Source organism: Lagenorhynchus albirostris, chromosome 2, assembly GCF_949774975.1.
Source record: "Lagenorhynchus albirostris chromosome 2, mLagAlb1.1, whole genome shotgun sequence".
Lineage (NCBI taxonomy): Eukaryota > Metazoa > Chordata > Mammalia > Artiodactyla > Delphinidae > Lagenorhynchus > Lagenorhynchus albirostris.
Genome location: NC_083096.1, coordinates 62,467,073 through 62,611,251, shown reverse-complemented (window position 1 = coordinate 62,611,251; position 144,179 = coordinate 62,467,073). Strand labels below are relative to the sequence as shown.

The 144,179-nt window shown below is 46.2% G+C and overlaps 1 protein-coding gene across 1 annotated transcript; it reads right to left on the bottom strand.

Moving 5' to 3' along the window:
* Positions 1–24,759: 24,759 nt before the first annotated feature.
* On the bottom strand, positions 24,760–116,622 carry FAM78B (family with sequence similarity 78 member B). Its single transcript, XM_060142218.1, has 2 exons — positions 116,360–116,622; positions 24,760–25,488 (listed from the first exon to the last, which is right to left on the bottom strand). Exons 1-2 carry the CDS (start codon positions 116,620–116,622, stop codon positions 24,966–24,968), a joined length of 786 nt encoding a protein of 261 aa, XP_059998201.1. The 3' UTR covers positions 24,760–24,965.
* Between the last annotated feature and the right edge of the window lie 27,557 nt (positions 116,623–144,179).

Here is a 144,179-nt window from a genome sequence, read left to right as displayed (position 1 = left end):
TCATGAGGCTCCATCCTCATGACCTAATCACCTCCCAAAGGCCCTGGCCCTTAATACCGTTGGGATAAACATATGGATTCTGGGAGGACACAAACACTCAGTATACAGCACGGAGGGTACTGGCACTGGGGTTCCCTGAGGCTCCTAAAAGAAGATCATGCTTATGTCCTTACGTCCCCCAGCACGAGAATACAGCCTTGGGTACAAAGATCTTCACTGTTCATCCAGTTCATTCATTCTACTCCTATTCATACTTAGATCAAGAGTTTATTCCAGTCTCTGGAATTAAGCCTAACTTAGTGTAGAGTCAGTATTCTGGTATAAGAATGTTGGTTTGACAGATTTGAAAGCGGATCAGAAGTGCGCGTGTGTGTGTGTGTGTGTGTGTGTGTGTGTGTATGAGACAGAGAGAGAGGGAAGGAGAGAGAGGGGCTGTGGATGGAGGCTTCATTAGGAGAAACTAAGGAGCTCACAGGAGGTGAGAACAGCTAATTGCTGTCTTGTCCACACAGTCTGGGAGACAATGCAGAGTAAGGTATTGCTGAGACTCAGGGGAAGCAAATACCCTAGAAAAGGCAAGTGAGAAAACAGGAAATGTGTCCAGGCCAGAGGAGGGAGGAGATTGCTTCTACTTCCTCGTCTGCCTCTCAGTCTGTATTAAACAGGGCATCCTTTCTCTGGAACATTTTCCCTAATTTCATCCAGATCCCTTTGTTCAGGATTGACACAGGAGACAAGGTGGCCTGACAGGGACTCTGCAGCCAGATGGCTGGGATTTTAGAATAATACTGCCACTTCCCGATCGGGTGGTCTGGGGTGAGTTAGCGCTGGTGAGCCTCAGCTTCCTCACCTAAAAACTTGTAAAGTAGTCATTCCACGCATGACCTTGCAGGGTTGTCTTGAAGGTGAAATGAGGGTGTTTAAGCCTTGGCACTTAGTAAGCTCGGTAAGCGTAGTGTCAATGCTTCTTGAAAAGAAAATACATAGGAATGGTAAGAATATCACTGTAAGATGTGGGACAGGTATACATACTAAATATGATGAATTAACAACTTCATTACACATACATGGAAACAAATCACATATGGCACAAGGGTATTCTGTATGTCTCCTTCTTACCCTATTCTTAGTTTCTGAGCCCCTTCTTCCAAGAGATGAAACTTTTTTCCTCCTGTTTGACGGGCCGTGTTTCAGGCTCTCCTTTATTTCACAGTTGTGCTTTAATCATCTCAACCCCCAAGATTTTTTATGCAGCTCCTCTTGCCTGGGAGGCAGTTTTACAGAAAACATGATTTGAAATGTCTAACAAATAAATAAGCATTCTACACATTTGTTCTACAAAGGATTCATTTTCTCACACCTTGGTGCCCCAGACAAATACATCTGCCTCACCGGCACCTTCAGTGGCAGCTGGTGTGCTTCTGTGTGATGGCTAAGAGGCAGGGGCAGTGCCGTGAGTGCATAAGGTGTGAAAGACAAATGTCATTTGGGAGTGCGCTTTCATGGGCATTTGGGGGAAGGCTGTGGTTGCACCTGGGCCGCTGCCTCTTCTCACTGAAGTGTGACTTCCACCGGCTACTGGCTCCTGCAAAACAGTCTTTTGTGATAGGGGCATTTGAGAGTCAGCCCTGCACTCTTGAAGTAGCAAATACCATGGCTGAAATCTCACTTTGGCAAATGATAAGCGATCAAAGCCAATGAAAGTTTTCTTTTTCCTGCTGGGCCCCTAAAAATGGCACCGATGTAGATTCCTGCTTGGGCTTATCGTATAAGCACTTAGGAGCAGTGATGGGATCCCCCAACCTCATCCTGCCTCCCCACTCACCTCCATCACCTTTCCAAGTCTTCATGGAGACAGGGCTGTGTTCAGTCGATTCCAGCTCTGGGGAGGCCCGGCCCAACACCAAGGGTGTCAAGTCTCAGGCCCATGGGGAACAGGACAGATGGACTGTTTCAAGGACCTAATGCATCTTCCCACAGATGCAGTGGGAAAGGAACTACAAAAAGGAAGTGTTTTGCTCCAATGTAGATGCTCCCTCCACTGGCTGCAATAACCTCAGAGCACTAGGTTCTAAAGAAAGCTCTGTGATCCTAGAATTTCATATCCATTCACTCAACAAACATCTATTCTGAGGTCCTGGGTGTACGGTATTGCTCTTGACCTCGAGAAGCTCACAACAAACAAACTGCAGAACAGCTGATGTGAGTACAGAGGGCAGAGTACAGAGTGTGGGCAGATGGAATGACTGGGCACTGCATCATGAGTTGGGGCAGGGAGCAAAGGGCATTCGTAGAGGGGACAGCTTGTGCAAAGACACCAAGAGAACAACATGACATGTTTGCAAAGTTCTGTCCCTAAGTGTCCTATACTTGCTTCTCCTCATTTTATGTTCTTCCTTCCTTTCTTCATTCAGAGTTCTGAAATCACCTCCATCACCTGTCAAAGACCTAGGAACTACTGCAGAATCTTCATGGGGAGCTTGTCCACCCGGCCAGGACATCCTTACCTCTGATGAAGACCAGTGGGCAGTGTCAGTTCAGACTCAGTAGTGCTCTCGAATGAGCTCCTGGCATGCTGGGTCTTAAAAGACGAGGCTCATCCACTCTCACCCCACTGGGCCTCTGCTCTTCCTCAATTGCATCCACATCCGGCCTGCTCCAGGCACAGGGCCTTTGCACTGCCTGTTTCCTCTTGCTGGTAAGCCTCCTTCCCTAGGTGTCTGCATGACTCACCCACTTTTTTTTTTTTTTAATTTAGCTGCCATTTATTAAGTGCCTACCATGTGACAGGGGCTGATCTAGCATTTTATGCATTATCTCATTTAATCCTCACCATAAGCCCATGAAGTAGGTATCATCATTCACTTTTTAAGGACTGGAGGTCTCAGAGATTGAGTGACTTACCCAGGTCTCCTCTGCTAGGAAGTAAAAGGCTCTGTGTGTGTCCAGGTTTATCAGGTTTCAATGTCTGTGCTCTGTTCCTGTTGCTTTTTTTTTTTTCCCCACCCACTTCTTTTAAGTCTATTTTTAAACGCTCCCTTCTCAGTGAACCTTCCCTGGCCATCGTATGTTCAACCCCTCATCAATCTACATCTTCATTTCCTGCTCTGTTTTCCTCCAGAGCATTTATTAACATAGCTTATATTTTGCTTACAAATTGTCTTTATTATCTATCACTCCCCAGCCTGCAATTAGAATGTAAGCTCCTGAGGACAGAGCTAGAACAGTGCCTAGCACATAGCAGGTGTGCCCTACATGTGTGTTGAATAAATAATAGAGACATGGATATTTCTGAGGACTGAAAAACGGGACTGAAGAGACGTGGCTGGGCCCATCTTGCACCTCTGCTGAGGGGTGGTTGTGCATTGCAAGAGAAATCGCTAGGAAATTCCTCCGCCCGGTTTCCAAACCCCTGCTCCCTTGACTCCGGGCCCCACCGATTTCTTTCAGAGAGGCCTCATGCCCCTCTGCCAGATCCGGTCACAGCATCTTCACGATCTCACTGGGGCATTGGGACTAGGAAGACAGTGGCAGCCCCTCTTCCCATCCTCCACACGGCAGATGCTGCTCGGATGTTTGTTCAACTGATTGGGCCACCCCCTCCTTGCTCTCACCACAGGCAGTATTTCCTTAGCGTAACTTGGCAACAAAGGTGTGAAACAGAGATATAAGAATGCCCTTTCTGAGGGTTGTCTTTTGGTCTTGTTTATGGTTTCCTTTGCTGTGCAAAAGCTTTGAAGTTTCATTAGGTCCCATTTGTTTATTTTTGTTTTTATTTCCATTACTCTAGGGGGTGGGTCAGAAAGAATCTTGCTGTGATTTATGTCATAGAGTGTTCTGCCTATGTTTTCCTCTAAGAGTTTGATAGTTTCTGGCCTTATATTTAGGTCTTTAATCCATTTTGAGCTTATTTTTGTGTATGGTGTTAGGGAGTGTTCTAATTTCATTCTTTTACATGTACCTGTCCAGTTTTCCCAGCACCACTTATTGAAGAGGCTGTCCTTTTTCCACTGTACATTCCTGCCACCTTTATCAAAGATAAGGTGTCCATATGTGCATGGGTTTATCTCTGGGCTTTCTATCCTGTTCCATTGATCTATCTTTCTGTTTTTGTGCCAGTACCATACCGTCTTGATAACTGTAGCTTTGTAGTATAGTCTGAAGTCAGGGAGCCTGATTCCTCCAGTTCCTTTTTTTGTTCTCAAGATTGCTTTGACTCAGCCATAAAAAGAAACGAAATTGAGCTATTTGTAATGAGGTGGATAGACCTAGAGTCTGTCATACACAGTGAAGTAAGTCAGAAAGAAAAAGACAAATACAGTATGCTAACACATATATATGGAATTTAAGAAAAAAAATGTCATGAAGAACCTAGGGGTAAGGCAGGAATAAAGACGCAGACCTCCTAGAGAACGGACTTGAGGTTATGGGGAGGGGGAAGGGTGAGCTGTGATGGGGCGAGAGAGAGTCATGGACATATACACACTAACAAACGTAGTAAGGTAGATAGCTAGTGGGAAACAGCCGCATGGCACAGGGATATTGGCTCGGTGCTTTGTGACAGCCTGGAGGGGTGGGATAGGGAGGGTAGGAGGGAGGGAGACGCAAGAGGGAAGAGATATGGGAACATATGTATATGTATAACTGATTCACTTTGTTATAAAGCAGAAACTAACACACCATTGTAAAGTAATTATACCCCAATAAAGATGTTAAAAAAAAAAAAAAAAGAATGCCCTTGTTCACAGCTTCTGGTTTCTGCCTACCTGAACTCACCAGCAGGAAGAGCTTTTATTTGGGGGTGTGGGGGGAGGAGGGAATACAGAGCCGGGGGCCCCGGTTAGCTTTCTTGCTGTTTCTCCCGCAGCTTTTGCAGTGGCCTTTCTGCCCTTGGGATCCCAGGCTGTCCGGTTACTGAGTAGCTCATCGCCCCAGCCTCGCCATGCGTACACCATCACTACAGTGATGCTGGTCTCCGTTCCGTCCACCCTGAGACCTCCCAGCAACCCCTAAAGACAGGGGTTGTGTCATAGGAAGGTGACACAGGAGCAAATCATGAGGGGAGAGATTGGAGGGAAATCCCATCCTTCCCTCACAGAGGTGGGGCAGACCAGAATTCCCTTAAAATCACCCTTCCTAGAATGGGGCCAGGTGAGGGGGATTTCCTCAGGGCTGGAATAGCCCAGGCTTCGCGGGGCCTTAGCAGGGCTCCCAGACACAGCTGCCTCTGCTACCCCTTCCCACAGCAGAGGGAACCTTGGTCCTCCGGGAGCCTTCAGCTAGAAAGGAGATCGAGTGGGAGTCGGGACCCAGTGCTGGACTGAGCAGGCACGTGAGCGCCAACTCTGGATGAGTTGGTGGACGGGCCATCTCTGGCATGGGCCGGCCCTCTGTGAGCTTCAGTGATGTTTGGGGCTCTCATCCAAAGGCAGGTGGTTTCCCCGGCCCTCCCATTGCTTCTGTAGCTTTAGGCACAGAACTGATGCTATACATGAAGTAGGTGACTTGCTGTTACCGCCAAGAGGGCCCTCAGCCCTCCCCTGCTGCAGGGTTCAAAGGGACAATTCTAGTTCTGGGGCCTGTTCTTGTGATGGAGGCTGATTGTGCCTGGAGGGTCGATCTCTGGTGGAAGAGATACACCAGAAGTTTTCCAGGAGAGCACAAATCCATGGGAAATAAGTTGCGGCTTTCCCTGCCTGTCCCAACCTGACAGGGGAGAGAGAAGCCTGGGCTGAGAGCGACTGCCCGCTGATTCACCTCTCGAAGGCCCTTTCCCTGGATTGGCCACCTCTCCATCCCTGAACCCGGGGCTAGACCCTGACCGGCCGTGTGCTGGGGATCCGGGCACCTCTTCCCTGCGCTTCGGGTAAGTCCTGCAGCTAAGCGAAAAATGCAATGACTTTTTGGACCTCAGTGTTCTCATCTCTAAAATGGCCTGACCGATGATAAGTGGGCTTTTTCTTCATTCTGAACTCCCAAGCTGGAGCCTTGCAACGTGCACTGCATAGACCAGAGACCAGGAAACTCCAATTACAGCTCCAGCTCAATATGTATTAGCTGTCGTTCAGCCTCACTGAATCTTTTTTCTTCCTATGCAAATACGGGCTCATAACACCCCACAAGGTTACTGGTAGGGTAAACTGAGATATTATATGGGACAAGACTTTATAAACTTCTAGATTTTATACAGTGGAAAGTGCTTAGAAATCTCTGAATCTGGGAATGAGAGGAGCCTGCAAGTCAGAGGGCATATGAGACCTTAACTCTCAGGGGGCTGGCTCACTTCTCTCTCAGTCTAAATTATCACTACAAATGGACAGCGGCCCTGAGGTAGCTCTTTATTTGACCTTGAAGAGACATCTGAATATCATTAAACACTCCAGAGAGTCAGACGACCTGAGACCTCTTGACAACCTTAAAATGCAACCTGGCCATGGGCGTCCCAAGTTGCCTTTCTTTCCACTGGGCTGCTTGTCCTGGAGGTGGGTTCTCTTAAAGAGGTGGCATTTGGGGGGTCCTTCTAGCCATCAGTTTACAACTTTGGTATTTGGAAGAAAGAGTCAGAGTCAACTCAGAATTGCCCAGGACAAACTCTCCAGTCTGCTGTGTTTGCTGCTGCCAGATGGACCCGTCTGTTTGGGATGGGAGAGGGGTGTTAGGAAGAGAAGAAAAATTCTCCACCAGATACCGTTTTTTACTCGCTCAGAAATTTAACTAGGGATCCCTACAGCTTCAGTTGGAGCCCATTTCTCCTTGTCTTTCCTCAGTGATAGGAAAATAATTGGTTCCCATCATCTTCAATGTAGATAATCTCACTAGAGTGAACAATTGCTACACCACAGATTGGGCTGTGGGGCTGAGACAAAGGCAAATTCCAGAATTTTGCAGATAGATTTGATTTATTTTGTGTCTCTGTCTCATCTGTGACATGAATTTTCGGTTTGAAAACTATGATCATCACGATTTTAGCTTTCCCCACATCCTTTTTATTTCTTCCTGAAGTGCTTTTATCATCTATCTTGGTTCATTCTCTATTCTTACACATGAAAATGAGATCTGCCCACTTCCTTCGTCTTGAACCTGGGCTCCTCAAGGTTTCTCTGTCTTTTGGGTGGTTTTATCCAACTTCTCTTGGAATCTTGATGGTAGGAGCTGCAGAAGCAGGGTGAGGATACTTTTTATACATCCTCCAAGCTGGGAGGGTGGATGAAGAGGTTACTGTCTTTCCTGGTTGCTCTAAAGCCTCCCACCCTGACACGGAGAGAAGAAAGCAGGCAACATTTGGCAGCTCTATAAAGGTGCACTTTATTTTTGTAGAACTTTCAAATTTTTTCCCGAGGGCAAGTACATTCCCTTTGTAGAAGCACAGGGATTGGGCAGTTATATTTAAGAACCATTTCAGAAAATAGAGTATGCCTCTTGTCTTAGTTTGGGCTGCTGGAACAAGAACTCCATAAACTGGATTGCTTAAATAACCACGAACATTTATTTCTCACAGTTCTGGAGGCTGGAAACCCAAGATCAGGGTACCAGCATGATTGGGTTCTAGTGAGGGCCCTCTTCCTGCTTTCTTCAGGTGGGGGATGGTGGGGGGGAGAGAGAGAACAAGCTGGGATCTTTTCATTAAGGGCACCAAACCCATCATGGAGGTTCCTCCCACGCACACAACCTCATCCAAACCTAATTACCTCCCAGAGACCCCATGACCGAATACCATCACTTTGGGGATTAAGGCTTAAACATACGAATTTGGGGGGGGAGTACACAAATATCCAGTCCATAGCACCTCTTCTCCTGTAGTTTGCATCTTCTAAGCTTTCACAGAAGCCATATTCAGTCTTATTTCCTAGCTTAAACTAATGGGGTCAGTACCAGCTGCCTGTAGGCCAATGTGACAGTTTTTTGTGTTCACTGGTGGGCATTCTCCAACTGCTGAGGTGACGAAGTTAACAAAGAGGATGCAGAGGCCTGGAATAGGACAAGAAATCCAACTGGTTGCTCACAGCCACAACTGAACCCCTGGGATCTGTTACAGGAGTGTCCTTTTCTCCACACTGATGCTCAGAACTTCCTAACAAGGCCCGTGTAACTGTGCTTCTTCAATACATTTAGTGTGATTATGCACCTGCTGTTCCAGAACACCTTTGAAGTGGGCTTGCTTTGAATTTACTTGAATCAGATAATTAGTTTACAGGCAGAAAATATATACTGTTTTAATTTGTCCAACTTTAGTAAGAACTGCTTTGGGAGTTGTGTGCAGCATGCTATAAAAATAACTCCTTTTAATTATATTTATTTACTTAATGAATCACACAGATAGTAGGTAAGTGGAATGTTGAGGCAGCCTGCAGAGTTGCCCCAAAGCATCACATTTGTACCGTGCCTTATGATTTATAATGTAATTTCAAATCCAGTCTTATCTTACATTTGCAGGGAATTTTTCAAGCTTTTGTACACCTAGTAAGATACAATGCTGGATCTCAGTTTTGGATCTTCTGGCTTCATGTCTTGTGCTTTTTACAAATGCATTGAGAAAAATCACACAATGGAGTCAAGAGAGCCTTATTGGAATTCTCACCCTGACACTTAGTAGCCATGTGACCTTGGGAAGGTCACTTAACTTCTCTCAGCTGCAGTACATGAAGTCCTCATGGGTTAAACTAGGAGACAATAAACCCGAGACTGCTTTGGAATGCATAAAGCATAGATCTCAAGCCTTACATGGAAAAGGATGCCTGTTAATGCAGAGATTAAATGGGGTGCCTGGAGAGGCCATAATTATTCACGTTGTTGTTATTAGTAAGTGCAATTGACAACTGCTTCTTTGTATATAGCCCACACAGAAATTCACCTGGAGGCAGATCTTCTAGAACTCTTGATCCCTCTTTTTACCCCCTCCCATAGTACTTCTCACCATCTAACACACTATACAATTTCCTTATTTATTGTGTCTATTGTCTGTCTTTCCTCCCACCAGAATGGAAGCTCCAGGAGGGATGGATTTTTGTCTGTTTGGTTCATTGAGGAATGCCCAGCATCTAGAATGTAGTATCTGGCACATGTTGGTCACTTAATAAGTATTTGTTGAAATAAAAAATCTTTTTGCTCTGTGGATCAATCCAGTAATTTCCTTCACTTATGCAAATGTGGGCTTTCAGGGAGGGGGCATGGAAGAAACGCAGCAACTTGCAAAGGGAACCTGGGTCTTTCTGTAAGACAATGAAAGCCAACTCCTCCTCCCCAGGCTGGAAGTTGGGATCTTCAAGGGGCCCAGAACCAGGCTAAGACGAGGATGAGTTGAGATCGCTGACCCGGGGAGGAAAGGGCTCAGGTCGTCGGCCTGGGTACAATGCAGAGGTGTAGAGATTCATCAGGAAGGTGATTTCAGCACACAGTAGGATTGATTCTGGAAGGGCCTCCAGTCCCAGCCCCATTGGCATCCTTTGAGAATAGTGACTGAGCAAAGCATGGTGCTCAAAGCTGTATCAAGGGGACGGCTTGTGTCCTGGGCATCCTGGATGTCTTGCCTCAGGTAGTGGGCAGGGAAGGCAGGGCAGGAACGGGTTAATGTGACCCTGTTCTTTCTGCTTGGTGTTTTGACTCTTTTTGGTATGAGTTCAGGATCCAGGGTCCCTGAGAAATGGCGGGGGTGGGGTGGGGTGGGGGAGGTGGGGAGCCTCAAAAAGGGACTGCTGAGCTCTCTGCTAACAGGACCTAAGAAAGTTCAAGTAATGAATTTGAAAAAGAAAAGAAAGACGACCATATTTGTATTCCAAGTTGATTCAGTTGTAACGTTCTTTTCACAGAAATAGCAATAAATACATAGTTTTTGTTTGAATATTCTGTCTTTGCTCCCCCAAATCTCTTCTTTAAGTGTATGTGCATATAATTAGTTAGGTTTTAAAAAATCAAACACATCCCTGTTTCCTTTTCCAAACCATTACAGAGTTTAACATAGAACCTGACAGTTTTTTTTTAAGTGAAAACGAAATACCACTTATAATTTCAGTTTGGCTCAGCTATCACTTATGTTCCCCAAACCTCATCTGTACATTTGAACTGTACAGGTATCCCCCACTTTTTGTAAGTTTGTTTTTATGAAACTTCACTTTTATGAAAGACCTACATTAGTACCTGTTTTTGCCGATGGAAAGAAATCTGAAGATTTTTGTTTTACAAGGTGAAAAGCGAAAGTTCAGTGTTTCTTTTGCAGGAGCCCTTATAGCGGCAGCAGGCATCTGTAGCAGTGACAGTGGCCCTGCCAAGCTCCTTCCCCAGGAATTACGCTCAGCATCTTAGCACCGAGCCGCCATGGCTTTGACTTGTGTCTGTAAGCACCTGTGCTTCGTCTCAATTTGTTCTGTGCATCCGTTAGCAAGATGTGTCCTGAGGTAACTGCTTCTTCGCTTTACGCCACTTCGGTTAATGAAAGGTTTTATTGGATAGTGGGGGAGACCTGTATATATACATGCATTCACACTTGGCGTGTTTGGCCACCACCAGTGCATGGTTTATTTCTTAAAATAAGTGAACTGGGAAAAAAGTGCAAATTGCCCTTTCCCAGAGAGTGTACCTCAGATCACACTTTCTAATAGAGAAGATGCAGAAATTCCTTGCCTAAAATGTGTCTACAAAGCTGCTTCCCATAGAATTGAGCATGTGTTGCTTGGTTGAGTTGGTGAAGGTTGGGGATGTCTTAGATTATAAATACATATGCTTAAAAATGTACTCCCCTCACCTCATGACATGTATGATAGAGAAATATTTTTTTCCAAGAGTGGAAACCACTATTTACCACTCTCTATTTCAGTATCTGGGTCTCCTTTCTTGCTTTCCCTCTTTTGAGTGGTGGTGGTAGTGTGTGTGTGTGTGTGTGTGTGTGTGTGTGTGTGTGTGTGTGTGTGTGAGAGTGTGACAGAGAGACAGAGACAGAGAGAAAGAGAATGAAAGAGGAAAGAGAGAGAATATGAACTAGTGACTCTCAGCCCTCTTAAAACTGCTGATCCCACAGAATGGTCACATCTCATTTAAAAGAGCCATGACAGATTTGAATAATAGGTGCAGTAGAGAGAACAGCTGGTACCTAGAGGGCACCAAGCACTTACCAGTCAGGCACTGGCTTCCAAAGCAGAAAAGCAGGTCGGGGTGAGGCGGTGGGGAGAGGCAGGGGGCGGGGTTCTGATGGGTGGGGTCCTGATCGGCTGGGTCCCCAGTTCCTCCTACCTCCATCGGGTTTTCAGAATCCAAGTACAGGTCAAGAGCTCCATCCCCACTATACTTCCCACTCTTGCATAGCTGCGGTCCAATCATTTAAAAATGCAGCTCTGGGCTTCCCTGGTGGCGCAGTGGTTGAGAGTCCACCTGCCAATGCAGGGGACGCGGGTTTGTGCCCGGTCCGGGAAGTTCCCACATGCTGCGGAGCGTTTGGGCCCGTGAGCCATGGCCGCTGAGCCTGCGCGTCCGGAGCCTGTGCTCCGCAACGGGAGAGGCCACAGCAGTGAGAGGCCCGCGTACCGCAAAATAAAAATAAAAATAAAAATGCAGCTCTGTGGGAGAGAAGGCAATATCCCAGAAGTCTTAACTGCCTTCGGGAGCTCAGACTCTTCCAAATATCTTGTTTTAGTCTGACCTTGGGTAGCAAGTGTTAAGCTAAAGGAAAATCATTTAGCAAAAGCAAAGCAGAAACTGATCAAAGGGTGCTCTAGGGAGGAGTGGAGGTGGGGAGGGGATGGAAGGGCAAGATTTGCCCTCTGTGTTTCTAGAATTTCTCCTTCCCCCAATTTCACAGCACTGAGTCACAGACTAAGATAGTGCATTATCAGGGAGAAGGATGAGGACCCCTTTCTGTTCCTTACTCAATGTCATCCAGCTTCTTTCTCATCTGAGACTTGCCTTCTGCACCAACAATGATTGCAGCGCTCTGCCTTAGTCTGCAAGTTTTCCTAGCTGGGCAGGACTCCTGCATCTGCCCTCAGTATGTCCCTGAGACCTTCCCTGGGCTTTTTGGAAAACCAGGCACTGCATCTTTAAGGACCAAATGAAAAAGAAAAGAGACGTTGTTGTTGTTATTGTTGAATACATACTGTATTTAACATTTTTTTTAATCCCAGAGAAGTGAAATGCAACATCTGTTTGAGTTTATGTAACATCCAAAGACTGACGACTCAGAATTTCCTAATTAAAGTCATTTTTAAGGCACTCTGCAGAGCCAGCTTTCATCTCTTCCTTCGTTGGGTTTTTCTCCAAACTGTAGCAGAATACCTGGGTTCTCTTTCTTCAGAGTGATACACACATGCTCATGCTTTTAACCTGCTCTTTGTCCTGACGACACCGAAAAACAGCACAATTTCAATTGGGAAACAGGAAAGGAAGGAAATACACGTGGGGAGATGGGTGAGGAGAGCACGGAGAGAACATCCAAGTCGATGAACTGATGTGGTAGGAGAAGAAAAGAGAAGGAGCAGAAGGGAAATGGAACAGGGTAGGGTGGGCCAGATGGCTGGCGGCCGGTGAAAAATAGGCTACACTTCCCAGTGCGATTTCAATTAATTTAGCTGGTTCCTTTTTTTTTTTTTTTCATTTTTAAACATAGGGCCGGTATAAGAGAGGTGTCTCAAAATTATGGAAAGTGTATATAGGTTAAGTGTGCTTGACTGTGTTCATGCACTGATGAAGGTTTGATTTTAGAGATAGGTGTGATTTGAGGGGTTGTAAAAAGTCCCCCTCTGATAAAAAATAATCTCCCCTACTGGCCCACCACTACGCCTGAAATTCCCACCATGAGGGCCACTCCTTCAGATTAAGGCATTTATCTGTAGCCCCTATTAAGACGTAAATGTCACCTGGGAGGGGTAACAATCAACTCTTTAGCACCCACTGACTGAACTGTCTGTCATCTATCAGAGAGTAGGGCCCTGAGAGATGGGACGGAGGGCAGGGACATTCTGACTAATGGGGAAACAAGGCTTGGTGATATGGGATACAGGAGAGGGACCAGCTGGGCAGCTGAGGGTGTGCTTGACATAGTAGTTGCCCCGGGAGGTTACTTGGGGGCAAGAGAGTAACCTTTGAGGGAGATGGGGTAGCAAAAACAACCCTTCCCACATCACAAGTTCCCCTAGGCTGTGTGTGTGTGTGTGTGTGTGTGTGTGTGTGTGTGTGTGTGTGTGTGAGATGTGTCTAACCGTTTGTAGATATTACAACATTCTGTGTATATATCCAATATAGAATTCACTTGGATCTATTATGAACGTAGTATATCTCTATGATTTGTATATATTGTGTGCACATGTGTACACACACACACACATTTACTCACACTCAGCAGTGGAGATCTTGTAAGTGTGAAATGTGAGGTGTCTCTTATTAGCCATCTGGGGTATGGATTGTCCAATTCTTGGGGAAAGGACTGGCTTGGGGCAATGTGACTCCTTTTTCTGTTATCAGTAGACCTGCATTCAATTCAGGTGGCTCTGCAGAAATGGCCAGGGCTTGGGTTATAAAGACTGGGCACGGGCATTCCCATCTGGATTGGGATTTGGAGAATCAATGTCTCCAGCTTTGGAGTTTGGGAGCCTGGGGGAAGGGCAAGTAGAGAAAGAATCTGGGAAACGGTAGGTTTCTGCTCTGAGAAAAGCTGGAAGTTGTCTGAGAGCAGCCTCCAGGCTGGGTGCAGGCACCAGCCTCTATGTACAACTGGAGGGACCTTCCAGCTCTCCAGGGATCTGCTCAGGTTGGTTGACCTGATGGGGAAAGTTCAGTGGGAAGGGTCAGAGATGGGGAAGGTTCAGGGCTGGAGGAATGGGAAGAGAACTCATCATTCCTCAATGGCCTTTTCCTATTCTTGGTGCTGAAGAAAGCTTGGGAAATAAAGGGTGAAGGATGTGGGTGGTGGGAAGAAGCGAAGGAGAGAAGACACTAGAAGTGCTTCTCAACTCTAGTCTCACGTTAGAATCCTCTGCGTGACCTTTTAAAAATACCAGGGCCAGGCTACCCCCAGAGATTCTGCTGGAATGAGCTGGGGAGGGGACCAGAACTGGGTTTTCTGTAAGCTCCTCAGGTGTCTCTAATGTGCATGTGGCATTAGTTAAGAAGACAGCACCAGAGCAATCGAGAAGTCTGGTTCTGAGATGGTCAGGCTGGAGCTGAGTGGCTAGTCACCATCATGCACATGGAGAAGGAGAAGGGGAGGACTGATCTGAGGGGGCAGGGTTAGGGGCTTCTGAGAGCTTCTATTTGGACAGTCAAGCCTCCACTGATGTGTGTGGCTTTACAGCCTCACTAGCTGGTGGTTTCTAACCCCACTTCTGGTTCAAATCTGCTTGAGGTGGAGGTGTTTGGGCAGAGGGAGAGAATTTCCCCCACTGTTTTCTGTCATTTAAAAGAGAAATAATTCACTGTGCCCCATGGGGCCAAGAAGACAAATTCTGGGGCTGGGTGCTTCAAAGATGGGAGTAGATTTTCTGCTGTATGATAAATACATATTTCATAAATAAATAAATCAATCAGCAAGGCAATAAATAAAATAATGCACACACTTTTTGCCTTCTTAGGGTGGTTCTTCCCTCACCCCACTGATCCTAGTGACATACACTTTGCCCTTGGTCACCCGAAGGTACCCAGCCTGGCCATGAAGGGGAAATAAGACTGCTTTGGCCCTGGCTCTCCAAGGATCAGAGAAATCTAGAGAGAGTATTAACACTGGCCACCCATGTGGAGAAGGGAGAAAGAGGGGAGATACATACTCCCTCTGTTTTTCACCCAAAAGTGTAGGCAGGGCAGGCAGGGTTTGGGAACCAATGCTGGAACATTTTAGGTATCTGAAGTCCAAGCTGACCAGTACTTCATCCCAGCTTCACTTAGAGGGATGGGCATGGACTTGAGATCTGGATGGACCCACTCTTTCCACACAAAAAGATACAGCAGGCATGGGCTTCCCTGGTGGCGCAGTGGTTGAGAGTCCGCCTGCCGACGCAGGGGACGCGGGCTCGTGCCCCGCTCCGGGAAGATCCCACATGCCGCGGAGCGGCTGGGCCCGTGAGCCATGGCCGCTGAGCCTGCGCGTCCGGAGCCTGTGCTCCGCAACGGGAGAGGCCACAGCAGCGAGAGGCCCGCGTACCGCAAAAAAAAAAAAAAAAAAAAAAAAGATACAGCAGGCACAACTCTCACTTTAACACAGCTCCCCGGGAGCCAACCAGCCAGCCAGCTAGCCCATGGAGACTGCTGCATGGCACGTGGTGGGGTGGGAGGGGTACAGGTCATGGGATGAGGGGATGGGAGGATGGCGAGGAGACAGGGAGGATGGCAGCCATTTTAATGGGAAATCAGCTGTCCAGGGCTTCAGCTTCTGGAGCCACCAGCCATCGCTCATTTCGTCCTCTTTAGTCTCTGCCATGTGGTTCTGCTCCTGGGTGTGCCTTGTCCTACTAGGTGACCTGTATGTGGACATGGAGACATGTAAATAAAATGGGCATTAAGACAGTGACCAAAGAATGTCATTCCTTAAAAGCAGATGTTCATAATCTGGGTTCCATAAATAGATTGCAAGGGGACAACGACCCTGAGATTTTTATGCAAAATTATGGGTACTTATTTACATATGCATTGCTCTGTCAAGATGGTCTATAGCATTTATGTGGTTCTTTAAAAAATGATTCAAAACTCAAATAATATTAAGGGATTCTAGATTGTTTATAGGGGTAACCCATCAGCAAGGCACAAAAGGATCTATAGAAATGGGTGGGAATATCAGACCCTCCATGGCCTTGGTTCTCAGCATCTAAAAGCACAAGGTAATTTGCAAGAATCGCTGATTCACCAGAACCCTATGGCTCACCCAGTATACCTGTGCATGGGCACACATTTCAACTGCGCTAAAACTTTTTGAATATGCCTGTATTATTCAACTTGAAGTTGTCAATCAGTTTTTCTTTAAGAAAAGAAAAAAATTTGCCACTATTTTTTGGGGTACTTGTATATATTGCTTCATGTAATAGTGGTGGTCCTAAAGAAGAAGTGGTGAACTGAAGTTTTAAAATAAAAAGGGTATTTTTGAGCGTATGAAAGGAGTTGCTCTGAGGTAAATCCAAGCATCGGACATCTTCCTCTTTCTTCCCTGATCATTTTTGTATGCTTTGTTTCGTTGGAGTATTGACATGCTGGGTTTGCTTACAGGGATGTACTGCTATAATGGCATTACTAGTTCTTATGATTCTAAATGAACACTGTTGCATTTTCAAATTTTATGCATGGTTTCAGTTTCAGAAAGAAGCCAAATTTCAAGTTCTTATAGAGATGGTCAAATAAACTTGTTCCAATTGTTTGAAGTTTATAGACAACCCCGTTATACATGCAAGTGGGGAGTTATAGCCTAGAAGCCATTCTAGAAACTGTCCCGCCCTACACCTTGTGCTCTGGAATAGCTACCATGCTCTAGTGTCAATGAATGCGAGTTCCTCTTCCTGCAGTGAGCGATTGGTCAGAGGCACTGATTGCGCTAGGCTCTGCCAGCCCTTGATGTTGTGCATGGCACAGAGTGACAGACATGGTAGGTGATGGGGGAGAGTAGAGTACCAAGTGGGTACAGGTGTGCAGAGGCTTTGAGACAACCTCGGAGTCTCTCTGTTGCCGATGGACCACACTGCCTGTGTGCAGAATTCGTATCATCATGATGACTGCTTTACATGACTATTATATTCATTATCATGTTATTCATATTATATTAATTACACAGTAAGGATGCCTTTGGGTTAGCATAATTTTTGTACAAAAAATATTTTAGCTGCATGGTTGAGTTCTGTCTATCAGTTTTCCCCAAGGCAAGGCACAAGAAGGTCAGAGCTCTATGTCAGTGTGCTCCCACAAGCCTAAAACCTTTAAAGGGGTGACTGTGGCACTGAGGACAGGTCTTCTTCCCATTTCACAGATGGAAAAGTGCAGTTGACCTGCATAATAAAGTCAATTCAAAAATCAGGCCTCAGGGGTCTCAGATTTCCTGGTCCACTAGACCCTCCTGAGCATTTGAAATAGGCTTGGGAGATGCTTCCTTCTTTACTGAAGAGGAACAGACAAGACTGTTTCGGATGCAGAAAGTTTGGAATCCAAGTGAATTTAGAGTTGCTTATTCTCTCATAAGAAATGCCCCATTTCCTTTCTGATAAACATGCCCAAAGAAGGCATTTCTCTGTTTTGATTTTGTGAGTGGCTCTTAGGAGCAGGTATTTTCTTGCTGTTTCAGAAGACCCATGAAATTCTCCAGGTGAGATAGTAGATGAGTCTTTAGTCCCTGATGTGTGTGTGTGTGTGTGTAAACGCATGCATGCATGTGCACTGTGCATGAAGAGGTAAGTGGGGTAGTGCCTCAGTCCCTGTTCACCTGATACGCATACGCAGAGTCCTTCTTTCTTTCCTAATTAATTAGAAGTAATAGCTTTCTATAGTTTCTGGTACGTGAGGGAATGAAGTGGGAAATAATCTAATTGGCTGTCTTGCTTTCAAAGCCCAGTTTATTGAAATAGTTCTTAGCCTGAAGTGCATGTATTATCCTTCCTGTTATTTTTCCAATTAACGTTTCATTGGATCACATCTGTGTGGAATATTCTAATTGGTTTGAAGGGTGGGGGTGATGGGATGAGAGCAGATGGAAAGAGAACCAGCTGTTCCCTTCATCACCAGAGCCGTGCATGTACTGATGTGGCTGTAGGTTTTCCCCAGCGCATTTCTTTAGAAGAGCTCAAAGAGCTTGACAGAGTGCTGCCTTGTCACCTTAGCCATCCTCACTGAGCTCTTGGGCCAAACAGGCAGACCAAGGGAGCACTTGCCAAGATTCTGGGGTTCCTTTTGTGATGTGTGACTCCAAAGGGGAAAATGAGTGGCTTCCATAGTTTCCTGTGAGCACTGTCTACCTGCTGACTCTGTTTAGCCTGGAACATAGTAGACACCCCCTACAAATACTTGTAAGAGTGAGTATCCAGAGGGGTCTCACAACACCCTCCCGTATCTGCTCTTCTTGTGAAGAGAACAGTGCACAGAAGATGGCACGAAGCAGGGCTGGGGCTGGGGTGATGCAAGCCAGGTGCTGAGGGCAGACACTGAAGGGGGCTCCCTCTCAGCAGATACAGAATCAGAGCTTGCAAACAGGAGTGAGCACCTTCTTAGATTTTCCAGCCCAGGCACCTTGGTTGGTTTACGCTAGTCCCGGGCCTGGCCTGAAGCAAAGCATTCCGTCCTCCCTCCTGTCTCCTCCCTGCTGCTAGTGATGCTGGGTCTCAGCCAGCCTGAGATCAGCCCCAAACTCAGCCATCTCTCCATTCAAATGCTTCACGTGCACCCCTCTCAGAGCCCCTCACAGTCTCCAGGGAGGTTTGCGTGCAGTTGGGCTGCGGCCGCTCTGTGTCTTGGCCTTCTCCCCTCACTGCTGTCATTCGAATGTCTATATTCCCTTCTCCCGGGCATTTCTGACCCAGCATTCAGCTGTTTTAAGGGTCAGGCCACGTTTTCTGGGTTAGTGAAGGACAAATAGGAGCCCTGAGGCAGAGAAGAGCCTCCTTTGCAAGGCCACGTGGCCTGCTACCCAAAGGCCTGTTTTCACATTTGCCTTGGTGAGAAGAGATAGTAGGCTCTCGTCGGGACCACTCTCCAGCTGGGCAAAATTACCTTTCTCCCCAGAAAGTCTGTGGTGGGGCCCACCTGGCAGTGAGGCACAGGTTGGGGCTTGGGGCAGGGAGCCTTGGGAAGTAGCCCTGAAGCAGGCTATGTGGCTGGTCCAGATGGGGCCATGTGGAATAGGGCTATAGGAGGCAAGGCCGGCAGAGAGAGGGGCCACAGCCAAATATGCCTCCACGGTGGTGAGACGGCTTAGGGGTGGAGGCAGCGTTGGAAAAAGTATTTCCTTCTTTTATGTGCACCCACGTGACCAAATCTGTAATGTTACCTACAAACTGTGGCGTCCCAGCCAAGATGTGGGGCATCAAAAACCGTCCAGGGACAGACAGGCCAGTGGAGAACCACATAAAATTATATATACATATAATGCTAATAATTTTTCCCTCTGCATCTCTTGCCTGAGCCAGTGACAGGAAAAACATAGCTGTCCCCGGCTGGCTTCTCCAGGAGACTTAAACTAGGCAAATTGTGCTGGGATTTCAAGTCCGGCCCAGATCCGATCAACCTCTTTTCCTTTCCAAAAGGAAAGGAACTCTTGGAATTCCAGCTATAAATTCTGCCCAGAGCTGCTTTCTACAGGGCTATGCAGTGGTCTCCTTTCTTTTCTTGACTGCCAGGGTCCAGTTCTCTCCATCAAGGTGTCTGGGGGCAGGGGGAGCTCAGAAACCCCACCTTCCCCCGAGGCCATGTCTCCCTTGGCAGGGACAGTGGGTTTCCCTGAGATGGTCTTGGGCGTCCAATTCAATGGCACTTGAGGACCTGCAACTGACCCTGGGCCCCATGATTCTACTGAAGTGACAAAACCTTACATCAGGCAGCACTTTAGACATTTTGGAGTGTTTCCAGACATCATCCTGCTGTGTCTTCCTGACTATGATGTTGGCTGGGCGGTATTAGTGGCTCAGTTAACAAAGGAGAAAACTGAGGCTGAGATGAATTACATGATTTGCTGAAGGTCTAGTTCATTAGCTGCGTTTAGAAAATTCAAGTCATGCTGAGGTCTTGGGCTCTGGCCTCCTGACTCAGAGTACTCTTCCAAGGTGGAAGAGGAGAGAAATCACCTGAGGGCACAGACCCTGAGACAGCTGAACCCAGACTCTTCAGGACAGCTTATTCTGTCTGGACAAAGTGCATCCAGAGATCCATTAGGGTGACCCTGCAAAGACTCCCTCTGCTAGTCAGTCAGCCCTGCCTGAGGAATAGCAGTGGCTGGACAGGCAGAGAAGGATGCCTGCATTTAACTAGGGAGAAAATGCTCTGTGAGAATGGAGTAAAAGTGTGGTGCCAGAAGACTGAGATTCAAATCTTAAGAGCACCACTGATATTAGTGTGACCTTGGACAGGTCACTTGACTTTCAAATCCCTCGTCAGTAAAGTGGGGATATAAAGCAGACCGTATAAGATTGTTGAGAATCAAATGACAAAATTTTTGTGTCTGTGCTATGCAAACTGCAGCATACCAATCAAATGGGAGTTATTGTTATTAATAACAATAAGAAGAGAAAGATTAGACCAATACTAAGATTTTTTATCTTGATTAGAGATGTTTTTTACTCCACACAAAGGAAGGTAAAAACCCTTTGTAAACTGTAAAGCACTGCAGACCTCAAAAGAATTATTAGGAGGACTGAGGTTAGTTAGTGATGGGATCCATCATGGGAGGGAGCATGGCTGACCAAGGAGAGCAACTGAAGTCCGTCTCCCTAGAGGCATTCCTATAAGAGTGTTTAATGATGGCCAACCAACCTTGGCTGTCCTCTGGCCACTGAGCTGGCAACTCTTCTGAAGGCCTTCCATAGGCAGATGTCCTACCAGGGAAACTGGAACCAGATGTACTCAAGATCTCAGAAGAAATTAATGGCAATAAGACTCTGGGGTAAAAATATCTCTGGGCACTGAGCTGGCTTACTCCACTCCCTTTCTATCTAAGGATCTTTTAGGCTTAATTATAGAGTTCGGGCATTCATTGGGGTTTTAATTAATTTTCTTTTCAGCTTGAAGCATGTGTGAGTGTAGCGGGTCTGTGTGTGTGTGTGTGTGTGTTTACATCTTTCTTTGCAACTCAGTCGGGAGCTGGCTCTGGCAATGTTTAATTGTGCCCTCAGTTCTAGCAAGAACGTTCAAGGTGCCAACCGGAGCTTGGAAAGCCATTGTTTCCAATACCTCTGCCCCACATGCTGCTCCTGACGCACTGAGGGATGGCGGGTGGCAGGGCCTTGCTCAGCTGGGACCTCAGCTGTGGGATGCGTGCTTTCCTCCTCCTTTTGTGCTCTTGGTGTTTCAGGGATTCTCAGACCAGGAGAGCAGATTTCCTACTCCACTAATTACCAGTACTGTGTTAAGAGATGCCGAGTGACAGCCAGCTCCCACACTGTAGCCCCCAACAGGCTTTCTTCTGGGCAAATCTCCCTGGGATTACACAGTTTTCTGCATAAGAAAACAGTGTTACTTCTCTTATTTTAATATGTCCACTTAGTAGACTGGTAGGGACTACATGACTGTGTGGGTGAAAGTGACTTGCTTTCTCCTTTCCTTCGTTCTCTTGTGCTCTCTAAGCAGGGAACAACGCGGGAGGCACCACAGCATAGTGTAACAGCATGGGATTTGGAGTCAAGTGGCTCAGTTTGAATCCTAACTCATGACATTTTCTATTTGTGTGCCTATGGATAAGTCTCTTAACTCCTTTGGATCTCAATTTATTGTCTGTAAAAAGGGGATAATAATAGCAATATCAACAACAATATTACACTCATAAGACTGTCTGGGGATGAGAAAATGCATGTGGAAGCCTTTTGTAAAATACTCCATAAATTGTAGTTCTTTTATTTTACTGCTCAGAACTACTGCAGAGAACATGATTTTGACCTGTGAGATATTCCTAGCACCAGGAAAGAGGGAGTTGCAAAAAGGCCCATGGAAGGGGAGGCAGAGAATGAACTCGCCTCCAACCTTGCTGGGTGCTGTGGACCAAAGCAATGAACTGGGAATGTAGGATGCTGCAAAGGGCCCAGATTAAGAGTTCAATCTCAGAACAGCTTGCATAGATAAAGGGAAACCAGGAACATTCATTTTTTGAACATACTTGTGACAAGGATTTCCCCCTATTCTTTAAAGGATGGATTCAATTGTCTCTAGTGCTAAAAGGGTGAATGGCTCAAGGTTGATGACAATGCTTTGGCTGGAGACAAGGGGAAAGCTGTGGGTCTTAGGTAAGTGTGACCATGCTGTGATATGAGATATGGGAGACCTAGGGTCTTCTCTTGGCTCTGCTGCTAATTATGACCCCTTGAATGATGTGACCCTGAATAGATGAGCTAATATAGCTCGACCTCAATTTCCTTGAGATCATGGAATAAATAAATCTCAGAGGTGACTAAAGAATCTATGACCTAATGAAATGCTCTTTTCCACACAGGAATTAAAAACTCTTGTGCCAACTGTTGTGTGTATATGTGTTTAGAATCCAAATATAGTACTAAGACCACCCAACTAAAACCTAATCAAGGCACCACAGGAGCCCCTTTAAGCTGATGGTGTCTGGCATCAGACCCAGGGACTGTCAGGGGAAGAAAGGCCTCATGGGAGGATGGGGGTGACCCCAACAGAGATTTCAAGGTGAATTCTCTCTTGTTGGAGAGTTTCATTCGGCAATATCCTGATTAGCTGAAAGGTAATGATCTAAGGATGACAGAAAGAAAAGGGATCATTTCCTTGTAAAGCAACTATAACTTTAGAATAATAGGCTGCAGGGCAATCGAGCATTCTGCCAGGCTGATTTCAGAATTGAGAGACCCAACTATGGAGTTCACAACAGTAGCACTGACAATAATCATAATGTATATTTGCACAGTGCCTTTAACTTTCATAAGCACTTTCCCATCTACTTTTCTCATTTTTGTTGTTACATAATTTTCCAGAAAACTTGTGGGAGGTCATTTCTTTTAAAACTCTGAAAAGTGTGAGTTTTCAGTAGGAACAAGTCTAGCTAAGTATGTAGCACCTTGCTTTAGAAATACGATAAAAGTTATGCTATAAACATAATTGTGTAAGTAATGTCTTAGTTTAATGGGCAGAAATCTTGTGTAGTATTTTGCAATGTAAAAAATACTTCCTCATTAACCTTCTGTTTGTTACAATTTTAGATTTTTAAATATCAGGTTTTCTTAAAGTAGGGCCAACAGGGATTGGATTCCAGGATAAGTATCCACACTCCAGAATTCCATAAGGGTAGCATCTAATTCATTCACAGGGAGAGAGTCCTGTTTCTGACATCAGCGTGGAAATCAAGCAGTTTTATATTTAAACCATGGAGCTCTCTGGGACTACCTCTCCCATAAAACAAGGAGGCATAACATGGGAAGCGACAGAGGAATCCAAATGTAATAGCTGAATTATTTCTAAATGAAATGTCTCCAGGTCTTCTGTGAGTCACCGATGTGTCATTAACGTGGTGTTATAAATAGCTCAGCTTGCCATCAATAACTGATCTATAAGAGAGTAGCTGGTGGTTGGGGTGTGAGATACACTCCAAAACACTACATAATTTGGAGCGGCTCTGTTAACCCTCTCATGTAAATAAGCACCATCTCCTGGGACCTGAAATAAATTAGACTAAATTGCATTTTTAATAAATGTAATAAACAAGTCATCCTGTTTTTTCTTCTCCCTTTTCAAACTCTGATAAAAGACAGGTCACTGGAGCCAACCATGGGATTGTAATAATTGTGTTGGATTGTAATAATTGTGTTGAATCGTAACTCTCTCGTCTCTGAAATTAGGCTGGCAGTATCCACCCATAAAATCCACGATGATATTATGAGAGTTTTATAATTATTTTGCATGGGGGGGTTTGAACAAGGATCTATCTATCTATCATCTATCTATCTATCTATCTATCATCTATCTATCTATCAATCAAAATTAGCACTATGGAGGATAAAAGGAAAAGCTCTTTTTGTAGTGATTTAAAAGCTCTTTCTGTGGTGATCCTTATGGTAAAGACTGGATACTTTTAAAAGTTTATATTGGCCTGACTGAAGATCTCAGCAATACAGGTTTGCTTACTGTGAGTAACTCAGATTTTCATTAAGAGTCTGAAATTAAGACTTATGGAGCACTTTCTCACAAATGCTCAAGCAGTTAGAGTTGAGCTTCTGGGAAGTTGAGCTAAAATAAACATATATAGGTACACAGTATATGTACTGGGTATGCATAAAACCTATAAGCACACATGCAGGTACAGCTGGCAAATCTGCTAGTAATTATGCTATATATATCCTGGCATGTGTGCTTGCATGTGTGAACGTGTAACAGTAAAAATACTATTCTTACTTGTAGAAATGTTCTTGAAACTCTACATGGGTTCATGGCTTATAAACAATTATCTTTTTGTAAATTTAGGGCTGGTAATGGGAACAGAATAAGCAGCTGTAAACAAAATCACAATTCGGGTTTCACTAAAAACATGGTGAAGGCCCCATGTCTTTAGCTGAATATCACAGCTGAATATCATAGCTGAATATCACAGCTATTGCAGAATACAGAACTATCTATCCAAATACTGTGATTGAGGATACTTTAAATAAGCAGTTTTTGGAAAGAGGTGGGTAGATGGAACCATTGAGAGTCACCATCAGTTAGAACTACGGTCAGCAACTTGGACAGTTCCTAGGAGGCTGTCCCTCAGAATGGAACCAATATCATGTCTCCAGTTTTCTTAGCGTTTCTTTCATTCCAGTGAGTGTGTTGATGATTAACTAAGACATGCACAGGTATTATTTTGCAATAACAAATTATTCCCTCCTCCTTCCATTGCCCATTCTCTTCACCACCTGACTTTCCTTCCAACCCTTTCCCCAGCACCCTCCAGTTGGGCAGTGGAACTGTATGTCTTACAAACACCTGGTGTGGATGTTTTCACTCCCACTTCTAATTGGTTGGGAAGCAGCATTTGCCACAGGCACTGTTTACTTTTGTTTCCATCCCCTGCATCTCACAGGAAAGAAATGGTCAATAGTTCAAAGAATCATCCTGGTCAGCTCCAAAATATGGCTACTTGCATGGTAATCACAGCAAGTCTGTCAAATCAGTGATTTCTTTATTCCTAAAAGGAAGGGATTTTTCCTAAGGATTATGGTTGTACCACCCAAGGAGCAGCTCTACTCTTCACAAGTGGCTGCAAAGGCTGGCAAACCACGAGGTCTGCTTTGGCTCAGAAACTCAGTTTGGCTCCTGCCACCCCTGGCAACCTCACTGTGTGTCTCAGTGGCGTGTGCTCCACACACAGTCAGGCCAGTCTGCTTCTACTTAGGAGGGATCACAACCAGAGGTGGCCCCCGCTTGGGCCTCCACATGAGGACCTGGGCATCGTTGGCATTGGGTTTCACTAGTGCGTTGGGGGGGATAGGTTCCATCCGGCTCAGGATCCGGGGCTGCTCCTGCTGAGTCCTGCCCACCAGCCGGGCCCGTTGCCCCAAGAGCTGAAGAGGGTCCACCTCAATGTCCACCCTCATCCTCCACTTGATCGTCTGCAGAATGATCTTCTCTTTCGTGGTGGTGTTCATGGCCACCAGCCAGGTAGTGAAACTTTGGTCCCTCTTGATCCTTGTGAGCAGTGGCACATTGCTGTCACTCACTGGCACTGCCCATGTCACACTGGGGTAGAAATTGTCATTCATGCTGACGGAGAACCTGGAGATCTTGTTGGTGGGGCCAACCAGGGTCACAGTTTCTGTGGTGTTCCCGTACCAAGGGTAGCTCACCCCATCTGAGTCACTGATGGCTTTTACTCTCCCTTCCCTCAAGTCAGGCAGTTCCCAGCTTGACCTGGCAAAGCAGAAGAGATGCACAAGAAAAGAAGAGGCTGAATGAATTTTTCAAAAGCTGGAGAGATGCCCACCACTTACTATCACAGTCAACTTGGGCAAAATGGGAGGTTCAGAGGGGAATTCAGGTCAAAAAGTTCTATGCTGTGCTGTTTCGGGATTAAATGAGAACAAATCAAAAATAAAAAAGCAATACCAGAACAAGTTAAATTAAGCCATAGCTGGTCCAACTGGAAGCAAAGAGCTCAAAGAAGCATTTATGAGACCCACAAAGAGGCATCAATTAGCTGGAATGGTGCAATGAGGCAACAATTAGCTGGAATGGTGCAATTGTAATGAACTACCTAGAGGCATTCGATTGCAAAAACCACTTTTTCAGGAAGTATCCGTCTCTAAGGTTTGTTAAGAAAAGGTGGTGGTTGAAATCTGACATACTTGGAAGGAAGTATCAGGTGGAAAGGAGGGCAAAGGGAGGTAAGGTTAAAGGTTATACTGATTTCCTAGGAAATCAAAGTAGTAGAATTTCTACTGAAAAAAGAAAGTTGTTTAAATTCTAGTCATTGGCCAATCCAGCATTTAGAAAACAGACATAGAAACTGATAACACAGGAGATAATGGTCACCTTTGGGAAAACACTTCAATTTGCAAGTTGTGCCATAGGCTGGCATACATAGTCTCTACTATGTTGTTCTCCCATCAACTTTAAGTCCAGCCTGGAAGTCTAATTGCTTAGTTTAGCAAACTTGCCATTCTGGGTGCTTTGTTACTCCTGGCTGCTCCCAACCTTGAACAGAGGGAAGGAGGAGGATATGTGCCCTACTCTTAGCCCATGTGTCTCCCCCAGTGCTATGGACTACTCATCATCATCATCATAGCTGATACTTACTGAATGCTTGCACTATTCCGACCACCGTGCTGAGTACTTTAATTATGTCATCTCAGTTAATGCTCAAAATATCCCACAAAATAAATACATTTTTATTTCCATTTACACATGAGAGGGTGGAGGCTTAAAGATGTTAAGGTACATGCCAAGCGTTCTACAGATTGTAAGACGTGGAGCTTGGAGTTGTCTGACTCCAAAGTCTATGTTTTTGACCACTGTGCTACACTGCCTTCTGAAGTGTCCTCACATGATGCTGGAGGAAGCCAGAGTGGAGGGCATTCAGGCTATCCAGTGGGCTAGCAGCTCCCAGAGCTGCCATGGGAAGATGGACTGGGTCCTCCTAGGGGCAGACGTTTAGTCAGCAGAACCTGGCTATGCTTCCTCCATAAATCCTTTCCTGGGACCAAGAATGACTCTCAGCAGTGTTGCATGAGAATTTAATAATTAAGGAAAGAAATGAGACTGTCCACTCATCAGCTAAGAGGGGGAAGTCTTGTTCGAAATGAAGTTCTTCTCTTAGGAAGTGATAGAATATCCTACGACTTTACTTTTTCTTTTTAAATATTTTTATTGAAATATAGTTGAACAAAATATGTTACATGTGTGTAATATAATGATTCACAATTTTTAAAGCTTATACTCCATTTAGTTATTATAAAAATATTGGCCATATTCCCTGTGTTGTACAATATATCCTTGTAGCTTATTTTATTATTTATTTATTCAGTTATTTTTTAGCATCTTTATTGGAGTATAATTGCTTTACAATGACGTGTTAGTTTCTGCTTTATAACAAAGTGAATCAGCTATACATATACATATATCCCCATATCTCCTCCATCTTGCATCTCCCTCCCACTCTCCTTATCCCACCCCTCTAGGTGGTCACAAAGCACTGAGCTGACCTCCCTGTGCTATGCGGTTGCTTCCCAGTAGCTATCTATTTTACATTTGGTAGTGTATATATGTCCATGCCACTCTCTCACTTCGTCCCAGCTTACCCTTCCCCCTCTCCGTGTCCTCAAGTCCATTCTTTATGTCTGCATCTTTATTCCTGTCCTGCCGCTAGGTTCATCGGGACCGTAGTTTTTAGATTCCACATATATGTGTTAGCATATGGTATTTGTTTTTCTCTTTCTGACTTACTTCACTCTGTGTGACAGACTCTAGGTCCATCCACCTCACTACAAATGACTACATTTCATTTCTTTTTATGGCTCAGTAATATTCCATTGTATATATGTGCCACATCTTCTTTATTCATTCATCTGTTGATGGGCATTTAGGTTGCTTCCATGTCCTAGCTATTGTAAATAGAGTTGCAATGAACATAGTGGTACATGACTCTTTTTAAATTATGGTTTTCTCAGGGTATATGCCCAGTAGTGGGATTGCTAGGTCGTACGGTAGTTCTATTTGTAGCTTTTTAAGGAACCTCCATACTGTTCTCCATAGTGGCTGCATCAATTTACATTCCCACCAACAGTGCAAGAGGGTTCCCTTTTCTCCATGCCCTCTCCAGCACGTATTGTCTGTAGATTTTTTTAAAAAATAAATCTATTTATTTCTTTATTTATTTTTGGCTGTGCTGGGTCTTTGTTGCTGCGCTAGGGCTTTCTCTAGTTGCAGTGAGCGGGGGCTACTCTGTTGCGCTGCGCGGGATTCTCATTGCGGTGTCTTCTCTTGTTGCGGAGCATGGGCTCTAGGCATGCAGGCTTCAGTAGCTGTGGCTCATGGGCTCTAGAGTGCAGGCTCAGTAGTTGTGGAACATGGGCTTAGTTGCTCTGTGGCATGTGGGATCTTCCATGTCCAGGGCTCGAACCCGTGTCCCCTGCATTGGCAGGTGGGTTCCCAACCACTGCACCACCAGGGAAACCCCTGTAGATTTTTTGATAATGGCCATTCTGACTGGTGTGAGGTGATACCTCGTAGTTTTGATTTGCATTTCTCTAACAATTAGTGATGTTGAGCATCCTTTCATGTGTTTGTTGGCAATCTGTATATCTTCTCTGGAGAAATGTCTATTTAGGTCTTCTGCCCATGTTTGCATTGGGTTGTTTTTTTGATATGGAGCTGCATGAGCTGCTTGTAAATTTTGGAGATTAATCCCTTGTCAGTTGCTTCATTTGCAAATATTTTCTCTCTTTCTGAGGATTGTCTTTTCATCTTGTTTATGGTTTCCTTTGCTGTGCAAAAGCTTTTAAGTTTCATTAGGTCCCATTTGTTTAATTTTGTTTTTATTTCCATTCCTCTAGGAGGTGGGTCAAAAAGGACCTTGCAGTGATTTATATCATAGAGTGTTCTGCCTATGTTTTCCTCTAAGAGTTTTATAATGTCTGGCCTTACCTTTAAATCTTTAATCCATTTTGAGTTTAGTTTTGTGTATGGTGTTAGGAAGTGTTCTAATTTACTTCTTTTACATGTAGCTGTCCAGTTTTCCCAACACAACTTATTCAAGAGGCTGTCTTTCCTCCACTGAATATTCTTGCCTCCATTATGAAAATAAGGTGACCATATGTGCTTGGGTTTATCTCTGGTTTTCCTATCCTGTTCAATTAATCTATATTTCTGTTTCTGGGCCAGTACCATACTGTCTTGGTTACTGTAGCTTTGAAGTATAGTCTGAAGTCAGGGAGCCTGATTCCTCCAGCTCCATTTTTCTTTCTCAAGATTGCTTTGGCTATTTGGGGTCTTTTGTGTTTCCATACAAATTGTAAAATTTTTTGTTCTAGGTCTGTGAAAAATGCCATTGGTAGTTTGATAGGGATTGCATTGAATCTGTAGATTGCTTTGGGTTGTATAGTCATTTTCACAATGTTGATTCTTCCTGTCCAAGAACATAGTATATCTCTCCATCTGTTTGTATCATCTTTACTTTCTCTCATCAGTGTCTTATAGTTTTCTGCATACAGGTCTTTTGTCTCCTTAGGTAGGTTTATTCCTAGGTATTTTATTCTTTTTGTTGCAATGGTAAATGGGAGTGTTTCCTTAATTTCTCTTTCAGATTTTTCATCATTAGTGTATAGGAATGCAAGAGATTTCTGTGCATTAATTTTGTATCCTGCTACACTACCAAATTCACTGATTAGCTCTAGTAGCTCTCTGGTAGCATCTTTAGGATTCTCTATGTATAGTATCATGTCATCTGCAAACAGTGAAAGCTTTACTTCTTCTTTTCTGATTTGGATTCCTTTTATTTCTTTTTCTTTTCTGATTTCTGTGGCTAAAACTTCTAAAACGTTGTTGAATAATAGTGGTGAGAGTGGGCACTCTTGTCTTTTCCCTGATCTTAGAGGAAATGGTTTCAGTTTTTCACCATTGAGAACGATGTTGGCTGTGGGTTTGTCATATATGGCCTTTATTTTGTTGAGGTAGGTTCCCCCTATGCCCACATTCTGGAGAGTTTTTCTCATAAATGGGTGTTGAATTTTGTTGAAAGCTTTTCTGCATCTGTTGAGATTATCATATAGTTTTTATCCTTCTATTTGTTAATATGGTATATTACATTGATTGATTGCATATATTGAAGAATCCTTGCATTACTGGGATATACCCCACTTGATCATGGTGTATGATCCTTTTAATGTGCTGTTGGATTCTGTTTGCTATGGTTTTGTTGAGGATTTTTGCATCTATGTTCTTCAGTGATATATGCCTGTAGTTTTCTTTTTTTGTGACATCTTTGTCTGGTTTTGGTATCAGGGTGATGGTGGTCTTGTAGAATGAATTTGGGAGTGTTCCTCCCTCTGCTATATTTTGGAAGAGTTTGAGAAGGATGGGTGTTAGCTCTTCTCTAAATGTTTGATAGAATTCACCTGTGAAGCCATCTGGTCCTGGGCTTTTGTTGGGAGATTTTTAATCACAGTTTCAATTTCAGTGCTTGTGATTGGTCTGTTCATATTTTCTGTTTCTTCCTGGTTCAGTCTTGGAAGGTTGTACTTTTCTAAGAATTTCTCCATTTCTTCCAGGTGGTCCATTTTATTGGCATATAGTTGTTTGTAGTAATCTCTCATGATCCTTTGTATTTCTGCAGTGTCAGTTGTTACTTCTTTTTCATTTCTAATTCTATTGATTTGAGTCTTCTCCCTTCTTTTCTTTTCTTTTCTTTTTTTTTTTTTTTTTTGTGGTACGCGGGCCTCTCACTGTTGTGGCCTCTCCCGTTGCGGAGCACAGGCTCCGGACGCGCAGGCTCAGTGGCCATGGCTCACGGGCCTAGCCGCCCGCGACATATGGGATCTTCCCGGGCCGGGGCATGAACCTGTGTCCCCTGTTTCGGCAGGAGGACTCTCAACCACTGTGCCACCAGGGAAGCCCCTCCCTTCTTTTCTTGATGAGTCTGGCTAATTGTTTATCAATTTTGTTTATCTTCTCAAAGAACCAGCGTTTAGTTTTATTGATCTTTGCTACTGTTTCCTTCATTTCCTTTTCATTTATTTCTGACCTGAGCTTTATGATTTCTTTCCTTCTGCTAACTTTGGGGTGTTTTAATTCTTCTTTCTCTAATTTCTTTAGGTGTAAGGTTAGGTTGTTTATTTGAGATGTTTCTTGTTTCTTAAGGTAGGATTTTTTTTTATAACGTTCCCTCTTTGAATGGCTTTTACTGCATCCCATAGGTTTTGGGTTGTCATGTTTTGTCATTTGTTTATAGGTACTTTTTGATTTCCTCTTTGACTTCTTCAGTGATCTCTTATTATTTCTTTCATAGACTTGATTGACTATTTCTTTTCCCATGTTAGGGAAGTTTTCAACTATAATCTCTTCAAATATTTTCTCAGATCCTTTCTTTTTCTCTTCTTCTCCTGGGATTCCTATAATTCAAATGTTGGTGCATTTAATGTTGTCCCAGAGGTCTCTGAGACTGTCCTCAGTTCTTTTTGTTCTTTTTTCCTCTATTCTGCTCTGTGGTAGTTATTTCCACTATTTTGTCTTCCAGGTCACTTATCCTTTCTTCTGCCTCAGTTATTCTCCTATTGATTCCTTCTAGAGAATTTGTAACTTCATTTATTGTGTTGTTCATCATTGTTTGTTTGCTCTTTAGTTCTTCTAGGTCCTTGTTAAACGTTTCTTGTATTTTCTCCATTCTATTTCCAAGATTTTGGAGCATCTTTACTATCATTACTCTGAATTCTTTTTCAGGTAGACTGCCTACTTCCTCTTCATTTGTTTGGTCTGATGGGTTTTTACCTTGCTCCTTCATCTGCTACATATTTCTGTTTTCCCATTGTGCTCAACTCACTGTGTTTGGGATCTCCTTTTCACAGGCTACAGGTTCGTAGTTCCTGTTGTTTTTGGTGTCTGTCCCCAGTGGCTAAGGTTGGTTCAGTGGGTTGTGTAGGCTTTCTGGTGAAGGGGACTGCTGCCTGTGTTCTGGTGGATGAGGCTGGATTTTGTCTTTCTGGTGGGCAGGATTGCGTCCAGTGGTGTGTTTTGGGGTGTCTGTTACCTTATTATGATTTCAGGCAGCCTCTCTGCTAATGGGTGGGGTTATGTTCCTGTCTTGCTAGTTGTTTGGCATAGGGTGTCCAGCACTGTATTTTGCTGGCTGTCAAGTGGAGCTGAGTCTTAGCATTGAGCATGAGATCTCTGGGAGAGCTTTTGCCATTTGATATTATGTGGAGCTGGGAGGTCTCTGGTGGACCAATGTCCTGAACTCGGCTCTCCTCCTTCAGAGGCCTGACACCCGGCCACAGCACCAAAACCCTGTCAGCCACACTGCAGTTGTATGATCTTGGGTAGGTTATTTAACCCCTCACCAGTTTTTTTTTTTTTTTTTTTTTTTTTTTTGGCTGTACGCGGACCTCTCACTGCTGTGGCCTCTCCCATTGCAGAGCACAGGCTCCGGATGCGCAGGCTCAGTGGCCATGGCTTATGGGCCCAGCCGCTCCATGGCACGTGGGATCTTCCCAGACCAGGGCACGAACCCGTGTCCCCTGCATCGGCAGGCGGACTCTCAACTGCTGCACCACCAGGGAAGCCCCCCTCACCAGTTTTGCTTCCTTGCATGTTGGTCTTGGAGAGTCTCCTAAAGAGGCGGAGGGCAGCTTCGGCTCATGCTGGGGCACAAATATTTAGAAGCTTGTTCCAATGCGATAAGCCAGTGCCAGCGGGTGCCACTGTCCCTGCAGGACTTTATACCAATGGCCTAAAAGGGAGTTGTATTGCCAGGTTAATACTGAACTGTCTCAGAATCCTTCACACAGGGACATGGAGAAACTGACTGCTGCCTCCTGCTGCCCCCCCACAGTACTCCCGATGCTAGGCAGCCCCAGCCTGAAGGGAGGGGCAGGCTGGATTGCCTGGAGAGGAGGTGAACCCACAGCTGCTAGAACCTTTTCTCTTGCCTCCATGCCCTTGATAACCGCTGGGAAAAACTGCAGTGTATAATGCTTGGCAGAAACTAAGTAAGAGGAATTGACTTGATGCATAAAGTTGGAGACTTAAGTTACCATTTCGTTACCCATGCTAGTTGTAGCTGGGCCAAGGAGTAGCTCCCAGATAATTCTATAGCCACTTCTTACTGTACAAAAGGGAATAAGTGTTGTTTGAGTGGGGTGAAATCATACAAGGTCAGGTCAAGTGAGAAGCAATCTGCCTGCTGGGTTGATGAAATGGTCACACTGGAGGCAATTTTGTGCCCCGAGTCAAAGGGTCGTGACAATTATTCAGTCACCAGGCATTCATTTTCTGTGTTGCCTCAACCCTGTTCTTCATTATACTTACAGTGATCAGGCTCTGCTGCCCTTTGGTTTCCTCTGTGGGACTGGAGGACAAGTATTCCCAATGAGTGTAAAATTGTACTTGCCCTCCAGTCCTAAACACCGGGCCATCTGTGGCATGTTGCCTGGGGAGTTTGGCTTGTTATAACACTGTCCTTTTCAGGACTGGCTAGCTTGGCATTCTATTCAATTACTTTGTCTATAGAGTCTTTACATTCATGTTTTTTCTCCATTTTCCTGTCCAGAGCTATGTGAGCAGTGACTCGGGCCCAGGATCTAGAGGTCAGTTTTGTGGGAAAATCACAAAGCTTAGTTTGGTCCCAGATTTTCTGAAAACAGAGATAATATAATAAAGTTGCACTCTTGTGCCTGTCTTGAAAGGGAAAGAAGGAAGCTACCCTTGTCTTGGAGGATTCTCTGGAAGAGAGAAATAAAATAGACTTCTTAATCATCACATCAAAACAAAGGCACCAGAAATACAAAGGATAATGAGAGACTACTACAAGCAACTACATGTCAATAAAATGGACCACCTGGAAGAAATGGAGAAATTCTTAGAAAAGTACAACCTTCCAAGGCTGAACCAGGAAGAAACAGAAAATATGAACAGACCAATCACAAGCACTGATATTGAAACTGTGATTAGAAATCTTCCAACAAACAAAAGCCCAGGACCAGATGGCTTCACAGGTGAATTCTATCAAACATTTAGAGAAGAGCTAACACCCATCCTTCTCAAACTCTTCCAAAATATAGCAGAGGGAGGAACACTCCCAAATTCATTCTACAAGACCACCATCACCCTGATACCAAAACCAGACAAAGATGTCACAAAAAAAGAAAACTACAGGCATATATCACTGAAGAACATAGATGCAAAAATCCTCAACAAAACCATAGCAAACAGAATCCAACAGCACATTAAAAGGATCATACACCATGATCAAGTGGGGTTTATTCCAGGAATGCAAGGATTCTTCAATATATGCAAATCAATCAATGTGATACACCACATTAACAAATAGAAAGATAAAAACCATATGATAATCTCAACAGATGCAGAAAAGCTTTCAACAAAATTCAACACCCATTTATGAGAAAAACTCTCCAGAAAGTGGGCATAGAGGGAACCTACCTCAACAAAATAAAGGCCATATATGACAAACCCACAGCCAACAGCATTCTCAATGGTGAAAACCAGAAAGCATTTCCTCTAAGATCAGGAACAAGACAAGGGTGTCCACTCTCACCACTATTATTCAACAACGTTTTGGAAGTTTTAGCCACAGCAGTCAGAGAAGAAAAAGAAACCAAAGAAATCCAAATCAGAAAAGAAGTAAAGCTCTCACTGTTTGCAGATGACATGATACTATACATAGAGAGTCCTAAAGATGCTACCAGAAAGCTACTAGAGCCAATCAATGAATTTGGTAGAGTAGCAGGATACAAAATTAATGCACAGAAATCTCTTGCATTCCTATACACTAATGATGAAAAATCTGAAAGAGAAATTAAGGAAACACTCCCATTTACCATTGCAACAAAAAGAATAAAATACCTAGGAATAAACCTACCTAAGGAGACAAAAGACCTGTATGCAGAAAACTATAAGACACTGATGAGAGAAAGTAAAAATGATACAAACAGATGGAGAGATATACTATGTTCTTGGACAGGAAGAATCAACATTGTGAAAATGACTATACAACCCAAAGCAATCTACAGATTCAATGCAATCCCTATGAAACTACCAAGGGCATTTTTCACAGACCTAGAACAAATATTTTACAATTTGTCTAGAAACACAAAAGACCCCGAACAGCGAAAGCAATCTTGAGAAAGAAAAACGGAGCTGGAGGAATCAGACTCCCTGACTTCAGACTATACTACAAAGCTACAGTAATCAAGACAGGATGGTACTGGCAGAAAAACAGAAATATAGATTGATGGAGGAGGATAGAAAGCCCAGAGATAAACCCACGCACATATGGTCACCTTATCTTTGACAAAGGAGGCAAGAGTATGTGGCAAGAATGGAGAAAAGACAGCCTCTTTAATAAGTTGTGCTGGGAAAACTGGACAGCTACATGTAAAAAAATGAAATTAGAACACTTCCTAACACCATACACAAAAATAAACTCGGGCTTCCCTGGTGGCGCAGTGGTTGAGAGTCTGCCTGCCAATGCAGGGGACATGGGTTCGTGCCCCGGTCCGGGAAGATCCCACATGCCATGGAGCGGCTGGGCCCGTAAGCCATGGCCGCTGAGCCTGCACGTCTGGAGCCTGTGCTCTGCAACGGGAGAGGCCACAACAGTAAGAGGCCCACGGACCGAGAAAAAAAAACAAAAAACAAAAACAACTACAAACAATAAATGCTGGAGAAGGTGTGGAGATAAGGAAATCCTCTTGCACTGTTGATGGGAATGTAAATTTATACAGCCACTATGGGAAAAAGTATGGAGGTTCCTTAAAAACTAAAAACAGAACTACCATATGACCCAGCAATCCCACTACTTTCTCAGGGCATATACCCTGAGAAAACCATAATTCAAAAAGAGACATGTACCACAATGTTCATTGCAGTGCTAGTTACAATAGCCAGGACATGGAAGCAACCTAAGTGTCCATTGACAGATGAATGAATAAAGAAGATGTGGCACACATATACAATGGAATATTACTCAGCCATAAAAAGAAATGAAATAGTTATTTGTAGTGAGGTGGATGGACCTAGAGTCTGCCATACAGAGTGAAGTAGGTCAGAAAGAGAAAAACAAATACCATATGCTAACACATATATATGGAATCTAAAAAAAATTTTTTTGATGAACCTAGGGGCAGGACAGGAATAAAGACGCAGATGTAGAGAATGGACTTGAGGACATGGTTGGGGGGAAGGGGAAGCTGGGATGAATTGAGAGAGTGGCATGGACATATGTACACTACCAAATGTAAAATAGATAGCTAGTGGGAAGCAGCCACATAGCACAGGGAGATCAGCTCGGTGCTTTGTGACCACCTAGAGGTGTGAGATTGGGAGGGTGGGAGGGAGGCTCAAGAGGGAGGGGATATGTGGAGATATATATATATATATATATATATATACACATACACACACACATATATACATATAGCTGACTCACTTTGTTATACAACAGAAACTACACAGCATTGTAAAGCAATTATACTCCAATAAAGATGTAAAACAAAAACAAAAACAAAGGCACTTGGTGAGTGTAGCTAATGGGCATGGTGACCTTGGGAGGCTACACACTCGTTCCATCCAATGCTGTGACTTTGGCCACTGCTCTATTGGAAATCCCTCAGGTCTGAGGCATGTTCTTTTCCATAGGCCCAGGGGCCCCAGGACTACATGATTAATGAAGGGTTTGATTTTGGAAGCAGCCAAAATTCATTATGACTTAAGTGTAACGAATAGGGACTTAAGCCTAGTGAAAAGGGAGTAGGTTTCTTTTTGAAACCTACTGTTTCTGTTTGAAACCTACTGTTTTCTGTTTCTTTTATGCAAAATAGCTATTAATATGCATTCCAAGGTCGTGGCTTTTTTATTTTTGCAAAAAGAGTTTTGCCTGTAAAATGCATGACTGGTTTATGTAGCTGATAAATTGGCTTTCATAATAGTTTTCAAATAGTTCCTGATAAGTTCCAAGAATAACAGCACCATTAGAATCACTCTATGACCATTATGACTACTTTGAATGGGATGCAAAAATCACGTCAAATTCCACATAGCCCAAACCAAACTCACCACATCCACCGTAAACTTGGCCCTTTCCCCGTCTCTGCTGCAGGCATTGGCCCACTGCTCACCCTGTCTTCCAGGACAGAGTGAGGGTCATCTTTCGCTCTTCCTCTGCCTTCTCCTAGACTGCCAAAGCTGTTGTTACTGCATCTTGTGAATTTGCCCCGTAAGCGATGCTTGAATTTATCTCCCTTTCTCCATTCAACTCTCACTGCCCTTGTTTAATCCAAGTCTTTGGCATCTCTTACCTGGTCTGCTGTAATGGCCCATAACTTGTCTCTCTGCATCCAATCCTGGTCCCTCTCAAATTCATCTTTTAGGCTGTACTCACGTACAAATATGCAGATCTGATTATGTCTTTTCTCTACCTAAAACCCTTCAAAGTCTCCTTTACCTGGACATCACTGGCATCACCTACAGGCTAACATTCAAGTTCCTTAATAGGACATATGTGGCCCTCTGCAGTCTGGCCTCCCTGTCTCCACATACCATGCTGTTTCTCACCTCTGCCCTTTTGCTCACGCTGTGCCGTCTGCCTGCACTGCCCTTTCCTCTCCTAAAGTCTCACTGTGTTTAACTGCTTGACATTTGAGAATCATTGCATGCATCACCTCCTCCAGGAAGCCTTCCCTTCTGTGCTCCCATGGATATATCCAGATCTTTACAGGTCCCAGATTATATTATAATTATCTGAAAGGCTTGCTCCCTTGCCTCCATCATTCCTGGCTCAAATATCATGTTCTCAGTGCAATATTTCCTGACAGTCATATTCAAAATGGCAACTTCCTGCCCCAGCCCTCCCCATCCCTGATTCATTTTTCTTTATAGCACTGTCTAATATACTATATAATTTACTTAGCTAATGGTCTATCTCTCCTTATCTCACTCCCTAAATATAACCCCAAAGAAGGCAGGGATTTCCTATGTTTTATTCACTGCCATATCTCCAGTACTGACAATTTATTCACTGCTATATCTACAGTACCAACAACAGTGCCTGACACACAGGAGTTCAACATTATTTGTTAAATAAATAAGCATTGAATTGATCTGAAGTGAAAGATGGGAGGAGACCATTTTCAGTTGGGATGCTGCTGCTTTTATGAAGTTGCAAAGTTGGGTCTAGAGCTTAGGAGCAAATCAGGGCTAGAGATGTAAATTTGGCAACTATCTGCATGGAGAGAATTGGTTGATGTGATGGGGATGGGTGAGATCTCTGGGGATGCAACAGAGATCTTAGGGGGCTTGTTAGATGGCCAGAAGACAAAGAGGAATCTGAAAAGCAGAATAGCCAGTGAAGGGGGTGGGTAGAACTTGTTTCCAAAGTCAAGAGAATTTCAGGGAGTCATCACTGTCAAAAGCCACACAAATGGAAGAGAGTGAGGTTAAGAAATAGCCATTAGATTTACTATCAAGACAGCAGTAAAGATATGCTGGTGGAGGCCATTCTGTAAGGGGTTATGGAGGGAATGAATAAACACAAGAAAAAATGGAGAGTTCAGGGAGTTCCTTCAAGAAGTTGGGCAATGGGGCTTCCCTGGTGGCGCAGTGGTTGAGAGTCCGCCTGCCGATGCAGGGGACATGGGTTCGTGCCCCGGTGCGGGAAGCTCCCCCATGCCGCGGAGCAGCTAGGCCCGTGAGCCATGGCCGCTGGGGCCGCTGCGCGTCTGGAGCCTGTGCTCCGCAACGGGAGAGGCCACAACAGTGAGAGGCCCGCGTACCGCCAAAAAAAAAAAAAAAAAAAAAAGAAGTTGGGCAATGAAGGGGACAAGAAAGATAAAGTAGAGAGCTGCTCAAGCAAAGAAGCTGAAGGGAGGATTTCTGGAGCCAGAATGTCTAGGCTTGTAAACCTAGTGCTATCACTTAGTAGTTACCATTTACTAGACAAGTTACTTGCCATTTCTATACCAGTTTCCCCATTTATCAAATAGACGTAAGAACAGGACTTACTTGATGTACTTGGTGTGAGAATTAAATGACATAATGAAGGGAAGTACTTAACACAGCGTGGCACAAAGTACATTACATTGAAGATTAGGTATCAGTAAGGAACAGAGATGGGGCAGCGTTAGAGAAAAAGGAAATGAATAGCCACTGAACCCTTCCATGTGCAAGCACTTAATAGTAACTGTATGAGGCAGGGATTATTATACGCTGTTCATCCATGAAAAGTGGACTAGGCAAAGTCATATAGATGGTAAGGGGCGGTGCCAGGGTGTAAAGGCAAGCCTGCCTGGCCCCAAACTCTGCCTTTTCTACTGCATCACACTGTGGGAAGAGCTCCTTTGAGTTCTAAATTTCATGTCTCTTGAAGTCTTTGGTGTGGTGAATGGAGGAAGCAACAAAGACTGCCCTCAGGAGTCTTGGATGTCAATCCCAAGGTGACAGCTGGCTGACCTCAGCAAATCAGCCTCAGGCTGCTCATGTGTGAAATGGGAAGAAAAAGAACCCCGCCTCCTTAATCTCAGGGCTATTACCAGGATCAAATGAGGTGATGATCTGTGAGCAACTGCTTTGTAAACTGTAACACACTTGGTCAATATTAGTTCTTATCATCTCATTCCCCTCCTTCTCCAATCACCCTTCTCCTCACTGTGATAAACACAGTGTTTTCCTTTCAGACAATCAGCCATTGACCCAAAGCTCACAGCTACTGGACTCGCCAGTGGAGCTAATAATGAAAACATCGATTATTGCAACCTACGTGCTTTGTGCATTCCATTTTTAGAAGAAAGAGACAAATCTCAATCAAACAAGCTCATGTGAAGCATTTCATTCAAATAAGTGGTCCCTGGGTTGAGGTCCAGGTCTCCACCCAGACCCAGCCAAGTTCTCCCAGTGTCCATGAGGGCCAGAGCAACCTCTCTGAAGGAGCCTTGCTTTGCTCTTGCCAAAGCCCTGTGGTCATCAAGGGGATGGGGGGCCAGCAGGGAGTGGGCAGGTGTGCAGGGGCACTGCTGAGACTACTGTCCCCTGACGGAGGCTAGAATGGGAGTCAGGGGAACCACACATGGAGAGGACTGATGGTTTCAAGCCTGTAGAGCTCCCAGGGGAGGCCATCCAGGATGGTACTGCCCCTAGGCCTAGGTAAGAGAAGTCCCTGCCTGGCCCAACACTTTAAAGGTACCCACTCTAGTATCTTCTGGCTATGCCCTTACACATTGGGCCAGGAGTTTGTGGGGCTAAGAGGGCATGCCCACCTAGAACCTGTGCCCCTCCTTCTAGACCACCCTCCGGGTATCTGGGATCCAGCTCAGATGGCCCCAAACTTGCCTTCAGGGTCTACACAGGCTTTTTTCCTGGTCTGTTTTCCTAAGGGGTCCACTCCACCTGTGTGTACACCCCTGGCCCCAAGGCTGTTTGTTGGGGGTATGCATGGAGTTTGGACATACCCACGTTAAACGTTCACATGCATATGTGCGATGGTCCATATCTCGATACGGTACAGAGCAAGGGGAAGGAAGAGAAACGGAACCAGGGGCTGAAGGTGGGCTATTCCTATGCTGCTACATCTGGCATGGAACTTTTGGAATCCAGGAATTCTAAACCTGAACCTGGCCTTCAGGTTGTTATAAAGATACATCTGTCAAGGTCAGAGGACAGAACTTAGCATTCTGTTAGTCTGAATTATACATTTAGCCTTTTGTTAGTTCGGCTTAAAATTAATATTAATATTTTAAAATATGGTACGTGGGCCTTCATTCTTCCCCTGGACCTTACAAATATTAGGGATGGGTAACAGGTGGGAGATCTGTATCCACAGCTCTGGAACCATGGCCAGTTCCAACCCTGAATTTTCTTTGGGTATGTGAGTTTTATTCACATCTGTTTAGTAGTAACATTTACTCTTGGAAACAGCATTGCACCTACTTCTCACATGGATCGCACGACATGGGCATCGTTCCATTTCCATTACACAATAAGGAACCTGCTCAAGGTCACACAGCTTCTCACGCAAAAGTGAGTTGCGAACACAAGATCTTATCCTAAATCATACGTGTTCCCTAAAGTGACTCCCTGGTACTAAATTAGTGCTCCAAAGGCTCTGAAAAATAATAAGTCATGGATGATATTAGCTGGCACACACTGCTCTCACCATATCTGTCGTTAAAATATTAAAACAGTTTTGGAACAATGGCTAAAGAGACTCCCCTCTCCCCAAGAGCATCCTCCCTGGCTACCCAGGTTCCTTCTCGGGCCCTGGTTCTGTCCCAAATCCAGCAACTATAGGGTTAGTGTAGGCAGAGCAGAGGCAGTTCTGTAGCTGGGTATCAGTCCTGGTCACATGCCAGGTGCTGTTCTGAGAGCCTGTGGTCTAACCGCCTCAGTGCGTCTGCTCTTAAAGAAGACTGACCGCTGTGTAAACTTTGCTGCACTGAGAGGGTGGAAAAGAGGCCCCTACCTTGTTTCTTTATGTCATGGCTCAGACCAATAGAGTTACCAGTCAGGCACGTGGAAAGTTTAGTTAAAGAGAACACTACGCTTTCTGAGAATTCAGCTTGTCTTCTCCATCCAGTGCTGAGAAGAGCCAGGTGCCTATGTCCTGGGAAGCCTCCTCCTCAGCAACACTTCTGACTCGGCAGATGCAGTGCCCAGCATCTTTCCTCCCCTCCAAACCCCTGCACAGGAGGCTCTGGAGACAGCAGTCTGTGGTGGGCAGGGAGGTCGAGAGGGAGAGGGTGGAGAGAAGACTCTTTGGAAGGAGCAGAGCTCAGGGCTGGGAGAGGGCGGAGGTGGGGCTGGGGGGAAGCCAATACCCTGTATCACCCAGGGAGTCACGAAGCCCATGGCCCCTGGGTAGCCTCCCAGCCCACTCAGGCACCAATCCCAGCCCCGGCACTGGCACACATCCCGATTCTCAGACGGTCTGCACCATGATTACAGAGTAAGCTTTGAAATTAGGCTTTTCCTCATTCTGCTGTTTATGTCAGACTCCGAGAAGCCTGTAAATACCACCCTCCCACCTCTGCCTCCGCCCCCTTCCTTCCTGACCACATCCTTTTCTTTCTGGCACACAGGGAGGCATTTTTTTTCCCCCACAGCAGAAAAGACAATTTCCAGTGTTTTTAAAGAGTCGTCAGTGTTGGGCGAGGCTCCATGTCTAACTGAAAGGCTTCTTTTGTCACCCACCCTCATGTTCTGTTTAGACTGCGTTTCTCTACCACTGGAGACACCTTCTCAATATGTATTTACTCTTGGGCTTCCCTGGTGGCGCAGTGGTTAAGAATCCACCTGTCAGTGCAGGGGATATGGGTTCGAGCCCTGATCTGGGAAGATCCCACATGCCGCAGAGCAACTAAGCCCATGCGCCACAACTACTGAGCCTGCGCTCTAGAGCCCGTGAGCCACAACTACTGAACCCCGTGCGGCTAGAGCCCGTGCTCCGCAACAAGAGAAGCCACCGCAATGAGAGACCACACACCACATCGAAGAGTAGCCCCCACTCGCCGCAACTAGAGAAAGCCCGCGTGCAGCAACGGAGACCCAATGCAGCCAAAAATAAATAAATTAATTAATGAAAAAATATGCATTTATTCTTCACCACTTAGAGGTCAGTTACTGTCTCGAAGCCCTTGTCCTGGCTGGGTTCTCAGAGACCTCTGCTGCTTTGTCCTAGTTGACAGCCCTGAGGTCTTGGATCGGCGGCCAGTTTTCTGGGTCATGTCTGAGTATGGTTTGCCTCTGACTCCAATTCTGAGCTTCTTGGAGCAAAGCGCCTTTCCCCACAGGGAGAGCTGTGGGCCCCGGTAGCATTATCCACGGAGCATCCTCATGCTTGCCTGCAGGGTGGGAATGCGGACCCAGGCTGTGTCCCTTACAGAGCCAGCCAGCATGGGCACTCTGCTGGGCATGTGAGGGTCCGTGCTTGGCCTCAAGGAGCTCACAGCCAGCCTGAGGTGACCGGCCAGACCTCCTGGTGGGTCAGACGCCAGAATTTGTCTTTTCGCTCTATGTGCATGGCCACCACCCTGCTCCTCAACATTTTTCCTCTCTCCAGGCCACTGCAATGACCTCCTTGCTGGGCCCCCATGTCTAAGCTTGCCCTGCCCCCCACAAGCCACGAATGTGGTTTTTAAGAAATGTACGTCAGATCATGCCTCACCTCTCTGAAAACTCCGACGACGGCTTCTCTTGCACTGAACATCCACGCTGCGTTATTTGGCCCCTGCCAGTTCTCCAGTCTCATCTCCACCACCTCCCCCTGGCTCCTTACACACCCCCCCACACTGACCTTTTTCATCCTGGGACAAGACAAACTCCTTCCCACCTCTGAGCCTTTGGACTTGCTGTTCCCTTTGCCCAGAACCCTCTTCCCCCAGCTCTCTCAATGCTTGCCTCCTTTTCATACTCAATTTGCAGCTCCAAGTCGCCTCCTGAGAGGGGCTGCCCGACGGTGCCAGTCTCCCCACCAGACTGCAGGCATCTCGAGGACAGGCCTCACTGTGCCTCCAGCGAGCCCAGAGCAGGAGCTTCCTTCAAGCTTCTACAATGAGCGGGCCGAGTGTTTCCGGCAGAGCAGGCAGGGCCGGCTACTGAGGTGAGTTCCAGAGGGCAGCAGAGGGGATGCTACGGGGAAGGGTCTTCAAGAGACCAGGGGAACAGGCCTGATGTGACGACCAAGGGAATGCGAAGGGATTGTCTGAAGACACATTGGGAGGAGCGTCTTGAGGTTCCCGGCTTGGAGCTCGAGTTGAATGTCCTTCTGACGTTCAGCATTGCCCATGAGCCCGGCGCCCCGAGGTGCTGGGGGAGGCCGGAGGCACCAGGTGGTGGCGGTCATGATCTGGCCATGGCAGTCAGCTGTATCCTCTACTTCCAGCCCTCAAAGCAGACAAATAGCGGACAAGAGAAGAGGGAAAGTGGACATGTGTGTTGTTTCTCTTCTTATTTTGGAATTCTGCTACTACAGGTAGAACCTCAGTTAAAATGAAAACAAAGACACTATTGGATGGAGACATCAAAATGTTCAAAGTATGATGATAAGATTATGGATATTTTCCTTTTATTTTTATTTTGTATATATCCGCATATAAAAAATAATTAATTTGTATTTATTCTGTAATCAAAAGAGATGAATTGCTTCACAGAATTGTGTATCATGAGGGTGAAGCATTTTTGGGGAAAAAAAGAGGAAGACGAGTGGCAACATAATGTAGGTTGAATTGAGCTGGGCAGGCCGAGGGGCAGCTGGAGGTGACATGGAGAGGCAGCGAGGAGGACTCACACTGACCTGTGTGCAGCTCTGGACAGCACTGCCTACAGGGCCATGCAGACCTGGGCAAACAGCTAGGCCTCTTGGGTCTTCAGTTTCCAAGTATTATGGTAATAATAATCAAACCCACCTTATAGGTTGATTTTAGAAATAAATGAGAAAACTATGCAAAGTAATCTCTGCAGTGCCTGGCAGAGAGTAGGTGCTTCACAAATGGGAACTGTTATTACAGATACTGCTCATTTAAGGAGAATGTTGACTCAACATTACCCTCAAAGGGTAAGAGGTATTTCCTCCTTTAATGCAGGTGATGTGGGCACCTGAGTATTTCCCTTCCATACTGACAAGGTTACAGGAGGGTAGATGGCCACCCTTCATTTACATGATGGGGAAACTGAAGGAGAGAGAGAGATGATCCATTTATGACACTCACCAAGAACGACACACATCCACGTGTTCATTTCACAAAGATTTTTTGAGATTTTCTTCTCAACATTGAGTCAGACTTTGTAGTTAACGGAGAGGACCTAGGACGCCAACCCTCTCAAATTTTGCATGCGATTTCATGGGAGAAGGGTCCTGCTTTGGAAGCTGCTAGGTTGGCCAGAGACCACTCTCTCATGCTCTTCTGGGATGACTTTTGGGCTACCTTCTCCAACGCGAGCCCTTTCACCTTCAATTTTTTTCATCTATAAAACCGAGAGGGTGGAATACACAATAATCTCATGAATAAGGCCATGTCTAGTCCTCTGTTCTTTGACCAAAGACCTCAGTCCTTGTACTGATGGCCAGTGGGATTTTCAGGGCTATAGAGGAAGAAGTTCTGCTTTCAGAGGAGAATTGTAGTGGGTACTCCCCAGGGATGGGCTGCTCTCCCCAGAACACAGGATCCTACACAACTGGTTCTCCTTGAGATCCAAGGCCACTGGGGACTCAGGGTAGCTTCCCTGGGTCTTCACTGGGCCAGGGTCCCCATTCACATTCCACTCCAGGGTCTGGCACCGTCCTGATTGAGTCTCCTGCACTACCTGCAGCTGCGGAGTCACTGCAGCTCTTGAGCCCTGATGGGTGTCTCTGACTTGCCGGTTGTCAGGCTTTCAGTCTGTGCCTTGGGTGGTGGAAGGAGACACCGCTCCTGCCTTCACACCACCTGGATCCCAGCCCCAAGCCAGGCCTCTCCTACAGCTCCCACTGGAGCCTAGAATCTGGGAGCTCCTGTGATGATGAAAGATCTTTGACACTATCAACACCCAACCTCTTTCTTTCTTTGCATTTTTCCTCTTGTTCCATGTCCCTGACTGGGAGGAGGTGTGGTTTGCTTATTTCTTTTTTTGTTATTCAAGTGGGATTCCTAGTAGGAATCTTCTGGTGATCCCTGGAGGAGGACGTGTTGCGGTCCTCCCACTCACCCCGTCTTGGTGGGCTGACACAGTCTGGCACTGCGTGCCCTGTAGTCTCATTGACTCTTTTAGTCCAGAACATCTGCAGCTTTAACTGTTATTTACAAAGCTACAGCTAGTTTTCTGTGGGCTGAATCCAACGGTGGCACATGTATCTGATGAAGACGATGTGAGGAAAGTTGGCCGGGGGCCCCCCTGAGGAGGAGAGAGCCACTCTGCCAACCCCACTCTGCCATCTGGACCTAACGTGGATGGGGGCTGGGGCCAACTCAGAAGTCTTCCTATTTGTCGGCCTGGACAGCAGTTGTTGTGATTTCTTCCCATCCAATTTGGGAACGATTAAGGGCAAAGATTCTTCAAGGGCAAGGAGATATTGGTAATGACACGACTGCCGAATCTTCCCCAAGATTAACAGGAAGTCACTAGATATATATCATCTGAATGAATGAATGAATGAATGAACCACAGCAGGACTCCTGGGCACAGTGTCTGAGCAGGAGTGAAGGGGCACCGCCCACCCTCTGGTATCAGAGAGCATTCTTACCCTTCCCCTGCCTCTGGTTACAGAGGTCTCAGGACCCAGGGAGAAGTGACTAGGATTTGGACATGTCTGCTGTCATCTTGTTTAAACCTAGCTCCTCTGACCAGAGCTGCCCGAGGCTCACTGATCCCAGCCTGGGGAAGAGAGAAGGTTGGCTCCTTCCACTCGTGCCCACCCCATCGGCTGGCCGTGAGGAACGTCCCACAGGGCTGAGGCTCAAGGATCTGAGTACTGTGGGGGAGGGGGGAAGGTCGATGCAGGGTCTGGGGAGGGGGTTCCTTGGCCTCAGCGTCTAGAGGAGCCTAAAGTCTGGAAACCGGGAAATAAAGTTAAAGATCTGTTCATTGGAGCCAGAACAAGACCAGGGGAATCAGACTGAGCAAAACAGCCACGGTGACAGGGTTGAGAAGATGAAGGCAGACAGAGGGGAGATCTCAGAAGTCAGGCATTATTAACACTGCTGCTACTCATAAGAACCGCTAATATATACGGGGGGCTTGCCCTGTGCCAAGGATTCAACTAAATGCTTGATACATCAACCTCAGAGGAGGCACTGTTGCTCCCTCGACTTTTTTCTTCCCCCGAATAAGGGACCTGAGGCTCAGGTGAAGTCACCTGGCAAAGTCACAAAGCACGTAGGTGGCTGAGCTGGTATGAACCTAACTCTCTAGCACCTGTGCCCACCTGCTGCCCAGAACCAAAGGTACTGGTTCTCTGTGTCCCCTAACCTGATTCCCCAAACACTGGTTCTCTGTACAGGTGAAACTACAGCTAAGATGAGTCCCCAGAGGAAGCATGGTGGCAGAGGGACAAGACTGCCAGGTGCTGCTGGGACCAGTCCTCTCTCACCAGCACTGGGCCAGGTGTGGCCGGGAAGACGGAAGCTGCACTCGCAGAATGTGGATATGCCAGTTCCCCTTCCCCCAGCTGCCAAGTCCTTCCGCTGCTTCTTTAGGGAGCTCCCATTTCCCACTAAATAATGGCCAAGGAGAGAAGGGGAAGGGTGGGGAAGGGTCAGGTTCATTAGTCTAAGCGGAGGAGGGAGGCAGACACAGGCTCACAGGAGGGACCAGGCTGAGGATGGAGGTGGAGTTATGCAGCGGTGCAGACTTTTAAAATCAGTTTACTGTTTTCATTAACTTTCCACTGTGTGTTCGTCACAGGCCACGTTTCACTGCCAGATGTGGGGAGTTATCGGCAGCAGCGAAGCTGGGAGCAGACAACGTGAGGATGCCACCGGCTCCGTGTGTGTCCTGGCGACAGGGCTGTGAAAATGATTTATTAGACAGGTCCCTGTTTAGCACACAGAAGGGGCGCCTGGGTGCAGGGAGTTGCGCACATATGTGAGCACAGAGGACTTCACGGGGGTGTTATTACAGTAGAGGGCAGAGAGATTCCAAAGCACGCAGGGGCTTCTAAGTTTTCCCCCAGTACAGCATGTCCAGGCGGGATGCCCCTCTGGGCGACGGTCGAGGTAAATGCTTCGCACACTTGCTCTCTCGAATCTGTGCCAAGACTACCAGGTGGCTTCTTTTACCACCATCCCATTTTGCAAAGGAGAAAACTGAGACTCAGAAAGATTGAGAGGTACCTGGGATCACGTGGCTGGTAAGCCGTGGAGCCAGGATTCACACCCAGGCAGTTGCGTCCATGGCCCATATTTAAGCACTCGGCTCTCCAGAGACAGAAGGAAAGTACCTTTTCTTGAGCTCCTACTTTGCTTCAGGCACCACGTTAGGTCCTTTATCAACTCATTTGGTTTTCGTAACTGTCTTTGTGAAGGAGGCAAAACCCTGACTTAGAAATGCAGCAACTTAGATTGAGAGAAGTTAGGTAACCTGTGTACATTCTCCCAGCTTGTAAGTGCAGAGCTGAGGTTTAGCCCAAGAGAGACGCCGCACCCTCTCTCCTAAACTGGGTGCCTCCTACGTGACGGTATTGTGTTTTCAATTTTAAAAAGTTACACTACAGCTGACCCTCGGTATCCAAGGGTTCTGCATCCGCAGATTCAACCAATGACGGATTGAAAATATTGGGAAAAAGAACTCCGGAAAGTTCCAAAAAGCAAAACTTGAATTTGCCATATGTCCTGGCAACTATTTACATAGCATTTACGTTGTATTTACAACCATGTACACAACATTTATATTGTCTTATGTATTATAAGTAACCTGGGGATGATTTAAAGTATATGGGAGGATGTGTGTAGGTTATATGCAAATACTATGCCATTTTATATAATGGACTTGGGCATTCCCGGATTTTGGTATACTCTGGGGGTCCTGGAACCAATCCCCCATGAATACTGAGGGACAAATTTTTTTTTTTTTTTTTTTTTTTTGCGGTACGCGGGCCTCTCACTGTTGTGGCCTCTCCCATTGCGGAGCACAGGCTCCGGACGCGCAGGCTCAGTGGCCATGGCTCACGGGCCCAGCCACTCCGCGGCATGTGGGATCTTCCCGGACCGGGGCACGAACCCGTGTCCCCTGCATCGGCAGGCGGACTCTCAACCACTGCGCCACCAGGGGAGCCCACAACTGTATTTTTGACACCGCCTGCCCCAATCTGTTTTGTTTGTTGGTTGTTTAATTAATTCCTTTAGCACGTAATTCTTGAAGTCCTTTTGTATCCAAGGCAATATGAGGGAGGGGACACAAAGCTGGCTGTGACCTGGCTCCTGGTGGGTTTGATGACCTTGATGCAAGGAGCAAGGTGAGGAGTGCCGCTCAACCAGAGAACATTCTGGGGGTACTGGGATGGCAGAGGGCACTTGTTCTTAGTATTTTGAATGGGATTGTTTTACTGATTTCCTTTTCAGATAGTCATTATCAGTGTACTGAAATGCAACTGATTTCAGGAAGCGCTGTGTCTGCGGCTGTTTCCTTCCGCACCCCAGGGGCGGTGGCTCAGGAGTCAGCCTTCCCCAACATGAAGTCCAGGCTTGGATGCTTTGAGCCAATTCTGCTCAAGCTGTTGGTCACCTCCATCAAACACTCAGGGGACTGCCTTTTGCCCCTGGATGGATCATCTCTGCTCTGATGATTCTGGCATCAGCCTGAGAGCCAGCAGGGGAGCTGGCTTTCAACAGAGGCCTCTGGAACCTCATGCTTTTTAGATGTTCAGTTGAAATCAGGAGCTTTATGACTCTTCCTTTATTCAGAAGCCCATCAAAGCCAATGTGGGAGCTGCTGTGGATTCAGCATCACACCAGCATGGCCCTTCAGCCCCACCACGTTCCACTCTGTCCTCACTCTATTTCCAAGGGAATTTTCTTGCTTCTGCAGACCCTGCCTGGGTGGGGCAGAAAAAGCCCTGGGAGGCAGAAGATCCAGGACCACTTTCCTGACTGTCACTCAGCCACATGCCTCGCATGAGTTACTCTAGGACTCTCTTAGGCCTCAGTTGTCTGAGCTGTAAAATGGAGATCATAATGCCCCCGTACGGATTCACCATGTGGGTTACATGAGAAGTAAGTGCAATGTTAGGTTTTATGCCCATTACAACTTCCAGGCTCCACTGAGTAACTTCCAGTTACGGCCAAGCCATTTCTGCCCTGTGATCCTATGTGAAGGGCTTCTTGATCAGTCTAGCCCACCTGGCTTTCGGAGGACTGTGTGACTTCTTCCCAGGAGTAGGGGCAGAGGAAGCAGATGCTGGATTAATCTGGGGTTTGGGTTTTGCTGGGTTGGTGGCCTCTCCACTCTACGCCTCTTCGAAGGCTTCCTATCACAGGTAGAATAAAACCTGGAGCCCTAACTTGCTCCGCACGGCCCCGCTTAATCTGGCCTCTGACTCGTTCTCCAGCTTCATCTCACACTACACTCCCTGTGCTCTCAGGGCTCTATCCCCACCAGCTTCCCTTATAGTCCTGAAACGTGCCTGCCTCAGGGGCTTGGCAGACAGGTGCTGTTGGGAAAGCACTTTTCCCACTGTTTGCACGGGTAACTGAATAATCCTTAGCTCTCAGTGCGAGTATTACTTCCTCTGGGACCTTCTCTACTCTGCACACACCCTCCCCTAACGCTGAACTAAACTTGGTCTCTCTTATTGAACCCTGTTCTTTTTCTGATTCATAGAACATATCACTGTTTGCAGTTACATAAGTGAGTGTGTTTATGGTTTAACATCTGTCTCTTCATGCGGACTGGGACAGCTCAACTCTGATCACTGTTACAGACCCGGCACCTGCCACAGTCTGCCACACGGTGGTATTTCATGAACGTGTGGAAGGGTGAATGTCTGCAGAAGAGGCAAGAGGATGGAGAGTGTCGGAAAAAGAGTGATGGTGATGACGTGCCTGAGAGGTAAGGAGGCAGGGAGAAGGCAGAGGGCTCTGTGAGACGGAAGATGAATCCAGTGGAAGGCCTGAGGGTGACTGTTTCAATTTAAGATCTCACAGGAGTAGCCTTGAAGGATGGTCTGTTTTGAGGCTCCCAGAAAGGGTACATGCTGCCTCCTGATGGGGTTTTGTGCAGTCGGGGCATCCAGGGGGCCCCGGGAGCTGGGAAATGGACCGGTAAGTAGGAGAGGGCTCCGTGGACGGGCCCATGTTGCCGTGACCCTGTGGTATGGGGAAGCCCTGCCCTGCAGGTGTCTGAGGGAGTTGGGACTTCACGTGTATCCCTTGGACTCAGCAGGAGGGAACTCTCTTTGGGAGGCAGGGGCTCTGTGAACACAACTGCAGTGGGGGTTAATAGCAGCTTTCCCTCGTGGTCTGGAGCCCTGTGGCCAAAAACGCTGTATGGACTCTGTGAGACTCAGCTTACACCTTCCCTGGGCCACACTGGGTCTCTTAGTCCTCTGGAAGCAATGAAAAAGCTGAACAGCAGAGGCAGGGATGGAAAGCTAAACAGGAAACTGGTAATAGCCTCTTGCAGATGTAGCTCTTTTATAATAGAAAGGTTCATACCAAGGTCAGATACACAATACTCCTCCTGTCCCGCCCAGGCCTACAATTCTTCTTCCCAGTGTTCACTTCCTGACTCTTTGCTCTCATGTGGGTTGAAAGATGTCAACATGAAAACTGGGAAACAGGAAGCCGTGTCTCGTATGTGTCACTTTTCGGGGCTCTTGAGCACACAGCCATGGGGGTAACTCTTTGTTTTCCACCTGCTCATTCCCCAGCCCAGCCCCTGGATGGACAGGCAGACCAATGCCCCAGCCACTGAAACTGACCCTTGTGCAACAGGAAGACTGGGCTGGAAAAGCAAAAGTCATCAGGAGAAGTAGGCGCCATGAGCTGAAGGAGGAGGCCACTTGGATGACAACAACAGGGTACGAGCCATCCAAGATCAGAGGTTAAGTCCGTCCTTCTATGGCTAAGACTAGACCCACCGAAGGGAATGCTGTCCCAGTCAAAATCGATAATAAAGAAAAACCACCCCATGGTGACAGATGGTAACTAGACTTATCATGGTGGTCATTTTGTAATGCATAGAAATATTGAATCACTATGTTGTACACCTGGAACTAACATAGTGTTGTAGGTCAATTATACTTCGATTAAAAAACAATCATGATGGGCTTCCCTGGTGGCGCAGTGGTTGAGAGTCCGCCTGCCGATGCAGGGGACACGGGTTCGTGCCCCGGTCCAGGAAGATCCCACATGCCGCGGAGCGGCTGGGCCCGTGAGCCATGGCCGCTGAGCCTGCGCGTCCGGAGCCTGTGCTCCGCAACGGAAGAGGCCACAACAGTGAGAGGCCCGCGTACCACAAAAAAAAACAAACAAACAAAAAAAACAATCATGATGAAATGGATGTGGAGGCAGGGAAGTGTGCCAAGTTCCCCTTAGCAGCATCCTGCTCTCAAACATAATCAGATAAATTGTGGGAAGAAGTTACGTTGAAGTCTCACCCAACTACAGTGTCTGTATTCCAGACCCCAGGTCTAGCTCAAATGCCATTAGACAGGACAGAAATCATCTAAAGCGTATACTGAAATATGATGTTATCTCTGAGAGTGGCATTGTGGGTGATTTTATTTTCTGCCTTATACTCTTATGTATGAATTACTTATGTAATAGAAAATGGTAGTAAAAAAAGAAAAAAGAGAAACCATCCCAGAGATATGGCTCATTTTAAATCAGTTCCCTGATTTCTTGAACCCTTACCATGTGCCTGGCTCTGTCCTGGGTGCAGAGGACATCAAGACTCATAAAACAGTGTCCCTGCTCTCAGGGAATGTTGACATTATTTGGGGAGGACTTAGAGGCAGATTACTTCAGTACAATGTGGGATATTTGGGTACAGAGACGTGTCATCATGAGGTCAGCAGTGCTTTTGCTGGAAGAGGATGGTGGTGGTAATAACGACTGCCAGCGCTGATGGAGTTGACTGCTCTGTGCGGGCATCGTTCACGGCCCTTCACATGCATTAGCTGATTGACCCTCACAGCCACTGGGTGAGGCTGGAACTAGCCTTGTCCCCATTTTACAGGGGAGGAACTGAGGTTTGGGGAGGTAAAGAAACTAGACTAGGGTAACACAGGATTTTTTTTTTTTTTTTTTTGGCGGTACCCGGGCCTCTCACTGTCGTGGCCTCTCCCGTTGCGGAGCACAGGCTCCAGACGCGCAGGCTCAGCGGCCATGGCTCACGGGCCCAGCCGCTCCGCGGCATGTGGGATCCTCCCGGACCGGGGCACGAACCTGTGTCCCCTGCATCGGCAGGCGGACTCTCAACCACTGCGCCACCAGGGAAGCCCTGGTAACGTAGGATTTGAATGCAGGCCAGCTGGCTCCTGAGCAGAATCTGGATAAAGAATGAATAGCAGAAGAGGAAGCAGCACGAGCAAAGGCCTTAACGAGTGGTGTGGGCAGAAGGGGTAGAAGAAGCAATTTCTGAATCACCTGAACATAATGTTGGGCTAAGAGCGAGGGAGGACGAGGCTGAAGGGGAGGTGGTGGCCTTGACAACTGCCCCAGGGCTGTCTGGTCAGGTTGGTGCAAGGAGGTAGGGTCTCAAGAGTGATTCCTTGTGGGTCCTGCCACCTCCTGCTGCTATGGAGATGCTCCACAATATTCGGTGACTGAATGAATGGGAAAACGACCACAGCCAAATACCGGCTTAATATTCTGCTTTTCACAACGTACTCCTCTTATAACTGATCTCGTTTAATCTTCATGCTAATCCTATGAAACAGACAGTATGTCCTCCATTTTACAGACAAGGAAACCAAAGCTCAGAAGGGCTAACTGATTTTTCTCAAGGTCCAGCAGTTAGTAAGTGATGGAGACAGGTCTTGAGCCTATATCCACATTCTGTATGTCTCCTACCACATGCCCCACTGCCGTCACTGAGGCAGGATGGCCTGAGAACCTGGAAACTCAGGGGTTGACACAGTTGAGCTATCATTTCTCTGAAATACAGAACGGGTGGGAGGTTTGGGTATGAAGAACCCATTTTTCTGAAGAATTTTCCAGAACTTGACTCTCAGGAAGAAGATCTGTCCAAACTGTTTATAATACACTTAGTAAACATGAACAAGAAACAATTAGCTAATGAGCTACCACCAATGTTAATCATCTGTGCCAAAGGAGGCGAGCACTGATGAGGGAGATAAAAAGCCACGGGAAACTGTCTTTTGGATGGTGGGACCCAGGCCCTGCTCCCCAGCAACGGGTCCCGGGCTAGCCTGCCTTCTGCATAGCCTGAATTCCAAACCTGCCTGGTGTTCCTGACCCTACCCACGCTGGAGGCTTGTTTAAAGGGACCCCTCCAGGTGATCAGTGGTCTCAACCCCTCCCGCTCCACCTCCTGCCCCCAGTTAGTCTTGCTCGGTTTCTTCTCTTCCACAGACCTTTTGCCTTGGATTCACTTCTGGTTCTCTGCCTAATCTCTGCCCATTAGTCTTCATGCTTCAAACTTCCTTAGCCCGTTCTTGTCATCCAGGATGCAGACCTGGCTTCTCCTTTATTCCATACTCCTCAGTTACAAGCCAGCCTTGCCCACCCAGAACTCCAGTTCTGACCCTTGAGAGCCCTAGGTGTGAGCCCCACAAAGTGAATTTTGTGTACATAGCACACTTTTTATCTTAGGTCCAACCACCCCAAATATAGTCTCTTAAATTTGGTGACATCTGCGCAGTTCTTTTTGTGTGGTACGGTAAAAGAGGCTCTCAGAAATGTTATTCTAATCTACATTTTTGATGAATGAAGTAATAAGGAACTTGTTTAATCCTCCCAACAATGTCCATTTTACAGAGGAGCACACTGGATCTCAGAGACCTTCTAACTTGCCACTAAGTGGTCAGGCCAGAATTAAACCTGGGCCTACCTGAGCCCCAAACCTACACTCTTTCAAATCCACTTGGAACTTCAGCAGTAGTTAAGGATATGTAAAGAAACAAATAGATTGGGGCAGCTACTCCTTAAAGGAGCCTCGCAGAGAAGCATTTCGGAACAGAAAAATCTTTATGTAACATAAATAAGCACCCATTAGTTTTCTGGTTTTATAAGTTTCTCTAAATATATATACATATATATATGTATATATATATGTGTGTATATATATATATCTCCAGTTCCTTAAAGTGGGGCATGTCAGTTTGTGAGAAATAACCCAGAAAAGTGGCCAAGTTGTGTCTCAAGTCTAGTTGTGAATGTTGGTCGTGAACAGCAGGAAAAATAGGCAGCTGGTAGTAAATTCTAATTTTCAAGCAGCTACTCTAAGTCCCTGCCCTTCCCACTACTTTTACCAAGGAAAAAAGGGGTCTTATAGAGACCTGTGATTGCCAAGAGGGAGGGGGTTGGGGGAGGGATGGATTGGGACTTTGGGGTTAACAGATGCAAACTATTATATATAGAATGGATAAACAACAAGGTCCTACTGTATAGCACAGGGAACTATATTCAGTATCCTGTGATAAACCATAATGGAAGAGAATATGAAAAAGAATGTGTGTGTGTGTGTGTGTGTGTGTGTGTGTATATATATATATATGTATCTATAACTGAATCACTTTGCAGAAATTAGCACAACATTGTAAATCAACTATACTTCAATAAAATAGATTTTTTTAAAAAAATGGAGTCTTGCGGGGGCAGTTGTTACCTTTTATTTCCTTTTCCCCTGGGCCAAAAGCAGAAGGAAATAGGCTGAAATGTCACTCCCTGCCAGGTTCTATGGGACCCAGAGTCCACAGAACCCCTGTGAAAGCAGGGTGCTTGCCTTCTTCGTCATCAAGTATCTTTCGGGGCCCTTCCCACATGTAAAGGCTCTAAGAGATCGAACCTGTGCTACACGAACGGAGGACAAACTCATGAGAGAAATGTGTGTCAAAGAGCAGTTCTCTGCAGAGTAAAAGGATCCTGGTCAGCAGAGGCTTCTCAAGGGCCTGGCAGTGGCAGGCAGGCGGGTCCCATGGAAAGGGCTCTTTATTATTTTTTTAAAGAAAGTCAGAAAATGAGCAGCTATCGATTAGGCACTGAAGGTAAGGCAGGCATTGATTTTCAGGAAAGACTCGATACCTCCTGATTGGCTCGGGTGATATAAGGACAGGGCTGCTAGGAAGGGACTGCATATCTTGGGATCAGTGACTGTGCACAGGGGAACGGTGGGGATGTGGCGAAGGGGGGGGGCACACAGGGAGTGTGAATGAGTGAGTGAGTGTGTGTGTGTGTATGTGTGTGTTCTGGATTCCATGCTTTATAGAGCCAGAGGTCCAGCACAGGGAAGGGAAGCGGGAGGTTGGGATGCAGGGATGACCTCAAACAGCAAGTGCTGAATGCAGCCCCAGAGCAGAAGTCATCTGAGGGGGAATGCGCCTAGGGGAGTGTCCATACCTACAGCCAAAAGAAAAATGGTGGTAATTGAAGAGCACACAGAGCTGGTGGGAATGAAAGTCTTGGTCCCGATGGAGCGGGAGGCTGCAGCCAGGAGGGGGGGCACAGAAGTGGAAGGCTGTCACTCCACTATGGAAGTGCTGTGCTCCCTGTGAAATCAGTCTCCAAGCCGCTCTCCCCGGAGGTGTGTGTGCTTCGCTGACGTCTGCTCTCTGCCAGAATGCTGCAGTGGGCATTCTGCAGTCAAGGTGGACCCAGCGCTGCCCTTGGCCATGCTGCATCAGGACTGCAATGAGTCTGGATTCCTGCTGTCATGTTCTGTCACAGCAGATTTCCCTCTGCCTCAAACAGTGTGTACTTAGAAGGCCGACAGTGCAAGACAGTCCTAGAGGTGCAGGGACAGAAGGTGCCCGAATTCTTTTGCAGTGAACATTCTCGCCCCGTACGGATGCTGCCGTGAATCAAAATGGTCACATATTCTGGAAGGAGCCCTGGGAGGAGCAGAGGATGGTTGGGGCCAACTGAGGCTGAGATGTGCAGGGGAAGAACAAGATGGGGCTTCTGCTGGAGTGACAGCGATACGAGAGTCGTACTATTACTGTGGTTTATGCACCTAGGACATGCCAGACAGGTTAGAGCGTTTTATATACATTTCTTCCCTTAATCCTTAGTACCATGCTTCTGCACAGTGGATATTATTAGACCCATTTAATATATAAGAACACAAGTTCAGGGAGCTGAAGCAGCTTGTCCAAGGTGGGGAGTCAGAGGTGGCCCAGCTGGCAGGCTGCTCTGACACTTAAGCTTCTCCTGTGTCTCCGCATTAGGCAGGGGGAGCTCTGTCCTCGAGCCCCTGCGGGAGCAGGGTTGCGGGCACACGTGCGGGCTCAGGAGGCCGGGCCTCAGGTGGCTGCGTTTTCCCACTGCCCAAGGGCTTGCCAGGCCCTGTGGTGACAGCTTCCCACCCCTCCCCTCCCCTTCCTTTGAGCACGGAAAACTCAGCCCACAGGCCCCTCCCGTTCCCCAGTCCCACTGTGGTGGCAGGCCAGGCCCAGAAGGACTTGGGCAGCGGAGTGCACAGGCATCACAGGTGAGACCAGGGGTGTGGGGAGCAATCTGGGCAGGTCAAAAAGAAGGCAGAGGGGCAGGTAGAGGCAGCGGTCAAGGTGGCCAGAGGGCCAGGATCCGGGGCAGGCAGGCAGGAGAGCTCACGGAGATGGAGTGTTCAGAAGACACGGAGGCAGGCCTGGTGCTGGCCCGAGGTTCGGGCACATCTGGGGGCGTGGGCACACAGCTTCACAGCTTCTCGATTCTGCGGTGTGGGCTGTCAGGTGCCACCGGGGAGGGGAGGTTAGGGACTACCCTGGAAGGAAGGCCAGCGTGACCGCTTTCAATAGGAACAGTACAGCCAGGGCCTCTGGGCACAGACTGCCATGCACTGCCCTGGCAGAGAATCCTCACTCCCTGTCTCTGCCCCAGAACTCTTGCACCCCAGGGACCCCTAGGCCTCCTCAGTCATCCCTCTCTTCACCCCTGCCAAGAAAGGGGCTGGGGGAAATGGGCAGGGCACTGCCCGAGTGATAGATACAGTGAGTGAGGCTCAGACCCTCCCCTGCCACCTCCCAGAAGGTCTCTGGGGCTGGAGCAGGGGATGGAATCAGGAACTCCTGTGGGTGGAGACACTCCGCCCGCACAGAGGAGTAAGGTGCAGACTCCCGAGGACTGGTGACGGTCAGAATAAACACGGAGATAATCAGATCCTAAGCGCAGCAAACAGCAGACAGCAAGGTAATTCCCCACGTGGCGATGGCAACACCTAAAAACACTGAACTGCGGTTCTCACAGGAATGCTTAATGGCCCACATTCAACCTAGAGCGGCTTCTGGATTATGGGTTAGGGTAAATAAAGAAGATCATCTAAGCGACATAACCATAGATCTTTAGCTTAAAATGACATCTGGTACCAACAGAGTGTCTGTCTCTAAGAAACTCAGTCATCCCAGGAGCCTCTCTGCTGCTCTCAGCAAGTTTTCATCCTGATTTGTTCTGACTGGTGGGAAGAACACAAGTTTGGACCTCCAGCTCCCCTTTGGGCCCCCGTCGTTCGTTAGCCAGGAGCCACTGCTGAGAACGGCCCGTCACCGGTCAGCATGTGGGCCGCGGCTCTGGCAAGGGCAGTGCGCTGGGTCTGCTTCCACCCGTGGGCTGGAAGCTCACCCTGCTGGCCAGCCCAAAGAGCCCCCCACGCACATCACTATACCCCTGTCTCTTCTCCAAGAGAAACAGCTTTAAGCACACAACTTCCTGGCGGCTGGTCAGTGGCAGCATTTTCTTTGGAAGGAAGGAAAACTCAGGTTCTAATTCCTGGTTGTATAATGTCCTGGCCATGTGACCTAGGGCGGGTTACCTCGCTGCTTTATGCCTCAGTTTCATCATCCAAGATGGGGACTAAGGGGAGGAATGTCTCTGACTGCCCTGGAGTCATCAGAGAGGTCTGTTTCAATGCTCTCATCTTCTCTTCACCCAGCTGGCCTTCCTGCCCTGAACACCCATCATGGCAGGTCTGCCTGCATCTCACCGCACCCTGACCTTTGCCTCTGGAAGCCAGCCTAGTTGCCAGGGAAACCAGGCTGGAGTCCTAGGATCAAGCGATGATGAAGAGCTGTGTTCAAAAGGAAAAGAACAGGATTTATCACTGGCCCTGATCCTGGGTACCATGAAACCCTGACTTCACATCCTCTCTCTGCACAGGTGGGCACGTTTGAAGAGTCAGGCAGTAAGAGACTGCAACTGCTCTCTTGCTTCCGCTGTTTTGGATGTTGTTATTCATTATCTTTTCTTCCTCTGGCTGAGGCCAAGGCAAGTGGTGAGCAATCCTGGCTTTTCCTCCCGTGAGCTGCTCCCCAAAGCCCAGCTAATAGTTAACTTCCCTGCTTCTTTCTTGCTTGCTGGCCACTGATGCCATGAGCACATGTCATGTGCATGCTGGCTGCTGGCTAATCCTCAGCTTTGGGAGAGTAGAGTCTGTGGCCCTCGACTATGAAAGACTCAGCTTCTGCTATCTCATCAGGCAGAGCTCCGGGAAGCTGAGCACATCTGGACCTGTGAGGAGTGAGACAGGAGATATAATGGGATGACACGGCTTAGGACAGACAACAAGCTCTGAGCCTCCAGCCTCTCTGCATGTAATACTGAGAATTAAGAAGTTACAAGTGTGAGCATGGGCTGGCACTGTACCATCAAGCTTTGGGAGGTCCTATGCCCTGTAAATGTTGACAGGAATGACCGAGAAACCTGAAAGGTCCCTGCTGAGCAAAAATGAAGGACGCCACAGTGGTGGAAAACCAAGTGACCAGTATGAACTGTCTTTGATGACCGAAGTTGGAGGCTGGAAAGCATTAGGCCTCTGTGTGAAGACAACTGATGGGACCACTGTAGATAGGGGTCTTCTGACCATCCCACAAATGCTGGCCTGAACCCTCCCCTTCTCTTTCATGTGTTCCCGGGATCAAGCAACTATGGAATTCAGGTGGCTGAGATCAGTCCAAGGAACACATTTTTCAGTGCATCTGCTCTTTTCTGCATCAAGGAGACCCCAAATGTATGGCTTGTTAAAAATAGGTACTCTCTCCAGGACTCATGGGCAGGAATAGGAAGGATAAGGTTATACTGGCTTTCACGTTTGTTCTCTGCACCCCAATAAATGGGCCTCTACTTTCAGAGCTTGGCTGTCAAGTCAAGATGCCTAATATGATGATTGCACCAATGCAGAGAGAAAGCTAGAAGTCTCAGACGAGTCCAGGACAACTTGTAACACAGGCTAGAACAGCTGTCATCCGGCAAGGACACATTGACCATGGTTCACGTACAGCGTCTATGCTGTACCTACAGTCTGTTCTGGAAATGTAATAAGTCTCTTACTTTAGTTACAAATAACTGGGAGTTACCACTTCCTTTTGGCCACCTGAAGTGGGAGAAAAGTCAAATCCACAAGGTCCCAAAATATGTCTTTATAACAGAAAATTGCCAAGTGGTTACTAGACCAGGATGTCTTCTGCCCAGGGCTTTTGAGGGGATCCAATGAGTACAAGTCATCAAAGTTCGAAGCACTTAATAAGTACTTGGCAAATGTTCAATGTTATCTAATTTTCTGTAATATTTAAAATATAACCAGCCAGAAACTAGGGCTCCTGGCTTCCCAGAGGCTAGTTCATTACCTGTGGCTTTCCATTCTTTATTGCTCTCTGGCTGAGTTTCCATCCAGGTCATAGTGATTTTGCCTAAGATAATATAAATTGAGTTCAGTAAGTTGCATGATCCAGGTTCTCAAAGACTTGATTAGCAACAGGAGACATTACTCAGCGCCATGGCCTTCCCTGGCTATAATTCTGCAATCTCGTCTCCAGAAGCAGCCAGGTCTCTCTGGCATATTGCTGTTTCTGTCTAAATTCTTGGGGTGTATCTCCCCACTGGCTCTGTCTGCAGGTCTCTTTCAGCTTAGTCATTCCCTCTTCAGAACGGATTTACTAGGGATTAGCTTTCTTATTCATTTATCACATTTCTATTATAATCATACTCATGACCCCAGTCCCTGGATAGACACAAAACAGAGACAAAGGTCGAGAGAAAATATAGGTCCAAGCCCAAAGTAGGCTTCTATGGAGTCCGGCCTAGTTCTTTTCTTCCAATCTTCACCTCGCTTCACCCAATTTATTTGTTTCTTTTCCATTATGGTTTATTACAGGATATTGAATATAGTTCCTTGTGCTATATAGTAGGACCTTGTTGTTTATCCATCCTATATATAATAGTTTGCATCTGCTAATCCCAGACTCCTGAGCCATTTCTCCCCCACCCCCCTCCCCCTTGGCAACCACAAGTCTATTCTCTGTGTCTGTTCACTTCACCCAATTTATAAAAAAGCACTAATCAGGTTCTTAGGTCAACAGTCTGAATTACCTTGGAGAGAAACCTCTGGAGCCTGAAAGGGTACTTTCCCTTAGAATCATCCTCCAAACGCTGCCAGACCGAGCTCTGGGCTCTCAGCCCTCATGGCACTGCCTCAGATAAGATACCTGAGGAAAGGCCTTGAGGGAGACGTTAATTCACGGATTTCCCTGATGAAGAGCAGGGTACACACTGATGTCCCACTCTGGTCATTCCTTTCTGCAGATGCCCCACTATTCAAGGAGCAGCTGGGTGCTCTGTGACTCCAAGAGGCAGGTGTTGTCTCAGCTCCTGCCCTCAAACCAAGGAGGATGGGGGTCTGACAACAAGGCCCTGGACCACCTACAATTCTGGGAGTACTTCCTATATGCCAGGCCCCATGCTAAGTACTCTATACATTCACCTCTTTTCATCTGTGCAACAATCCTATGAAGCACATACTAGGTGACCCCCATTTTACAGATGTGCAAACTGAGGCCCAGAGAGGTTATGTAATTCAGCCAAAGTCACTAACAGGTGCCAGAGCTGGGGTATGAACCCATTAGACTCTGGATTCTTGGGAAACCCACTTAAAATATATTGTTAAATTGGCTAAATTAGAGAGATGAGAGGTTAAAAACAAATCTGTTTTCTAATTAAAAAATAAAACCACAGAAACTTCCTATCATGAATCAGGCTTGGCTGTGCCCCATCTGATGGTCATTCAGCCTGAAGATGGTCACTGGCCCCCCAGACTCCGCACGCCCTGTCCTGGCCCAGGTTGGGGGCTGGATGTGTGTGTGGGGGGTGGGCAGCAGATGAGCAAGCTGACTCTCATGACGGCCCTCTGGACCAGGTAGCTGTCCTCAGCCAGGATTCCCCTCCTGCGGGCTCCGGACTCACAGCCTGTCCCCATCAGGGTCCTGCCCCCTACAGGCTTCCTCGGAAACAATGTGGTTTAGTGAAAAGAGACTCTTTGCAAGGGGCAAAAGCTGGATTTGAAATTCCATCTCTTTTATTTGTAGCTGCATGTTCAGACGACTTTACCACTCCAGCTTCGGTTTCCTCAACTGTGAAGCAGAGCTAATCACTCCAACAACATTATAAAGATTAAATTAAATGTGTGGTGAGAGAACACAGGGAAAGCTTTATAAACATTAGCAATGAAATATATAACAAAGTTCATTTTCATCAGGGTGTGAATGATCATTAGGAGTTTTGCATTTTAAAGAATACTTGCATTTTAAAAGAGGAATCTGATAAAACAAATGACGCTCAAAGCAGTGGGTTGTTGATATGACATCAGAAATCCAGGAATCCCACTTACTTCCTCTGGCAGGCCTGGAGGACTGGAATCGTGCTGTCCCTCCCTTCAAAGAGGCTCTGGCCCTGCTGTGTTGTTCTAGCTGGCCTCCCGTGCATTCACACTTGAGTGTGTTTCCTTGAACAGCCCTGCACAGAAATGAATTGGTGCTTCCTGGTACACATGGGTTGCTGAAGGGAGGGTAAGGAGGTGGGGTCTGCATGCAGATGGGAGCAGCTGTGAGATCTCAGCTCTGCCCTGCAGGATGGGGAGGTTGGGGGAAGATGCCACTTCTGGCAGGAGCAGTGTCAGGATCCAAACGCATAAACCATTAAGGTCAAACACAGGGCAAAAGGAGGCAGCCCAGCAGAACCAGTAACACTCCCCACCATGCTGGGATCCACCACCCTGCAGGTACTAGTTGGCATGCAAATTCTTTACATAACAAGATGCAGGGCAGTAAGTAAATCAAATAGACACCATTTATGCTCTTAATATTCAGCCAAAGGCCCCCTCTGTGCGCACGCTATGTCAGGCACTGCTGGGGGATACAATGTATGACGATAAAAAGACATTTTTATCGCACATTAGGATTTCTGAGGTGCTCACACATGCACTATCTAACTGAATTCTTGAAACGAACTGTGCAGAACATAGTCTAATGCCCATTTTGAGGTCAGGAAACTGAGGCTCAGGGAGGGTGTCCTGGGTCATAGTAAATGGCAGAGCTCAGGCTACAGGCCATTGGTTCATGCATTCGTTCATTCAGTCACAGAGTGGCCAGGATTTTTCCGAATTGATTTTGGTGTAGATCTGTAATCTTTCAGAAAAGACTGGCTGCTGAGGCCAGAGAATCCAGGAGCTTGTGAGAGGCAGGTACGCCTGTTTGGTTGATGTGGTCTCCCCAGGACAGTGGGTGCTCTCTTGGACACAGAGCGGGGAGTAACAGGTAGAAACTGTGCCTTCAAACTGTGCCTCTCTTTTGCTCAGCTCCTACGAGTCCAGAGACGGATCACATTGGGGAAAGAGGCAGCCCAGCATCCACCAATCACACAGGCGGTCAGCTGCCACTTTACACCTGGTTTCATCTCCACGACATCCCTGGGAGGTGTTACAACCCCACTTTACAAACGAAAAAAGCAGGAGAGGGATAGGAGGCAGAGGGCTGCTGCTCTGAGGTCGCCAGGAACGCTGACCGCTACAGGGCTGTCCACCATCTTGCACGTCCTTCCCTTCCTTCCATCCTCCTGCTGTCATGGCTCTAGCTTACCCAGACCCTGATTTTCTGTCTCTTGCACCACTGCAATAATTCCATTTGACATTCATTAAAAAAAAATGTATATATTTAGTGTCAGTGCTGGCCACTGGGATAGAATGATGCACATAAGTTAGTGCCTGCCGTTCTAGTGAGGGACACGACAAGAGAACAGGCAACCCTAAGTGAGGACGAGTGCTGCAGCAGGGAGAAGCCCAGGTGCAGCATGAGTGTGTGGCAGATGCACCCAGTCCAGCTGGGGGAGGTGGGAGGAGGTGGTGCTCACGGTCAAGGGAGGTTGGGGAGCTCCATGATGAATCCAAGTCCACTGTCTTCCTAAGAACCCCCTGTGAGAGTCCTTCTGAAAATGAAAACCTAAGCGAACCACTCCTCTTCTCGAAACCCTTCAGTGGCTCCCTATCGTCCACAGAATGAAGGACAGGCTCCTTAGTGAAGCTCCCAAAGTTCTCCATGTTCTGACCTCATCTCCCACCACGTCCCAGCGTACCTACATGTTTGTCTCCTGCAGAGTGGAAGCAACTTGAACGCAGGGCCTATGCTCAGTTTAGTTCTCTGTATCCACGGCCCAGAACAGGGCTGCTATATATTTAGGTGTGATGGACTTATTAAAAGAATGAATACATTCCTGAGGTCGGAGCCCTTGTCCCCAAGGAGAAGGCCAATTCTGCCTTCCCTTGGGTCTCCTGGTACGAATGGTCCAAGCCCCCTGCAATTTTGGTCACTGAGGGGAGAAGAGAAGTTTAATAAGGAATGGGGCATGGGACCCTTCTGGGATGGAGCTCTGCACCCCAATTTCCTGATCTCAGCCCTACAGCGAGTTCTTCCTAAGTCTTGACACAGAGGAGTCCTGGGTCAGTTTACACATCCCCCGAGTCAGAGTCCATGGAAATTCCTTTGGGTGACCTGTCCCTTCCCCCAGTTCTCTGCATCCCATCCCTAGGAGCCGCAGCCCCTCACACAGTGCTCTGTACACATCAAGCATTTAGGGAGTTCTGTGTGAATACTGAACACTCTACTCTTGCCACCAGGATGCGGTTTATAACGGAGACAAATTCTCCTGTACTAATTTTCAGGGAGAAAAGAAATGCACTTCAAGTAAGAAAATTGGGCGTCTGGGAACGTTTCCAGCCAGGAGATTTCCAGCAGGACTTGAAAAAATGTAGTCCATCCCGCACTGTAACAGGCTGCGGGTGGGGTGGCGGCCTTTACTCCCCTTTCCCCAGCCCTGTGCTAGTCACCTCAGAGGACACAGAAGAAGGAGATGTGGAGCCTGCCCAGCACAGTATAACAATGTGGATTCCTTATTTCAAAAGAGACAACAGTGTAGCTTAGGTTCTCTGTTTCCCCCCCACCAAAACTCAGAAACCATAGCTGTGCTAGCCAATATCTTTGCAGAGTTAGACTGTCTGACCCACATCAACCTCAGGGCTCCCGACTCCCGGGGAGATAGTCTGATTGTGTACAAAACGCTCCCGTCAGCCTTCTCTAATTGTTAGCATAGAGCTGGAGGGTCTCACGTATTTTGGGGGGGAGGGCAGAGGATGAGGAATGAGGGAATAGGAGGGGTATGTGGTACCACTATGTTCTCCAGATGTGACAGGAAAGCAGCTGTTGGTGCCTTAACACGGAACAGCATGGTTCGTTCATTCATTCGATAAGTGTTTGCCGAGTGGCAGGGACTGTTCTAAGCTCTTGGAGTCACAGTAGCAAAACAAAACAAAGCTCCTGCCCTCAGGGAGCTTACATGGTAGGAGAAAAGGACAACAAACAAACAAACAAACAAACAAACAGGATAGAGGTAATGAAGGATGGGGCTGCTTTTTAAGACAGAGATGCAGGGAAGGCCTCTTTGGGAATGTTGTCCCATTGTCATTTTAAGCGAATACCAGAATGAAGTGATGGAGAGAGCTGCTCCGATGCGTGGAGGGGAGGATTCCGGGCAGAGGGGCCGGCAAAGGCCCTGGAGTGGGGAAGTACTTCTTGCATTTGAGGTCGGCTTGGGGAAGGTGGGTAGAGGTGAGGTCAAAGGGGCTGTGGACCCAGGGGTGATGCAGATCCTATGGGCCCTGGAAGCCACGTTGAACGGACTCTGGGTGTCTGCTGTGCACCTTCTATGCGCCAGACATGTCCTAGGACCTGGGGATACTCCGATGAACAGTCATGACCCCCTGCTTTCATGCAGCTTATGATCTACGGAAGGATGGCGGACAAAGAGAGGGAGTCCAGGACCCCATGGTCAGTGCTAAGGGGGCACTTGGAGGAGCTGAGGGCTCAGGAAAGCCTTCCAGAGGAGATGTCACCAAAGCTGGCAGGAAGAGTCGTGAAATAGCCAGAAGTCAGCTGTGTTATGGAGTCAGGTTTGCTCACTTGCTATCTCAGTCAAGTCCCTTGATGTTTCTGAGCCTCGACTTCATTGTGCATAGAATGGGAACAATAATAATACCTGTTCTCTAAAGAAAAAACAGGGTCATAGGTGTGAAAGTGCTTTGAAAACTGTAAAGCCTCAGACAGATGTAAAACACTGCTATTAGCTCACTGCGCTGTTTTCTCTTCCTACGTATTTTGTTACTCTGGGTTTGAGCGCACAGGCTCCCGGCCTCTCTCCTTCCCCCTGGAGCCAGCCGGAGCTGGTGGCTCAGTCTGTGAAGATCTAAGCCAGGTTTCTCGGCCAGAGGCCTGGTTGCATCGTGTGGACTCCACGCATACTGTGGCCACCAGTAGGGCTGTTGGAGCTACCCTCATGGCATCTGCTCCAGTGGTAACTGGAATTGCTCAAACACGTGTGTAGACACCTGTTTGCTTCTGGGCTCTTTGTCTTCTCCAATAAGAACCAGAGATGGGACGCTGACCTTGCTCCCCAAGCCCCAGATGAGAGGCGGCCACCCTGCACTGCCGTTTTTCTGCATCCGGGAGGGGGACACCGTTGCCACATACAACAGGCTTGGCTCTGTCCAGAGCTGCATTTCTCTGTAGCAAGAGGCATTCAGCCAGGGAAAGAGAAGAGCATGCTCTCTCTATAAACAAGGTGCATCTGGGGAGTAAATTTCCATCTGCAGATTGGCAAAGTCATAGGTTAACACCAAACAATCCCCAACGAACTTAGAATGAAGTGCTTTCCACAAACCTTATTCTTTTTCCTAGGTCCCTTCAGGAAGAAGAGAGTTTTTTCCTAGGTCCCTTCAGGAAGAAGAGAGTTTCCTTTTTCCTAAGAAGCTCTTAGGAAAGAAGAGCTTTTTTTCCTAGGTCTTTAAGAAGCTCTTTTTCCTAGGTCCCTTCAGGAAGAAGAGAGTTTCCTTTCAATAATCCTAGGCTTTATGTATTTCATTTTCCAGGGTATTTTCTCCAATCAGTGTTGTCCTATGGAAAACTCACCCTCCTCAGCTGAAACACCCATTCTCAATTCCTAGGGGAACACTGGCTGGGATTCAGGTACTAGTTCTGTGACGCCGAGCACCCCTTGGGCCTCAATAACTATCTGTAAAATGGGGGGATGAGAACAGATGACTCCAAGGTCTCAGGACCCTTTGTTTTTGGGGTTCTTTGTTTTTTTAGTTTTTTTAAAAAATAGACTTTATTTTTAGAGCAATTTTAGGTTCACAGCAAAATTAAGTGGGAGGTAAGGAGATTTCCCATATACGCCCTGCCCCCACTCATACCTAGCCTCCCACATAATGAACATCCCCACCAGAGCGGTACGTTTGTTACAACGGATGAACCTACACTGACACATCATTATCACCCATAGTTGACATTAGAGTTCACCCCTGGTGTTGTATATTCTGTGAGTTTGGACAAATGTATGACAAATGCATCACATGTAGGCACAATTATAGTACGCAGAGTAGTTTCACTGCCCTAAAAATCCTCTGTGCTCCGCCTATTCATTCTTTCCCTCCTCTCCACTCCTGTTTTAAATTCTATGCTTAAAATATATGATTTCAACTACTGCTCTATGTTTAGAAACTCCTCCGCTCTGAGATTCAATACCAAGTTACCTGTGCTAGTTTGACTTGTTTTGTGTGTTTCCTTCTGTAATTTTTTGGTATAAAGTGAAGATCTACATATTTAACAATAAGAATAGTTAATCAATCATCCTACTAGTATTTCTTTAAACTCTCTTTCCCCCCCAATATATGTGACTCCCATTCATCACCAGCTAAATTGTAACTATGTAATAGTCTACTTCTGCGTTATATTATGTGCCATTCATCTGTCCATTTAGTTTTTTGTCAATTAAAACTACTTAATAAAAGTGTATTTCAGTATTTGATAGGGCAAGTCCCTCATTTTCAAAACATTCTTGACTATTTTCATTGACTTAATTATTCCACAGGAATTTTTAGATGTGTTTTTCAAGAAAAAATATCCCATTCATATGTAGTGGAATTAATTTCCATGATTTAAAAATTATGTTGAGTCACGAGTTACTTAAGGAGCATAACCTTGGTTCTCTGGTACGGCTACTCCTGGAAGACTAGTATGGCAACACTTCTAATTGGCAGCCTGGGAGGAACAGGAGACAGCTACATGGGATACAGCCAACGATGGGGCCAGCCAGAGCTCACACAAGAAGAGACCTGACTCCCTTCAAGAAATGGCCAAACCATTTTCTCACTCAATGTCTGTTTGAATATGAATCAGAAAACAAATTTGGCTTTTAAACCTCCAAACACAGAATGACAGGAGTCTGAGCTACAGAAGAATAGAGAGGTAGCAACTCTTTAGATTAGCTAGCCAAATCCCATCTGCCCTCACATTTTTCTACTCCAGATACTGGGAACCAAGGCTGTAAGCGATTGAGAAAAAGTCATCCAAACATATCAGATCATCATCATTGATAAGAGTCCGCGACTTAGAAGTCTTTCTTTTTACCCTGAGGAACCCTTCGATTTTAATGGCACCACCCTGCCATCTTGTCCTGGCTGAGGAGTCACCACGTCCCTCGACTTTTATCTTGACTGTTCCCTTTCCGTGGTCTCTTTCTGCTTCCCCTGACAGTTTAGGGAAAGACACAAGTCCCTGGGGAGGATTCTTGCCTAATACGGTATTGTGTGGAGCATGTAGTTTGCTCTTGGTGTTCAATAAACACAACAGCAGATATAATAGACCCCAAATAGCAAGTTTTTCTTTGTTCATTTAGATGATCAGCTGTTACTGTCTTGGCTCCCCCGACACCTCGTTTCCTCGTCAGCACAAGCTACTGCTTCTCTGATAGGCTAACAGCATAAGCATCCATTTAATCCCACCTGAGAAGCGTAGTTTCTAGGGTCACTGTTTCACTCCAGTTTTAATGGCACTTAATTTTCTATGGATATATGCTTTCATTAGCATAGATTTCTGTTGAGAAGGCAGTTAGCTGTTTTATTCATGGTAGGAATGGCTGAACTGTGGGTGTATAGGTAGGCTGAAAGCACTGGGGGTCTGATTAGTCTGGAAAGGAGTGGACTTTAAATACCTAAAGAGTTATCATGTATTCTAAACATTCCTGGAAAATTGGGGCCCAGGGGTTGGACACAAGCAGAGTTTTTGGATATCTGGGAAGGGCACAGGGGCTGAACCAAGTGCAGTCTGAGACGTAGAGCTGGGAGTGCACCTGGGATGGAAAGCTAACATGCAGTCCTCCTGGAGTGAGAGTGCTCTCTCCAAAAGTCTGGGCCTGCATGGAGCCAGCCTGACATGAGGCAGCTGGGGAGGAGGTGGGGGGCCCAGGAGCGGTGGGCCAGGTTTCAACTGGAAGCAAGGAGGCAGCGCTGAAGTGGTCCTTTGAGGCAAACCTCCTGGACTCGACAGGGGAAGTGCGACTCATCTGTGGGAGATGAGGGTAGAAGGAGACGGTAGAAGCAAGGAGCATGCACAAGTGGGACCAACGGGGGAAGTCACAAGGAAGCAGAGTCTGCCTTCGTTGAGGACTTGTTGACAGCGGGAGGGGCCTGGATGGAGTGGGCTGTCTTCTGAGATGAGAAGCTCAGTGCAGGCTACGGGTAACCAGGAGTCAGGAACTCGTAGAGGGGCTTCCAGGATGGAGCAGGTGGTGGTCCCTAAGACCCTTTAAGCTCTAAGAGTCTGACATTCTATAAGGTTTTTTAAAAGTATATACCAAGGTAGCCATCTAATGTGTAACTTCAGTTAATCACATAGCAAATAAAATCAGCAGTAATTTCACACTCTAATGGGTTTTGTGACGTCATAAGATAAACGTGTAACTTAACTGTTAGAAGAGCCTTACTGGATATGTCTATATATATATACACACATATATATATATATATATATTTTTTTTTTTTTGTGGTACGCGGGCCTCTCACTGTTGTGGCCTCTCCCGTTGCAGAGCACAGGCTCCGGTGGATATGTTTATTACCTTGACTGAGCTGATGGTTTCATGGGTGTATGCATATGAGTTTAATTTTAAACTCATCAAATTAAATATTAAATATGTAGAGGTTTTTTGTATATCAATTATACCTCAACAAAGTTCTTAATAAAAAAATTGTGAATTAGAAAACAAGAACCTTATCGGTCATGTAATCCATGGTTGGCCAATTATGGCCTGTTGTCTGTTTTTACAAATAAAGTTTTATTGGAACAGCCACGTCCATTTATTTACATATTGTCTTGGCTGTTTCCGTGCTATAATGGCAGAGGTGAGTAGTTGCAACAGTGACCAAATGGATTGTGAAGCCTAAAATGCTTATTTTCTGGCCCTTTAGAGAAAAAGTTTGCCACCCTTCAATCTAATCCAATCCCCCATTTTATAGCTAAGAAAATGGAGGCTGACATAGTTAAGTGACTTCCTTTAGGTTGAGTTAGTTGGTGACTGAGTCGGGACAAGAACCATGGCATCTGATGCTCAGGCCTGTATTTCTCTGCCTCAGCCCATAGTGTCCCAACGCTGGCTGGTCTGTGTACAAGCACCTCTTAATGTCCTGCCACATTCACATTTCACAGACCCAGGGCCTGAGGGGCAGAGGTGGACAGACCGGCCCACGGTCACTCCACCCCCCCGCCAGCCACAGGACGGGCCTCACGCTTGCGAGTTCCAACCCTACAGAGCTGGCTCCAAACCACTACTCCAGGAAAGCTGAGGCCTTGGGAGGCAGTGAGAGCTTCTAAGAGCTTCTAAGACAAGCACTCATCCAGCTCCCCAAGTCCCTCTCAGCATTAGCATTCACCTTCTGTTATCCAACAAAAGGACACATTTACAACTGTCTCAAGTTCAACCTGAAAACCCTTTTCACAGCTTTCCAGGGCAATTACTCCAAGCAGCCCTGATGGGTTAAAATGATTTTAACACACCCAGTTGCCTCCAATTACTTTGGTGGCATCTGCTACAAACAGCAAAACGTATGAGTACCTGATAAATACCTTCTTCTGCAGTAAGAGATTCCAAAGAAGACAATGCAAAGGGTAAACAAGACAAAACAAAACCAAGCCCTATCTACCCACAATCATATTTAAAGGAACAAACAGCCAATCCGAGGCCCAGGTCAGGCCTCCATTTTCCATGTGGGAGATTTCCCAGAGGGATGAGAACCAATCAGATCATTAGAATGGTCTGTATTTGTCCAGGAGAGTATAAATTGAAAGCCAGCACCCACTTCACCCTTCTTCCAGCTGCCTCCCTAAAAGGGCTGTTTTCCTCCTCCTTGCCCTTTATAAGCCTTTACATTTTCTGCATTTCCACTTCTCTTTCACATCTCTCTTAGACAGATAAGAATGAATATTCATGCAGGAGACTAGAGCACATCAGCCGTCCTAACATAAGTGGTCAAGAGAATAAAGGACGAGGTTTGTCAGTGGCCACATGAAACTCCTCCAGCCTTGCCAAGGCGATACTTTTGACATGTGTGTGGTTCCCTGGGGCCACAGGACTCCTGCCCAGCTCTGACACAAACTCGAATCTCGAGGGTGACTTTCCCAGCCGAGGGAGGAAAGCTAAGGATGAGAGAGAAGACAGATCAACAGAGGCAGCTCTGCTTGGGGCTCGGCCAGTGGATCCACTGTTACTTGTACCTTTGAACTCAGCCCGCCCCTCTCAGCAGAGTCAGCTCCTCCCAGCGCAAAGATGAGAACCAACATATATTATGTCAGGCACTGGGTGGGGTGCTGGGAATCAACGGTAAATAAGGTCCTTGTCTTTACATTCAGTGACAATCTATCTGTGCCAGTTCCTGTGCTAGGGGTTTTACGTGTGCCGTCTCTCTCAATCCTTGCACAGCACTAAGCTCGACATTATTATCCTCACTTTATACATGTAGCACCCACAACTCAGAGAAGTTAAGTAACTGGTCCAAAGATGTACAGGAATTAAGTGGTGGGGCTGTGCTTTGAACTCGTGTGTCTGGGTGCTTTCTATTACTCCGTGCCGCCGCAAAACCTGGGGGCTTTCTTTCACTGCTGTTGCTGGCTGACTGTGCCTCACCCACTTAGCAAGGTGCCCAGCAGCTGCAGGAACACGGGTCGAGGAAGAGATGCATGGGGTGTGCTGCGCGTCATGTTGAAACGAGAGCCAGTGGAAACGCTGAAGGTCATTTGGAGAAGAGAGGCAGAGGAGTCAGAGGAGGGAAGAACAAACCCGATTTGCATGGAAATACAATTGTTTATGTTGGTGTGAGTTACATGGATTGATCTTGGCTGCTGTGAGTGCCAGATGTACAGACAACTGTGCTCAGTGAGGCCCCAGGGGCTCCTGAAGAGGGGTCCCTGAGGGCCACTGTCAGGGATGCTGAAGATAGTAAAAACACCAGACTACAGCTGAATCTGGAGTGAGGTGGGTGGAGAAAACAGGAGGAGCTGAGAGCTGTTTCCAAGAGAAGGGAGGGTGGGGAGCCAGGGACCTCTACTGAGAGCTCGCAGTTAACCAGGGTGAACGGATGAATGCTTGAGGCGGGAGGGGTCGGCCTGACTCCAGAAGCCCTGGCCGCATCTGCACACACCATTTGTTTTGTCCTTTGCGCCTAAGTTTCCAACAGCTCTGCCTTCTCTCTACTTGGCCACAGTTAGCAGAAGAAGGAAGTGAGAAAGCAAATCAATACAGTCCTGCCGTCAGTTTCAGGTGTTGGTCCCCAGAGCATCAGCTCAGCAATCGCTCTCCATCTCCCTCTTTACCACCAACATCATCACCACATGCCCCCGATTCCCCTAAAATTTTCAGGGTCTGGGACAATAATTTTTTTAAAAAGCCCACATACCACATGACTAAGTATTTAAAAGTTATAAATCAATCCTACAAATTGCTAAATAAAATATATGCCCTTCTCTGACCTTAACAAGTTTCATGTCTGGAAGGCTAGATTCAAATTTAGAATTCTCAGATTCTACCACGTTCTGCTGGACCACGGTGGTGAGGGACAGCAGTCACACGGATGTGGACACCACAATCCAAGGAGCGACACCCACATCATGAAAGGCCACAAGGGGCCCCATACAAACAGGTGCAGACACTGTGGTACACAGGGGGCTGATCACACCTGGGCGTGGACACCAAAGTCCACAGGTCCAGGTTCCAACCACACCACCACCTTTGGTCACCTGGAGCCTCTCTGGGGGTTCCCAAGGCAGTGGAATCCACCCTTAGGAGGTAGACCTGGGGAAAAGGTCTACAAGGGTCCTAGAAGCAGGCATGAGGCTGTTTCAATAGGGAATTCTGAGGTCCTGGTACCTGAAGTATGGTCTAGAAGGAGGAGTCCAGACATGTCTCCTGGGCCCTTCAGAACTGCATACACTGTGGAGTGCAGGGCCCTCTAAGGCATGGGGCCCAGGACAAGGGTCTAAGAGTGGTAATGATCTTCACTGATACCCATTGAGCATCACGTACTAATAGTTGTCCTAAGCATTCTATGTGGGTTAACTTAGGTAATTCTCACAACTCTATGAGCTGGGTACCATTATTGCCATTTCTCAGATGAGGAACCTGAGACACAGAGCAGATAAGTTACTTGCCCACAGTTATACTTGATGGAGCAGGCTGTCTGGCTGCAGGTCCTCACTCCTATCCATCACCCCATGCCCCTCCTCACATGGGAGAGCCCACCTCCGGGGCATGTAAGGCTTACATGGCAGCCTCCCAGAGGGATACACAGCCCTCAAGACAACTCCCGATCAGGCACTATGCAGCTCCTACTGTATACTCATTGTCTATATTCCTGAATGTTTGGAACAACTCTTTGTCATATCCCTGCATCTCTGACTACTTTGCTGAATCACAGATTAACTCCCAGATCTGTGTGGTAGCCTTGCATCATTTTGAGGAGTTGGAAGTGACTTGGGAGATGGATTTTTTCTTGTCTCAGACAAGATAAGGAATAGAATCTTCCTTAAGGGAGGGGACAAGCATGGTCTGAGGGCATGTGTGGTGTGATGCCATAGCTGGTAACCAGAAGACTGCTGCTCTACCCAGGACACAGATCTGCCTAAAGTGTAAGAGGTGGAAAACAAACAGCCCAGATGAGCAAGGTTTCTAGCAGGCAGTGATAGTAGCTGCTCTTGAATTGGGGAAAGTACAAACCAAAGGAAAGAAAACTTTTGTACCTCATCTTGGTTCTCTTAAAAGTGCAACCCACATCTTCCTAAATCAGATAACAAATGTGAAGGAAGATACCATCAGCTCAATATTTACATATGTTTGTAAAGTTTATTATCCAACACTATGTCAGCCAACTCACATCTTAGATAATCGTAGATGTTGGACTAGAGATAACAGCTACCCACTCTTTAATGGTTAAAAAAAATCAGTCTAAAGGTGAGAATCACCAGGGAGCTGGGCTCAAATCCTCATTTTTTCCCTTAGCAGCTGCATGGTGTTGTGTATGTCATTTGATCTTCCTGAACCTTGGCTTTCTCACCTGTAAAATGGGGATAGAAAGTATCTACCAGGATTATTGTGAGAATTAAATGAAATGATGATTGTAAAGTCTCTGGTATATAGAATGTAGTTTTTTTCCTTTTAAACAATTTTCTTTTAAAATTGTTTTATTGCATGATTCTTCAAATTCTATAGTGCTTTACAATTTTCAAGTTTCACATGCATGATTTCATATAATCCCACAGTAACCCTTTTGTCTTTTTCCCCTCTGCCCCTATATTTCCCCTCCCCTGTTCCCTCTCCCCACTGGTAACCACTAGTTTGTTCTCTGTATCTGTGAGTCTGCTTCTTTTTTGTTTTACTCACTAGTTTGTTGTACTTTTTAGATTCCACATATAAGCGATATCATACAGTATCTGTCTTTCTCTGACTTCTTTCAATTAGCATAATGCCCTCCAAGTCCATCCATGCTGCTGCAAATGAAAAAATTTCGATCTTTTTTATGACTAAATAGTATTCCATTGTGTGTGTGTGTGTGTGTGTGTGTGTGTGTGTGTGTGTGTGTGTATATACACCACATCTTCTTTATTCATTTGTCTGTTGATGGACACTTAAGTTGATTCCATAGAATGTAGTTGTTTTTTTTTTTAGAATATAGTTTTTTTTTAACATCTTTATTGGAGTATAACTGCTTTACAATGGTATGTTAGTTTCTGCTTTATAACAAAGTGAATCAGCTATACATACACACACATATATCCCCATATCCCCTCCCTCTTGCGTCTCCCTCCCACGCTCCCTATCCCACCCCTCTAGGCGGTCACAAAGCACCGAGCTGATCTCCCTGTGCTATGCGGCTGCTTCCCACCAGCTATCCATTTTACGTTTGGTAGTGTATATAAGTCCATGCCACTCTCTCACATTGTCCCAGCTTACCCTTCCCCCTCCCCATGTCCTCAGGTCCATAGAATGCACTTTTAAAATGCTGTTTCCCCCACTCTCAGGCCATTTCCCCTTCCACTCCTCCCTCCTGGGAGCCTTGGTCCTCATGCTGTCTTTAGGATCCCATGGAGCGGGTGGTTCACAGCTATGGGAGGCCTCTTCTGCGTGGGGGAAACATGGTCAGGCTGGGAGGCCTGGGAGGAAGGTACAAAAGCAGCAGAGGGCAGGGCCTGCTTTTGATGAGGAACCACTCTAAGGAAGATGGGAAAACAGACAAACACATTTAAAAGAAATCCCTCGGCAGTGACAGACAGCAGAGCACTGGGGGGCAGACCTGACATGGCAAGGTGACAGTGTGCTGAGCAGAAAGGGTTTGCTGAAAGGGGAGAACAGAATTTCTTGCTGCCTCTGCCGCCTGCCGCTTCCTGGCCTTGACCTTCCGAGCCAGGCCACCTGCAGCTGGCCCAGGGGCCTTTAGGCCCTGGGCCTCATGGGCAGAGACCCAGCTGATGGTCAGTCAGCGCCTGGCCCCTCCTGCTCTGGGCCGCCTCTGGTTTCTCAGATCAGCCTGTCATCTCCATTCCTACTTCAATTCTCTCAGGTCAGGCCCTCGCCACTTCTCTCCTAGATGAGGATGATAGTCCGTCACTGGTGTCCCCATCTCCAACCTTTCTCTCTAATTCATCCTCCACACTGCTGTCAGGGTGACGTCCCTGAAAGGCCCAACTGACCCCAGTTTAACACCCTTCAATAGTTCCTCACTGCTCAGCGGAGGAAATCCCAGCTCCTTGGCGTCGTCTATTAGTCAGGCCTTTTTCATTTGCAGATATCAGAAACCCACTTGAAGAAGTCAGAATTGGGAGGGAGATGCAAGAGGGAGGGGATATGGGGATATATGTATATGTATAACTGATTCACTTTGTTATACAGCAGAAACTAACACACCGTTGCAAAGCAATTATACTCCAATAAAGATGTTAAAAAAAAAAAGAAGCTGAGATTCTAAAAACAGGTTTGCTGGTAGGACAGCGAGAAAGTTCACAGCACAGAAGGCAGGTTTGCAGGAACCTGGGCAGCTCCTGGACCTGAGGGGCCAGGACTGGGGACCATGCCACAGTGGGGAAGAGGCCTTTAGTCACCCAGAACCACACTCCTCCAGCAACATGCCACGAGGGGCAGTGGACTGGTCCACCCAGGCCCCAGCGGAAGTCCCAGGGGACCATTATGATTGGCCAGCTTGGGGCACATGCCCATCTGCCCATAACTCTCGTGGCCAGTAGAACTGGGAAGGTGACTGGTACCTGGGCCTAGATGGAGTGGGAAGTAGATTGGAATCTGAGCTAAAAGAAGTCAGGAGAAGGGTGCTGAGCTGATGAAACGCCCCATGATCTGACCCTGCTTCAGCTTCATTCCCTCAGCATCCTGCCTGGAACTTTACACAGTAGCAACACTAGCCTCCGTGCAGCTCCTAACACACTCAGGTATGTCATATGGTTTCCAACACCCCTTTCCTGGACCATCTTCCACCTTCTTGGCTTGGGTAATGCCTACTCATCTTTCCAGACTCAGTGTACCGTCACTTCCTCCAGGAAGCCTTCCCAGATTAAAGTCTCTTTTTGGGCTCCTAGTACTCCCGTGCATCTTTATATCACTTATTACAGAATAACAGTAAACAATAATGACAAGGAAAACAAACATATATAACATTTACTGTATGTCTGGCACTGCTCTAGGTATTTGACATACTTTAATTCATTTGCTCCTCACAAAAACCCGATGAGGTAGGCACAATTATTAGTCCTCATTTTATGAAGCAAAGAAACCGAGATACAGGTGGCTTATGTAACTTCCCCAAGATCACAGACCTAATAAATAGCAGAGCCAAGTTCAAACACAGGACTGGTGGCTCTGGGTCTGTGCTTCTAACGACTGCCACTAGAAATGGCTTGAAGAGCCTCCGTCGGCCTTGCTGGGTTGACAGCCCTCAAGGGCAGGGATGGTGACAGCCATCCTCACACACCTAGTGATGGCTGAGCTGGCACTCACGAAATACTGCCTGACAGAACTCAATAGAACTTTCTCCGTTAGGTGATAGAAGGAGGAGGGTGGAAGGAGAAAAGGCTACTTGGGCCCCTGGGAGCTGGATTTTGCAGGGCCACGGAAGGAATGGGGTCAGAGATGTCCAGCCCCACAATGCCTGTGTCCTGGAGGTCACGGTATTGGGCGGGCGGGGGGCAGGGTGTGGGCACAGACACCAAACACTCTTGCCAGAGCCCTGCTGCCCACCAGGCCGTTTCTGTGGAATGTCTCTGGCTGACTCGGCCTCATGTTCTTTCTCTCCAACTTGTCTCCATATTCTTTAAGCAAATCTGACTTCTCCTATGGTTCGCTGAGACTTCCTTAGTGGCACAAAAAAGGAGGCTTCTGCATTGAGCTCTCACAATCGCAGTTCCTTTCTATACATAACTTGGGAAGGCCAGTGTCAGGGTGTGCTGCGCTGGGGGGATTCTCTCCCGGAGCTGAGGCATTCCTCAACTTAGCTGCACTTTCCTACAGTTGCTGGAAGCCAGGCAGGCAGGTCTCTGACTCACTGTCTTTCCTTAAACAAACTACCAAATGCTCCCTGACTTGGTTTCTCCAGTTGCATATTGAAGCTGACTCTGATCACCTGCCCCAGTGGGTCACAGAGCTCCATGAAATAGTCTATTTGTGTCCACGAGGAAGGTGGGCAGCAAGGGGGGACTGCGCCCATAATGGACAGACCATGGAACACGGCCCGTGTTTCCCTCCAGTGGAACCTCAACCGAATGCAACCCAAGAGCAAGTTAATCGATATGAAAGTCAGATACAATGAGAGCAGCCTTTTATTGAGTCTTTGCTATGGGTCAGGCTTTGAGCTAGGCTGTTAACAAATACTGTCTACTTTAATCCTTACAAATCCATGTTAATCCTTTCAACAGTATGACTGAGCACCAGTATACGCCAGGCTCTGTATTGGGCACCTGGAACACAGCGCCGAACAAAACAGACAAAGAACTTTGACTCAAATACAGATAGCAAGCAATAAACATAATAAACAAGTAATAAACAACAAGGTCAATATGTAGTAGGCTACGGAAAAATACTGTGGGTAAAATTGTAGCACAGGTAAGAGGGACAGAGAGTGCTGGGGGATGGTCCAGGGAGGTCTCACTGAGAAGATGATATTTGAGCAAAACTTTGTTGGAAGTGAGGGAATAGGCCATGTGGGTATCTGGGGGAAGATCAGTGTGGACAAACAGAACGGCCAGTGTGAAGGCCTGAAGGTGGGGATGTGATGGGAGTGTTCAGGGAATGCTGAGGAGGCCAGTGAGGCTGGGAAGGAGTGAGGGCAGGACAGATGAGGATAAGAGACAATGAGGGGCCATATAAGGTAGGGTCTTGTAGGCCATAAGACGAGTACCATTATTATCCTCATTTTACAGATGAAGAAACTGAGGCAGAGCAAGCTTATGCCCAAGGTGCCATGACCTGTAGGTATGAGAGCTGGGAATTAACCAGCTCTAACCACATCCACAGCCCATATGCATAACCTAATACTATATACTCCCCCTCTCCACACATGGCAAACCAGGAAGTTTCTTGATATCCTCCCATGTCAACCAAGTTAGGCTAGGTGGGACCAAAGACTCAGAAGTTTCTGAACTTGGAAGGAATCCTAGAGATCTTCTTGTCCAATGCTGGCATTGTGGAAGGAACAATAGATTTTGAGGCTGAAGCCTGGGTGTTCTCTCTTGCTGGGTGACAAGACTTATGACATATGACAGGTATCCTTACCTGTAAAATGGAAACAATCACTCCTGCCTCATATGGTTGTGCAGATTAAATGAAATGATGTGTGTACCAGGGCTCTGAAAAATGCTGGCAGTTCTTCCTTTTTCTTTCCCCCTATCTCCTTCCCCAGCTTCTTGGAGCTACAGTCAGTGACCATCCATCTCCAAGTTCAACCCTGCCTCAGACAGAGACAGGATATGTATTTTTAAAAAAAATTTTATTGGAGTATAGTTGATTTACAATGCTGTGTTAGGTTCAGGTGTACAGCGAAGTGAATCAGTTATACATATATATATATATATATATATATATATATATATCTCCATTCTTTTTCAGATTCTTTTCCCACATAGGTTATTACAGAATACAGAGTAGAGTTCCCTGTGCTATACCATAGGTCCTTGTTATTGACAGAGGAATGGATAAAGAAGATGTGGTACGTATATACAATGGAATATTATTCAGCCATAAAAAAGAACAAAATAATGCCATTTGCAGCAATATGGAGAGACAGGGTATGTACTGATAGCCTCCCCTGCCCCCAATCACCACCAATCCAGTGGGGAGCTTGGAGTTTTCCTGGGACTGGGGAGCATCACCCCCCTTATCTGTCCCCACACATGGTGAGTCCACTGTCCTCAAACTCCCATCTGGTGCTCCAGGGGTCCCCAACCTTGAGTCTCCTCACTCCCTCTCCCATCAGCTGGGGCCCTACTGCATGTGCTTACAGCTCTGTTTAAAGTGTTAGATTCATAACAGGTGCTTATTAAATGGTTGTTATTGTTATTACTAGTAGAAATGGAACTCGCTGCCGCAAAAATATCTTGCCACTTTGAACAGACATTAGCAAAGGAAAACTTGATGATGGAAAGAGAAAGATAAATTTAGTTCAGCAATCTGTCTGAACAGCCATTGCACATGTGGGGAAGTCAGTGAAACAGCTGCACCAAGATGTGAGATCACACAGACGGCGGGCTGGGGTTAACCTGCGGGCTGAGGATGGTATCAAGATCACACCTCACCTGCGATAGCCCTGGTGGGTCAGGTGGCAAATGGATCTGCACAGAATTACTGAGCACGCGCCTGTAATTATCTTTGAAATAACCAGTATAAAACGCAGAGCCATCATACCAGACAAGGCATTTTGCTATCAGATAAAAACAATCTGTGAAGTTGGCCTCATTAATATAAGCTTTATTGTAGGGATATCAGAAAACTTGTATAAAATAAAAGCCTAGGACACAGGAGCTAAAGGAAATGTGTAAACCGAGAAATAGGAGACCTGAGCCAACAAATATCATTTTGACACCCTAATTAGATATATTCCCAGGACTTAACCTTTTCTTCTTTGCTCGTCACCTTTCCTTCCTTTGCTTATTCCTCTAGTTAATTCATTCCTCATTCATTTATTTACTCCTCATTATTTTATTCATACCCTAGTCACTTATTTTATGCATTTATTTTCTTCCTCCCTAGCTGTTCCTCACTCCGCGGAGGCCCTAATCAGCAGTGAAATGGACCAGAGGAAGCCTGCAGCTGGAGGAAAGGAAGCAAAGGTGATGGCCTTGACAGAAGTTGCCATGTGGCAGGAGCCTGGACAGAGGACTGGGGTTCCAGTCCTTGCTCTGGTACATAGGAGCTGTGTGGCCCTGGACGAGTCACGCACTTCTCTGCACCTCAGTCCCCCACAAAACGGGAGCTTCATACCTGCATTGGTTTCCATCGTGACAGCTGGCTTGGCTAACATGGATGAAATCGTGAAAAGCTATCCACATGTAAGGCTAAGTTTTCTGATCATCAGCTGGAGAATAGAGGAGAGAAGCGTTCATAGATGGATCCCACTGCCAACATCTATAAACCAGAGCCAGGGGACCTGGTCCTTGGACCTCCCCTCCCACTCTCCCCCTGGGAGCAAACCTGGCATGGGATTGTCAGCGAGAGTGGCTGAGGTAGGATGGCCTTCTTTCCTGTGTCAGCCCCACAGATGCATGGAGTATCCCTTTAGCCGGTTAGCAGATAAATATTAATGACTAAACATGTACGTAGGGTGGAAGATGGACGGGTGTCCTGGGAGCCACCCCTTTGACTGTCCCTTCTTAGATGCATTTAAGGATCTCAACATTCTAATTGCAGAGTGTGCTGGAATAAAATAATAAAAAGGGGGGCAGGGGGGCAGGGGAGGTAAAGGAAGGTGCATGGGAGGAAAAATAAACCAAAGCGGAATCACCTGCTGAGGGGACAAGATGAGAATGTGACAGAGGTGTCCCTGGGAAGGATGGAAGCCTTTTGTGGGAACATAAACATGGGGATACCTGCTCACACACTCAAGGGCCCAGCCTCTGTTTTCCTGCCTGGGTGTGTGAGCAGGAAGTCCAGCTGGACCAATTTGGGCTCAGAGCCCCTGCTGTGGGCACACTCCTGTGTATGTAGATTTACAGCGTCCCGGTGTATTGTCAGAATATTAGGAAAAAGCAGCATATGGCATATGCTTTGTGTGCAATTCTGTTCCTGCTGTTAAATTAGTTAATTCCATACTCTGATTCTTTCTGCTTATAAAAGGTGCTTTGCACAGGGACTCAGGCCCCTGGCTGAGATTCTTTTCTTTCTTTCACTGAATGTTATTTTTTGAGATAAATAGTCCCTAAAAAATGATAAATGGATTGGAGAAGCCCATATCTATTGAAGAAACAAAGCACTGAGCAAACGACTGTGTGCCTTTTCCCACAGGAAGTGTGTGAGACTGTGTACAGGGATGGATGCGGAAGGATTCAGGAAACCCACACATTTAATGCTCTTCCCTGGCCCCTGTTTGGTGCCCAGAGTTCCGGATTTCTGGTTCTTCCTCCATTTCCTCCTGTTCTATTAATGGAAACCTCTTTCTCAGGGATCAGATTCAAAGCTGTAGTCCCCTCTGCCTCCTTCCCTTCCTCCCTGCCCCCCGCCCCCAATTCCTGTTGTTTCTCCCCTTGTACTTTGTTCTCCATTTCCTCGTCCCTCCACTCCAACCACTATCACCCTAGTCTGGTCTCCCAGTCATCTTGTACTTGGCCTCTCCTCACTCCCATCCACCCCAGACACTACTGCCAAACCCTTTAAACACAGTTCTGGCCATGCCATCCCATTACTCAGAAACCTTCCATGGCTCTCCATTGCCCACCAAGCTAAGGACAACTTGCAAACCCGGCATTCAGAACCTTCATAAACGGGCCACGAGGCCTTATCTCCTGCTACCTTGTCCTCTAGTCCTATGTGCTTCTCTGCCCTTAATCACACTGCTCCCTACCGAAATCCCATTCGACCCTCAGCGCCTATCCCAAACAGCACCTCTTTCATGAAGCGCTTTCTCTCTGCTACCTGAGTGTCTCTTTCTGGTCTTAGGTATGTACGCTCTGCATTGCAGTCATTTCCGTGCTTAAATATTCCTCCCACTGGAATTTATCATCCATGAAGATAGGCATGGCTACTCATCTCTCTGGCTCTTCACTTCACATACAGTCGATACTAAACACGTTAGAAGAAGGAAACTTACTTGAATTGCATGAAGTAAAGCACGGACTTAGCAAGTTACTTGCTGGACCATGTAGGGGTCTTGTATAGAATATGCTGTTTCTACTTTCTGCTTCTACAGAATTATAGTCAAATCAGAGAAGACCAAAATGCTAAAGGATGCTGATGGCAACTCTGATGTCCTGTGTTTGCACACATTGTTATTTAATGTATCTGGATAATCCTATCATTTAAAGCAGTGCTTCTCAACTGAGGCAATTCTCCCACCACGGGACCCTCAGCAATGTCTGGAGACACATTTTGTTATCACAAGGCAGAAAAGCTACTGGTATCCAGCGGGTAGAGGCCCGGCGCGCTGCTAAACATGCTACGATTCACACGACAGGCCCCCTCCCAGCCCCCCACAAAAAAATTATTTGGGCCAAAATGTCAATAGTACTACTATTGACAAACCCTGGATTAATATAAAAAAGACATTATTAACCCCACAATTCAAATGAAGAAACTGGGGCACAGACAAGTCAGGTGGCTTCCCCAAGATAACACAGCACTTTAAGTGGCAGAAATAGGCCTTAACTCCAGGTTCCCTGATTCCCAGCACTGTGCTCTTTCTTCTAGATTATGCGTCCATCTGCATAGCCAGACACCATGGCAGGAACTCAGAAGCACCAGACTGGACCGAGATGCTATCATTAAGCCTGGTAGATGCCAAAGTGACCACAAGGGTGTGGGCCCAGGTTGGATAACTTGGTCTACCACCCAGTCCTACTCCAGGGTGCTTATCTATAGCTCCTCCAAATTGAACAAGACAGTGGGAGGCAATGCCAGCAGCCCAGAGTGCGGCTGACCCCTATCCCAGTAGGCAGGGCCAGACTGCTCTAGGGTTGAAGCAACTCCACTGGACCATGTTGGAAAGGGTTCCAGGGAGAGGAAAAGACTTCCCCCTCCCATCAACGGATAACTGAACCCTCCAGCAGACAGTGGCTTTGCAGAGATCAAATAGTATCAAGGTCAGTTTTCCTCATGCCAAGTGCTGTATGCAGCCTGGGAAGCAGCCCAAGGAGAGTTGATACCCAGTGATGAGAAGGTCAGCTGGGAAACCCTACACAAAACCTCGCTTACTGAATTTCTTGACTCAAGAGAGCAGAGGGGCAGCATGTTGGCAGGAGGGCTTGACAGACACAGATGCCACTTTTTCTGAGCATTCGGGCCCATGCCCTGAAACCCACCACCTGCAGGAGAGCGGTGGGATGGAAAAGGGCTGAGGAAGACTGATGGGGAGAGCAGGAGACTTGCGGGGCAAGAGCTTTTCCTCAAGTATCTTCAGGGCAGCCATGTGGATCTGTGAAAAGGCGTATCTTAGGGACTCTCATGGGCAGAACTGGAACTCATGGACAGCATAAAATTTGACAGATGTGGGCCCAATATGAGGAAGAATAGGGATAACTGTATAAAACTGTATGAGGTTCCATGTCGTTGGGATTCAGGGTAAGCTGGATTATCTCCAAGGGATGTTGAAGAAGTTCCCAATTGGATACCTCCAATAACCAGCATGTCTTATGAAAGAAAAAGCAAGGCTATGTGGCAATGTGCCAACTGTAGGGCCTAAGCTTATGACCCATCTAGCATGGAACATGTGACTTGAAAAAGCCCTGCCCCAAATAGCAGATGTTCAGCTGAACGCAGAAGACCCAGGTCTTAAATTTTGCAGTGACAGTGACACACATGCATTGCTTTCACTCTGTTCAAAGCTGTGGACTTCAGTTGAGAAAGACTTCTGCTTCAGTCTGAGGCTGAAAGTCAGGAAGGCCATAAAAGCTCACCTAAGTACACTTTTCACCAATTAAAAAAAATTTGTTAGGAGATGTCTCTACAGTAAGCACAATAGGCTATGAAGACTGGGCATGTATTGGCCGCCATTATTAAAAAAAACTTGTAATAAAGTGAATATGATATGTTCAACAATATCTTATCATCACTATTGTGTAACACGGGGATTAAGCAGTTCACATAAACAACTGAAAGGTGTTTGTTTGGTTTTTCTGTTCTCACTTTGTTACTTAGAGGGGTGGTTCCAAACCTCTCTCCCAACACTCACAGTAGGAAGAAAATGACACACTGAGGTTGACTGCCATTGCCTGATTTCAGATTCTGGCCCTGCAACTTAACAGTATGCAAGTCATGTAATTTTCATGGTGTAGTTCCCTCATCTGTAAAATGGGGATGATACTAGTACTTACCTTTATAGAGTAGCTGCTGAGGATTAAATGAGATGTTTAAAGCCATCATTACCAGGGCTTTCCCATGTCATCTCCCTTCTCCTTCTACCACCATAAGGTGCTGCAGAGAGAGCTTCCCCCCATCCCTCCAGTGCATCATTCTCCACCTAACAGTTGTTGCCTCTTGCCAAGTTGTTCTGCCTCATTAGACAAAGATTCTCATGTTAGGATGAAGGCACCAAGTTTAAAAGCCACTTGCTTCCAGTTATTTTCTGTGCAGGAACTACTATAAAGTGTAGTATATTCATCAACTATGTGAACCAGTAAGGTCAGCTTGGTTGCTAACGGCCCCAAAGTATTATTAGATAAACAGTGACTTGAGCTATAATACCAGCTCATTGGTGTGATGAAACAATGCTTCGTAATATCTGCTGGCTTCCCAAGATGAACCATGATGAAAGCAGTAGGGCAGTTTGTAGGGGTGTCCATTGTCCTATTTATCTCTTCAGGGATACGGGAACCATCTCTGGGGCCAGTCCAAGGTCTTCAGCAGTGCTGGGGATTTGCTGGGCAACTTGTGCTTCCAACAATGAGGGAAGGTATGGGTAGTTTATTAAATGTTTATTAAATTGGCAGGATCTTGGCAGGAAAGGGACATTGCTGACTCGGAGAATGACAGAGCGGCTCTCTTCTTATCTTTGAGAACAGGATTTCCGCTACAGTCTGGACTCCAGTGTTCTTCTCTTGGCTTCGTGTATGGTGAACAAGGGCTGAGCTTTGCAGAACTGAATGTCCTGACCCAGCAGCTGCATGCAGTGCTTGAAACTCCTAATAATGCCCCCTTTGGTTTTTCTCAAGAGCAGGTTACAAGACCTCTAGCAGAGGATGATTGTTCCTGTATAACTTTAGGTTTAGAGTTATCTTTCCCAAAGACGTATGCAGAAGGTACAATTTCTTAAACAAAAGACCCTGCAATTTGAATACTCTTCCAGCAGATGGCAGTGATGTGAACCAAACTACAAGACAGCTGGTTCATGTGGGGAATCCCCCCAAATTCCACAAGTGTAAAACTTTTTGTTTGTTTGTTTTTTTAACAGGTTTTCTTGGTAATGTCTTTTTTAAAAAATATTTTATTTATTTATTTGGTTGTGCTGGGTCTTAGTTGCGGCCGGTGGGCTCCTTAGTTGCGGCTCTCTGGCTCCTTAGTTGTGGCTCTCCGGGTCCTTAGTTGTGGCATGCAAACTCTTGGTTGCAGCATGCATGTGGGATCTAGTTCCCTGACCAGGGATCAAACCCGGGCCCCCTGCATTGGGAGCATGAGTCTTAACCACTGAGCCACCAGGGAAGTCCCTGCAAGTGTATAACTGTTATTTCCACTGATTTATTAAAATGTATACAACTTTCAAACAATATTAATCTGCAAAATTGAGCAACCTTAAAGAAAGAAAAAATATAGATATAATGTGGAACACTCAACCTGATTTTTACTGGTTAGGAATGTTCTCTACCGCTAATTTCACACCCAGTTAATTGCAGCGGACTTTGCATAGCCGTGGGCTGCATGCAGGCTGTAACCTTTCCCAGGCTGATTCCTTCAGCCGCACCAGCTTCTCTTTCCCTGATGGCTACTTACGAGGAGCTTGCCATTATAAGTGTCCTGCTCTGGAACACCTCTCTCCTTTCTCTAAACATTATTATTTATTGAGCACTGACTCTATACCAGAAACTGGACAGAACACTTTATGCCACTAATCTCATTTCTGCCTCACCACAACCCCACAAGTTCCATGTTACTATTTCCATTTTACCATTGAAAGACTGGGATCTGCTGGTGACTGAGCCACATCTGAACTCAGATTTTGCCTCACTCTCACACACACTGTGAGTTCCCCACTCTCTCTCTCTCACTTCCTCTACCAAATTCAAAGAAAAGGAAATTATGGGGAGTTTCCTGATGCTGACACGGGTTTCCTTGCACTGCCCCTATAATGTTCATTTCCTGTCAGAAGGGGGAAATTGTCAACTTTATCCTTTTTGAAAAACAAGACAAAACAGTCTCTCCACCCCACTATTCTTTTATTCTAGGCATTCCCTGAATGAGTGTGCATATCGTATTTATTTATAGATTCATACAATTTTGCCACCAATGGGACCTCAGAGGGGTTTTAATCAAACTCCCTTTCTTTGAGATATGAAAAACTAGGGAGGAGAGCTGCAGTGACACCCCAGGGTCAAGCGACTGGTTAGTGGCAGAGGCAGGATTGGAGCTCAGGAGTTCTGTCTTATGGTTGGGCTGTAGTACCCTGTAGGTTTTTCCAAATCATTTCAGAGAGTTCTGAAGAAGTGGCCAATTGAAAGAGATCAGAACATCAGCATCGTCAACAACAAAAGAAAAAGAAAGACTAGAGGTTATATTAGTTAAACTGGCTTAAAAAGAATGGAGCATGAGAATTTAAGACACCTCAGTAGGTCAGATCAGCATTCACCCCACCTTACCCAGAGCCCCTGATGGTGGTGTCACCGAGGGTCATGGGCAAATATGAGAGACCCATCTGCAACGTTAACTTTAAGCATTTAGAAAACGTTACCTAACTTCCCTTTAATAACCCCATTTATATCTGTCATCCATGACTCTCTGAAAGTTCATTCCTGGAATCTATTTATAATTTCAGTCCATACTGTTTCTAGGAGTAACAATTTTTACACATTTACTACCTGCAGCGTAAAGTACTACTTCCTTTTATTTGGCCTAAAACTATCAAGCTCTCTGGCTGTGCTCAGCAGGTCAGGGTGAGAGGCCATTAACAACTTTCACCTGAAGAATTATTTTTAAAGAAGCTAATTAAGTCTACAATGAAAATAGGTAAATTTACTATGCAAAAACATTAATTAGGACAATTTTGAGGTTCCTACAAGTTTCCTGAAAGAGTTCAGTCCACCTACAGGGCTTTATCTTCTCCAGATGTCTTCCAGGTAGAACCTACTTCAGTAGGAATTTTCTTTACACACCTGCGTGGACATGGTTTGTGTCTGCCCCAGAAGAAAAATGAAAATAGTGAGTCCAAGGGGCAGGAATATATAATCTATAACTACGGTATTACAGCAATGACATCAAGAAAATGCATTCTTTTGTTTCCAAAACTCTGAAAACAACTCCTTTCTAAACAAAGGTATGTTGGGAATGGTTAACTGACTCCAATATCTAAAGCTGGGAGATGGGATAGCAGGAAACACCATCTCGATGAAGATTCAGGTTTCATTACCTGAATCCTTCCAGATCACGATTTATAGCGAAAGCATGCATTGCCCCTTGTCTGTTTCACTAACGGTAAGGAAAAAGCTTCTGTTGCTTTCCTATTCAGCCTGATAGCATGAGACCTGTTGGGTGGAGACATTCTCCTTGAAAATTCAAAGAAAGGACAGATAGATGGCACTCTCTGAGTCTCCTTTTGTGGCCAGGGGAAGGAAGGGATGGAGAGGCAATCAGGCCAGAAGGAATTCCAAATGGAACAGTTTCCAATGGAGGTGTCAGGGTTCTTGGGTTACCAGCCCCAAATGACACAGGCACAGAGTGCTTCTAACTCAACACCATGGCGTCTGTCCAGTGCAGAGGGGAGGTTGGTGCCCAAATGTGTTTCTCTCTCCTCTAAATAGATTTACAATCTGTATGCATTCCACAGAGATAGTGCAAAGGTTAATAATCTGAGGTATTTTAGAATCAGTACAGACCAAACCCACTTTCCAAAAGCTGGTTTTTGATGTATTAAGAAGAGATCTAGTCTCCCAAGACCCAGGAAGTCCCCAGGGGTTCCTGCATTTGCAAGATGGAGCAGAAGGAATGTATAAACGTTGCAAGCCTCAACACTAAATCTTTTCACGTAGCCCCTTTGAGGTGGACTTGTCGCTCACCAGCATTTTAAGATGGGCTAAGTACAGTGTCTTAACCAAACCCTGCCAGTAATTTGCTTGTCTATGAGACCAGCTGGGAACTAGCAAAGGACACGGAAGATGTAACAGAACAAGGCTCTAAGAATTCTAATGCATGGAGGGTGTCAGAGATCTAATGAGTTCAATCTTATACCAATGTCTGAATTCACAGCATGGCTTTTTCCAAGAGCGCCAAGCGCTTTAAGGATGACACGTTAATCTTCCCCGAGCCTGGGTAATGGAAACCCTGAGCCTGCAGGGACAGGGTGTGAGGTTGGGGAAGCAGACTTCTAGCAGACTTGTAGCTGTGTGCTGGCCCCCGAGAGTGGATCGGTGACGTGGGTAACAGGACAGCCGTATCCAGACGCCTCATCTTTTTGCCCCGATTGCCGCTGCCAGTGCTGCCAACTCTCACTGCCAGTGTTATTGCAAACTGTGACCCCTTACTTCTCACTTTCTTTATAGCAGCAGAACTTTACTGACAAGCAATAACCAAAAATAAAAGAGCTGAAGAGCAGATAAGTGAGTGAAGGGGGTAACAGGAAGATATGCCAAAAGAAAAAAGCAATGAACTTATGGAAAGTAACACTATAGGATGGACAAATCCACCTTCTGTCCAAGGTCCTGCGTTACCTCACCCCCATTTGTGGGTGTGATTGCTCCAGACCAAGAGTCTAGGCTCTCTGTCCCTGAGCAGAAAGAAGATCTAGATGCCTGGTGGGGTGCTCAAGTTCCTGGCCTGACCTAGTACAGATAAGGCTCTACCCCACGTGCTAGGACAGTGCCTGGCACACAGCAGGTGCTCACTGAGTGTCTGCTAAGTGAATGTACGTGTACTGCACTCTACAGTTTAGTAAAGTGCTTGCTCACCTTAACTCCCTCACTTCTCGTAACTACCATGTGAGGTAGGTGTTATTACCCTCGAATTAAACTAAGCCTGTAAGGCAAAAAGAAAGCGCCTGAACCCAGATTGTCTCATTCTATTACTTTTTCTAAATATCTGTAGAAAAGGAATGTTCCAGGCTGACCTAGTAGAAACAGCATGGGCTGGAAGGGAGGAAAACAGGTTTCTACGCCCAGAATGTTAGACTGGAAAAGAACCTGGAGAGCTAGTTGGGGGATGACAAGCAGTTTCATTTTACGTGTTAACTCTGATTTTCAGCAGTGGCTGTGGGCCACTGGGGAGCATGGTACTGAGGACTCTGGGGCTGCTCTGGGGAGCAGCGTGCTGTGATCGATTAGCCATGTCTGCCACAGGTATGGAAAGGGCTAACAGGACCAAAGATGTTACCTATATGTCATATTTTCTTTTTCTAGTCTACCTACTTATTTCATAGATAATAAAATTAAGTCTGTCAGAAAATTCATGTATTTGAAGTCACACAGCTAGACAGCAGCAGAAGGGAAATTTGAAGCCAGGATTCTTGACTGCTAGTCCAGTATGTTTTCACTGTCATACTATTCTGGTTCCAATACTTAGTTCTAGCTCCCTAAATATGGATAAATGAGTCCCCTATGACTCTGTTTCCTCACTTGCAGATTAGAGGAGATAATTCCTGTTTTATCTTTCTCACAGAATTACTGAAAACCAAATGAAATGCCAGAATCCCAGAACTTGAAGCTCCCAGGCCCACGTTCTTACTGCTGCACCACGATGCTATCAATAGACACGAAAACATTGAAAGGCGTAAGCAGCCCTAAAAACGTAGAGCAGTATTATTGGAAGTGAGGAGTCTGGAGCCCTAGATTCTGCTTCTGTTGCATCTGCTCCACACCTGCAGGCTTTCTCTCTATAGCCCTGCGTGCAGGAGCTCAGGAAGAGTCTGAATGGGAGAGAATCAAGGCTAACAGGGGAAGCAGACCCCAGTCCCCTGGGAGGCAGTTGGTCCCATGTATGTTGCAGAGGAGAGCATGAGACTGGAGGTGGAAGCTCCATCCTCTTATATTCCACTCATCCCTTCTAGGCTGCTCTCCAGAGTACGTGTCCCAGGCCTAGTCAATGAACATGAGCTGTGTGATTGGAACCTGGGATACTGCAGGTAGCCTCCCAGCTTCTCAGCAGTATGGCTTATGTGGGAGTTAGGCTGGGATTCCTGGGTCTTGCACTGAGGGGTTTCCTCTGTCTGTCTCCTACTTCTGCACTCTCCTCATCAAAGGCTCCATCTCCACCTCCCCTGCTTTGTTATCTCCTCCTCCCCTTCCTCCTGACTCACTCTCATTGCTCCTTCAACCAAGCTGCCTATCCTCTGAGGTCCTCCTTCTTCAGCCTCAGTATCACAGCGATCTCAGGAAAAGGCAACCACCCCTCGCCATGCACATTTGTGAAGTACTGGGTTTTGGTACCTTTCATAACAACAGCCACTGCATCTACCTTGTCTCTCTTAGAATGACAGTTGCCATAGAGTGGAGACCATGATTAAGCCTAGAGGCGTTAGGATACAGAGAGATCACTCATCTTAACCAGCCTCAGATTCATAAGATTGCAGAGCTAAAAGGAACTAACGAGGTCTAGTCTAACCAGCCACTGGAAACAAATTCTAAGTATTAAAATTAACGTATCTGAAGTCACGCAGCTGGACAGTAGCAGAGATGAAATTTGAAGTCAGGACTCTTGACTACTAGTCCAGTACTTTTTCACCGTCATACTCTCCTGGTCCCAATACTTAGTTCTAGCTCCATAACTATGGATAAATGAGTCCCCTGTGACTCATTTATAAAAGCATCCCTGAACACAGGAAACATTAGCCCCCAGGCAGCCCACTTTGGAAGTCCAAGAAGCTCTGACCCAATACATTTATTTTTGGATTGTCTCTGCTCACTAGAAAGTAAACTCCACGAGGGTGAGGATTTTTGTCTGTTTTGTTCATCCCTGTGTCCCTATTACCTAGAATAGTGCTTGCAAATGGCAGGTGCTCAATAAATATTCATTGAACAAATTAATAATTGGTCTTCTGTCTAGCCCTTGGGGCCTTTTGAGAGTCTGGTCCTCTTCATCTTCTATACGATAGCGCCTCAAGATTCCAGACAGCTGGCATGTCCCCGAGTCTCCTTCCTCCCTCCCTAAGTACTGACAGTCCCTGAACATTATATGAAGACTATCCAGACCTTTTGCCATCTTGGGGTGTTCTCTGAAGGGCTCCAGAATCACAAAACAGCAAGGGGGCACACCTGAAAATTTTCCTAGCTAGTCCCTGTTCTCATTTTACAGACAAGAATTTGGAAGCCCATAAAGGTACAGTGACTATGTTAGATGGAGAAGGCTGGGCTCAGAGCTTTATTCAGTAGCGGGTAGGCCAACATCAGAAACAGCTGAGATAAGCTCCACGATGCAGAAACTTTGTAGGTAAAAACAATCCCACACCAATGTATTTCCCATCTTTTCGATGCTACTCCTGTGAGTAGCAAAGACAGGCGTCTCCAAAAAGAAACCAACCACTATGGCTCTCTATGCCATCAGACATTTTATTCATTCAACAAGCACTGCTGACAGGTCAGTGTGTGCTATGAACTGTGCTGGGCTTTGAGGCTACAAAGTTGGGAAAAATAAGTTTCTACACAGTTGACACTTACAGTCTAGTGGAGAAACCCGAGCAAACAAACAAGATGGCCACAGTGATAGAGGGGCAGAGTTGACAGGGAACAGAGAGGGAGGAGCCCCTAAGTCATTGTCAGGGAGATGGGGAAAGCTTCCTGGAGGAGGAGGTAGCATTTGAGCACCAACAAACACCACCAACATGTGCCTGGCCTGGGTTTGCCACTGGTTTCAGATTGAACCCCGATACGTATAAGACGAGCAGCTGGCAGAGGGGGCTGTAGGGCTCATCTTAACCAGACTAGCAAATCCCCTGGGCTACTCTTCCTGTGGACACCATCAGCCAGTCTTCTGTTGCTCCAGAAATAGCACAGTATGTTCTTTCAGCCAGAGAGTTGAACAGCCCTGTTGCTTTCTCATGCAGCTCCAAGTTGGGCTGTCCTACTTTGGAGATGAAGGTTAAGAGGCTGGACTCTTCCACGATGCAGAGCAGGGCGGCAGCCTCCCTGCCACCACTGCCAGGGCCCCCTCGAAGGCAGGATGTGATGAAGGCCATGCAGGATGTGGGACAGGGTGGAGGCAGATTTCTCCAAACCTTTTTGGAGGACTGCTTTAAATGAGCAGGAAAGGGGCTTCCCTGGTGGCGCAGTGGTTGAGAGTCCACCTGCCGATGCAGGGGACACGGGTTCGTGCCCCAGTCCGGGAAGATCCCACATGCCGCGGAGCGGCTGGGCCCGTGAGCCATGGCCCCTGAGCCTGCGCGTCTGGAGCCTGTGCTCCGCAACGGGAGAGGCCTGCGTACCGCAAAAAAAAAAAGAGCAGGAAAGAGAGATGTAGAGCACACGCGTGTCTGACACCCTACAGCAGAACCAGACTCTTCTTAGCTAGAAAATAACCTTTCTAGTAGTGACTAGGATATTCCAGGAGCAGAATTGCTACCTACCCATCACATCCTCCTCCCCACCAAACCTTCAAATGGGTAGATCCCATGTTCATTCTTTCATCCACTGCACAATCCACTGCCGACATGAGACTTCCTAAGAGTTGCCCCTGTCCTGGAGAGAGAAGGCTGACTTGCTGGGAAAGAGCAGAGACCACAATCAGATGAGAGAACTGGCCCCAGCTGGACTGCCGCCTGGGAGGATTTGGATTGGACGGTGAAAGTAAATATGCAAATTAGACTCCAGACATTGTTAGCGCCTAGAGACTGTGATTATAAATCTGGGAAGCCAGACAGCAGCAATACAGAGCTTTGGGCCTTCAGAAAATGATAGGACAACTAATAAATCTGACCAGAGGAGGGAGAGAGGCGCCATCATCTCTGCTCCAGGGTGGGATGAGGAAACTGACCTGCAGAAGGCCTCTGTCCTTTGCTAGGAATGCTGATGCTGAATAAATCATAGGGCGTGCCTCAGTTTCCCTTATTGCAAACAGTGGGCGAAGTTGCCGATTGTTAGGAAACAGCTGAGGTTTCTAAGAAAACACTTTATGATAAAACACAACAGAGAAGACTTTTTTTTTTGGCAAGATTTGTTATCAGTCCTGACCACTGGTCTGCAGCATGGAGAGGAGGGGAAGCGTCCTGAGGTTTACAAAATGGTTTCCCATCATCCTATTCGCTCTCAACACAGCCCTGGGAGGCGGGTATCATTATTAATGCCTCCACTTTCCAGATGAAGAGACGATGGCTTAGAGATACCAGGCGACTTGACTCGCTCAAAGTTCATGGCTAACCCACAGCAGAGCTCTGGCTGCAATCTGGCCTTCGGACACTAAAGCCCAGGCTACCTCTGTAAGTGAAAGCAGCTAAATTAGAGGGGCATTACGTGTGTACAAAGCGGAAATCTTCACGAGTTAGCAATGCTCCCTTGACATTGAAGGCTGGGCCAGTGAGCAGGCAGAATGCTCATAAAAGGCTCATCCACCGTGGTCCAACAGATACGTATGATATGCCCACTGGGCCAATGACATATAAGGTGCACAGAGACAGTCTCTGCCCTAATGGTCTCTAGTGCAACAGAGAGAGAAGTCAACATACAATTACATCACAGTCAGACAAATGGTTGATAGGGCAAGTGCCCCATCACAAGCAGAGGTTTGGGGACATGGAAATCTCCGTGAGTTTTACTCCAGTTATTGAGTAAGACACCCCATTTCCCTGCATATCCTAACAGCATCAAACAACTGAAGGAAAGGAGCTGGAATACTGCTACCTGTGCATTTTCCACGTAGCTTTGAAACCCCTTTGTCTAAGACAGAGTTTCTTAAAACTATTTCAATTGAGTGTCTACTATGTGCTGGAAGCTGGGCCCCTACAGGTACTTAAAAAGTTTGTTAAATAAATAGATGTAGGATCTTCGCAAACACTCGGCAAGGAAGGCATGTTTCTCCCCATTTTACAGAATAGGAAAGCGTGTTCCTACGAGGAGGTGATGGGAGGTGCATATCCATGTGGGGCCTGGTAAAGGGTAACCTACAGATGAGTGGCAGCCCCCTCTGGTTTTCCTAGCTGCTTCTAGGGGCAGTCCATGACAGCATGCATTGTCTTTTGCACCCACATTGATGCATGCAAAGCCTTACAAGCCAGGGACAGACTGCAAGTGCCCCCCACTCTGTTGGAGGAGGACTGCTCCGGGCTGGACGGGCTGGAGAAGGGGAGGGGGCAGGCTGACAGGTGCTGATCTGGTTCCACAAAAATGTGGTGCACCCTGCACTCCTGGCAAGATGTGCCAACTTCGAGAGGTCCTGGGTTTCCGTGCTCTGAGCACAGTTCCCCTGTGAGCAGGGGATTGGCACAGTGGTGGACAGGCCTGCTCTGTCCTGGGGCATGTCTGCATGGAAGGGGACTGCTGCCTTGTGGAGGTCTATACCCAGGTAGGTCACTAGGGGATGCTGTGCAATGGAAAATAATTGGTAGTGGGTGGAGGGGTCAGACTGCACTGAAATGAGGCTCTAGAGTCCTGAACGACTTGGGTCTATTTCAGCTTGGGACTATGTCCCCAGAAACCCACTTCCAAACTGGAATTTCCCAGATGTCTGGGTCTTTTGTGTGACCTCACCCAGGCCTGGGAAGACTGCATAACTGAGGCTAGGACACGGGGCAGCAGCAGAAGCCTTAAGTCCATGGAGAGGCACTTGCCGAGTACCGGGTACTGAGCTACAGTACCTTGGCCCTCTCTTCAAGGGGACTGGGGTCTCGCTGGGACAAGTGGGAGACTATTTTTATATGAGGACTGACCATAAGACAAAGAAACTGGTTTTGTTTGCGATCTGAAACATCATTATCATTCCTTTAGGTTTGTGTATAATCTTGTTTATTTCAACCAAATTATAAGTTCCCCAAGGGTGCAGCCTTGTCTTCTAAGTCTCTGACCCCAGAGTTCTAACACATGAAGGCATGCTAGGCCTTCTTCTATGGAGTGAGGTATGGGCAACTAGTTGCATAAAGTAGGTTAATCTTAAATCTACTGAGTCTCACAGGCCTAGAACAATGGATTGACGGAAGGGTTACCTTAAAAGGAATTGTGCTTATACCCTGAGTGAGGCAGGGAGATAGGCTCCAGGATCAAACATGCATAGCACAGGGTTTCTCAGGTCAAGGAGCTCAGTCCATGAGGGCACGGTTTGGCCAACAGCACCAGAGGCCAAAGAGCCCAGTGGTTACGGTGTAGAGTCTGGAGCCAAGATCATTTGGGTTCAAAGCCCAGCTCAAAAGTGCTGTGAGATCTTAGACAAATCATTTAATTTCTTTATGTCAGAATTTCCTCATCTGTTAGTGGCCATAATAACAGTGCCTAGTTCATAGGGTTGTTATGAGGATTAAATGTGTTAAGAGATATGAAATATCTGGGAACACATAAGTGCTAGCTATTCACACATGGAAGAGGCTGGGCAGTGGAAGGGAGGGACACCGAATCCAGGCTGGGGGAGGATGCCAGGGAAGGCTCTCTGGGGAGATACATCCGGCTGGGAACTGCATGTAATTTGGTGTGGCTCTGGCTGAGGGACCAAGGAGGAACAGGCAGATGAGATGGATAAGAGATGCCTCTGGTCCCCTAAGCAGGGAAGGTTTAGCGTAACTTGCTAAGGAGTATGAATTTTATTTCGAAGGGCATGGGGAACCGTAGGAGACTTTTTTTTTTTTTTTTTTTTTTTTGCCGTACGTGGGCCTCTGACTGTTGTGGCCTCTCCCGTTGCGGAGCACAGGCTCCGGACGCCCAGGCTCAGCGGCCATGGCTCACGGGCCCAGCCGCTCCGCGGCATGTGGGATCTTCCCGGACTGGGGCACGAACCCGTGTCCCCTGCATCGGCAGGCAGACTCTCAACCACTGCGCCACCAGGGAAGCCCCAGGAGACTTTTAAGTAGGAGGGGGTGACCTGATCAGATTGATAGTCTGAGGTTCTCGCTCTGACCGTGATGCAGAGGATGGCTGGTAGAGGGGAAGAGTGTGGAGACGGGAGGCAGGAAGGCCAGTAAGGAGGCCATGGCATTAAGGCAGGTGAGAAGCTGAGGCTTGCACTAAAGGAGTGGGGATGGAGAGAAGAGGGCAGACAGATCTGAGAAAGATGAGTTCAGTAAGTCATGTTAAACAACAAGACTGGCAGATACCAAAATACCAACAATAATAATAGGTATGGCGCCCTTAACCAGGCCCCATGCTAAACAGCTGGCATGGACCATCTCATTTAGTCCTTACCCGCATCCTACAAACCTCATAGGGGTGCGGGGTGGTGGAGGGATGGGGAAAGAACAGATGTCTACAGGGCCTGGAGGACAGATAAGACACGACCTACTAACATACCTTTGATGAAAATAAAAAAGGAGAGTTTATCAAGGAGTAAGTAACGATAAGGCAGCCAAAACAGCTGACAAAAGTCACCAGTGAAATCCTGAACCCGAATCAGTGGGTCCAGTAACCAGGGTTCCCAAGGAATAAAGGGATTGGGTCCAGTAACCAGGGTTCCCAAGGAATAAAGGGATTGGCAGGTCTCTACTGTTAAGTATTCAGGAAATAAATACCAAAATGTAAAATTGCCTGACAGTCTGCAGTCTGTCAAATGCATGTGTGTGTGTGTGTGTGTGTGTGTGTGTGAGAGAGAGAGAGAGAGAGAGAGAGAGAGAGAGAGAGAGAGAGAGAACATGTTTTCACAGATCCACGCATGCTCCGGCATTTGGATGGGAAGAAAGAGCTGTGTGTAAGAGGGGGTCTAGGAATGGGTCTCATCCTCCTTATGAATGATCTTGATGTGGGTGTCACAGGAATGAAATCAACAGATGGCAATAAATTTGTAGGAAATGAAAGAGACAGATTTAAATCCAGGATCACAGGAACCCTTAAAGTGCTTCTATGCAAGGGAGGCATATGAACATTAAATATTTCCTGAAGGATTAGCTCAGTTCTGAAAGGTGGGAGGCAGGGACAGGGAGGGAGGCTGGCTGTCCTCATGATGGGGTGGGAAGACGCACAGAGTAACGGGGCGGGCGGAGACGGGAGCAGAGAGAGGTCTCCCATTCATCTTAAGCTGTACTGGCTCTTGACAGACAGGGAGTGGGTGGCTGTTTATTTCTCAAACCTCAGCTATTTTCTTCAGCAACAAGGTGTAAACTAACTCTGCTCAGGGCAAAATCTGCTGCTGCAAAGGGGAAAAATCACATCAAAGGTATAGAGCCCACAGGGGAAGGAGGGACCTTCCAGGGAGACACCCTCTCTGTTTTCCACAATGGTACCTCACCCAGAGGCTCCCCTAGGAATTCATTCATCTTTCCATAAAAAAAGCAACTCCCTCTTCCAACCCCCTGCCTAGGAAGAAGTTTGGGGTTTCTTTGAAAGAGCCAGAGATGGGGTGGGTGTTAGGGGGACTCAACACCTGCCAGGCTTGACTATCATTTGAAAGGTACACATCAGCCCCCAGTTCCTTGGATCTCAAACTTTGCCAGTGAAGACAGGTGGGAGGATGCCCTCAGGTTAGGTTGAGTCCATTCTAGTCAAAGTGAAGGATGTGTCCCCCAAATGGCCCTGGGACAAAAAAAGCTGAACACTTGTCTGACATCCCCAGGATGCCAAGGACAGCAGTCATCACCACCCCTGCCTCAGACTCTCATCTCTTCCATCAAGGTTGTTTCTAGCATGTTCGTCTCTCCAAGTCAGAGGTGCCTCCTGGACGTGGAACTGAGGCAAGATTTTACATTCTGGATGATTTTCCACCTGCCCAACCTGTCTGAATGGCAAAAAATATCATTCCAGAACACATCTGGCATCCTGCGTTCCAGGGCATCCTGCAGGTTGGTACCAGATGCCAGCTTGGCATCAGCGCTTTGCCTGGGCTTTCAAAGGAAAAGAGGGCTTCTCAGTAGGCAAAGGGGGTGTGTGGAAGGGCCTGCATGGTACAGGACGTTCACCTGCTCTGCGCTGTGTGAAGGGTCAGCTGTTTCCCCCAATTCCCTTCCAGCTGCTTCATGCGTTTGAGAGAGGCCACAAAGCATTATCTTAGCAAAAGTCAGCAGAACGTCCAGTCTTGGGTCTGTGTATGATCAAAGACAAGCTCAAGTCTGACACATTTGTGGCACCCAATGGGGTCCATCTATGCAAGTTTTCCAAATGAATGGGGATTGACTCTTTTTCCTGGTTGGCTGCACATTAAGCTGATGCTCAAATTCAGGACCCAGAAGGCCAGTGGGATGGTAAAGTGGACAAACAGTGCGTAATGAGTCAGAAGACACTCTGTTAGCCTATGTCTGCACCTTCCTGGCCTTGGACAACTCATACCACTTCTGAGTCTTTGTTTCTTCATTTGCAAGAGAAATGATACCTTCTCTACCTTTAGGCTCATAGTTACTCTGAGAAGCAAAACAAATGTTATGAGCCAAAGCACTCTGTAAGCTTTTATTACCAAAATGAAGGATGGTTATTAGTGACATGGCTTGGAAGGGCCAGAATCTTCCCTGAGGACAATTCAGGGGAGTGCTTTAGGCCTTCAGTTCAATGGACTAATGTCTCAGAGTTACTGCCACTGCCGTTTGGTTGACAAGGCTTTTGACTTCAAGGGCCAATTTCCACCTTCTTCATTCAGGGTTTTATGGCATCTGGGACCACAAAGCACTGGGTTTTATGAGGATCCTGTCTGAGTCACTTTTCGACCTCTGAATTAACCTTATTGATTATTGGGTCAGGGGTGGCACATTAAGCAGGCACTCACGTTCAGAAGCCATAAGGCCAATAGGATGGCAAAGTGGACAAACGGCGGGGAGCGAGTCTCGGGGGACATCTCCGTCAACCTCTCAGCAGAGGCAAAGAGCCTCCTGAGCATTGGTGTTCATTTCATTTTGGCTCGCGGGGCCAGGAATTTTCCTGGGCTTCCTTTTCTAGAAGCATTAGCTCCTTAGCCTTCCCCAGTATTCAGTGCTCAGGCTCGGTTTACGACTTTGTGATAACGACCTATGGTTCCTCTTTGCAGGTTTCATCCCCTGCCACCAAGCACACACGCAAAGCCATCAGCGTTCCTAGAAATTCTGAGCTCATAACCTTATTCCAGGGCTTTGAGCTCTGAGTCTGGTTCTCACCTGCCTGGGGTTTAAGCGAGATCACATCCAGGGGGAGATGAGCAGAGAGGTGGTCAGGAAAGAAGCAAGTGCAGCTTCGCAAGCCAGCAATGGACACGGGGAAGGCTGTGTGCGAGGTGAGGACAGCCAGCAAAGTCCTAGGGGTTGCTGAAGGTAACAGCTGGCGTCTCTTACTGGAACGCTGTGGTTCCAGAGATAAGAGGCAGGTACAATGCCGGCAAAATAACACCCATATGGGAATCAGTGAGCCGGAGGCCTGGGGAAGTCCGCTCGTGGCTGCTGCCCGCTCAGGCCAGATCTTATCTGAGAACAGAGTCCAGGGATGAGCAAGTGAGACCCAATAAGGATGCTTTAGGGAACTGGCGCAATTCTGCCCGGAGAAGGCTGGATGAAAAGGCGACTTAATGGTGGTTGTCAACTGGTCTTTACGCATCTATAGGGTTCTCCCTTCTCTGGGTGAGCTCCCTGACCACGAAGCTTCTGCTGGACCCAGCGCAATGCCAAGTACCAAGGTGCTCAAAACACCAGCTATCTGATCCAGCTGAATAAAGGGCTGTTACACAACCACAGCAGGTTTTTTTCCCACTGTGAAACACTTCCCAGCACAGTTCCTGGCACATACCAGGTAGTCAGTAAATTTTTGTCCATCTAGTTATTTGTTCACCCATGAAAAAAAAACGTAACAAAAACATAGTGCCTACAACGCCTCAGGTGCTATAACTAAGCACTTTATAAACTCATTTCATCTTCCTAACAACTTTATGATGTAGCAACGATTATTACCCCCTTTTATGAATGGGGAAGCAGAGGCACAGAGAGGTTAAGCTACCTGAAGTTACACAGTAAGTAAGTGGTGGAGGCAGGATTTGAACCCATGTGCAGAGGCTGCAAGGTCCATGCTTTTTTTTTTTTTTTTTTGCGGTACTCGGGCCTCTCACCGTTGTGGCCTCTCCCATTGCGGAGCACAGGCTCCGGACGCGCAGGCTCAGCGGCCATGGCTCACGGGCCCAGCCGCTCCGCGGCATGTGGGATCTTCCCGGACCGGGACACAAACCCGTGTCCCCTGCATCGGCAGGCGGACTCTCAACCACAGCGCCACCAGGGAAGCCCAAGGTCCATGCTTTTTAACACTACATTGCCTTCAGTCAAAGAGGAATGAAGGGCGATTTTCAGTGACCAGTGGCTCTGAAAGCCATGCCCTTCTCCACTGTGGCACACTCTTCCTATTAATCTAACGCTTCATCTTTAACAACACCAACTATAACAATGATTCTCTAACTCTGTGGTCCACCCACGCAGAAGCTCCAGATGAATACAAGGTAAGATGTGAGGGGTCTAGAGAGCTGGTAACACTAAGAATTCAAACCTTTGATACTATTCTTTCAAGAGTGGTTTTTTTGGCTTACAGATAAATCCTGAAATACCTTTCATATGCGTGCAGTTTGGTAAGAGTGCTTGCAATAGTTTTGTTATCAGATGTTCAAATTATTTGCTGTTCCCAGCATTCTCAAGCCCTGCCTGGAATATGAAGTTAACTTTTCTCTTTTAGGTGAAGCAATAATGTACTAATAATGGTGGTCAGGGCATAGATCTGGAGTCCTTTGAACCTGGTGTTAAATTCTGGTTCTAGCACTGTTACACCATCTTTCAAAAGCCTCAGTTTCTTTATGAGTGAAATAGAGATAAGATGAATTTAAATGAACTTTAAATGAGGTATAATTTGTGTAAAACACCTAGCATCTCATGTTTGTCTTGTCCCTATTAGGTGATGAAACAATGATGGATATCTGGGTTAGGAAAGGACTTACCCTGACAGTCAAGTGGGTAAGACACAGCTCAGATTTCTGAGTGGGTACTAAATGAACATGAGGGACGAGACAATTCATTCTATCACTTGGAGTCAGGAGGCCCAGGTGACAATCGTGGTTCAGACCTTTTCTTCCCAATACAGTTGTCTATTAGGCTAGGCCATTCCTGTAGACCGTTGTTCCATTTTGGAGTGTGTTTCCCAGAGAAATGACAAGATTTCATTTAAAAAACTCAATTCACTGAATTGCTATCAAAAACACGGACAAAATTTTAAAATAAACACAATCCTTCGAGGATCTCAACTGGTCTGCCACTTAACTCTTTGTATGACCTTGGACAATTCCTTTTACCTCTTTTAACATCTGTTTTTTTTAAACTGTAAAAAAAAAGAGTCAGACCCGGGAATTCGAACATCTTTTCAGCTTCCAAAGTGCTATCGCTTTTTCTTTTTCCAGCATCAGCTACCTAACGGGAGCAATCAATTTGGAATCAGATGGCAAGTGTGGCCACTTCCTCACTTAACCCGCCAAATCGCTTAAGCTTATGGAGCCTTGGTTTTCCCCTTGTTACATGGACAATAATATCATCTCTAAGAGTGAGCATGAAGTTCAACAGAAGTAATATACACGAAAGCACTTTTGTAAATGCTGAAGTGCTAGCCTAGTCTTTTGTCATCGGAGTCTAGCTTTACGTGGTCCCAGCCACCTTGAGATCTCCACGGCCCGGAATAGCTCCATGCAGGGAATCCCCCCACCTCCTGCCTCCACCTCTGGAGAGAATCAGCCTGCTGAGTGCCAGGGCCATGCCAGGCATGTGCGCCTTCTCAGGGGTCCCCGGGTATGCCTTCCAAAGAGCAGACAGCTATTGGAAGGCACACCCCGCCTCCCTCCCACCCTCCCGCCTCCCGTTGGTCCTTCTCAGAGCCATCTGGAAGAGAAGGAGGCAAAACAAGCTCACGAACTGCCAGGAGCCAAGTGCCAGTGCAAAATGAGCCCCAGGGGTAAGGCCCAAGGAGGAAGAGCGTGGAATCCTGGAGCCAGCTCGAGCCTCTGATGCTGCAGAGAGACACTGAGGCTGGCTGTGCTCGAGCGGGGTCCTGAGGCTCTTCAGGAAAGCAGCTTCTTTTCCAGCAGAACATTCTAGCTTGTCAAGGCCAACTCAGGGCCCTGAAGTGTGTACAGATGGGTGGCAAATGCAGCAGTCATTCAGCAGTCGCTTACCACACCGCAGAGACACTGGGTCCGCGGAGAGAGCAGTTTGCGCCCGTCAGCCGTGCCCAGTGCCCGGCGGGGGTGGGGTCTGACGGACTCTCTCGTCCTTAGCTGTGGATCCAAGATCCCCACAGAGCCTTGGCTCTCCTTCTCACCCCCAGCGTCCGAGTGCTAAGAAACCTCAGCTCTTTTTATCAACGCGCCTCGCCTAGGCAGACGACTTGCTTTGAAAGACATTCATTCAAACCAGAAAAAGTAGCCACTGAAAGCTTTGTCTATGGTTGAGGGACAGAAGGATCTAGTAAGCAAATCATAATGTGGTAGACTAAATATCTTGAAAAACCCTCCATTACAAATTTCTTACTGAATCCACAGTTGAGCTTGCAAAATAACCCCCCAGGGCTCAGAAATGAAGAGGAAACTGAAAACCAAAGAGGTAAACAGGCTCCGCCTCAAAATGTACAAAGAAACAGTGGACAGCCCTGCAGGAAGGGTCATGAACCCACAAGCAAGAGGGAGACATTTCAACAGACTTTCTCAGTAATTGATAGATCAAGCAGATAAAACTTGGCAAGAATACAGAATATGTGTATAACACAGCTCACAAACTTGAGCTTACGGACACAAGAAATAGTGAAAACACATTCATTTAAAGCATACATAGAAGCCAATCAGAAATGTTCAGCAGTTGGATGGAGTGACCCGGAACGGGGATTTTGAACTCACGTGGAAAGTGATTTCCCCCAGGGAGACCCTTCTCAGTTCTGTCCTGGGTCATGCATATATCACACCGCTGACAAACGGGGATGGCATCCGAAGAAAATGAACACTTGAGACTGGAAATGATTGCATGTTGAGTTATAACAGCTCAAGAGTTCCTTGTTACCTTGTAAATTGGTCTGCACTCTTGAACTCTGGATATATACTTAGCCCTTGACCTGTCCCAGGGAAGACAGCCTGACCATTCCACCCACTTCTTTTTCTCTGGCTACTCTGCTTCCATTTAACCAGAGGTGTTTCTAAGAGAATACTTTTTCAATGCCTTTGTTCTTTCAAAATGGCATGACAACACTCCAAGATGCTTTTCCTTTTCGTGGAAAGTCATCAACACTAGCGTGCAATTCTAGATCCCAATCCTGGTGCCCAGACATTCCAGGAAGCACCAGATGCTGAGGGGAAATCTTGGAAAAAAACCCTCTCGGCATCCAAGTAGGGGATTTCCTTCTTAGAATAACCACCTAAACATGCCTGTGTTCTGACCTAGAAGCATCCCTACTCTTCTGGGCTCAATGGTGGTTGCTTGTCCAATTGTCGGGTACCCGGCCTGTGACTCCTCAATCCTGAGTCTGAAGACATTGATACAAACCGCAGAAACTGTGGCCCCATGTGAGTGGAGAGGAAACCGTCTTAAACTCTAAGTGGTCGCAAACAGTCCACCATGGGGGCTGTGCCCGAGTGTCTCGGCTTCAGTGCTGGACCCACGCCACTATTCATCCATTTGGCGAAAGACATTGGCCGCTTCATAAACAAGTAACGGTGCACAGATCCTAAGGTCGACAGACAGGGTTTCCATGAAAACTTTCTCATGTCGGCAAATGCACCTCTCCTCATGTGGACAAATTCCCCCCCTTCCATTCGGCGCTGAGGCCTGGTGGTTACTGAGGGAGAAACGGGCCCTCAGCGCTACATCTGCACCGTGACCCCTTTCCGTCAGCCTTTCTCTAGGTCCAACTCTCGGTATCAGTATGCAACAGGTCCATCTCTGAAAGTCTTTTCAACAGTGACTAAGCAACCCCACCGGTACCCAGCTGGTCTGGATTCCCTGTGGGATTCAGGTCCTGAAAAGACAAGCTGTCCAGAGACATTTGAGAGGAGCCGGCACTGGCCAGCGCAGGAGGATGCCTGCCTCGACCACAGAGGGGCCGATTTGGCATTCCCAGCTCCTACCCTCCCTTGCGTCTCAGAAGCCTCTCGGCTGGGGCCACTCAGCTTGGCCACCCGCCTGGAGATGGTTACCTTAGGGGAACCATCTAAACTAACTAAACTTAGTTTAGTTGCCCCTTTAAGTCACAAGAAATTTTCCTCATAAAGATCATCTCCATTCATGAGATGAGAGTGGAAGCCCAGTGCAGTCTCAGAAGGTCCAAGGAGGACAGAGGATCTCATGGGCTCACCCGGCGGCAGCCCCCTCTGCATTTGTGTCTCCTCCCTCAGAGGGAGAGGGTAAGCCCAACAGGGAGGACCCAGGAGGACAGGGGGCCTGGGGGCAGGCGTCCAGCTGAGGCCCAGCAGCTTGAAGAGTGCCTGGCCCGAGCAGGGAAACCAGAGGGTCAGAGAGCAAGCAGGGAGACACTGAGATGGACACAGAGACAGCACAAGTGGTGGACAGGGATGAAGGCAGGCAGAGCCTTCATATACTGAAAAATAGACTTCATATACTTCAAATACTTGAAAATCAGGTAGCAGGGCTGATCAGACAGGTACAGGGAGGCCTGAGAGTTACAGGACTTGACAAGGCCAAGCCAGGTTGGTGGGACGATGGGGAGAGTCCCAAGGAGGCCAGGAGACCTAAAGGGGCCTCCTCCTCCAGGGAGGCCTCCAGGGAGGGCCAGGGGTAGGTCCCAAGTGCAAGTTTTGAGAGGGAGGGCCAAAGCTGGAATGGGACCGTGTATGGGGAAGGCAGACCCCCTGACATCGCACTGGATTTCCAGAGTCTTCCTCGTGAAAGGCAGTCTGGAGTGGTGCAAAGATCCTGGGTTCAGCCAGACAGGCAGAGGTGACAGGCTGCTCGGAGGCACAAACTCGGCCCCTTCAGATCCCAACAAGGGCAAAGCAGATTGTATTGTAGCCCCGACCGGCTGGCTCCTGCCCTTCCCCACCTCCCACCTCCTTTAGAGTAAGCAGACGCAGGACAATTGGCTCATGCCCCTGTGCTAAAATGTATCGAGTTCACAAAAAATAAAAGGGGGGGAAGAAAACGGAGAAAACCCAACTAAAAGCCACAACAGAAACAGAGTCTCCAGGCTGCTAGGATCTCCCTCTCAGACTCCCCCATCTGCTCTGCTCCACAGGGGCCGCCCAGCTGAGCCCTGCTGTCAGGGGAGGGCCCTGGCCCCCTCACAATCTGTCATCTCTGATACCACTTGGATCCCGTTTCTTCTGAAGCTGCCAGGGGCCATGGAGCTATCCTGCCTGTCTGTGGGCAGGGCCCAGGGGCCCAGGGATGGCATCAGCACCTGGCCTGGGTGGGGGTGGTGGTGTTGAGGGGTGGAGAAAAGGGTTTCTGGGTTGTTGGGCATCCGCGCTGAATCTCAGTTTCCAGTTTTTCCATACACCCCTCCTCCCCTGGGCTGCCAAGCCCTCCCATTTCCTGCCATCTGTGATGGGCGTCTCTGGGGAGCCCCTCTGTTTTCTGGCTTGCTAATCACCGCCTATGGACACTGGGAAAAGGCTGGTTTCTCTGCTCCTGGCAACTGTGTAGACATCCCCTGGGCCCATCTGAGTTCCTCTCTGTGCGGCCCAGGGCTGTGTTGCTTCCTCCCTTGGGCCCATGGCCATCTCTGCCCACAGACTCGGCCCCTCAGCAAATGGGGGGTGGAGGGTGTGTGGAAAAACAGGTGGTGGTGACCCCTGATGACTGCTTTACAGACCAGGGGTGCCCCCAGCCTTGACCCACAGAGTGAGCAACCTGCTGCCCCTCAGGTCTGGTGTGGTCCGGTGGTGAAGAACGTTGGCTGTGAAGTCAGAGGGACCTGGTTCTGAGGCCCAGTTCCAGCACTCCCTCGCTGGAGTTCAGTGTCCTCTCTGGGCTTCAGTGTCCCCATCTGTAAACTGAGCAGCTGGGCCAGACGATTGCCCACAGGGCCCTGACATCCCCAGGTCAAGGAGGACTCTGTTGACCCACCACTGGCATTTTCCCGGCTGTTTCTCTGCCCTGTAATCTAGACTCTGCTATGACTGGGAGCTGGAAGCAGTCATGTGCAAGGCAGCTGGAAGGGCGGAGTGCTGACCTGGGTGCTGGGATGGCCTCCTGGGTCTGACCCCGAGACCCCGATCTCATTAACATGCCCTGACCAGCTGAGCAAACCAGCTGGGAGGTGAGGAGGCTGGTTGTTTCCAAAGTGATTTCAACCCTTTGTTCCCCAGGTCCCCACAGCACGGACAAAAGCAAGCACTCAGGAAATATCCTGAATGCTCCCTGCTCATCCATTTGCTCATTCATTCACTCTATCGTGCAATCATTCGTTCTTAATGTGGCAGTAAAACATCGTAAGGAATCACTGGAATTCTGGTTTCTGATCCTGGCTCTGTCACTTATGAGCTGGGTAATGCTGGGCAAGTTACCTACCTTCTCTGGGCCTCTGTTTCATCATCTCTAACATGGGGAAAGCATGGCACCTGTCTCTTAGACAGTGCATACGAAGCGTTTAGCACTGGATAAGTGTTCAACATTAAGTTGATCATCATTAAGTTGAGTATGTTGTTCATGGCCTCGTGGGGAGACAGACAATAAGCAGATACCTGCCCACTCCTTAAAGTGTACACATGTACCAGCAACACAGACTCCCTGGCTCTGAAGGCCAAGAAGAAATCTTCAGCAGGAGTTTGGGTTTAGTTTTTTGGCACAAATCTCTTCTCCTTCCTTAAACAAGGTGAAGTCTATTTATGGAAGTTTGAAACAGAGTCTCAAATATTTGAGTCGCTTAAAACCTGATCTCAAAGCGAGTTCCCCAGGCTTAGCCGTGGAGGCTGCCAGTTTGGAATGGAGGCTCAGCTGGTGGCTCTTGGGAGGGGGAAGAATGAGAAGGCCACATCCTGTTCTCTTTCAAGCCTCTCCTTCCCCACACACACCAGCTCCTGAACCCTTCCTCCCGCCCATGCCTAGGGCCAAGGAACATCTCATTTGTCTGTTTCTGGCAGTTCCCAGGCTTGCCAAAGGCTGTCCCTGTCACCACTCATGCCCTCAAGCCATGACCTCCGTGGCCTGCATGCCCCCTCAGGATGCTGCAGAGTTTGCTGACTGAGGGTGCTGATTTATTGCTTCCCATTAGCCAGACCTCTGACAGCCTCTGAGCACCCCGGCCTGACACAGCCCACACGCCAGCTTGGAAAGGTCAGGTCTCGAGAGAGGGAGCCAGCCACCAAGGTACCATCACGTGGCATATGGCCTTATTTATTTTGTCTTAATCAGACACCCTGAAAATTTCTCTTTGCTTCTGTTGAACATATTTAGATGTTTCTATCTACCTTCTCTTGTCTTCAGAGGCCATAAATGATGCCCCCCAACGTGCCCATGTGCCGACTGACCTTGGGGTGCTCAATGGCTCTGAGCACGTGGCTCTCTGAGGATGACCTCTCGCATCCCCACCTCCTTTCCCGGGTTGGCACTGACCATGCACTTGGCTCGGGAGGGCACTAGGGCAGAAGCTGGGAGCCCTGATTCTACCAGCGCCTGCCCGCGTGACCTCAAGTGACCTTGAGCACATTACTTATCTAATCAGCTTGCTTATCTAAAATGGGAAAAATGTTTACCCTAAATAGGTTTCATGATTGTTTTGGGATTATGTGAGGTCCCCTTATAATGGGTTTCTTTCTTCATGGTTTCTTCTTATAAGGAAACAAAATCATGGAAGTATATGTTAAAGATATACTAAAGATATACTGGAAAGAATATATTAGAAATCATTTCGGACACAAATTATTTCAGGCGTGGGTCTCATCGTCCACCCAGGCTGGAAACTGCAGACCTTCCTGAGCCTGGACAGCATGGCTTACATGCTCTAGTATCACCCCAGCCCCGAGTCCCTGGCTTCTCATCTGGGGCCTGACTGATACACCTCAGGAGGACCTGGGGGCGGGGCAGGCAGTCCCCATGTGGACATGGCTGAGTTGCAGGCAGTGCACCAGGGACTGGGAGTGGCCAGGGTCCTGCATGCTGCTCAGAGCCCACAGCTCGGGGCAGATCTGGGAGGGCGACCTCTGGGTGGGACAAGAGGTAGTAGCTACCACCCTCCACTGAGTAGGAATGGAAAACAGCCCTGGCTCTGAAGGGTTTACAAAATGAGTCTCTCTCCTCCCCTCTGGCTCTGAGTGGGGCTGTGGGAGAGCAGTGGCTGATGCATGAGGGACCCCTCTCCAGACTGTGAATGCTCCTCTCTGCCAGGGGAAGCCCCAGGGCCACCACCTCCCTGTTCCTTGAGGCTGATCCAGAGTCACCCTCTAGTAATAATAACAGCCACACTCTATAATAATAAAAAAGCAACATTCGCACAATGCACTACAGTTTGGAGAGCTCTTTCACACTTTTCATCTCACTTGATTCCTGACCCCAGGCCAAGGAGACAAGACAGATCTTTTCATTGTCGATTTACGTGCATACAAACTAGACACTGGATTGTTAAGAAACCTGCCAAAGGTCACACGGCTGAAAATCGAAGCCAGGTTTTCTGACTCGAATCCCTGTGCTGGGGAGCCAGCTGCTACACCTTCAACTGGCACAGTGAACAGTTCCAACCGGCTTGTATCAGGGCCACCGAGGGAGCAGGGTCCACACAGCTAACACACTGGCCTGAGGGGGCCTTGGAAAAGGAATAATAGTATAAGAATTCCTGGGAGCCAATGGAATGTCCCATGAGCTGATGGTTGAGCCAGGGGTCCTTCCCACCACCAGAAGGGGGTCCTCTTTTTCTTGCTAATCATCTGTCCAAACAGCAATTGTCTGGAGAGTTTGAGGGATGAACAGACTCCCAAGTCCAGGAACTGAGTGGTCTGGGTGACTGTCTGCTGGGGTCCAGGGCTGTCCATCTGAGCTGACATGTGATCCCTGGGGAAGATTCTGGAGAAGACAGCACAGGGCTAAAACCTGCAGTCCAGACTGGCCAGCTTGGGGTCCCTGAGAGCTGAGAAGGCCTCCCCCTGCTCCCAGGGAATGAGCTTCTCGGCAGTGCATGGACCTGGTCCCTTGCCCTCCTGGCTCCACACTCTCACGAAGATTCAGCTCAGCCACTTACTAGACGTATGCTCTCATCTGACCCCCCACCCCCACCCCGAGCCTTAGTTTCCTCATCAGGTGTAATAGTAGCTTCTAGCTCCCAGGGTCATTAATAGGGAGGGTCAGAGAAGATCAGAGCGCTACACAAATCAGAGGGAAAGGGCATATTCGGGATCTTGCATCTTATACCAGATTCTGCATCTCCTTACGCAATCGCCAGCCTTCTTTAACCTGGAACACGAAGCATCTGCAGACCTAACCCCGCAAACAGCATTCGCCTCTGCTGTCATGTGGAAGGTCGCTGACATCTTGCAGTCCAACACCTCCCAGCTCACCCGTCCCTGCTTTCTCCATCCCGTGCAGCTGTATTTCAGCATCCCAGGCGACACAAGCCACAACTCGTTGTTAACTCCCATTTATTTCTCCCCTTCTCTTTTCTGAATCATGTGTTTCCTCCCCTGTTCCTCCTACACCTCCCCTCCGGCTCCAGAGTTGTGCTTTATTTCCAGAGAGCTTAATGCTTCCTGATAAGACCAGCTAATCCTCTGCTGCTCCTCTTTTGCGGAGATGGAGAAGATTAGAGGCAAAGGGTCAGGCCGCCTCCCCTTCAAGGGCACTCAGTACTTTAATAACGGAATTGGATCCTGCTTTCCCATCTGATGCTCTGGGACTGAGGGTCCCCATCGTTTCTGATAAGAAGCAGCTCTCGCTACTTCCAGATCACGAGGCCCCTGACTGGGGGGTGTAATGGGAATGGGGGATGGGTGTTGATGCAAGTCTCCGCAGGGAGACAGAGGAAGTAACAGATGTGAGCCCTGTGCTGAGGCGCATTGGACCTGCTAGGACAATGCACCTGGAGACTCATCAGGCTCCCTGGACAGATGAGCCGAGCTGGCCCTCAAGAGCAAAATGCCCGAAGGAGGCATCTCTAGGACTGGTGAGAGCCACACTCACAGCCGTTCCGCACATGCGGCCGTGAACAAGGCGGGAGGTGTTCACTTTGGGGGCAATGACCCTACCAGGCAAGGTGTTTAAGTGATTGCTAGGGCCATCACCTCCAGAAGTCCTGGGGTTCAGGCCGCGAGTTAATGCTGCAGGTGGAACTGTGCTACGACGAGGTTTCTATGTCCCATCTCCTTGGGCAGACAGTGAATGCCACTTTGTAGTAGGTGACGTGACAGTGAGGCTTCCGTGTTTGCCGAACCTCACTCGTGGTATTCAGAACACCTCAGGGCGACAGAAGTGACAGACACGAGCCCTGGGCTGAGGAGTAGCGGATCTGGTGGGACAGGTCAAAATGACACAGAAGCACAGTGGAGTTCAACTGTATGTGCTAAGTGACTGCTGGAATGTCAAGAGTTGGACAGCTTTGTGGGGTTGCCATAGGTTTTATATGAAAAGCTAATTCTGCAGAGGCATGATTTGTTGAAGAGTACACAGACTATGTGAGGTCAAAAAAATGGCTCCTTTATTTATTTTACACTTGATCTTAGCCAAAAGGCCGAGAAGCGATCCTTTATTTATTTTTATCAAATGTTTATGGAACATCTGCTATGGGTCAAGCACTGTTCACAGAGAATAAAATGGATATAATACCTGCTTCAATGGGGCTTATATTCTTGTAGATAAGTCAGATGTTAAATAAACATATAATTACTTGCTTACTAACTGTAACAACTGAAAGAATAGTGTATTCCTCAAGAGAATAGGAGAACCCTAATTTAAACTATGAACTCAGGGTTGCCTCTCTGAGCAGGTAACACTTGAGACCTGAATGGGGAGTAGGCATTTGCTAGACAAGGGTGGGAGAGAAGAGCCCTTCAGACAGAGAGCAGCACATGGAAAAGTTCTGAACTGGGCTGGAGCTGGCTCCTTTGAAGAAATGGCAAAAAGGCTGATGGGGCTTAAGAACAGAAATCCAAAGAGTGGGAAGAGATTTTCAAGTTTTATCTTGATTGCAATGGAAAGTCATTAAAGGGTTTAAGCAGGAAAGCGACGATAGCATTTATGTTTTTAAAGTATCACTCTGGCTATCGTATGGGGGATAGACTAGAGGGAGGGCAAGAACGGAGGTGGCAGGTTTGGTCAGAAATCCTCCGTCGGAGCAAATGATAGGTGATGGGGACATGTGCTAAGATGGAAGAGGTGGATGTGGTGGCTGGATGAGGGCTATCCTGAGATGGGATCAGCAGGATTTGATGATGGACTGGATGTCTGGGGAAGGATCCAGAGTGACACCCAGATTTTCAGTGGAGCAATCCAGGGACTGGAGGTGTTATTTATTAAGATGGGAAAGAACGGTGGAGGCGCAGCTTTTGGGTGGGAGCTACAGCAGAGATCAAGAGTGCAGGTTTGGATACATTAAGTTCAAGATGTCTTTCAGACAGCCAAGCAGGAATTGTATGTAGGCACACACACCTACACTGCAGGTGACTGTGTATCACAGAGACCATCTGCTGCTACTGGGATAGATGAAATTACCATCCATCCAGTATGGAATGAGAAATGTCCTGATGAACTGTACTAGGAGGTCAGATAGAGGAACAGCCAGAAAGACAGCATGAAAGCTAAATGACGGAAGGAGTCAAGACACAGGAAGCTGTCAACTATGTGGAATATTGATGAAAAGGTGGGTGCGTCTCAAAGTGCCTGCTGGATCTGGCAACATGGAAAAGCCCAGACGAACTGAGCAAGAACAAATTTGGAACAGATAGAAACCAGCTTGGATTGAACTGAACAGTCAACAGAGGTGGGTGGGTATAGTCGAAGACTCAACAGTGTCGGCTCTGAAGGAGGAGTAGAGACGCAGGCAGGAGCTGTCTCCTAAGAGGAGTAAGCTCTGACCTTCTCAAGCTTCACCCAGGACAAGGTTCTCCAAATCCCACACCATCAGCCCTAAGCTGACCAGAGACTTTCCTACGGCTCTAGAAGATAACTGCACATGGGCTCAAAAGGAGTGGGAAGGGCCTCCAGCCAGCCATTGCTGGCTCTCCCCTTGACCTGAGTTTCACCTTCATCCTTGGCACGTGAAGCCCACTCTTTGTTCTCGGATATTGTACTCTAGCGTGCAAAACTGCTCCATCATGGGGCGGGGGAGGGATGGACTGGGAGTCTGAGATTAGCAGATGCAAAGTATTACATATAGAATGGATAAACAACAGTCTGACTGTATAGCACAGGGAACTCTATTCAATATCCTGTGATAAACCATAATAGGAAAGAATATGAAAAAGAATGCATACATATGTATAACTGAATCACTTTGCTGTACAGCAGAAATTAACACAACATTGTAAATCAACTAGACTTCAATAAAATAAGTTAAAAAAAGAAACTGTTCCATCATAAAGGTCTCATGCCTCTACTGAGAAGCTCCTGTATGCCCAAGAGGCATGGAGAAGGTATGAAGAGCCTCCTTATGCTCTTCTGGTTAAGAAGACCTGACCTGAACCTTCTCTTTTCCAGATCATATTGTCCTAGGCCTTCCCCAGCAGACCCTTTCCGACCTCATCTCCCGCTGTTCTTCCCCTTGAAAGCTCCCTACTACCTACGCGTGCCCCCTTAAGACACCTTGTATTTCCCTACCTCCATACCTTTGTTTTTCCCCTTTAGAACTAACTAGTCCCTCCTCCTTGCCTCACTGAATCTTATCCACCTCTCACATTCAGCTTGAGTCCTTACACATCTAGAAAACCCAGCCTGGTCCCCTGCCCCTCTCTCTGGCCTTTCTCCTACACTGCTTGGGAGCACTGGCTTTTTCTGCGTGTGCCCCTACCTCCTACACTGAGGATCAGTGACGCTGCGTGCTTATTCCTTTGTTTTCTTTGCTGGCGCTGGGACATCAGAGGCGCTTGGTAAATGTTTGTTTATTGATGGGTTGATTGAGAAAATACAGTAGCCCTTTCTCCCTGAAGGATGAAGCCTTGCAGTGGTCTCAGCAGGGCTGCATGACCAGGGCTCATCAGGGCCAAATGAGAAATAAGTGGGTGCCACAAGCACTCATAGCCTGCTTCCTGTAGAATCACTGGAAGAAGTTCCAAGTCATTTGAGTTCAAGTTCAAATTAAGCTCCGGCCATCCTGACCATCAACTATTTCAAATGCTCCTGTAGAAGCCTACTCTGTTTTGGAAATGTTGCGAATTTAAACCACAAAAGCTCATGTTTTCTTTTAAACCTACAGATAGAAGTTTCTTGGCATTTTAAGTTGCGCGTTTCCTCTGGCATAGTCCCTTTTAACTGTTGAAAAGGTAGCTTTCTAACTTACACTCTCTCATCGTGTCACGCTTCATGTAACAAGAGCATTGCACAGGGGTGAAAATTCAGCCTGCAGTGTTTTTTCCACTCAAGGTACTGGCTAAAGTGGACATAATAACTAATAGACTTCAGTGACTTTCATGCAATATGAGTTTCCATCAAAAAGTTTACACTGACGAAGTTTTCAGGGCAGAAGCATGTTGTGGAAATTGGTTCAATCAGATCTTGGCTCCAAAGTGGCCTTAGACACATAGCAATTATTGCAGCCATGAAGAGGCAGGTAGACCCTTGACCCATTTCTAAAATAATATGCTTTGTGATTCCTTGGGGACTATTTTTGCTCCCTGGCATCAACAACAGGAAAACCAAGAATCTTAAAATACTGAAAGTGGTAGTTAAAAGGCAAAACTTTTTTCCCAAATCCCAAAGGCAAGAATTCAGCAAGGAAGGGTCAGGGAAGATGTTTCCCTCTGGGCGGGCACCGACTCATGCCCATTAAAGCAGGTTCCCACGAGGGCATATCTTCTCATAGTCAAGGAAGTTCAACTACCATGTCTGTTTATACCTCACCTCGGCTTCTCCTGAGGCAGAATATATTTTCTTTTATGAGAAGGATGAATTATTTGCCTTCCGCTTACTAATTTACAAGAGATGTGAGGCAACAGAGAGCCTTGGCTGTGCCGTCTTGGGAAAAGTAAGGCTGTTTAGGCTCAGTACCTCCTAGCCTCCTCCAGAGGGGCCCCAGGCTGCAATGACAGCCCCCCAGCAAGGCTGCACACTGCCACTAGGGCCAGGCCAACAGGCCAAAAGGGAGGGTGCCCTTGCCCTGTCTGGGGCGTTCTCTGATTTGGCTGGAAATAATGTTTCTTAAAAAAAATCTTTTAAGAGACACATGTGTTCAGATATGATCATTCTTTTGAGGGTGTGTCTGTTTTTAAGTGGCATGATTCACCCCAAATAGTATGTCCCCCGTTTCTCATATCCAGCTGCCATACAGAAAGACAAGAACAGTCTATGTGCAGAGGCACAGAGGAAACTGGACTGTCACACATCTTCCCTAGGAAGGAACTTTCTCCAGCATTTAGCTTCTATGGTTAAAGAGAACAGTTCAAACTCTTTGGGGTGGGGATGGGAGGGGGGAGAAACAAAGCGACCTGTCAAAATTCCTTTTAGCACCTACGACTAGTGTTAACTTACATGCTCTCAGAGTGCAATAAAAAGCCTCCAAACTGCTGTTAAAGAGATAGTTTGACCTTTTAAAATGGAAACTCTCCCACCTTATATCCATATTCAAAAGATGAACCTTGGGAACTCTAGAGTTTTAGATTGATAATGAAATGAGGCTGCCTTTCCAGAACAGGGTTTCCCTACAGGCTGCAAGCTAATTAGGGTGCTCTAGACCTACATTGTAACAGCAGGTAGAACGCAGGCCCCAAACCTTTTAGCCATTGTAGTTGCCAACTGCCCATAGTCTACTTCTGAAAGGAGGCTGGCAGAGAGTCATGCAAATTTAGTAAATAAAAAAGTCCTGGACGCGACTGTCAGCAGCCTGAGGTTCCGGGGCAGGCTGTCGGCCCCTGGCGGCAGAGGAGTCGCCGCGATCTCGGGTCTCCACCGCAGCCGCCGAACCCGGCGCGCACCGAGCGGTGCTGCTGAAAGAAGTTGGAGAGCTCCCAGATCGCCAACAGAATTCGGCGGTGGGCGCTGGGGAACCACTTCCAGCGTCGCAATCAGTAAAGTTTTGGAGTAAATAAAGACTTTAGACCGACAAGAGACCCATACTTTCCTTGAGCATAAGACACACACCGCACCACGCCAGCCAGAGGCTGCTCGCACAAGGCCATCAGCCCTGCTCCACCGGGACGCGCCCGGTGCCTTCCAGTTCCCACCACCCCAGTACTCGTCCAGAGGGAGCCGAGCCAGAAAAGCGGCTCTCCAGGGTTTGCGGTTCCGGATGCAAATGCCTCCAGGCTTCCCGGCCCGGGGGACAAGGGCTCGAAGTCAACAGTCGAGGGAACAAGGGCAGAACCACCAAGTCCAGCTGGGACACCCGGGACCTTCTCCTCCAAGCCCGCTCGGGTTTCTCCAAAGGACGCGCGGCACAGCCCACGCGCCCCCGACACTCCACTCCACTCCGCTCTACAGATCCCCCCAAACTCTTCCCGGGAATCCCCACAAAGCACAGGCGGCGCCCCGAAACTCCCAGGGCACTAGCCAGCCACCCCCACCTCCGTCTCTCGAACCCTCCTTATCGCACCGTTCTCGCGTTCATGGGGAGTCAGAAGCAAACCACGAGAAAATGCCTTCGCGAGGAGCCTCCCTACACACACCCGCCCTGTCACTGAAACAAAAGCGTAGGGAGGAGGGAGATGGAAGAGGAGGCGGGAGGAAGGTTTAGAAAGAGGATGGGGAGAGCAGTAAGAAGGAGCTGGGGAGGAGGGTCGGGATCAGAAGAGACCGGGGCCAGGGACCCCGCTCCGACTCCGCGCGGCCGGTCGCTTACATGCCCAGGTCGCTGTAGGTGTTGAAGAACTCCATCTGGTTGCACGCCTGGATCCAGCCCACCACCCAGGTCTCGTGGCGGGGGATGGGGGGCATGACCACGCGGGCCGAAGCTTTGAAGTAGGGGGTCTTGTAGCGCAGGACGATGGGCGAGGTCTCCTCGATGCGCGTGGGGCACTGGTCGATGGTGGCGCACACATCGTACACCACAATGTTCTCGCGACGGATCCGCGCCTTGCAGGTAATGCTTTGGATACAGCCCATCCTGCCGCCCGGCGCCGGCGCGGCGCGGCGTGGGGCAGCGCGGAGGACCGCGCGGGCAGCCGGGGGCGCCCGTCACACCGGCATGGCGACGCGCCGCCCGCTCCGGGTCCGGCTCAGCCCGTGCCTAGGAGCGGTGAGCCGGCGCCGGGCATTCTCCGAGGCAGCCCCCTCCTCTCGCCGCCCTGCCGGGTCTCCGCTGCCCCGACGCCCGCCCACCCCTGCCCACGCCCGCCCCCTCTCTCCAGGGCGCGGCAGGGCGCGCGGAGCGTGCGCTCCTAGGAGGCGGCGGGCGCCCCCGCCGGCTCCAGGGCCAGCGCGGAGGGCAGGGAGGGGAGCAGCACTGCGAGGAGTGGTGCCCACCCCGGGCCGGAGCCCCCCGCCCCTCGCCGGAGAGGAGGCGGCAGCGGCGGCGGCGGCGGCAGCGCCGGGTCTGTCTGCCTCCGCGGTAGCAGCAGCAGCCGCCGCCGCCGCCGCCGCCGCCGCCGCCGCCGCCGCATGAACCTCTGCACCGCGGCTGCCCCCCGCGTGCAGCGCACCCAGAGGCTGGCGAGCGGGCGGCCCGAGCGGCAGGCGGAGGCAGCAGTGGCGGCAGCGGAGACCTGCGCTCCCGCCGGCCCCGCCCCGCAGCTGGGCCGCGGCGACACTCCTCTGCCCGGCCGCCGCGGGCTCGGGGGGGCGCCAGGGGACTGTGGCCCAGGGTGGAGGGCCCCACGGGCTGGGCAACCCCAGACGAGATCCGCGGAGGAAACTGGCTGTACGCCATCAGTTTTGTCCCTTTCCGGCTGCCGTCCGGCTGCCGTGGAGTGGGGGGGTACTGTGTAAGGGTGGGGGTGTTTAAAGGGCAGCCAGCGCCGGGGTGGGGCCCGACACGTGGGGCCCAGGAGGGGCGGGGCCGCGGTGGGTGGTGTTCCGGGGGTGGGCGTGGGGCTGTGGGGACCCCTCCTGGGTTGGGTGGGTGGGGCCGAGAAGGGAGCGGCGCTGTCCAGGGTCGAGGAAGGAGCCCGGCAGTGAGTCTTTGGGGCAGCCTGAGGGTTAGGGGAGCAGCTATATCTGAGATTGGCCCGTTATTTATAATGTAGTTTGTTAAATTAGAGTTTGGCTGAGGTCTGGGCTCCAGTATGTTGCTACATGCAGTGGATTTCCGTCTTTCCCTGACTGGGTTTGCTCTGGAAGCTTTTTTTTCCACCACTGTATATGGGGAAGGTACCCAAAGCATCCTTCCGTGCCCTAACACCAAGTCACCAAAACTCCCAAGAGTTTTGATTGAAGCTCGAGCTCAGTTTTACTCATCGCCTGCCTTCATCCAAATCTTTTCCTTCTTAGAAAACGCTCTTTCAACAAACCCCCGCACATTGGGGAATTAGAGCAGGAAGGGACTTACCCTAAACACTGCCTTTTGAATGTAGCCGCATCCTGAGACAGGTTGTGCCTTGCAGAACCGACTAGCTGGATTAGAATGCATAGCAGCCTTCTTGAGGTTACCCAAGGTAACCTGTGACCTGTTAAGTACAAGGAGAACTTGAGAACATTTTTGGAACCGGGCTGGATTTAAATAGTAACTGCTTAATGATACATGTCCAGGGTACCCGTTTGTAGTAATCCATCTGGCCTACAGAAAGCCTGGAATCTTAGGACCTATTCTTTTCTTCGCTTGTCCAGGGCACGGCATGGTGACTAGCACATAGTAGCTGTGCAACAGTTGTCTGTGAATGAATGAATGAGTGAACAGAAAAAGCCTCACTGTAATTGTCCTGTAGAAACTGCCACCACAGATACTGGACATCGTGTACAGTATGATGCCCTGTGTCTAATATTGTCTCCTAAAATGCCAAACAGAAAAAAAATTAGCAAATGGTCTTATTGGGCAGTTTTTTTTTAACATTTGTATTTTCAAAGCCAATAGCTTCTCTTTAAGTATTTCTTCCATGATCATTGAGCATTTGCTGGATCTGGTGTCCAAGTGTGAAATATTCTGACTTAACAGGCTGCACAGGAGGCTGGCTAGAGTTAGTCTTTAGCTAGGACAGATGTGATGAGTAATTTAAAAGTCAGTTGAAATCTAAAAGCACTCTTCATCCTTATTTTAACTTTCCTGGTAACTTGATTCACTTTAGAGTTAACAAAAAAGCAGTTTTGCCCTTTGATAACATGCTTATCTCATTTTACCATTTTAGCCACCGATCTCAATCACTGATCCTTTCATTCAGCAAACAATGACCGCCTGGCAGGAGCCAAGCAGTCAAGGATTGTGCTGAGTACTAGGATTCAAAGACAAGAGCTTGTGGATCACTGGAGAAGATAACCTTGTGAACAGTTTGCCGCTGTAAACTATGACACATGCTTTAACAGTGTGTATTCAGGGGCACAGGAACCCAGATAGGAGAGCCACGGAGAGATTTCCATATGGCTCTCTTGAAGTAGTGGCATCTGAGCTGGATCTGGAAGGTCCGATAAGAGGCTCACTAAGAGTAGAAGAGTGAAAGGGCCGTGCAGGACGAGAGTTGGGCAAATGCAAAAATGCATAGAAGTATGAAAGAACACAGCATGTTTAGGGACATAAACAGCTCACAGTCAATGCAGTTCTCAGTGTTATGTGTAGACCATTGGCATCAGACTCACTGGCCAGAAACCAGCTATTGATGGGACCATATTTTGATCTTCATTGGAAACTAATGAATGCAAGATTTGCATTTTGAGAAAAATTACTCTCTATCGATTTGGAGGATAGAGGAAGGACAGGTTAGAGGCACTGTGTCAGGATATTGTGATGACAGATGATTTGGCCCTGAGCTAGAGCAGTGCCATGGGACTGGAGAGGCCTGACTGCTTTTGAGAGTCATTTAAGAGGTAAAACTGATTTACTCGGTAACTGAGGAGATGCTGGGGGAAGAGTCTGGTCAACTCTGAGTTTTCCAGCTTCAGTTAAATACATGTGATCCTAATAGCCAAAACAAGGTGACAGAAGTGGAAGCAGATTGAGGTTGTGTGTTGTCATGTTAAGTTTGAGGTACATGGAGTGTATTTTGGGGAGGGAGCCAGAGTTTGAGTTTCAGTGGTTATTAAGTTCCAAGAAATAGACCAAGAGAAAAGCATTTAACTGGGGGAATTTAGTTATCTTTGTTGATTTGAGTTGCTTGTCAGGCTGCAATTTTGTGAATAAATGTTATCCTTTGTCTTCTGGTAATACATGGTACGCCTGCATAAATAAGGAAGGGCAATAGCAGCCTTCTCCAAATTATAGGAAAATCATATAAAGGAGAATATATCTTACTTTTCAAACTTAAAATGAGACCATGTTATGTCCAGTAGAGTGCCAATAAAATATAACTCATCATTCACAGACGTGGACCCTTGACATTCTCAAAGGGTTCATCCGTGACCTTCATGAGTATCCAGAATCATGAGTGTCACCGTGACATATAATTTTCACTATAAAAAGCAGTAAAGTGTAACTGAAAAATATAAGGGATCATCTTTAGACTCATAATGGTTCTATAAATATGGTGCCAAGGTAATTTCAAAAGCTACTTAAATACATTTTGCCATTAAAATAAACTCTTTACTTCATTACGTCTGTACCTTATTTACTCCATATTCTTCTGACGCTGCGAAGAAAAAAAAAGTCAATCAAAGTATGAGAATTACTACATAGATGTCAATGAGAAGAGCTAAGCTGTGCTGGAGCACAAATGCCAGGTGTTGGGTGTGATTCATTCACTAACTAAGTGGCTGGCAAGTACACTCTGGCCTCCTAGCAGGCCATTCAGATTTGTGTCTCAGCAAATTACCTCACTACAGGGACCTTTCAGATCACTCAATGGAGACTATTTTCATCCATGAACATTCAGTCTGCAAATGCCAGTGGGCCGCTACATGTAGCTCAAACCAAAGTCTTCGGAAGTACAACAATGTCTCTGTCCTGCTCTTTTAAGTTTCTTTCTCTCCTGGTGAAGTAAGTCTCCCCTGCCTCTATTAGCATCCTGTACCTGCCTCTGTGAGCACCTTTCCTGCCATTTCGCAGTTGTTTGCTCACACTTGTCTCCCTCAATAGGCTGTACACTCCTCAAGGGGATGTGTCATCATGCCCTGTTGTCCAGCCTAGTGTCTGGCACCTAGGAGCCACTCAATAAATGTTAGAATGACTAAATTTATTTTTTTAATCTGGTAAAATACTATTTTCCATAACTTAACTATAAGCTCTGTCTCCTTACCTACAATGAGCATATTTTTTTAATCTACTTCTTTCTGCATTTTTTCTTTCTTTCTACTTTCTTTCTGCATTCTTTCTGCATTCTTTGTCTTCCCACCGTCTTTCCTCCCAGCATCCCTCCTGGATGTGAAAGTGATGCCCTTTGTCTTTGAGCACGAAATCTCCTCTCAAGGGTTATAAGTTCTAGGCAACAAGAAATGGAAAAACTTCAATGACAGGACCTGGATGACAATCATTCCTTGTGAATAACTTCATTTGAGTTTATTCTCAGGGCACAGCACAAATATTCCTTTGTACTTCATGCTTGTGATATTCTTGAGCATGAGAGAGCCCCTCAGATCCCTGAGTTAGAGCCCTAGAGCACACTCTCCAGGATGCTGGCCTCTGCATCCCCTTGACAATCCATTCCCTCAGCCTCCAATGACCCCATGCTCCATCTTTCCAGAAGCAGGGCAATCTCTGACTTTATTTTTCCTATCAGTTACTCATTACTCAATTTGTCAAGTGAGCTTTTTAGAAACTTTGGGCCACAAAGGCCTATTTTCTAGTTGACCTTGGCAAGGGTTTTCAGAGACTGTAGAACAGACTACCAAATTTGTTGGGAAATTACCTCTGGAACTGCTAAAAAGGGGGATAATTTCTATCTCACTTATATGGTCTGAAGGCAGGCAAGGAGTTACATGAATCCTCAATGTCCAAGAGAACAGGATTAAAGAAACAACTCTTTTTGGGGTGAACTCCTCCAAAACCACTTCAAGTCAGAGCAACCAATTTCCCTTCCGGGCTAGGCTAAGAAGCTCTACAGGAGGTGGACCCTGGCAATGGACTCTGACTGCTTTGCTAAATGCATTGAGCCCAAGGTATGGCAACTGCTTCAGGTAGCCAATATTTATCAAGCTTTCCCCACCAGCCTCACATTACAGTAGGCTGCAGAGACTACCAAGAATGCCCTCGTCTGTGAGCTGTCCTGTTGAAGGTCACTCGTGCCTGTCTCTGCCACAGAGTCCTTTTCTGAGTCTTTATCTGCAGGACTTGATGCTATTCTTTTAATTCCATGATTCTACAAATCCCAATTCTCCTCTTGGCTTCTCTGATCCCTCTTGCTTTCCCTGGTACCCGCAGGGTAGTAATTTCTAAGGGTCCCTCCTTCCCTGTCTGAACTCCTGCAGGGCATAAACCGTTGATATTGGTTTTAACTATTATTTTCTATGATGTCTTCCAAGTCTGTCCCTCCAGCCCAAACATTTCCTGAACTCAAGGCTAGCATGTCCATCTGCCTACTACTGGATGTTTCCGTTCGGACATACTTCCAGTTTCTTCATCTCAGTGAGTTGACACCTCTCTTCCAGCAATCCAGTGTCGCATCCTGACTACCCTGTTTCTTTTCATTTTATGTATTTACTTACTTACTTATATATTTTTTACATCTTTATTGGAGTATAATTGCTTTACAATGGTGTGTTAGTTTCTGCTTTATAACAAAGTGAATCAGTTATACATATAAATATATCCTCATATCTCTTGTCTCTTGCGTCTCCCTCCCTCCCACCCTCCCTATTCCACCCCTCCAGGTGGTCACAAAGCACCGAGTTGATCTCCCTGTGCTATGCGGCGGCTTCCTACTAGCTATTGGTTCTGGAGGGTTTTTATCATAAATGGGTGTTGAATTTTGTTGAAAGCTTTTTCTGCATCTATTGAGATTATCATATGGTTTTTATCCTTTAGTTTGTTAATATGGTGTATCTGTTGTTTGGTTTACCTGTATTGAAGAATCCTTGCATTCCTGGGATAAACCCCACTTGACCGTGGTGTATGATCCTTTTAAAGTGCTTTTGGATTCTGTTTGCTAGTATTTTGTTGAGGATTTTTGCATCTATGTTCATCAGTGATATTGGCCTGTAGTTTTCTTTCTTTGTGACATCCTTGTCTGGTTTTGGTATCAGGGTGATGGTGGCCTCGTAGAATAAGTTTGGAAGTGTTCCTCCCTCTGCTACATTTCGGAAGAGTTTGAGAAGGATAGGTGTTAGCTCTTCTCTAAATGTATGATAGAATTTGCCTGTGAAGCCGTCTGGTCCTGGGCTTTTGTCTGTTGGAATATTTTTAATCATAGTTTCAATTTCAGTGCTTGTGATTGGTCTGTTCATATTTTCTATTTCTTCCTGATTCAGTTTTGGCAGGTTGTGCATTTCTAAGAATTTGTCCACTTCTTCCTGGTTGTCCATTTTATTGGCATAGAGTTGCTTTTAGTAATCTCTCATGATCTTTTCTATTTCTGCAGTGTCAGTTATTACTTCTACTTTTTCATTTCTAATTCTATTGATTTCAGTCTTCTCCCTTTTTTTCTTGATGAGTCTGGCTAATGGTTTATCAATTTTGTTTATCTTCTCAAAGAACCAGCTTTTAGTTTTATTGATCTTTGCTATTGTTTCCTTCATTTCTTTTTCATTTATTTCAGACCTGATTTTTATGATTTCTTTCCTTCTGCTAACTTTGGGGGTTTTTTGTTCTTCTTTGTCTAATTGCTTTAGGTGCAAGGTTAGGTTGTTTATTCGAGATGTTTCCTGCTTCTTAAGGTAGGATTGTATTGCTGTAAACTTCCCTCTTAGAACTGCTTTTGCTGCATCCCATAGATTTTGGGTCGTCGTGTCTCCATTGTCATTTGTTTCTAGGTATTTTTTGATTTCCTCTTTGATTTCTTCAGTGATCACTTCGTTATTAAGTAGTGTATTGTTTAGCCTCCATGTGTTTGTATTTTTTTACAGATCTTTTCCTGTAATTGATATCTAGTCTCATAGCATTGTGGTCGGAAAAGATACTTGATACAATTTCAATTTTCTTAAATTTACCAAGACTTGATTTGTGACCCAAAATATGATCTATCCTGGAGAATGTTCCATGAGCACTTGAGAAAAGTGTGTATTCTGTTGTTTTTGGATGCAATGTCCTATAAATATCAATTAAGTCTATCTTGTTTAATGTATCATTTAAAGCTTGTGTTTCCTTATTTATTTTCATTTTGGATGATCTGTGCATTGGTGAAAGTGGGGTGTTAAAGTCCCCTACTATGAATGTGTTACTGTCGATTTCCCCTTTTATGGCTGTTAGTATTTGCCTTATGTATTGAGGTGCTCCTATGTTGGGTGCATAAATATTTACAATTGTTATATCTTCTTCTTGGATCGATCCCTTGATCGTTATGTAGTGTCCTTCTTTGTCTCTTCTAATAGTCTTTATTTTAAAGTCTATTTTGTCTGATATGAGAATAGCTACTCCAGCTTTCTTTTGGTTTCCATTTGAATGAAATATCTTTTTCCATCCCCTTACTTTCAGTCTGTATGTGTCTCTAGGTCTGAAGTGGGTCTCTTGTAGACAGCAAATATATGGGTCTTGTTTTTGTATCCATTCCGCCAATCTGTGTCTTTTGTTGGGAGCATTTAGTCCATTTACATTTAAGGTAATTATCGATATGTATGTTCCTATTCCCATTTTTTTAATTGTTTTGGGTTCGTTATTGTAGGTCTTTTCCTTCTCTTGTGTTTCTTGCCTAGAGAAGATCCTTTTGCAGTTGTTGTAAAGCTGGTTTGGTGGTGCTGAACTCTCTCAGCTTTTGCTTGTCTTTAAAGGTTTTAATTTATCCATCAAATCTGAATGAGATCCTTGCTGGGTAGAGTAATCTTGGTTGCAGGTTTTTCTCCTTCATCACTTTAAATATGTCCTGCCAGTCCCTTCTGGCTTGCAGAGTTTCTGCTGAAAGATCAGCTGTTAACCTTATGGAGATTCCCTTGTGTGTTATTTGTTGTTTTTCCCTTGCTGCTTTTAATATTTTTTCTTTGTATTTAATTTTTGACAGTTTGATTAATATGTATCTTGGCATGTTTCTCCTTGGATTTATCCTGTATGGGACTCTCTGTGCTTCCTGGTCTTGATTAACTATTTCCTTTCCCATATTAGGGAAGTTTTCAACTATAATCTCTTCAAATATTTTCTCAGTCCCTTTCTTTTTCTCTTCTTCTTCTGGAACCCCTATAATTCGAATGTTGGTGCGTTTAATGTTGTCCCAGAGGTCTCTGAGACTGTCCTTAGTTCTTTTCATTCTTTTTTATTTATTCTGCTCTGCAGTAGTTATTTCCACTATTTTATCTTCCAGGTCATTTATCCGTTTTTCTGCCTCAGTTATTCTGCTATTGATCTCATCTAGAGTATTTTTCATTTCATTTATTGTGTTGTTCATCATTGTTTGTTTCATCTTTAGTTCTTCTAGGTCCTTGTTAAATGTTTCTTGCATTTTGTCTATTCTATTTCCAAGATTTTGGATCATCTTTACTATCATTATTCTGAATTCTTTTTCAGGTAGACTGCCTATTTCCTCTTCATTTGTTAGGTCTGGTGAGTTTTTATCTTGCTCCTTCATCTGCTGTGTGTTTTTCTGTCTTATTTTGCTTATCTTACTGTGTTTGGGGTCTCCTTTTTGCAGGCTGCAGGTTCGTAGTTCCCGTTGTTTTTGGTGTCTGTCCCCAGTGGCTAAGGTTGGTTCAGTGGGTTGTGTAGGCTTCCTGGTGAAGGGGACTGGTGCCTGTGTTCTGGTGGATGAGGCTGGATTTTGTCTTTCTGGTGGGCAGGATCGCGTCCAGTGGTGTGTTTTGGGGTGTCTGTTACCTTATTATGATTTTAGGCAGCCTCTCTGCTAATGGGTGGGGTTGTGTTCCTGTCTTGCTAGTTGTTTGGCATAGGATGTCCAGCACTGTAGCTTCCTGGTCGTTGAGTGAAGCTGGGTGCTGGTGTTGAGATGGAGATCTCTGGGAGATTTTCGCCGTTTTATATTATGTGGAGCTGGGAGGTCTCTTGTGGACCAGTGTCCTGAAGTTGGCTCTCCCACCTCAGAGGCACAGCACTGACTCCTGGCTGCAGCACCAAGAGCCTTTCATCCACATGGCTCAGAATAAAAGGGAGAAAAAGTAGAAAGAAAGAATTAGTAGAAGTAAAAAGAAAGGAAGGAGGGAGGGAGGAAGGAAGGAAGGAGGGAAGGAAGGAAAAACAGAGAGAAAGATGATAAAGTAAAACAAATTAAGATAAAATATAATAAAGATATTAAAATAAAAAATAATTATTAAGGGAAAAAAAGAAAAAAAATTAAAAAGCAACAACAACAAAAACGGACGGATAGAACCCTAGGACAAATGGTGGAAGCAAAGCTATACAGACAAACTCTCACACAGAAGCATACACATACACACTCACAAAAAGAGGAAAAGGGGAAAAAATCATAAATCTTGCTCTCAAAGTCCACCTCCTCAATTTGGGATGATTCGTTGTCTATTCATGTATTCCACAGATGCAGGGTGCATCAAGTTGATTGTGGAGCTTTAATCCGCTGCTTCTGATGCTGCTGGGAGAGATTTCCCTTTCTCTTCTTTGTTCTCACAGCTCCCAGGGGCTCAGCTTTGGATTTGGCCCCGCCTCTGCGTGTAGGTCGCCGGAGGGCGTCTGTTCTTCGCTCAGACAGGACGGGGTTAAAGGAGCCGCTGATTCGGGGGCTCTTGCTCACTCAGGCCAGGAGGAGGGAGGGGCACGGAGTGCGGGGCGGGCCTGCGGCGGCAGACGCCGGCGTGACGCTGCTAGCCTGAGGCGCGCCGTGCGTTCTCCCTGGGGAGTTGTCCGTGGATCACAGGACCTTGGCAGTGGCGGGCTGCACAGGCTCCCCGGAAGGGGGGTGTGGATAGTAACCTGTGCTCGCACACAGGCTTCTTGGTGGCGGCAGCAGCAGCCTTAGCGTCTCATTCCCGACTCTGGGGTCTGCGCTTTTAGCCGCGGCTCGTGCCCGTCTCTGGAGCTCCTTTAAGCAGCGGTCTTAATCCCCTCTCCTCGCGCACCAGGAAACAAAGAGGGAAGAAAACGTCTCTTGCGTCTTCGGCAGGTCCAGACTTTTCCCCGGACTCTGTCCCGGCTAGCCGTGGCGCACTAACCCCCTGCAGGCTGTGTTCACGCCGCCAACCCCAGTCCTCTCCCGGCGCTCTGACCGAAGCCGAAACCTCAGCTCCCAGCCTGGGCCTGCCCCGGTGGGTGAGCAGACAAGCCTCTCGGGCTGGTGAGTGCTGGTAGGCCTTGATCCTCTGTGTGGGAATCTCTCCGCTTCGTCCCCCGCACCCGTGTGGCTGTGCTCTCCTCCGCGGCTCCGAAGCTTTCCCCCTCCGCCACCCGCAGTCTCCGCCCATGAAGGGGCTTCCTAGTGTGTGGAAACATTTCCTCCTTCACAGCTCCCTCCCACTGGTGCAGGTCCCGTCCCTATTCTTTTGTCTCTGTTTATTCTTTTTTTTTTTTTTTGCCCTACCCAGGTACGTGGGGGCTTTCTTGCCTTTTGGGAGGTCTGAGGTCTTCTGCCAGCGTTCAGTAGGTGTTCTGTAGGAGTTGTTCCACGTGTAGGTGTATTTCTGGTGTATCTGTGGGGAGGAAAGTGATCTCCGCGTCTTACTCTTCCGCCATCTTCCCGGAAGCCTCTATTTTATTTTTTGTGTTCAGGTTTCTTTTGAATTTTATTTTATTTATTTATTTTTTATACAGCAGGTTCAGGTTCTTTTTTTTATTAATATCTTTATTGGAGTAAACTTGCTTTACAATGGTGTGTTAGTTTCTGCTTTATAACAAAGTAAATCAGCTATACATATACATATATCCCCATATCTCTTCCCTCTTGCATCTCCCTCCCTCCCACCCTCCCTATCCCACCTCTCTAGGTGGACACAAAGCACGGAGTTGATCTCCCTGTGCTATGCGGCTGCTTCCCACTAGCTATCTATTTTATGTTTAGTAGTGTATATATGTCGATGCCACTCTTTCACTTTGTCCCAGCTTACCCTTCCCCCTCCCCGTGTCCTCAAGTCCATTCTCTATAGGTCTGCATTTTTATTCCCGTCCTGCCCCTAGGTTCTTCATGACTAATTTTTTTCCCGTATATATGTGTTAGTATACAGTATTTGTTTTTCTCTTTCTGAGTTACTTTATACAGCAGGTTCTTATTAGTTATCTATTTTATACTTATTAGTGTATATATGTCAATCCCAATCTCCCAATTAATCCTATCCCCCCACCCACTTTCCCCCCTTGGTGCCCATATTTTTGTTCTCTACATCTGTGTCTCTCTTTCTGATTTGCAAACCAGTTCACCTGTACCATTTTTCTAGATTCCACATATAGGTGTTAATATACGATATTTGTTTTTCTCTTTCTGACTTACTTCACTCTGTATGACAGTCTCTAGGTTCATCCACATCTGTACAAATGACTCAATTTTGTTCCTTTTTATACCTGAGTAATATTCCATTGTATATATGTACCACATCTTCTTTATCCATCCATCTGTCGATGGGCATTTAGGTTGCTTCCATGATCTGGCTATTGTAAATAGTGCTGCAGTGAATATTGGGATGCATGTGTCTTTTTGAATTATGGTGTTCTCTGGGTATATGCCCAGTAGTGGGATTGCTGGGTCATATGGTAGTTCTATTTTTTAGTTTTTTAAGGAACCTCCATACTGTTCTCCATAGTGGCTGTATCAATTTACATTCCCACCAACAGTGCAAGAGGGTTCCATTTTCACCACACCCTCTCCAGCATTTGTTGTTTATAGATTTTCTGATGATGCCCATTCTAACCGGTGTGAAATGATACCTCATTGTAGTTTTGATTTGCATTTCTCTAATAATTAGTGATGTTGAGCAGCCTTTCATGTGCCTCTTGCCCATCTGAATGTCTTCTTTGGAGAAATGTCTATTTAGGTCTTCTGCCCATTTTTGGATTGGGTTGTTTGCTTTTTTAATATTGAGCTGCATGAGTTGTGTATGTATTTTGGAGATTAATCCTTTGTCTGTTGATCCATTGGTAAATATTTTCTCCTATTCTGAGGGTTGTCTTTTTGTTTTGTTTATAGTTTCCTTTACTGTGCAAAAGCTTTGAAGTGTCATTAGGTCCCATTTGTTTATTTTTGTTTTTATTTCCATTACTCTAGGAGGTGGGTCAAAAAATATCTTGCTGTGATTTATGCCAAAGAGTGTTCTTCCTGTGTTTTCCTCTAAGAGTTTTATAGTCTGGTCTTACATTTAATCCATTTTGAGTTTATTTTTGTGTATGGTGTTAGGGAGTGTTCTAATTTCATTCTTTTACATGTAGCTGTCCAGTTTTCCCAGCACCACTTATTGAAGAGACTGTCTTTTCTCCATTGTATATCCTTGCCTCCTTTGTCATAGATTAGTTGACCTTGGGCGCATGGGCTTTCTATCCTGTTCCATTGATCTACATTTCTGTTTTTGTGTCAGTACCATATTGTCTTCATTACTGTAGCTTTTTAATATAGTCTGAAGTCAGGGAGTCTGATTCCTCCAGCTCTGTTTTTTTCCCTCAAGACTGCTTTAGCTATTTGGGGTCTTTGTGTCTCCATACAAATTATTACGATTTTTTGTTCTAGTTCTGTAAAAAATGCCACTGGTAATTTGATAGGGATTGAATCGAATCTGTAGATTGCTTTGGGTAGTATAGTCATTTTCACAATATTAATTCTTCCAGTCCAAGAATATGGTATATCTCTCCATCTGTTTGTGTCATCTTTGATTTCTTTCACCAGTGTCTTATATGCTTCTGAGTATAGGTATTTTACCTCCTTAGGTAGGTTTACCCCTAGGTATTTTATTCTTTTTATTGCAATGGTGAATGGGATTGTTTTCTTAATTTCTCTTTCTGATCTTTTGTTGTTAGTGTATAGGAATGCAAGAGATTTCTGTGCATTAATTTTGTATCCTGCAACTTTACCAAATTCATTGATTAGCTCTAATAGTTTTCTGCTAGCATCTTTAGGATAATCTATGTATAATATCATATCATATGTAAAAAGTGAGAGTTTTAATTCTTCTTTTCCAATTTATATCCCTTTTCTTTTTTTTCTTCCCAGATTGCCGTGGCTAGGACTTCCAAAACTATGTTGAATGATAGTGGCGAGAGTGGACATCCTTGTCTTGTTCCTGATCTTAGAGGAAATGCTTTCAGTTTTTCACCATTGAGAATGATGTTTGCTGTGGGTTTGTCATATATGGTCTTTATTATGTTGAGGTAGGTTCCCTCTGTGCCCACTTTCTGGAAATTATTTATTGTAAATGGGTGTTGAATTTTGTCAAAAGCTTTTTCTGCATCTATTGAGATGATCGTATGGTTTTTATTCTTCAATTTGTTAATATGGTGTATCACATTGATTGATTTGCATATATTGAAGAATCCTTGCATCCCTGGGATAAATCCCACTTAATCATGGTGTATGATCCTTTTAATGTGCTGTTGGATTCTGTTTGCTAGTATTTTGTTGAGGATTTTTGCATCTATATTCATCAATGTTATTGGTTTGTAATTTTCTTTTCTTGTAGTATCTGTTTCTGATTTTGGTATCAGGGTGATGGTGGCCCCATAGAATGAGTTTGGGAGTGTTCCTTCCTCTACAAATTTTTGGAAGAGTTAAAGAAGGATGGGTGTTAGTTCCTTTCTAAATGTTTGATAGAATTCACCTATAAAGCCATCTGGTCCTGGACTTTTGTTTGTTGGAAGATTTTTAATCACAGTTTCAATTTCAGTGCTTGTGATTGGTCTGTTCATATTTTCTATTTCTTCCTGGTTTAGTCTTGGAAGGTTATCCCTTTCTAAGAATTTGTCCATTTCTTCCAGGTTGTCCATTTTATTCGTATAGAGTTGCTTGTAGCAGTCTCTTATGATGTTTTGTATTTCTGTGGTGTCAGTTGTAACTTCTTCTTTTTCATTTCTAGTTTTATTGATTTGAGTCTTCTCCCTCTTTTTCTTGATGAGTCTGGCTAAAGGTTCATCAATTTTGTTTATCTTCTCAAAGAACCACCTTTTAGTTTTATTGATCTTTGCTATTGTTTTCTTTGTTTCTATTTCATTTAGTTCTGCTCTGATCTTTATGATTTCTTTCCTTCTACTAACTTTGGGTTTTGTTTGTTCTTCTTTCTCTAGTTCCTTTAGGTGTAAGGTTAGATTGTGTATTTGAGATTTTTCTTGTTTCTTGAGGTAGGATTAAATTGCTATGAACTTCCCTCTTAGTACTGTTTTGCTGCATTCCATAGGTTTTGGATCGTCGTGCTTCCATTGTAATTTGTCTCTAGGGAATTTTTGATTTCCTCTTTGATTTCTTCAGTGATCTGTTGGTTATTTAGTAACATATTGTTGAGCCTCCATGTGTTTGTGTTTTTTATTTATTTTTTCCCCTGTAATTGATTTCTAATCTCATAGCGTTGTGGTCGGAAAAGATGCTTGATATGATTTCAATTTTCTTAAATTTACCAAGGCTTGGTTTTTGACCAAAGATGTGATCTATCCTATAGAATGTTCCATGTGCACTTGAGAAGAAAGAGTAATCTGTTGTTTTTGCATGGAATGTTGTATAAATATCAATTAAATCTATCTCGTCTGTTGTATCTTTTAATGCTTGTTTTTCCTTATTAATTTTCTGTCTGGATGATCTGTCCATTGGTGTAAGTGAGGTGTTAAAGTCCCCCACTATTATTGTGTTACTGTCGATTTCCTCTTTTAAAAGCTGTTAGCAGTTGCCTTATTGAGGTGCTCCTATGTTGGGTGCATATATATTTATAATTGTTATATCTCCTTCTTGGATTGATCCCTTGATCATTATGTAGTGTCCTTCCTTGTCTCTTGTAACATTCTTTATTTTAAAGTCTATTTTATCCAATATGAGTACTGCTACTCCAGCTTCCTTTTGACTTCCATTTGCATGGAATATCTTTTTCCATCCCCTCACTTTCAGTCTGTATGTGTCCCTAGGTCTGAAGTGGGTCTCCTGTAGACAGCATATAGATGGGTCTTGTTTTTGTATCCATTCAGCAAGCCTGTGTCTTTTGGTTGGAACATTTAATCCATTCACATTTAAGGTAATTATTGATATGTATGTTCCTATTACCATTTTCTTAATTGTTATGGGTTTATTTTTGTAGGTCCTCTTCTTCTCTTGTGTTTCCCACTTAGAGAATTTCCTTTAGCATTTGTGGTAGAGCTGGTTTCGTGGTGTTGAATTTTCTTAGGTTTTGCTTGTCTGTAAAGCTTTTGATTTCTCCTTCAACTCTGAATGCGATTCTTGTCAGGTAGAGTAATTTTGGTTGTAGGTTCTTCCCTTTCATCACTTTAAACATATCATGCCAGTCCCTTCTGGCTTGTAGAGATTCTGCTGAGAAATCAGCTGTTAACCTTACGGGGATTCCCTTGTATGTTATTTGTTTTTTTTCCCTTGTTGCTTTCAATAATTTTTCTTTGTCTTTAATTTTTGTCAGTTTGATTACTATGTGTCTCGGCGTGTTTCTCCTTGGGTTTATCCTGCCTGGGACTCTCTGTACTTCCTGGACTTGGGTGGCTATTTCCTTTCCCATGTTTGGGGAGTTTTCAACTATAATCCCTTCAAATATTTTTTCGGGTACTTTCTCTCTCTCTTTTCCTTCTGGGACCCCTATAATGCAAATGGTGGTGCATTTAATGTTGTCCCAGAGGTCTCTTAGGCTTTCTTCATTTCTTTTCATTCTTTTTTCTTTATTCTGTTCCATGGCAGTGAATTCCACCATTCTGTCTTCCAGGTCTCTTATCTGTTCTTCTGCCTCAGTTATTCTGCTATTGATTCCTTCTAGTGTATTTTTTGTTTCAGTTATTGTATTATTTTTCTCTGTTTGTTTGTTCTTTAATTCTTCTAGGTGTTTGTTCTTTAATTCTTCTTGGTCATTGTCAAACATTTCTTGCGTCTTCTCAGTCTTTGCCTCCATTCTTTTTCCGAGGTCCTGGGTCATCTTCACTATCATTATTCTGAATTCTTTTTCTAGAAGGTTGCCTATCTCCATTTCATTTAGTTGTTTTACTGGGGTTTTAGTTTGTTCCTTCATCTGGTACATAGTCCTCTGCCTTTTCATTCTGTCTATCTTTCTGTGAATGTGGTTTTCATTCCACAGGCTGCAGAATTGTAGTTCTTCTTGCTTCTGCTGTCTGCCCTGTGGTGGATGAGGCTATCTAAGGGGCTTGTGCAAGCTTCGTTATGGGAGGGACTGGTGGTGGGTAGATCTGGGTTTTGCTCTGGTGGGCAGAGCTCAGTAAAACTTTATTCCACTTGTCTGCTGATGGGTGGGGCTGAGTTCCCTCCCATGTGGTTGTTTGCCTTGAGGTGACGCAGCACTGGAGCCTATTTGGCTCTTTGGTGGGGCTAATGGGGAACTCTGGGAGGGCTCATGGCAAGGACTACTTCCCAGAACTTCTGCTGCCAGTGTCCTTGTTCCTGTGGTGAGCCACAGCCACCCCCTGCCTCTGTAGGAGATCCTCCAACACTAGAAGGTAGGTCTGGTTCAGTCTCTTAATTGGGTCACTCCTCCTTCCCCTGAGTCCTAATGTGCACACTTACATTGTGTGTGCTCTCCAAGAGTGGAGTCTTTCTCTCTCCCAGTCCTGTTGAAGTCCTGCAATCAAATTCCACTAGCCTTCAAAATCTGATTCTCTAGGAATTCCTCCTCCTCTTGCTGGACCCCCAGGTTGGGAAGCCTGACATGGGGCTCAGGCTTCACTCCAGTGGTTGGACTTCTGTGGTATAAGTGTTCTCCAGTTTGTGAGTCACCCATCCAGCAGTATTTTTTGTTTCTATTGTGTATTTTTGTCTTTATTGTGATTTCACCCCTCCTACCATCTCATTGTGGCTTCTCCTTTGTCTTTGGTGAGTTCCAGTGTCTTCCTGTCGATGATAGTTCAGCAGTTCGTTGTGATTCTGGTGTTCTCGCAAGAGGGAGTGAGCACACGTCCTTCTACTCCACCATTTTGAACCAATCTCAACTACTCTGTTTTACCTGAAGGTTCTTCCATCTCTATCTTTGCCACTCTCCTCCCACACGTCAAGGCAGAGCAAATTTTTATCATGATTCCCTCTATTGTAGAAACGTTCAGTGTTTTTTTGTTACTATCAAATTCACCACAGATCTCTTGACTTGGTAGTGAAGTACACCATGATGGGACCCCAAGAAGCTGTTCTAGCCTTTTTTCCCTCTGCTTCTATTATACCCTGGGCCTCAGGCCAAGCAGATGCCTCACCATTCCCTTAATAGGTCTCCATCCTTTCCTCTTCTCTTTGTTTAAGCTATGTCATCAACTGCATGTTCATATCCCACCCTGCTCCATGACAATGATAATAATAACAATGGTGTGTGTCTCACTGATTCCTTACCTAAGTCTGTGAGGTAATGTCGTTATGCTCTTTTACAGACAGTGGTGCAAAGAGAGTAGGGGACTGCCCTAACGTCACAACTAGCAAGTGGCTGGGCCGATTCAGATCTCTGTCTGACCACACGCTCTGACTTCCTGATTCTCATGAGAAATTCTGCAAGCACTTCAGCTAGAAATGATGTTTTCAACCCCTGACCTTCTACTCAGAACATTCCTTGGACACTGAGTAACTAATACATGAATGAATAGAACAATAGCAGTTTTTAATAGCTTTTTAGAAAGATCAAAGGAGAAGGAAGAGTCAAGGATAAATCCAGATTTCTAGGCTAATTGTTTACTGAATGATAACACCATTGTCCAAATGAATCACATGAGTAAAGGAGAGTTTGGTGGATTGGGGGCTACAGTGATCTTGTTATCAGGGTATCAAGTGTTCAAGTGAAGATGCCCCTTGGGGAAGTCACTGATGGGTATATCTTGTTTGAGTTGTCATTTTAGAAATTATAGTTTATTTTATTTATTTGTCTTCTTTAGGCCGCGCTGAGTGGCTTGCTGGATCTTCCAGACCAGGGATCAAACCCGTGCTCCCTGCAGCGGAAGTACAGAGTCCTAACCGCTGGACCTCCAGGGAAGTCCCTAGAAATTATAGTTTATTGTAATTCCTTCTATCATTTCTCTTTCCTTCCTTTTCTGTGTCTTACCTTCCCCCGTTTACTTTCTTTTTTTTTTTTAACATCTTTATTGGGGTATAATTGCTTTACAATGGTGTGTTAGTTTCTGCTTTATAACAAAGTGAATCAGTTATACATATACATATGTTCCCATATCTCTTCCCTCTTGCGTCTCCCTCCCTCCCTCCCACCCTCCCTATCCCACCCCTCCAGGCGGTCACAAAGCACCGAGCTGATATCCCTGTGCTATGCGGCTGCTTCCCACTAGCTATCTACCTTACGTTTGGTAGTGTATATATGTCCATTACTTTCTTACAGAAATATCATTGACCTTTTCTTGGTATCTGGTATTATGATGGTGCTTAGAGATAGTGAGGTATGGAAAATACTACATCCTGTTCTTACCCTTACCTTGTTCATAGCACTCACCCTTTAAAAAATACTATTTATTTACATGTCTTTCTCATGGATACATTATCATCATCTTAAGTTTGTGCCTCATATTTAATTTGACTTTGTGTCTTCAGTTGTAAGCACCGTGCCTAGCACATAGTAAATGCTCAAAAGAGTAAAGGGTGGTCTGGTGCAGAGCTAAGGAAAGGGTATTTCAGGTTGAGCCCAATGCTTCTTAAATTATAATGCACATATAAAGCCCCTGGGGATCTTGTTAAAGATTCTGATTCAGTAGGTCTGAGGTGGGGCAGAAACGAGATTCTGCATTTGTCGTGAGTTTCTAGGTCCTTATTATTCAAAATGTGGTCTGTGGACCCACAGCATTGGCATTAAAGTTGAGAAGCATGATGAAGAAGATGGTGTGTAAGGGAGCAGTAGGAAGTTTAGTGCGGCAGAGCATAGCACCTGGGAGGGCAGGCATGGGGATTGATAAGGTCAAAAAGGGAGGCTAGGACCAGAACCCACAGCTCCCAGTAACTACATGAGGCAGAGGCAGGTATAGTGAAAAGCAAATGCAGTTGGAGTCAGACATACCTGGGTTCTAATCTCAGTTTGGACAAGTACCGGTGGTACAATGTCATTGTCCCTAATCCTCATTTTCCTTATCTACAACATGAGGACAAGAAGAGCACAATGTCTCCTTCACGGGGCTGCTGTGAGCGTTAACTAAACATAAATTTCCTAAGTCAATGCCTGGCACATGGTGGATACTCATTAAATGGCAGTGATCATCATCACCAGGGTAGGTGATGGGCAGTGGGAGTCTGGGCAGACAGAGAAAATACTATTTCTGCCTATAAGACTTTCCAGAGTGGATGAATCATCAGCGTGGATGGGCCTTCTGGCTATTGCCCCTCTTGGCTTCATGACTAGAGGGAATAAACTGTAAATTGATTTCACAGCTTGAGGCCCCAGGTGAGATTTCCACTCACAGGTAGATCCAGGTCAGTAAACACCCTCGGCAGAAGGCCGTTACCTTCTCTGGATTTGCTTTGGCCTCAACCACATTTCTTCTACACACCTTCCCTTCTTCTCCCTTCTTACCGCACCCTCAGGTTATCCTACCAAACACCAACTAACCCTGGATGAGGTGTGTTTGACCAGATTCCTCCACGTGGGTCAGACAGTAGAATTTGTTGGAGCAGCAATTCAGCACTGTTTTCTATCCATGTATGTTCCTTCTCGTCAGGGCTGGCCGCTGTCCAGCTCTTGTGCTGTGTGGGACACAGACCCCCACTTGTCCTCAAACACACCCCTCTCCATCTCCATCTCCTTCTCCTTTGCCTCTTTCACTACTCAATCCTCGTCATCTAGAGCGCTGGTCTCCAGAACAATCTCCACTGGAGCGGAGGAAGAAAATAATAAAATTCCTATTTTTATGTGTGTTTTAGTAATGACTGTCTCAGTATTGTGATACTGAGGTATACAATTTATAAAGAAACAGGCAAACCCATATGACAACTACCGATCTAGACAACTGCAATTCCTTCTAGCTGGTCTCCTTGTCTCAATCCCATCTTCTGTATTACATGATTATCTTTTTTTTTCAATCTCTTTTTTAAAATGGAAGTATAGTTAATTTACAATGTTGTGTTAGCTTCAGGTGTACAGCAAAGTGATCTGAACAAGAATATATATATATATATATATTCTTTTCAGATTCTTTTTCATTATAGGTTATTACAAGACATTGCATATAGTTTCCTATGCTATATAGTAGGTCCTTGTTGTTTATCTATTTTATACACAGTAGTGTGTATATGTTAATCCCAAACTTCTAATTTATCTCCCTCCCACCAAAGATTATCTTTCTAAAATGTACTTCTCATTGTTCACTGGCCTGTCTAAGGTCATTCATTCATTCATGTGCTGAGCAGTTGTCATCTGTCAGGCACTGTATTAAGTGCTGGAGATACAAAGACGAGTAAGATGCTGCCCTTGTCTTTGCAGAATCCAGGGAAGTGGGCTCCTTGTGATCTAATTCTCCTCTGGGTGATGAAAAAGTCTTTGTAGTCTGGCCCCCTCCCACCCTGCAGCCTAATCTCCAAGCTCTCCCATTTACATTTGGCCACATTGAGGTGATTAGCATTGCCCAGTTTTCACCCTATGTGTTTTCCACTTTCACATTCTGCAAACATGTAAATTCCATGAGGGCAGGGATCTTTGCCTTTTTGTTCACTAAGTATCCCAAATGCCAGCATATAGTGGGTACTTAGTAAATACTTATTGAATGCAGGACTGCTCAGCACATGCTGATTTCTGTCTTGTTTGAGGTTTTTTCTCTCTGGTGAATGTCTTTCAGGTAGCCAGCTCACCCTTCAGAGCTCAACCTAAATGCCCCTCCCTCAGCAACGCTTTTGACCTCCCAGACCCAGCGAAGGCTCACTGTTGTGCATCCTTAAAGCCCCTTGTACCTTTTCCTCATAGCACATATCATGAGTCAAATTCTGGGATTATTTAATTATGATCTGTCTTCCTCGCTAGATTATTAGCTCCATGAGGGTAGGAACTATGTTTAATTTTGTCATTGCTGTTTCCCCAGCCTTCAAAACAATGCCCGATACATAGTGGTTGTTCACAAAATATTTGTTGAATGAGGTGAGGGCTTCTTCTTGGTAACCTGCCCAGTATCCCAGTCCTTTGGGAGTTATTGCCCTATCTCACTCTCGACACTCCCTTGCCCCCTGGGTGGGAAGGAGATCCTCAAACTCCACCCTGGTGATTGAACCCTGATACTTGCTCATGGACTCCTGTCATGCTGCCTCCCTTCTTGCTGCTCCTAGATTTGCCCCACTTTGCCCCCTGCCAGGACACATCCATCATTCCACTAGAGGTTCTGATGAGGCCAGGCCTGCCTGTCACCATGCTACCCCTGCGGGATGAGGAACATTTCTCTCAGCACCAGCTTTGGGCTCTCCTCCTTAGTTTCAAGTCCTACCCCTCCTGGACTGCCCCATCCAAATTGTGTTGGGGACATGTGTCTGGAGATACCACAGGAAGTTTTGAGGAGCTGGTGTGTGAATCCCCAGGGACTGATTGTGTGGAGTGCTCTCATGTGTGCTGTATTTGCTCAGAAAATGCAACCCTGGGCTCAGTCCAGGCTAAATAAATACAAAATGAAGGTAGAACTCTTAGTGAGCATTTACCATTTGGAATAAGCATTTATTTTTATTACTGCTGGAAACTATGAATGGAAAGCAAGACCAAATCACATTATAATAAAGGGAATGAACAGTATAGGAAAAACACAATATAAAAGGGAAGGAGAAAAACAGAGACACTCTTTAAATTGGGTATTTACTGGAACAGAAACTAATTTTATCTGTATTGCTCAGTAAGTATCACACACAGTGGAAGCAAAATAACATTAGTGTTTACACTTCCTGAGGCAACTGGAGGCAACAGCCACAATCCGGTACCAACAGGAGGCAAGTATCAAGCAGGTCACACATCACAATTTCATTTCACAAACACCTCATGGACCTTGGTGGAGAAGACCATGATGTCTCCCCAAAATGTTTGAAGCACAATTGATTGCATCTTAAAATAGGCCCACAGTCTGGCACTGGGAGCTTTATTGGAAAGCTGAGGCTTTGTGTCTTGCACCTGACAGAGGATTGGAAGTGATATCAACTCTGTAGTCTCAGGAAGTCACCTAAAGCCTTTGAGCCTCAGTTTCCTTGTTTGTATTTGTAATTCAAAGAGATGATCTCTATAGCTATCTCCAGATTTCCTCCTGTTTTTGTTTTGTGAAACACCTTGATATACTTCTTGGGACAAAAGATGAGAATTTGACAACAGGAAATTGAGACCTGATAAAAAGATGGTAGTTGGTTCTCCCATAGAAAGGGATATGAACTTGGGAGATGGGAAGAGAGTGGAGAAAAGGGAAAACAGGGGAAGGAAGAGATGGCAGGTGGCCTGCCCAAATTGGTAGGAAGATCTACCCATTTGAACAGGGAAATCTAATGTCCAGTTTTAGAAGGTTTGTATTATTTTTTCATAAAAAACCCACTCCTCTTTGTCCACAGACCTTTAATACAGTCTTCCTTATTTACAAAGGCATTGTGTGTGTGTGGGGGGTGTGTGTAAATTAAAGAATAGGGCTGAGTTCCATGTCTGGGTCAATTAAAGGGCAAACAACTGTATGAGTTAGAATGAGACCAAGAGTTGAAAAGTGACGTGAAGTCAGAGTCAGACACATAAGACATAAGCCTCCTGGAATTGACAGAAACCTTGGAAAAGTGAATTAATTTTCTGAGTTCATAGGTAAGCATTTCAGCCAATCCAATCCTTCTTTCTCAAGGAGAAGGAAGACCTGAGTACACCAGGTCACATGCAAAAACAAACAAAACAAAAACAAAAAAAGGCAAAAACAAACAAAACACAAGGGCAGAAATCTTTGTGAGTACATACCATTGGAGTCAGTAATTCTTTTTTATTATTGCTGGAAACTGCCCCGCCCTTTTTACCTTATATGGTTGTTAAGGGTTGAGGAGGGCCATCAGTTGGATAGTGTATGTATGTGAAAGTTTATTACTTTGTCAGATATTGTTATTACTATTACTATTTTAGGGGGCTTAAAGCCCTCTCTGATGTGTCCTCAGATTTTGTGACTCAATTTCATGCTGGAAAGCATTACACAAAGTTATTGTTTGTTTTTCTTGGTTGTTGGAGACCAAAGTCCACACCATAAGGACAGCATCTTTCTTTCTTTTTATTTATTTATTTATTTATACAGCGGGTTCTTATTAGTTATCCATTTTATACATATTAGTGTACATATGTCAATCCCAATCTCCCAATTCATCACACCACCACCACCACCCCCCGCCACTTTCCCCCCTTGGCATCCATACGTTTGTTCTCTACATCTGTGTCTCTATTTCTGCCCTGCAAACCGGTTCATCTGTACCATTTTTCTAGGTTCCACTTATATGCATTAATATATGATATTTGTTTTTCTCTTTCTGACTTACTTCACTCTGTATGACAGTCTCTAGATCCATCCACATCTCAACAAATGACCCAATTTCATTCCTTTTTATGGCTGAGTAATATTCCATTGTATATATGTACCACATCTTCTTTATCTGTCCATCTGTCGATGGGCATTTAGGTTAAGGATGGCATCTTTCTAAGCATGCTATTGTATCTATGATAATAACTAAAATAAATGCAAAACAGAAATTTTGCAAAGGTATAAAGAGATTGAGCAATTTCCTCCTCAAAGAGGAAGAAATTAAAATATGACTTTAAACAAATGAAAAAATGATCAATGGGAGGGAATTCAGCTCCTTTTCCAGATGACAGAGAGTAATGGGACCTGAAAAGAGGCGATCTAAAGGAAACTCTCAAGGTAAGGAGTAGAGGCAAAAGCAAAAGAGATTTTATCTACTTTACCCAAATTTCAGGGGGATGTGGAGACAATTGAACAGAGTGTGTAAAGCAGATATATAAGCAGAAATTATAAAAACCAGAAGACAGACTGGGGAAATAAATGTGAGAAACTACATGTCAGACAAGCATAAAGGGATCACCCCCAGGCACATTAGACTGGGGCAGTGACCCCCAACACTCCCAAGATGGAAGACACCATCATCATGGAACTGGAAGGCTGTGTCTGGGAGATTAGATGATTTCCAAGATGTAAAATGGGAAAGGCTCACTGGGCTGTTGGCCTGTCTGGCTGTACCTATTAAACTTCAGTTCAAACATTCTCTTTTCCATTTTTATTAGTGTTTTGGGAAGAGAAGTAAAGGAAGCTGAGTGCTTTGTTGGAGGTGAAAGCAATGCCTAGAACGTCTGGAGGTCAGAGGAGCATGGTACAGGGCTGGGGAGTCATCCAGAGGACAGGCAATTCAGAAATACAGATGGGATGCATGGAGTCCAGCACAAAGGCCCTATTAATTTTTACTTCCTTCAGGCAGGGGTGGACAACTGTGGCATATGCTCAAAGGAGCAGTCGGAGTAGGGAACTGTCAGCCAGGCTGGGAGTGGATCTAAATGCTCTTCCACTATCTCATACCATAAATTCGGGTGAATAATTTACCCTTCCTGAGCTTCAGTTTCTTCACCAGAAAAATAGGGTTAATCACATCTTCCTCATTGCCCTCAAATAGAATATATGTATAAATGCTTGGACATGGTGGAACTCTGAACATATGTAAGCCAGATGATGTAAAGTTGAGTGGAAAGGATGACGTGTTTATTTTTGGAAGCCTTCCAAACCCCTCTGAAGTTCCTTTCTTCCTTTTGGGTTAATTGCCTCTGTCCCGTAAAACACTAGGCTCTATCTCAAGTGACTGTCAGCTATTCTCCACTAAGATGTTTATTGACCTATGATTTATGAAGGGTCTCCCCCATGGCAGGCACTGTGCTAGCCATTGAGGGTTCAAAGGTGAATTGGATGCCAGTCTTGCCCTGGTAGAACTCACAGTCTAGGAAGAAAGAAATAATATAATAGAAAGTGAAGTCCTATAATAGAAGTCCTAATAGCATGTTGTGGGAGAGATAGGAAAGAAGCTTGAGGTAGAAGGGGAAGTTTTCTCAGAACAGAAGAAGTTATCTGTTCTATGATGTGAAGGGTGAATAAGTGTTCCCCATTGAGAGAACAAGAGAGGACAGTGTTTGCAGGGGAATAGCATGGGCAAAGGCATATGGAGGTAACATATATTTAGGACATGGAGAGAGGCTGATGCAGATAAATCCTAAGATAGGGATGGAATGGGGAAAGGTGGAAGATGACATAGGATGGGTTGCTGGAGGCCAGGTCTTTTAAAGGAATTTGGAGCAGGTTGGAAAAGCAATGGAATATTAAACCGTAACAGCTTTCCTGGGTTAAACCCCATTTGGTCATGATGAATTATCTCCTTTATATATTGTTAGATTGGGTTTGCTAAAATGTGGTAATGACATTTAGTGTTTATATTCTGTGGTTTCTTTATTGTAATGTCATCGTCTGGTTTTGCTATCGAGATAATGCAGGCTTCATAGAATAAGTTGGAAGTGTTCCCTCTTTGTAGTATTAGTTTTTTTATTGCTGCTGAACAAATTAACAGATTTAATGGCTTAATACAACAAAAATTTATTATTATACAGTTCTGGAGATCCAAAGTCCACAATGAATCTTACTGGACGAAAATCAAGGTGTTGGCAGGGCTGACTTCCTTCTGGAGGCTCTAGGGGAGAATCAGTTTCCTTGCCTTTTCTGGCTTCCAGAGGCTGCCTGAGTTCCTTGGCTCACAGCACCTTCTTTCATCTTCAAAGCCAGAAGTGTAGTATCTTCTAATCTCTCTCTCATTCTAAGTCTCCCTGCCTCTCTCTTTCACTTATAAGGACTCTCTCTTATGATTACATTGGGGCCACCAGGATAATGCAAGATAATCTCTCCATCCTAAGATCCTTAGTTTAATCACTTCTACAAAGTCTCTTTTGCCATATAAGGTAACACATTCATATTCTTCCTTCCTACTTTTCTTCAATTTTTTTTTTTTTTTTTTTGCGGTACGGGGGCCTATCACTGTTGTGGCCTCTCCTGTTGTGGAGCACAGGCTCCGGACACGCAGGCTCAGCGGCCATGGCTCACAGGCCCAGCCGCTCCGCGGCATGTGGGATCTTCCCGGACCGGGGCATGAACCCATGTCCCCTGCATCGGCAGGCGGGCTCTCAACCACTGCGCCACCAGGGAAGCCCCAGTATGTGTTTAATGCTATAAATTTCTCTCTGAGTGTTGTTTTCACTGCATTTCATAAATCTTGATATGTTGGGGGGTTTTAAATTTCAGTTCAAAATATTTTATATGGTCCATTGTGATTTCTTCTTTGACCCATGGTTTATTTATATGTGTGTTGTTTAATGTATAAATATTTAGAGAATTTTGGGTTGATGGTTTTTTCTCTTTCAGTGTTTTAAAGATGTTGCTCTACTTTCTTCTGGCTTATATTGTACTCAGAGAGAAATCTCCTGTCATTCTTACCTTTGTTCCTCTATATGTGATATGTCTTTTTGTTTTTTAATCTGGGTTTTTAAAAGATTTTTGCTTTATCATGGGTTTTAAGCAATCTGATTTTGATGTGCCTTGGTATACTTTTGGTAATGTTTCTTCTTTTGAACTTCTTGGGTCTGTGTCTACAGTTTTCACCAAATTTTGAGAAAAAAATCTTCACATTTCTTCAAAAATCTTTTTCTACATCTTCTTCCTCTTTCCTTTTCCTCTCATTTATGGCCATCAATTACTTGTATATTAGACTACTTGAAGTTCTTCCACAGCTCATTTATACTTTGGTCATTTTTTCAATAATTTTTCTCTCTGTGTTTCATTTAGAATATGTCTATGGTTATACATATTACTATTTACTAAACTTTTCTTCTACAGTGTCTAATCTGCTCTTAATATTTTTGATTGTACTTTTTCATCTTGGGTGTATTTTTCATCTATAAAAGTTCAATTTGGATCTTTTAAAAATGTCTTTTATATCTCCTCTTATCATGTCCATGATTTCCACTACCTTCTTGAGTATATGGAATGTAATAGTTTTTTTGTTAATTAATTTATTTTATTTATTTATTTTTGGCTGTGTTGGGTCTTCGTTGCTGCGCGCAGGCTTTCTCTAGTTGCAGCGAGCGGGGGCTATTCTTCATTGCAGTGTGCAGGCTTCTCATTGTGGTGACTTCTCTTATTGTGGAGCACAGGCTCGAGGTGTGTGGGCTTCAGTAGTTGTGGCACGAGGGCTCAGTAGTTGTGGCTCACAGGCTTAGTTGCTCCATGGCATGTGGGATCTTCCCAGACCAGGGCTTGAACCCACGTGCCCTGCATTGGCAGGCGGATTCTTAACTACTGCACCACCAGGGAAGTCCTGTAATAGTTGTTTTAATGTCTTTGTTTAATAATTCTTTCATCTGTACCATTTCTGGGTCTATGTCTGTTGACTTTATCCTCATGGATCATATTTTCTTGTTTGCTTGTATGTCTG

What these genes read in the sequence shown, in the direction of transcription:
- FAM78B (XM_060142218.1), bottom strand. Translation starts at nt 116,622, where the DNA reads ATGGGCTGTATCCAAAGCATTACCTGCAAGGCGCGGATCCGTCGCGAG. An exon ending in ACCTACAGCGACCTGGGCAT is followed by an intron (nt 25,489 to 116,359) that starts GTAAGCGACCGG and finishes CTGCTTTGCCAG; the next exon opens with GTCAAGCTGGGAACTGCCTG.